The following is a 140369-nucleotide window of genomic DNA, read 5'->3' on the forward strand; positions in this document are numbered from 1 at the left end:
TCAATAACTGCATGCACAGAACAGATATGATGAGCTTCGAAATCCTGGCAAAAAAACTGTGATGGCTAATACATGTGCCTGAGGTCAAGTCTTTATAGTCTTTTTATGTGCCTGTGGTAAAAATGCTCTGATTTTTGGTGGGCTTTGTGGCTGCTTAGCTTTTCAATAAACCAGCCCGTTTTTGTTTCTGTTCTCCTGCTCCCTGATTCCTGACTGGCAGAGAGAAATGAACACAAAGGCAGTATACTGGCAGGGAATTCTGCACTGTTTCAGCTGGAAAGCTTCTCCTTCACAGAGTCAAGCAGCTCAGGATTTCCTCCTATCATGCAATTGCTTTAAAATGATTTCACCTACACTCAGCACTCTGGCACTAGCATTTCCAGTCTATCAGGAACCAATGGAAGAGGAACAGAAAATTTCTGTATCTTCCATGACCGGGGCTTGCTATGAAGTTCAAGAGACATTTGAAATTAAAAATACCTCCAAAAAAACCCCCCAAAACACATTCCTTTCAGGTAAAACAAAGAGAAAAGATGTATTAGACTCCAGGTTAGTCCCATGGATTTTTTAACTTACAGCAATAGCGATGAGGAGACAGATTTCTAATAGACTTTGTCTCTTAGCAATGCACTGTGGCAGAGAGCTGTAATAAGTCAACTTTTATCTGTTGGTAATTCATAGGAGTCCTCAAAGAGGACCTGAAGGCTATGCTGAAAACTTAAGAACACTCTGGGGGGAATATAAAGAATCAGAAGCTAACAGGAGAGACTGCCTCTTCCTTTGGCAAACCCTTTGAAGCCCAATGCCAGCTAGAGCTCTAGGTTCTGTTTCTCTCTCCTAATCTTAACTATAACCATAGATGTGGGCTAATCTCCAGACTGATACTCCCAGCCTATGGCACAGACAATGACAGTCTGAAGGGAGAATTATTTTGCAATTAAATCATATTTTGGCAACCTCTTTTCAGACCTATGTCAGCTGCAGCTCTAGGCTTTGTCTCTTACTCAGCCCTAACCCTAATCCTGATCCTAGATCATAGCTGCAGCTGAACACATGCTCAAAACCCCTATCTAGGGCCTACAGAAAAAAGCTCTTGGGAGAATTTTCTTTGCAGACCACATCATCCTTAGGCAGCCCCTTTGCAGACGCCCACCCACGCACGTCTAGGCTCTGTCTCTCACTCAGCTGTAGCCTCAGGCTTTTGCCTAGGCCGTAGAAGTCTTAGCTCAAGACCAATGTCCATGCACCTGAGAAAAAGATCAAGAGAATAATTTTTTTGCCGTCTACACCATCCTCAGGCAGCCCTTCCAGCCCCATACCCGCTGCTATAGGCTTTGTTCTTCATCTAACCCTAGTACTAGGCCCTGGCCTTGGCCCCAGCTGAGCCTTACATTACGATACCAATCCATGGCCAGCATGAACAAGGTCTCAGGAGGAGAAATCTTTTTGCAGCCAACATCATCCTTTGTCGCAACCCCACACCAGCTGGAGTTTAAGGCTTTGCCTTTCTCCCATCCTAACTCTTACACTTACCCTAGGCCTTGACTGAGCCACAGCCCTAGTCGTCCAGCCATAGCCCCCTGAACAAGATCTCCATGGAGAATTCCTTTTGCAGCATACACCAGAATTTCTTTTGGCAGCCCCTTTGCACCTTCATGCCAGCTGATGCTCTAGGCTTCATCTCTCTCTCGCAGCCCTAATCCTAACCCTCACACTTACCCTCAGCTTGGGTTCATCCCCTCTCCAAGACCCCCAGGTGTGTCCCAGATGAACAAGCTTTCAAGGGAGAAATCTTTTTGCAGCCTGCTCCTTCCGTTGGCAGCCCCCTTGCAGGCTACGCTCCAGTAAGCCTCTGGAGCTCTTGCCCTCTCCTAACCCTGTCCCTAGTCACCAGCTGATCTCTCAGTCCTCATGTCATGAGCTGTTCCTGTGGACAGGGTAGCTAGAATTATCCCTGTGCACCGGGCTGAACTGTAACAAGGAATTCAGATGTCTTTTCCTGGGATCCAGCTCTAATTTTTATAACTGCCGCTCACCTGCCAAGTTAGTCCCATGAGCTTCCTGGAAGCAGAGAGAATGACTGGCAACATTTTGTTTACCGTCACATCTACGTTGTGAGATAATAGACTGCACTGAGAATGAGGAGATAAGCAGGAAACAGAGTGCCTATGCAGACTTCAGCCTCCTAGCTGCGCCCTTCTGCTGTGCTAGGAAATCTCCCAGACACAGACACAAAGGGCAGACTCCTCCTTCCTTCAGAAGAACAGCAGCAGAGCCTACCTTGGGCTGCAGTTACAAAGGGTTTGCTAGAATAATTTGTTCATCGCAGTGAGGCTGTAATGTGATCTTCTTCCAGTCATGACTGAAGGTCAGGATGACCCTTTCTGGGGCTCTAGCTGACTGTAGTGTGCCATCAGTGATCATTGCACAAATACTCTCTATTACAGATGAGTTTTTGGTGGACTCTTATATAAGATACTCTGTTATGCTGAGAAAGACAGTTGGAATTAGCCTGTCTTGTCAATGAGTGCACGTGACAAGCCTGATTTTCACTCTGATACTCATAGCACTTCCTTAATTGAGCCCTGTGCAGCCCTATAATTTGGGGATAAAAAGACAGAGGCTACAGTTGCCCTGTAAACATTAGCCCTTAAAAACCTCAGTAGCAGATTTCTTTATGAACACTTGCTACAGCTTTATATCTAAAAAAAAATCCACAAAAATGCAAGACGTACAAAAACACAAGAACTGCTTTAAGAAACAGCCAGGGACACAAGACAAGATTAGAGGTTCCGTTTTCAGTTGACCTCAGAGACAAAAATGAAAGGTCTTACAAGTACAATACTGCAGTCCTTAAGGTGAGAACCACATCGTGGAACATCTCTGGAGCCATATGGCTTTGATAGGGTTGGCAGCATTTTTTACATCCTGTTATAAACCAGCCTTCCCACACTTCAGAAAGTGCTGGGCTAGGAGCAGATGAAACGAATAGACTTTCTGGATATTTATCCCTTTTGCTTCTGATATTTGTATTTAGTGCAGCCTGTGATATGCCTGAATAGCCGTTGACAGGTATGACAGAGCATCTCTGATTATATGTACATTATCGGTCGATGCAGTGCCATCAAATGCTGCACAATAAGTGCTTACATTCAGCTGCCCTCCTAAGACTCTCTGTCTCTTATTTGTCTCTCTATCTCTCCCTCTCTCTTTCAGTCATTTACCTTTCAGACTGCTTTCAGCATCACTATTCCTCCCTTTTCCTCCCTGAAAGGATATTTTGGAACATATAGCTGATCACTGTCAACTCTAATTGCTCAAAAATGTAAATGTGCTTCAGAGAAGAGGAAATACGGTATCTGTGACTCATCCGTACTTCAGGCAAAGTCTCTAGTTCAAGAGGAAAATGAAAAGAGAGGCCCTTAAAAAAAGGAGAAGGCTGGAATAACAAAGTTAAACAGGAAGAGATATTGAATAGTCAACAAGCTTTAGAAGCAGAAAACTTCTGATCCACAAGAAGGTAACAATAGGCTAAGAAATTAACTATTCCAGATGTACTGTATATCCTGCACACAAGTGGAACAGCAGATCTCAGCTCACAGAAAAATGCAGCCTATTTCAGTTTGCATTGAAAAAGGCCAGATTCTGACATACATACAATGAACAACACCTGACCCCCTAACAACTCCATTCACTTAGGTGTGAGTCAGGGTATTAGCACCCGGCTCTCTGCCAGAAACCATCTCACCCTAGAAACAATTGTGTCCCACTCTGGTATTTCCTTTCCTTTTTGCTGATGTCCCTCATGTTGAGTCAGTGAGGTCACACACCATGGCTTTAAAGGGGCCGTGAGCTGTGCACAGAGTCAGTGGGACAAACTTTTGTCATCCTTCCGTTACTGCTCATGACCAAGACTTTCGGGCTAATGTAACCATGCAGTGACAGGTGGGGCACATCGATCCCTCTTCCCCTCCAGTATCCTGAGGTCCTGATTCATGCAGCACTCTCCCCCTGGGCTTTTGCACAGCTGCTGGTGGCATTTGAGGGCCATAAACAAGACCGAAGGCAGTCTAATCTCAAAGCAGTACACTACTTCACGGTTCAGGTCCTACTGCATACATCTGCAATCCATGTTTTAACATCTCTGTAATGACCTAATGTCGTTTCTGATGGGCTGGAAGTGTTTCCATGGAAGACTGGCTTTGCAACAAAAAAGCATAACAGGTGGTTGCCCAGGGCAGCAAAATATTAGGAGCTGCAAAATGTCAGTGCAGTGAGTGAGTGGCTGCAGGTCCAGAAAGGCTGGATGTTTTCCAGTAATGCCACTGACGTCAGCATTGGATGCTCCACCTCTAAGCAGCTCTCCTCAGTCCGAAAGGTGCAGCGCCAGTGATGATCACAGAAGAAAATATGGTCAATGAATACAGGGCAGGATCTGAATCATTGAGCATTAATATGCTTAAGATTCAGCTAGTGCTTTAAAAGTGATAATGTTTTTTCCAGACAACTTAAAAAGAACTGTAGGTATCCTGCTACTATCCCTTTCTCTGAATATCTAAGTAGAAGCCTCGTGTATTACTTAAATAAAATTACTTTATTGCAGAGAAAAATCCAAGCCACATAGTTCAAATCTACATTTAGATGCTAATTTCCACTCTGTTTTGATCTAGATGTTCCTTGGGCTGATTCAAGGGAGAGGCCAGTCACAGAATCCAGCTCAAATCTTCTCAGATTGGTGCCTAGGCCAGGGTACTTTTTCAATAGGAATCCATTTCCATTTTTTGCATTACTATTTGGTTTTGTTTTGTTTTGTTCTGTTTTTTTTCCTGGGAATAGTGTAAACATGGTTTTCCACTACCACAAATTATAAAACCACATTTCCTATGTTTGGAGAATTCAGAGAGAGGCTGGCAAACTGAGAACATAAGGGATGAGCCTTGCCCCAGGAAACCCCCTGCCTAATCATGGTGTCTTTCATACCACTGCTGTTGACACACCAGGCAGCTTAGCACACTTCCTACTGAATCACTGCTCTGACTGGAGCAATGCTCATGGGGCATTAGGTTACAGAAAGTGCTATTGAGAGAAACCCAAAACTCTGGGAATATTAATAAGTGTAGTTCCAGCTAAGCACCTGGCCTACCTCCAACTTCGATAGCATAGCCCTTACCCATGCTATTCCAAAAAGACATGGCGTCCTCTGTTCTTCTTTGTTCTTCACAGCTCTGTTGACTGTGCTGTATGTACTCAAAATACTGTTGTTCATGGTCACTGAAAGGACTCAGGCTAACTTCAGAGAGCGCTGGATGGGGCCTCACTGCTCGTGTTCCTTTTCATGAAACGCAAATCAGGCAATTTACCTAACTGGAATAAAAAGTCTAAGGGTTTCTGCACTCATTTCCCTGCAAGACCTTGAAACAACCAGCAACACCAGTGCCCTCGCAGAATCCAGGCACCAACGCATACTGCAGGAAACCCTGTATTACGCTAATGGCCATGACTGATAATGTTCATATGTATTCCCCTGCAACTTGACTGGAGAGCTGTCCATAACCAACGACATAGCAGTGAAATTAGTTTAAGTAGGCTGGGTTTTTTTCCAACTTAAAGGAGACTGCTTACCATGTGGAACAGTCTCCAAAAAGGCACTGTTTGCACCGATGCAGCCTGCTTGAATAGCTAGATGAGGCAGCGTTTTAGGCCTACCTTGGCTGATCTTAATGTAAAGACATACCCTTTGGGATGATGTTTGGGAGCTGATTAGTGCCTGTGTTTATTAGACCTGATTTTCCAGTCCCTGACTTTTGATTATTCACTGATATCTGTGCAAAGTGGCTGCAAAATGCTTCCAGGAAGCAAAAGGGCAGCAGTTTTATCCCCCTTCCCCCTTGAAGTGATGTAAGCAGATGAAGTGCCTACCTAGAGAAATATGGCCTGTTGCTATCTGGGTGAAATATGTGCAAATTGTCTGCACAGCAAAACCCTTCAAGAAGTCAATCTAGCAGTCACTGGTTTGTGTTTTGGTTTTCAGCATTAGTGCCCTGTGAATGCTGATGGTACTGAAAACAATTGTGAATTCTACTACATTTGCCTTGCTACAGAAAAAAAAAGGAATAATTGACTCCAAAAATCCAGGCACACTGCTCATAAGACCACAAACTCCGAATGCCTGTTTGATTTCAGGGGGAAAAGCTAAGCATGTATTTTGTAAAGGTGACTATAGTCAGCATTTGCTCTGGAAACCTGTTGCACAGCCAGGTCTCCCGAGGGATGACTGCTTTGCCCCTTTATACCATACTCCTCATCCCCCTCTTTAGACACCTGCTTACCCGAGCTGCCCCTATATGAGCGGTGCGCTGGATTTCCAGCCTGCTTGGGGTTAGTTTTTGCTGCAGCCCTGGATGGGCATGCACTGTGGAGAAATCATACATTGAATTGGAAAGGCTTGCTCCGATGCGCCTCACCCCAGCTTTCTTTGGGGAAAGAAAACAAAAAACCCAAGTTCTGTAAAATCTGCTTGCAGGACATGTCAGCAGGTCACAGCCCCTCTGCGGATACCAGCAAACCTTCTCTGTCGCGCACCGGCCTAATTTTAGTAACTTGGATGTTGCGTCTGCTAGCAACATCACAGCACTCGCTGGCTCTGAATGTTGCTCAGTTTGCCTTGGGCCACAGCCTCGCGCTGGAGGAGGACCAGCAAAAGTAATTTGCAGCTTCGTGCGCAGCGAGTAAACACAGTTGCACGGCTAGCATTGTTTCACTGTGCACCTCGGCTCCGCAGACGGCGATGATGTGGCTTGGTTTATTCATGGGCTGCTTCTTCCTTTTTCTTTTTTTTTTTTCTTTTTTTTTATGATTACTCAGGAGCTGCTGAGCGTCACCCAGGTGGGGCCCCCGCAGGCCCTGCAGCTTCGCCTCAAACGCAGGGTCCACATTTCCACCTCAAGAGCGCCTCGAGTCTGGCCGCTGGGGCCTTTCCTAAACACTGCTCGCATCCAAATATCACACACCAAAAAAAAAAATTTGCTCACGTTTTGTTTGCAGCCCTAGCATCATATTGCGAACGAGCCAGCCCTCTCCACCTGCCCCGTCCCCCGCCAGCTGAGGACGTCTGTCGCGAGCGGAGATGTCGCTGCCCGAGCCTGCCCCGCTGATGTCCCCATGCCCGTCACGGGTTGTTGCCAGCACTACGGGGAGGGCCTTAAACCTGCCCCCCCTTTCTCCTCTCCCCACAAGGGGCTCGTAACTGGGCGCTGATTCTTCATCGACTTGCTGGCTTCTTCCTGGCACAATAATTTGCAGTTCCTCTGCTGATCATTTGAAGTCTTAAATTCTCCAGTGACAAGCCGAGCTCTGGGCGCAGGCCTCTGCGTCATGCTCGTTGCACGCGTCCCTCAAACACCAACCGAAGCGAGGAATCGGGCCACCTAAATGGATTAAAACCCCCAGCCCCCACGTGCCTACGTAAGACCTGAGGTGCCAGGGCAGAGACTCGGGCACCAGCCACGCGGCCAGCTCGCTGTGGCGGCAGGGCAGCTGCGGGAGACGAGCAGGGTACCCCGGCAGGTTTTGCGTCGTCGCTGGCACGCGGGGCGAAAACAAGGGCAGCGGCGCCCGTGGCCACGGCGGAGCCGGATTCGGACAACTCCAGCGACCTCCCTGGGAATACTCATAAAGTGTGATTAGCAGAGCTCTGACACAGTCACGGGAAAATAGACCGCGGCAGTTATTTCCAAAGAAAAAGGTAACAACTATCAGAAAGAATAGGCCAGTCTTCTTGAAGGAGGAAAAAAAGGAGGGGAGGGCAGTTGCTATATCGCTGGGATTAGCTTCACTAGCCGTTTCTGTTCTTGCGGGGCAGACCCGTCAGCAGCTTTATGCAAGTGATGCTACAATGCGGCGCAAACAGCCAAGGAAAAGGTTAATTTGTAAAGCCGGAGGGTTTCCGCCGTTGCTATAGGAAACGGTGTCCTGCCCTCCGCTGGGGGAGAGCTGTTGGGGTGATGTCATTCACACACGGTTTGTTTGCATTTAGTTGCCTGAGTTTCCTCAAGAACCTGGTGAGAGACTAGCAAAGGTGGTTGGTTGGAAGAAAAACAAGTTTCCTTCCAGCTTGTGCAGCCGTAGCTACCTCTCCGCTTAAAGGCTTTGCTACTTTTCCATTTTCTCCTTTGCATTCCTCAACCTTTTTGTTTCTCCCCTAATGCGACCAAAGTATTCGGGGGGGGGGGCTTGAAGGGGTGTTAGGTGACTTCAGGGTGCGTGAGGGTAAAATCTATGCCACCCAGCAGTGAGTTTTCTTTCATGTATGTGTTTCCTCACACAGTACATTGAAGATGCTAGTTTGACATGTAAAAAGATGAGCTCTGAGCTGTCAGTCTGGAACCTACTCAGGAGCAAGGTTACAGCCCTCCCATGAAAACTCAGCTGAGCCCTTGAGTAGCGTTAGAAAAGTAAATCAGATATTAGCACTTACTAGAGAAGAAATAGAGAACAAAACAGAAAGAAAATATCATTATGTTGATAACAGCTTTGAGGGCAGCCTGAACAAATACTGGAGGGAAAAGACGTATTGCAGTTGCTGAACAGACCAACCACATCAGACTCAGCAAACTGTCTGACTTGAAAACAACTAGATATTGGAAGACCACTTGAGAGGAGCATCATACGCTCCTGCCCAGACCTTACTCTTCCCCATGCATCTGCCTATGGCTGAGTCAGAAAGAGATTATTGGTGCGGAGGGATCCCTGGTCTGAACCGGAACCACTGTTCTTTTGTCCTGACATCGGCGCGTCAGTAACATTTAATGACCATTCACTTGATAACCAAACTGGGACAGGCACTTGTCAGAAATACACAGGCAGTATTTCTCTCAGTGTAAAATGGGGATAAAACACCATTCTTATACTTCACAGCAGCAGAAGTGATAGAGCAGGTTGTGCAGGATTCTGCTTTCACCCCCTGGAAATCTGCTGATAGTCATGAAATATTTTGCCAGGAGACCAGAAAAGAGGCTGAAGGTGCAAGGCATTAGCAGATTAGACCCAGAAGGTTTCTGATTTACTTGTTCTGCTTCATTCCTACTCCTTCCTGTTTGGCAAATACATTCCAGTTTTGAAAGGTCAGTAAGTCTCACAATGTTATGTTTGCCTGATTGAGAACACATCGTTGTGTTCAGCTTCCTCAATTGTTTGGACACAGTCAGGAGAGCCCGGATGATTTTTGTTAACTGGAACATGATGTCCAGGACTGGGGCATTTCCAACATTGCTACTTTCAGAGTTACAAGTAGCTGGGAAGTGTTAAACTGGCCTGGCTGTTCTCAAGTGGAAATGCCATTGATTCTAGGTTGTACTGGTTTTTACAAGCATTTAAAATCACAGACAATTCCTGAAAACTCCTTGACTTCCTGCCCTTCTTCCAGGGGCCAAATTTTCCTTATTTAGCCCGAAGAGTAGTCCCTCCTTTTGTGCCTGCCCAGGCAAACTCAGACCTGGATGTCTCCATCCAGTTGTATGTCGAAGGTTGTCACCCTTGCACACTCTCTGATCGTTTCTCCCAGAACTAGCCGGTATCCCTTTGTCAGCGGCAACTCAGTGTTGCTGCTTTTTCCTCCATACCCATCACTAGAAAGCATGGATTATAAAAATACCTGTGCCACCAGAATACCTTGTGCAGAGGTTGGTTTAGTTTATGCTTTCATCTGGAAAAAGAAGTGGTATGCTGATGGAGGTTTTTTTCTCTAGTTTTCATGCTATTTGGTATTTTCTTAAAGTCTCAGTTTCCAGAATCGTGTACAAGAATCTCAGCTTTCATTTCAAAAAGCAGTTAGCTGTTAGTCCTCAGAGCTATTGAAAGTGAAGCTTGTATCTCCAAAACCAGGTGGCAAATGAAGTCCTTATAGTTCTGATTCTTGAAAACTTATTATTTTGAAGACAAAATAATGATTTTATTTTCATGATGATGTTATCATTTATAATAATGATTCTAGCTGAATTATTTTTGAATACTTAGAAATGGTGGTACTGTCTCTGTGATTTGATAAGCACAGGGAATGGAGCACACTGAAAAATCATTTTGGACAGCCAGGGGCTGAAAGCAGTAGTCTCTCCTCCAGATCACCAGCTGCTAGAACAGTATCATCCTGCATGAATGTATACAGCTGAGTGAATAACATACAGGGAACCTAATTATCTCAGTCTGCACCTTGAACAACAATCAGAATGCATATTTTGCATCCCATTTCCATCTTAGGAGAAAATAAACCTCCTAGAAAATGAACAGGGAACAACCCTTTTACTGAAGGACTAACACAGGGCATGGGACTAACCAGGACATGGTGAGTTATTGAGTTTCATCTGGCAGGTGTCATCTGTTGCTCTCATAAATTGATACTTTTTTTTTTTTTTAATTTAGCTGGGTTTCGCTCAGGTCACTTGCTTTGATAGACATCCCAGAATGTCATTCCTCTGATGGTTTGACAGCCTTCTTATATGCAGCCTCTATTTAATCATGGGTACTTTGTACCTATTTAGTCATATACCGTCTTTGTCCTTAACCTACATAAATTTTCTCCTTCTCTAGTGTTTATTGATAGGTAGCAAGCATATGCCTCTCATCCTTTATTTTGCTTTCCTTGTCTCTCTCTTCCTATCTATCCCTCACCATCTTGCCTCTGTTCAGCATGACTAACTGCAACTGTGTGTGGTATCTCCAAAGGAAGTTTTTTTTTCTAGGATGGCATCAGTATTCTTCTACCTCAGCACATTGAATTTCTTAGATTTTCAGGAAGGAAAAAAAGTGATCCCAGTTCACAACACTCAAATGCGTGATAGCTCAGTACTTAAATCTGAAGTAGTCAAAGAGAAGAAGCTGCCATTTGGATTCAAAATAATCCAGCCATAAAAGGATGCCAGGTATCTTTTAATACCTAAGCACCACACGACAGCCAATGAAGTTTATGGACAATTGAGCACAGTCATGGTAAACCAGGATCGCGTCTGATTTTACACAGTGCCTTCCAGAGCTAGAGCATCTTCAAGTTCTTTAAATAGAATTGCTTCCCAGATGGCTGTATTTCTACATTACACCTATACTTAGCAATAAGAGGCTAGGAAATGCCTCCTGTAGCTCCCATCTCCTCTGAGGGACTTTACGCAAATATGCCGAGACATTCCCAATGCACTTCTGCAGAATTGGACCCAGGCAAAACAAAGGCCAATTGCTTCTTCGGTTGGAAACCTAAGGATGAAGTGGGGACAACATTTACCCCAAAACACCTCCCTGCTCTGTGCAGTGAGCTAGTGATTAGAGTACTCCTGCTGTGGAAAACAAAAATTCAACTCCTTCTTATTTCTGCAGTGATTCAAACCCATTTCTCTCACCTACTGCAAGAAAGGAGCCCAGCCTGCTAGCTTATGGACTGTGCTGGTTATATGATACACTTCACCCTCTTCCATTTACAAAATTACCAGAAAATTCATTAGATGAGGGAAAAGGAATAAGCATGTGAATGATTCTGTAACCCAGTGATGCAGGTTTAACATTATGGGGAAAGAGCAAACAGGCAGACTGGTTACTGGACCTCATATTTTGTCCAGCATACTGGTTAATATGAAAGACCAATATATGGATCAGGGACCAGATCTAGGTCTCCTCACCCAAGCACATAAAAGCTAGGGGTTGAGAATTACAAAGCTTTATGTTCTTCTGTGGTTCTGTTCCTAAATCCCCAACAAATAAAAAAAAGGGGGGTGTCATATTATGTTGCTTCTCCAATTCTGTGTTTCTCTGCAAGTATATGAGGAGATGAATGTTTAGTTTTAGAATCATTTTGGATAGACTGGATATCTGGTATGATATCTGACTGATATCATTTTGGATATCTGGTACTCTGAGGCACTCATCAGCAAGGGAGAAGTCTCCAATAAAATATGCCTGCCTTTACAAGCAACTCCTACAGTCCTATTAAAATATTTTGGCTTGCACAAGAGGAAGGAAAAAAAAAGATTAATTACATAGATGCAGTAATGCTTGCTATTGTAAATTGATCTAGACCTATTGACTTTAGTGAAAGTACATTGGTTTAATATCAGTACAGCTTTGTTCTTTGAGGATGAAACAATCTTAGATTTTCTCCTCTTATTGCAAACTTACCCGTATCTCTAAGACTTGACTCTGACAATAGTGCCTCTCCTCAAACAGTAATAGCTGATCAGCCAGCAATATTGCTTCCCTTCAACCAGCATTTATGAGAAACAGAGGAAGCACCATATATGGCTTTGTTTTTTTGGTGACACTCAACCCACTTAATTCAAACTTACCAGATCTATTGAATTCCTCATCACAAGTGCCCCAAATGTGGAGTGCACGTGTGTGCACATGGACATTCCAGATAATTAGTTAAAACTCACATGTTTGGGGGGGGTCCTTAGAGTATCAAGCACCAGAGAAATATTATGGTTCATATTATCCAGAAGGCTTTAATATGTTTGTCTGTGGAGTGAAGAGATCACTGGTACTTCATTTGCTTATAACGAAGCCATAGATGTCTACTTGACTGGCAGACTTGAGTACAATAGAATTAAGTATGGATGAGTGCTGTTATTTGTACAGTGTTTTGTTTTGGGGGCAACCAGAAGCCATACAGTAAGTTCTTTCCTTTACCACTGGGCATTAAATGTATAAAGGACTGGGCACTTTGAGATTTGAAGTTTTCCATTTGGAGCAAACAAACATGTTTAGAACCTTGTGCCAATGGTGACTTTCCAATGAATCAGTAAAGGTCTGATGCCGCCTAGATAGGCAGGATTGCCCAATGCAATAAATACATAGATTCTCATCTATCCTTACAAATGGCAAGACTGCATAAAGAAGTATCTGAGACAACATTACTTTCATTCCTATCACAAATAACCTGTGTCTAGGTTGCCTAGCTGACAGACTGGTGGTGCTATGCCAGAACATTTCTGTCCAGTTTCAGGTCTGAGATCATGTTAGATTTCCTCTGGCCTAAAGTCCGCTTCTCCCCAGATGTGAGCTAGGCGCTCCACGCTCAAAAGTGAGCAGTGCAGAACAGGACCGTTATGTCACTCCTTTCACAGCAGTGCATGTAGAGATTTCCTCAGCACCGGCTCCCCAAAGCTCTCCTGGAAGGTGGCTACATGGTACATTACCTGATAACACGGGAAAGACTACATGGTGCACAAAACAAGGAAACAAATGAATGACTCGGTGTGCCGAGGAAGAAGAGAGGTTCTTTGCTGTTACGGCAAATGCATGCTCTTGTTGAAGGTTGGATTGCAGGGCTCCTGCGTTCCATTCTTTGCAGACACGACTGCTTTTCAAAGGTTCATCTGAAAATTCAGACATAGTAAACTGCATGGTACTAATCAAAGTCTTCTGATTTTTGGTTTTCCTGTTGAAAAGAAAGAAATGAGGCTTAAAAAAACAAAAACAAAATCCTAATTTTCTCCATGAAGTTGTGCTTACCAACATCAAGAACATTAACTTCTCTATTCCTAATATAGGACTGATAACTCATGACAAGAAATGCCATTAGTACTTCTTTTCATATCCAATATATAGATCTATTAAATGATTTTCCAAAAGCTTTTATTTCAAATAGTCTGTTCTACTAAGCCAGCTCCTCCACTTGTGCATTTAATTAGATGTCCTTAGATTTACATACTTGCATCCCTGAAATATTTTTGAAGTCTGAATACTAGGAAAGATAAAAAATCACTTCTATATTTAAAACGTGAAGGGAAAAAATGCACATAGAGAATTTACATACCTGTTGCCAAAAATTCACTCTCAGAAAAAAAACAAGAAAAAGTAGGTCTATTTGTTGCACAGTATTTGTTGAAGGGAACATGGAAATGAATAGCAGCCGGAAAGGATTTGTTGAAAAAAAATCATGACAAACCAATATAATATCCTTCCTACAATGGGTAACAGGCTTGGTAGCTAGAAGAAAAGCAGTAGATGCATATATTTATTTTGCTATGGTTTACACTGGTTCATGTGGCATTTTCATAAGCAAGTTAGAGCCTTGATGAAACTAATGCAGTTTGGGTACCAACCTGTTTGTTGAGCTGAATGACTACACACCACTGGTTTGCTGTTAGAGTAGAAGGAGATACTGAGAGAGGTTCTGGAGGGATCTAGCCTGCATGTAGTCCTGCTTATTGTTTTAATTAATAGTATGGGGATGGAAATAGTTAAGAAACTGATCATATCTCTAGATGATGTGATGTTGGAAGAGACCAGAAGACAGGATTAGAATTCAAGATAATTTTTACAAACTTCATTCAAAGCTGTGTCACGGAATCACAAAATAATTGGGGTTGGAAGGGAGCTCTAGGAAATCCAAACTCCCTGCTCAAGCAGAGTCAGCTAGAGCAGGTTGCCCAGGACCATGTCCAGTCAGGTTCTGAATACCTGCAAGGATGGAGACTCCATAGCCTCTCTGGGTAACCTATTCCAATGTTCAACAATCCTCACACTGAAGAAGTATTTTCTTATGTTCAGGTGGAAATATATGTATACATAATGCATAGACCGGAGTGGAGCCTGCAGGACATAAGAAGTTACTTCTCTATTCTGCTTGGCATTTGTAAGGCCTCAGCTGGACTATCAGGTCCAGCCCTGGGCACTGTTTTTCAAGACAACTGTAAACCTGCTTGGAGAGAATTCAGAGAATGAGCAGAGATCTAAAAAAGTATCACCTATGAAGAAATCTTGAAACTTGATTTGTTTAGCGCAAAGAAGACTAAGAAATTGCATGATAGCAGCCATAAAGTATGTAGGCTGGGATATGTTAATCCATTCTTCCTAACCGTGGAGGATAGGAAGAGTAGTAACTGGTTCCTACAGAGGCAAGAATGACCCAAGTTAAATATTCACTCTAAGAACTTTAAGAATAAAAGCCCTGGAACAGATTGCCAGGGGAGATTTGTGCCATCTCTTTCCCTGGAGATCTTTAGGAACAGATTAGACAAACGTTTAAGAAATGATGTAGGTAGAGCTGATCCTACCATTGGACAGAGGGATGGATTAGAAGGCTCCTTGCAGTCACATGCCACATTTCTTTTTCAGCTTCCTGCTTGGTACCCATGTTTTCTCTTCTTAGAAACAACAGAATCCAAAGATGTTATTTGACTGCCTCATTTCTGAATACAGTGCAATGTTAGTAGCCATACCCGGACAAAGTGGTATTTCATGTTCCCAAATCATCAAATTCTAGCCTTCGTTTTTAAACTCAGTAGCTCAGCCAGTGATAAATTAGATCAGTTAATAGCTCCAGCCCAAGTTTAAAAAGCTATTTGGTGTATTAGGCAGCAAGAGTAGTGAGTGCATCCAAACACAGAATGCCATGACACAGTATCTACATGTTACATCCTCACATCCTTTTGAATCTGCTTTGCAGCTTTTAAAGTGATGTCTAGCTTCCATTTTCATAAGGCTGCTGCTACCACGCTTCTAAGGGGAGCTTTTGGAAGGCAGCTTTGTTCATCATTTTCTATGCTTCATGACACTAAACAAGTTTTCACAGAAAGTTCTTAGGAAAAAGGAGGAAGTCAGAGGAGGCAGAACTCCATTTGATAATTCACCATGCCCAGTTTAAGTCAAACAGATTCAGACGCTGAAGGGACAGCTCACCAGGTTCAAGTTACCAGGTCAACTATATGTGCTCTGTTCAGCTTCTCTCTTGATCCACTCATGGCTTACAGACTGGGGGAGTTGGAAGGGGAGGGGAGAAGATGATATGATAAATAGGATAAAAGAAAGACCAGCCATAATGTAGGTGAGGATCTCAGAATAGGTATGGAAGAAGCACAAAGAAAATTTAGTATGTTGAACAAATCCAGGGAAGTAACTGACACAAGGAATCAAGCCAGTTCAATACCTGTGATTTGCTGTGATGGGAAGAGTTCAACTGGACTGCAAGAGTAGATCAAAAATTGAAAAGCAAATCAAAACGTGTTTGACTTCTTACAGGAAGTTCTTAAAATTCCTTAGCATCTGGAGCATCAGAAGGCTCCACTCAAGGAAAAAAAAGGCCTTCTGCCAGCTCTATAGGAAAAATAGATAAGATAAGCCTCCCTCAAAATTAACAACATTTTTTTGCCATAACGTGTACCCTAACTCCATATCTGGATCTGAATCCTCAGTTTGCCTTAGAACAAGGTATTTAAATGTAGTGATTTGCACTAGCCCGTTACCTACAAATGGATTCAAGATATGAACTGAAAACCAAGACTGAGGCAACATTCAGGACTACAACCCTAAATTTTACCAGAGTTATTTCTAGCAGGTGCTTATATTACCATCTACCTGCCATAAATTTCAAAATCGACTCTGAAGAAGCAGGTACTCCTTTCTCTGTGAGGCCACTCTGCACTTTGTGTAAGGCTGTGCATAGTATCCAAGCAGTCTGTAAAATAACAAGCTCTCTTCATAAGCATCTAACAGTTGAACATGTTGCTCACCTGTGCCTCTGGGAAATGCCTCAGCAACAGGGCTTCCTGGATTAGGACTGAAATTCATCAGTAGAGCCATCTGTAGGAAATTCCCTGCTGTCCAGTATTATTTCATTCCAGCTAAATGCTGTAACAGTCTTTGATATAGCAAATTTAACTTTAGTCCAGTTTACACAGTTCCAAGACTTATATCATTTTTTTTAAGGTAGTGTTTCAGTAATGTTACAATCTATTGCACACAATTAATGAGCAGAAAAACTCACCAATTCTGTAAGTTTATGTCAAGTGCCAGCTGAATTTATAAACCATTTCACCACTTTCAATGATGAAATAGAAGGATCTTCGTTCTGGCCAGCCTTAAGTACCTGGCATGGCCCCTCGGAATCACTATCTGGAAGTACCACTGTTTCTCCAATAATAGGGCATTTAGGGACTCTGGCTGACCAATTGAGTTGAGTAGCTGAGGTGCCTGGAATCTGGCATCACAATAAGTGTTTCCTCCATTCCTCTGAAGTTTCTGCAGGTAGAGTGGTTTTTTCCTCATAATAAGAGAGCATTAATGTAAAACTGAAAATAAGTAGTAAGCATGAATGATTACTATTGCACTGGACAGAGGAAAAAATTTCCCTGCCATGAGGTAGCACCGCACAGGAGCAGATTACCAGTAAGGCTATGGAGTCCGCATCCTTGCATGTTTTCCAGACCTCAGGTGAACAAAAAGTCATGGCTGATCTGACAAGTGGCAACAGCGCCGCTTGGAGTGGGAGGTTGGACTCAGTGAACTCCACAAGTCCCTCCCAACCAACATTTCTGTGATTCTGACTTTTATCCAAAGGGATCAACCTATTAGTCTCAGATCTGCAGCACACATGCAATACAATGCAGCTTGATTTTTACTTCTCTTAGATATACATACATTTTCAGTAGTCTCTAAATTATAAAAGTCAATTTCACAGTTAGTAAATGGTTCTTTTATTGATTTTCATCTACTAAATCCAAGCAGCTCCACAAATAACTATATGCCGGTGATGTACTGAGGACTGAAAGACATTACTCACATTTACAGAGATAAAAAGCACAAAGCTACAAATTTGACTGTCTCTCTCCAGTACTGGAATGATAATTTCAAATGTCAAAAACCTTTGACATACCTCATAGATTACATCTTCAGGAGAGCTGTGCTTCTGTTTAAATGCTGAAATGCAAGGACTTCTGCCCATTTTAAATTATAATTTCAACAAACTCTTTAGGCTGCAGTATTTAATCTATTTCTGAGATTTAAGTTACTCACGCTGCCAAAATATTCTGTCTTAGCAAAAGCCGATCTCCTTTGGAATTCTACACCTAGATCCAAGACTTAAATAGAAAGGAGGAATATTTAAAAGTATAATTACTAAAATATCATATCAAGACCTTGACTTATAAAGCACCATATGCTTGTGACCCAAAATGCAGGCTTAAGCTCATGGTAAACCCAAACCCTGAATGCTTTAGGCTCTGGCATTAAGGCACTGCTGGTGCTCCGATAGCAATGCAAAGGACAAGAGATAGCTTGTACCATTATATACCAAATTACACCACCAGCTATAGCTATAGCCTCCACCACTGTATAACAAACTGTGCCTCGTTGGAGCCCCGGTTCCACCAGATTTACAACCCCCAAAACTGGCATAAACCACGGGATTCATACTGAGGTTCCATGGGTTTTTACCATTCACCTCCATTATAGGAGGACCTTTTGGGGAAATAACCTGCATACCCTGCACCACGAAAATCCTTAGCAGGTCAAAGGCACCAGTTCCTTTGAGCTGTTCCCAGAGGTCACAGTTTAAAGCCACCTCAAGCCTCAACACAGATTCAGGTTAAGGGAGTTGCAAGTGTCTCTTCTCTGGCTCTTCCCTGCTCTGCCTCCATCCAGTCGTTCGTTGTTCATGGTACTTATATAGCCCTGATAGCATAGCCCTTACGTAGCATCTGTGTAAAAGATGCTTTCTTGCCTACTAATCCAATTGACAGAACATATTTTGTAGTTTACATATACTTAAGTTATACATGAATTTAAACAGATGATAAGAAATCTCAGATCTAAACTATTTAAGTGAAACATAGCTGTGACACATTGCTATGGCACAAATTATTGCCACCACTTCCAGCTTCTCTAAATCAACAAAATTCTGCTAGCAATCTCAAGCTCCTCCACCTTCCCTTTGGCAACTTTCTCACTACAACACTTGTGCAACAAGTGCTGGAGTTTTCTGACCCTTCAGCATTGTCCCACATGATTTGCATAAATAGGCTACCTGAAAAAGAGCTTCAGTCTCTCATCCCTCCTTTGTGGCCACTCTAGGTAAAAGGCTGAGCCTTTTATAAGGTCTTAAGAGCCTTTTCATAAGTTGATAATCTGAAGTGACCTTTTGTAGGTCCTGGATTCAAATTCTTCATGCTCAGATGTCCTTGATATCGGCACAACGATTGCTAGAGGTGGTCTTGCAGTACTTACGGGGGCAAGAAACCCTTGTTTAGCTAGTGCTTTATACAGGCCCACAGATACCAGCAAGGCTCAGTTTGTGTTAATAATAGTTTTCAGTGAGTTTATCTAATGCTAGAGAAGATAAAAACCAATGGCCAGCAGTCAAATGTATATGAAGCAGCTGCAATTTCCATGACAATTTCAACCCCACCTTATTCCTCACCGCACTTAATGGAATAGCAGTCCTGAACCAGAACTAGATTTGACCCACTGGAACCTTGCTGAAATTAGTGAAAAAGACAGGCTACAGGGAATATGATGTATTTATGCACAAAGCCAGAATCATTTGTGGCTGAAAATCGAGATTAATTACCATTGATTGCAGGTTTTAGTAGCATGGATTTTATATGTTTATTGCAAGTCTCTTCAGGCATATTCTGCTTCTTTAATAGCCGCCTGCGAATGTATGTCTTCAGCCTCTGATCATTAAAAGATGTGAAGACTGATTGTTTTAGAGCTTGGTAATTGGAAAGATAGGTCACCGGTTTGGCTGCTATTCTCTAACAGCTCCAATAAATTCTGTGGTGCACCTTCTTTATGTAACGTGATTTCACTCCCCAATTTTCTTTTCTTTGCTTGTACAATGCAGAGCAGAGATTTCACAAAGAAAAGGCATAGAGATTCTCTGTAGGATACTCTGGATTTCTTTCCATCAGGCTGTTTAAGAAAAATACTTACAGTCACTTAAAATGCTACCTCTGAAAGAAAATGTTCAAGATAAAACTTAATTAATTCAGTCTTTAATTATGAATAACTACTACTATACCTACAGAGGTCTGGCATGGAAGAATCCAAGTTTAACATTATTTTTATTATATCTGACAGTTAAGCATATTCAATTTTTTTCTTAAAGTAGCTACAGAAATATTTAGTCTACTCTGGCCTGCTTGTTGGCCTTAGGGAATCTAGCAAACAGAGTAGATATACCTTTTATCATAGAGAGCCCACTGAAGTTAGAACTAGATACTGCCTCCAGATTTCCTGCCCGCTGCTCTGACAGCTTTTCCTACACAGTTCTCCAGAACCGTCCTATAGTGCTCAGAAGTCGTTAGCCTTCTGCTCAAACTGACTTCACCAAGCTTTAGCTCTCTCATGTGGGAATGCCACATCTGACAGTGCAACAGAGTATCCTCCCACAGGCATATGAAGGGCTGAAGCTGCTGTCACCAAAGTCAGCAGTTCTCCAGTGATTACGCTGGACCCTGGAACAGATTCCAGGAGTGACTCTTGGTATGAAAAAAAAAAAAAAAAAGATGATTTTCCAGAGATAGGATCCAGGCTGAAGCTATCTGTATGCAGTGATTGTTCCTGTAATATTGCTAAATGACTCAGGAACTGGTAATAAAATGTCACTTTTCACCTTCATGTCCCCACTGAGAACCCACAAGATCATGTTCAGGTTTACTGACAGTCCTCACCACCCTGACATTATTGAACGGCTTCTGTGAAAGGAACAGAGTGACTCCAGTTAGCACCCTGTGCACTTCTCTGGAAGCACTTCTGTAGAATATTAACCACTCATAATAAATGAATATGCAAACAAGAACACAAGTCAAATAGTCATTATTCAAATAGTAATTACTCAGGGGGAGTTGTATGTGCCCAGTCCTCCTAAATAATGTGTGTTTCTTATTTCAAGGCTCACATCAGGAGCTGACAAAATAAAGCGAACAAGGATGGGGTAGGAAGAGGAGTGCTGCAACTATCATGAGCACACTGAGGTGGTTTCCTGAAAGATCTGTGCAAGATTAGAAGCACGCAGCAGGGCTTACAAATCACCATAAAACAGACAAGAAACGCAGAACTCGTTTGGAGCGGTGACTGTCAAAATGTTCCAGGCTGCACTACGGTACCTATTTCCAGGGAGGTCTATCGTCACCTTCATAATCTCAAAGTATGGGAATCTATTTGGAAAGGTAATTTGACTGAATTGCAGAAGATGCAGTCTAATGGACCTGCGATTGGAGGGACATATGCGGGAGAAGGCAGGGCTGCAGAGGGGGAACAAGAAGGTCCGGGAGGGCTGGTAGAGAAGCAATATCCTGAACAGCTGCATAATTTACCAATACTCGGACAAGGGAAGGAGTCTGTTGCTTAGGCCTGGGAGAGACTCTCTGTCATCCTGAGGGAATGTTACGAAGCTTCCCCATATTTTGTGGCACAGAAAAGACCAGGTGAAACAGCAATACCTTCTCCCATGCATGCCGGGCACTTGGTGGTTTCTACAAGGATAGGGAAGCAGTTTTATCATCAAAATTTGCAAACTTATCCAACAGCAAACACACCTGTTCTGATGAATTCTGAGTGGATCTTTTTATTTGGCTCTAACAACCCGTTTCACTAACACCCTACTGCACACCAGCCTGTACAAAAGTGTCCATTTTTTTTTTTCTGTCTCACTCTCAAGATCCCCTGCTTGCAGTTCTGCAGCTTGGTAGTTCTTACTCATATGTGTGGTTATACTGTATCCAGTGACAAAAAACACAAATGAGTGGGAGCAAGCTTACATAGGAAGAGTCTAATGCTACCTCTTAACTTGTATCCATCATAGATATTTGTATCCATGGCAAGCGGGTGGTAAATTTTCCTCTTATGCCAGTTCTCTGCCCTGGGTGCAAACAAGACACAGGTGAAAGCTGAAAGGCATTGGGGAGTCAGAACCTCCATGTCCAGAACATCTGCACGGATGTGCCTTTAAGCAACCCTTCTGTCTGGGATCAACCACCAAAATTTGTGCATGAAGCCTATAGAGACAGCCAGTGATGTTTTACAGTTAACTGTCCACTTTTCTTCTGCTTTTACCTCCACAAGGAGATAAATTGCTCACAAGTCTTTGTGATAGCCTTTCAAAAGCATGGGCTTCCTGGGTGAGCATTGTAGCCTCTTTTTTGTGCTAGCTTGATAGTGGACATTAATAAAATGATCAGCCACCTGTGAATCAAAAAGGAAAGGTAAAGATACATGCCTGGCAAATGATCTGGGTTACTGCTTCTCAGTCACAGTGGGAGCAGTCCTCCCAGCCCACAGCATGGGTATGTGCAAGGAATTTCTGATGAACCTTCATATGAACAACTAACAGGCACTCAAGCAGTTTCCAGTCAATAGCATTTAAGATTTTCAGAGCCGACTGCAAAAGTCTATTGTTCACATGCAGGATCTGTCTCCCCACCCTGTCATCAGAAAAGCACAAACCACAACAGTGGCATGTTTATCTTAACAGGGTGTTAAGCTCTACCAACTGAGTCACAGCCACTGGTTTAAGATTAGAAATAGGTTTACCCCAGTTATTCTGAAATATCCAAAATGCAGGGTGGTGAACATGTAAGTTCACAGCGCTCATGCAACAGTTTTAAGAAGGTAAATTGTGAATAGGCTGAATCTGAGCCAAATGAGAGGGCTTTTATAAAAGAATAAATGCAAGACAATTACAGTGGAGAAGCAGGTGACTGTTCACGGGTAACTGTTAGCCCGGAGCTGTTAGCCTCCCTAGGCATCCTCTGCAGAGATATCTGCTCTTCCAGAGGGCAGGGTCCTTGGGGGGACAGCTCCAAGCAGGAGCTTAACTTCAAAATGCTTGTATCCCTCCCTAGGCTAGAATTAGCGTCTGTGAACACCCTCACAGATGTGTCCAGGATTTGAAAGCTGACTGTAGTAACATCTATAATAAGCCCAACACTTTGAGGAACTGTTTCTCTGTCTCTTAAAAGTTTATGGGTGACCTTGGCTGGTATCACATCATCCCATCCCAAATCAACTCCTGCCTTTATTGTAGAAACAACATAGGTTATTTGGACAGCAGGGTCCAACAGAGCAGACAAGTATTCTGCAAGGGAAGGCTGCATAGTCCTACAGTCAAGCTTTGGCCTGCACCTTCTCCACTCTCGGTCAGTTTCGACCCCTCTTCTACCATTAGCTGGCCACAGCACAGAAGGCAAGACATTTCTCCTCCTTGAAGGATGCATAGTGGAGTTGCAAAAGGGTCTAGCGAGATATTACGAACAATATGGGAGTGGGGAGAGAGAGGGCCCTTCCTGCCAGCAAGACTAAAAGCAATGTAATAAACTGTGAGCTGGGAACGCATCTAGGGATTTTCCAGTGGTTCCTCTAAGAAGCAGAGAGTCTATTGGCCTTCGGGAGAGCAGTGGAGGAGGGAAAAGCAGAGACACAAAGGCAGGGTGATGACCAAAGAGCAATAAAGCAGTAAGGGAGGATAGGCTACATCAAGGACAGAAATCAAGACTGAGAGAGACAGTTGGATGCCTCTGGAGAAAGAGAGAGGACATCATCAGGTAGGATTCAAACAGAAATAGCATATTAATGTCTTTTGCAGCCATGCACGTAGATGGGTCTTGGGAGAACAGATAAAAGAACAGTATCTACGGATACATTGCAAGGTGGAAAAGGAGCAGAGTTTGAAAAGAAAGAGAGGAAAGACAGCCCATTTGGAGATGTGAGCTGAAGTGCTCGAGTAGGGGGAGATTTTAAGACCTTTAGAGGAGCACAGGAGGAACTCGTACTGCTGGGGCCTTTACTGAATGAATAGTAGTTATTGACACCACAAAAATCACTGTTTTCCTCTGACTTTGTGGGCAGAATGAGTCCACTGACTGGCAACTCCCCTCAGGTCCATCTCCCAGGAGAAGACAGCTTTTACCTCTTGATTTATTCAGCTCAGTATTATGAATCTTACCTCTCTGGAGTCCTGACCCTCTCTTGACATTTAATAGTCTGTATTTTCTAAGACCATCAACCACAGGCAGCTGCAACCCAGGCAGCACTCACCTGAGTGGTGCTGACGCAGCCTCACAAACACCAGAAGAAGCCAGAAAATATGTGACTCGGGCAGTACTGAGCACAGCCCTGAGGAAGTGGGTGAGCTTAACCCTGCTGAGGTAAACTCCCAAAATCAAGAACCCTCTGTCAGGAACGGCACAGCTTTGCAAGGCATGTATGTCACATTTAGCCATTCCTGCCTGAACTCCAAAATCAGCACAGCATCAAAGCTGTGGGAGCAGGGAAGAGCATAGCAACGTGGCCAGGCTTTCACAATAAGGAAGTGAACACTGGGTAGGCAGCTTGCACTAAGGAGTCCTGAATTTTAATCACCCTCTTTTCTTCTGAATGGAAATTCAGACATTGGAACACTGCAGGCGTTTCAGGACAGGCTAGTTCCCTGTGAGAGAAGGACTTTGGGAAAGAAAGAGTGGTCGCAGTAGAGTTAGACTTGCCTGGGAATCTCGAAGGAATCAGCCATGCTCTCCTACACCGGCTGGAAACTGTGAAAGATGTTTAGCATCTGAATTATTTAATGTTGCCTGATGATTCAGCTTTGTTTTACAGGTACTCCACTCTCTGGAGAAGTAATTTATTTCTTTAGGACACTCACACTGCTGCAGCCTATGAAGAGTGTCTTCTGTTTGACAGCCTCAGAAGGTGAGTGTATGGGTTGGTGGTAGATACGTTAAAGGAGGGTCTTGACCACCACACAGTAGGCTCTGGAAGAAAATTCAGGGCTCATCTGTTTAACAGAATGGATTCTTTAGGACTGTGCAGTCTCCTGGCTTTGCCTGTAGGGCTGCTTAGAGACAGAAGCCCACATTTAAGAGCTCCAGCACAAATTATTATGCTAAGGGCTTTGTAGTACCACTACAACTGCAGACAGTAGGCTCAGTCCTCATCTGTAGTGCCCTCACCCTGGAAAAAGGGCAGGAATATCTCTCCAAGTGGGAATACGCAAACTCTGTCACCACTCTCTCCTCATCTCATCCTCGTGTTTGGAGGTATCCATGAACAAGCACTTGTCCTCTGCAACTCCTGCTCAGTGGTCAGCTCCTTGGAGACAAGTGCCAGATAGGTCTAGCTGAGAACAGATCTTGCAACACTTGGCTATATTATGTGCAGGCCAAACCATTACCCAACTGGTGTGTACTCCTCCTTTCCACAGGCAGACTCAAGGAATCCTGGGCAAGACAGAGTAGCCTTTGGTGAGTAGTCTGAGTTTTGTTGTTTCTTGTTAAAATAACTGCCTAAACAATATATGCCTAAACAATATAGTTAACCAGTAAAGAGGGAGAAATTAAATGATAATGAAGCGCTCACAGACACACACACACACACACACACACAAATAACTTCTGGTTCTCTAATGTTTTAAGCAAAGCCTGCACCCAGTTACATTCACCTTGGAAATAAAAATAGTTGGCTGTAGGATGGAGTCATGAATTTAACTAGCCTCTTCCATCTCCCACTTTTGTGATCACCCAGAATTTGGTGACTATGCAAAAGCTAAGACCAAAATACAGTGTGCAGGTACTGAGGCTCACTTAATCTAAGTTAAACTGACAGAAAGAATGAAAGATGTGTCAAGGGTGATGCACAGCAGGCCTGCTGGAGACACTCGCTGCATGGTACCAAACGAAGAGCTCCTCAGCCTTATCAGATTTCCTCCGTAAAGATTCTGCACATTCCTAAGGAGAGGCTCATGACCAGGCAGTTGGATAACCCAGAGCTCTGGGAAAGGGTTGTAGAACAGGCCTAAATATCTTTGATCAGTCAAAAAAAGAAAAAAGCAAACAAAAAACGCCATCTCAAAAATGTTCTTTAGTGGTATGTTGCTGAAAGGAGGCAGCTGAGTTAGGAGTTAAGAATTCTTCCAGAACAGAAGTGCTGATCAGATAACCTATCCAACATGGCACTTTAAAAACAGTGTCAAGTCAGAGTTTTTTTAAAAAGCCTTCTTATCACCATTGCTAATGCCAACAAAGAGAATTAAAATAAAGCCTTTAAAATTGAGTATGCTTTGCACTATCCTTGGTGTTTGCATCTGCCTGAGCAGGTGATAACTATACTTTTGTTTGGAATAGATATTATTTGTATATTTTCTTAGTGGTTTTCATCCCCTTGATCTCAAACTCCTAGAATTTTGCAGACTATTTTTAAAGGATCCAGAAAAGAAACAAGCATGTTATCACCAGGCATAAATTTATTATGCAGGGTTACGCACTGGAAGTTTGCAGAGGTCCATAAACCTAAAAAGGTTGGAATTCACTAGGCCAAAGTACCACCGGTTTGCTTTATAAACCGTATAGAAGGTTACAAACACTGCAAAGCAGGAGTAGCACTGTGATCTAGTTGAAACTGTTTGTACACTGAGTGTAGTAGTCTCTAAAATAAAAAGCCAGTATTTCACTATCTAGACTTGCAATATAGAAGACCATTAACAGAAGAGAATTAAAAGATTATGTATTCTGTGCTAGTTCATGCAAGAAGATTAGAAGACAAAATAAGAAAATGAAAAGGCACATACTGGAATTTTCTCCAAAGCAGAAAAAAGCTGTGACCTCTTTAATGTATTTAATGTATTAATACATTAAAACTTCTGCCCCTCACCCCCGAAGATCCCTGTGGGAAGCAAAATTGTGCCATCTAGTGGGGTTTAGACCAAATCTCAATTGTATATTCCCACTAGCGACTGCAGACACACTACAGACCACGTCTACTTTATCATGTTTAGCTTATGGCATAGGTTTCTTGGCTCCCTAGTTCCAATCCCTCCTCTACTGCAAAAAGTATTTGCAGATGGTCTATTAGTCCTGCCCGGCTTAGTGGCAGACAGAATTTTGTGTGTTCAAAAACTCTGTCAGCACTTGTAGGTTGGTCAATATAGCACTGACCAAATAGGCAACGCAAATTCACAGGGGCAGGCTCTGAAACAGAAAAGCTGGGGCAAACACTAGAGGTTGGTGGCAGGGGGAAGTTTTTTACTCCGTAAACCGGGAAGCACTGGGAAGATAAAAAGGTAAAATACATCCTGCAGAAGTTTGGGGCTTTTTGGCAGGGGCAGGAGGACAAGGGATGAGAGCAGCTGCTTTTTTGTTTATCGACTAGACCCATATTTCTTCTTGGCTTCTGAGTTGATGGGAAAGATCAGGTAAATGATCTTCACACGTATGACTTGGTAATGCTGGAACAGCAAAGCCATAATAGGATTCCAAGATGGAAGAAAAATCTCCTATTTGCCAAGATGCCAGCAACCTTATTTTGATGTGCTGCATAGCTATAGAAATGGTGTATGCGGATTACACTTTAATATAAACAATCTAGTTTGCTAGCAGTGTTTTGCAAACATGGTTAAGCAATAAGCATAATATAGATTTTAGTACAATCTTTTAATCTTTGCCCTTTATTAATTAGTGTACCTTTATAGTGATAGGAAAGAGCCACATAATGCATGACTGCAGTGTTATAATTGGCTTAAGTACTGCAAGTGACTTATATGCCTAAATATCAAATACAAACCTATACAAAAGTCCTTTGAGAGCATTCATTATTGCCTCACAGTCACAACAGGTGAATGAGTAACACTCTTATAAGGAGTTTTCATTATCAGATAAAGCAAAGTTCATTGGCCAGTCCTCAAATAATTAACAACACTTTCCACTACGTATGCAGTGAGGAGTGACCTTTTCCAACAAAACATAAGCTGTTTATCTCCCTCTCTAAGCATCTCCTGGAATACTTGGATCAACTCTGTGCACTGACAGACCTTTTTATTGTATGAATCAACATGGAAAGGAATCTTAAGAATGTTTTGGTCATCTCTTTTGGATTTTTACTTCTCTTTACTGCTTACGGAGGGCTGCAGAGTTTACAGGTAAGTGGAGCATCTGCCTCTAGTTGGCAGGACAACTAGCCTGGAAAGGCATCAGGCCAGCTGGTGCTGTGAAATATGAAAGCCTTTCCATGGTTTCTGCAAGAAAGCCATGTACTTCTTCTTTTTTTTTTTTTTTTAACGAGGTAAGTTAGGACATCAGCTTGGCAAAGGTTCATATCACTCACCCAGACTCCATAGCATCTACTACATATTTTATTCTAACAGTTTTCATATAGTTTGAATACTCATGCCGGACCGTTCTTTCCATCCACAAAAGCTATATGAATAAAAATTAAATTTCTGTGAGATTCTTCTCATGAGAAAATACTGCAAAATGGAAAACAAATTCCATTTCAGAAAAGGCTTCTTTGGAATGTTTCTAAATCTCTGTAGTTCTATTATTATTTTATAGCAATGTAAAATAATAAAAATGTATGTGAAATGAACTAAACAATGTACATATAAAATAATACAGTAACTCTTGATGTCATGATATAACAACAATCAAAATATTATTTTATAAAAAAGACAGCTGTCACATGTACTGACTTTAACATCTTAAAACCCAGTAGCAGAGATGAGTTTCTAAAATGACTTGAAGACTCAGGTAACTAACAGAGCTGGCTTGTTTAGCACGGCAAAAAAAAAAAAAGGTGACATTATTGATGTTTATGAAAGCTTCAGGGCAGAGAAACACAAGGAGGAACTTTCAGGCTAGAAGGCTGTGCTGGTCCAATAACAAACAAATGGACATAAGTTGTCCATGAGCAAGTTTAGACAGGATACTGAAAGGTGACCCTGATCATTTGGGTTTTAGACCAATTTTGCAACTGGTGTAAGACTCTGTATGCTTTAAAGATAGAGCTGGATAAGTTTATTAAAGCTTCTAATCTTTTTATAAAATGATACATTTGCCTGCAACGACAAGGGGTTGACCTCATTTCACAAGGAGGTCCCTTCCAGTCCTATACACCTGTTTTCTTTTCCTAGACCAGTTTCTGCTCACTGAAACTGTCAAATTCCAAGCTCAGGGCAATTCTGCAAAAACAGTCCCAAAACGGATAGACATGTTAGGAGCTGGGCAGACTAACAAGAGGGGAAATGTCAAATGCAAGAACCATGGGTCAATCACACCATCCGAAACTATGAACCGTTCCAGGAACAGTCCTGTAACATAGCTTCCCTCACTGCAGCAGGAGGAAGTGGTGCAGATTCAGAAAATAACCCTCTCCTTTCTCCATTTTGTCTTGGTGGTTAAGGAGGACTTGTTGAGACACAATCAGAATTAAGTTATTTTACTTTATTGTAGCCTGAAAGAGAAACATTAAAAATGCACATCATCTATTTCAACATCCTCCTCCCTGCCAAAGAACCTTGGTAAAAATTAAGCTAATCTTACGATTTTGGAGGCCTAGCTCCTAATTTTTAAAAGCTGTAGCTGACAAAAACATGTGCTTGATATCTGTGTCTGAAATAAGATCTCTACGATCAGGAAGATTCTCTGCGTGTCTACAAAACGGCTATTTCAATTCCAAAATATGTTGACACAAGCATTGCCTAATAGAGAAAATTACCTCCTCACACCACTGTCCCGATGCCTGCTTCCCGCTGCGGGAGCTGTGTGGCTGCTGATGTGGCTCTGCTCCACTGGACCATGACAAACAGCACGGAGCTCAGCAGAGTTCACTGCTGCTACTGGCAGCTGTGGTCTCCTCCAGGGCTCTCCAGTGTCACCTCCCAGCACCAGTTCCTCCTTCAAGAACCTTATAGGATCATGTTAGCTTTTATGAAACCAAACAGGAAAATGTTGATAAGAAGAATTTGGATGTTCTCCTTTTTACTTTCACATTATCAAGATAATATGAGAAATATTTTGAATATAAAAATACAAAATCACAGAATCACAGAATAATTGGGGCTGGAAGGGACCTCTGGAGACCGTCTGGTCCAAAACCCCTGCTCAGGCAGGGTCCGCTAGAGCACATTGTCCAGAACTATGTCCAGTCAGGTTTTGAATATCTCCAAGGATGGAGATGCCACAACTTCTCTAGGCATCCTGATCCAGTATTTAACCACCCTCACAGTAAAATGTTTTCTTGTGTTCAAGTGGGATTTCCTGCATTTCAGTTTGTGCCCGTTGCCTCTCATCCAGTCACTGGGCACCACTGAGAAGAGTCTGGATCCAGCTTCTTTATACCCTCCCATCAGGTATTTTGACACACTGCTCAGATCCTGCCTTCGCCTTCTTTTCTCCAGGCTGAAAAGTCCCAGCTGTCTCAGCCTCTTCTTGTGTGGCCCTTCACTGGACTTGCTCCAGTAAATCCATGTCTTTCTTGTACTGGGGAGCCCAGAATTGGCAGAGTACTCCAGATGTGGTTAGATCATGTTAGATCAATAAAATCTTATCCTCCCTTGTGAAAATATGTGTGATTCAACTACTTTCAACTACAAAGGGCTATTATGAGCATATTAGGTTTTTTGGACCTTGACCTCCAAGTTTAAAAGTGATCAGACCTGTTGTTAAAAGTAAAGAATCTTTCACTGCTGCAAAAGTCAGCCCTTGCAATATAGATCTAAGGAAAACCAAGAAAAGAGGTTATTCTTCACTCAGCTTGCTCTCAAAGAAAATTTCAAATTAATTGAATTAAATCATCTAAAATTTGACTTACCAGAACTTTGAATCTGAGCCCCAAATTCACAGTCCTCAGCTGGAACTGGATCAGATTTTCATAAATGGCCTATCCTTGTGAGGGAAACCATAAATCTGTAATCAGATTGTTTTGGGGAAAGAAGATAGTAATATCTATAACCAGCTCCAGTTTCTGTATCTCTTTCTGTCTGAAGCCAGTCACCATACACGATAGTATCATATGTCTGTGGTAAAGTCTGTGTGAACCATTCTTTTGTCTGTGCAGAGCAGTCTCCACTCAGAAGAAGGAATGGGTGTTGCTTCCCTAAGTGTTATCTATGCTGCTCTTATCTTCTCATCCATGTTCCTCCCTCCAATCCTCATCAAGAAGCTGGGCTGCAAGTGGACCATCGCAGGATCTATGTGCTGCTACATCACATTCTCCTTAGGCAACTTCTACGCTAGCTGGTACTACTGTTCAATTTCAATGCTTGAACTCTGTCCATTATGTTTGGACTAAATAACCATCAGGGTGAAGTTCTATTTCTACCCAATTCCTACTCTACTTCCATGTTGTGGATTTGAAAGTTGGATGCTACCCGAAAGGGGTCACCTGCAAGAAAAAGGGATAAATCCAGTACCAGGTAGAGCAGAGAGATGAAAAGACGCAAAGAGTCAGAATGAATGCATCCATCCATCCATCCATCTACCTGAAGCTGCTTTTCAAATTTGTGTACGTAGCAGAGATTTCCCTTCAGGAAAGAAAAAGGAAAGAAAGAAAGAAAATCAAAAATTTCGTTTAAAATCCAAATGCCTTTTAAGACTATTTTGGAAAAGACAGAAGGCGAGGCTGTCTTTCAGGTAGTGCCTCTGGGAGCACAGGAGGAGGTGAGCTCCTGCCTTGCCCTTTCTGAGGTGAAAGGACAATTCAGTTCTGGTCTTCAGAGAGAGGGGGACATAATTCTGCAGAGGAAAGTTGTTGTGATCTGTGTCTTCTCAGGGGCAGGTGCAATCTAGTTCTCAATTACAAGGGGACAGGGCACATGAGCACAGACCTAGCCAGCCCTTGGACACAGCCGGGAGTGCTCTCAGACCCTAAGCTTCGCAAAGTTGGCTCATTGTTTCGTGTAGTAGATTTGTTGAATCACACAAAGGCTAAATGTATTTCTTTGATGTCCTTTTTGCCTCTGGGTCTTTGGGCAGATGATTGCTAGGCTAAGGGATGAAAACTATGCTAAATAAAGTGTTCTTTGGCAGGAACACACTGATCCCTACCTCTGTGATCCTGGGCTTAGGAGGAGCACCACTCTGGTCTGCCAAATGCACTTACCTCACCATTGCTGGCCATTCATATGCTGAGAAAGCAGGAAAAATTGGAAAAGACATTATCAACCAATATTTTGGGATCTTCTTTCTGATATTTCAGTCCTCTGGAGTCTGGGGAAATCTTATCTCATCGCTGATATTTGGCCAATCTTCCAACAAAGGTAAAATATATTTAGATATCATGGCACTTCTTTCTACTATATATACGAACTAGCTCTGGATGGTTAAGAGTAGATCTCTGTAGCTGAGCTAGTGACCCTCCCTCCCCTTCATAGTCAGTGGAAACAGGCGCTCCTGATGTGACTTAGCTCATCTGAAGGAAGATGTCTGAAATAGATCAGCTATACTGCTCTCTGAAAGTGTCTGTTTTCTATCAACTCTGCACCAGCTATAAAGAGAATTCAGACAACTAGCTCAAAAATGGATGTCTGTTGAATTCCTTTTGAATTCCTCCCCTGTGTTGTAAAGCATAGATAGGCTCCTGGCAGAGGCAGTCTTTCAGATCTGACTTTTATTCAAAGTGGATTAAAACTAAAGGCAAAACACTCAGCAGCTATCTCGGGAAGTTTGTACTATTTAATTAACTTTCTGTTTAAGGTTAGTCAAACTGATGTTGGTGCTTACTGGAATTTGGTCAGTTCTGCTTACAGAATTGTCAAGAAGAAATAGAACGAGCTATTGGCAGGAGCCTACATGCCAAGATTCTTCTGTTGTATTTCAGGCTCAGACAGCAGATGCTAATGTAGCTTGAAGAAATCACTCAACAACACTGCCATAATTTCCCATGCTTGTAATTTTCATAAGCTTTAAAAGAGCGGTTGTGAAAATAAATTAATACTCGGACACCAACTTAGAGATTCAAAATGCTACGGTATTATTACTGCACTATCTTGCATGCATTCTTTATCCTATCAAAGTCAAAAGAGGACAGAAGCAGAAGAAGCAGCTTTCCACATATACTGCTACTATAAATAGCAAGAAGTTACCTCTCTCCCCGGTTCAGCTCAATATGTCCTCTGGGATGTATTCAGATAAGTATTAGATTAAACATAAATGTCAGGGTGTTGATATCAAGTTTTAAACCTTGAATCCTTGGGCTTATGGCAGGGTAGTTGTCATGATCCATGATATTCCCGAGGTGTGATACTTGTGAGGAATCAGGATTCCTTTAAACCCAAGCATCAATCGATGAAACACCATCAAAGCCTAATGCTGAAGGACAACATCAAGTGCAACAGAGCCATGCTGACCTAATAACTGAACTGTCCCCTGTCTCAAAAGGGACTAGCCTTTTTCATTTCCTCTTAAGGAAGAGGTAGCCAAGACATGGTGCAGATGTGGGATCTGCACAGACTGCAACCATTCTACCTTTCCCTACCTCACAACTCACGTCATGTTAAGTGGTGTTAATAAGAGGATTAAAATCCTCCTTGTCCTCCTTGTATATCCCCTTCTAGTTTCATATCTAAGGAGGTACTTGTGAATTCTAAGAAAATTCTAACTTTTATTTATTTACTATTATTTATTCTGGATTTCAGGAAATGACATGCTTCTGGGAGGTATGCCATGAACAGCTCTCAAAACCAAAGGCCTTGTATATCTGCACAACAGCAGTGGCATGAGCAGTCACGCAATAAACTTCCCAACTCTGCCTTGCCAGTGACCCTCAATTCCAATCTGGGGAGCTTTCTGGGTGAGAGTAAGGGTCTCTAGGGCACTCAGTACTTTGCCTCAGGCATGTACTTACACTTGACATCACTGCATCCACACACAGCAAGGCAAGGTACACCATGAGGTAACACTACAACAGAAGACACTAATCAATATAAATTATGATACTCATTCTTTCTCACTCATCAGTATTACAGCCTTATTTCCAGAAGAGCAAAGCAAACCCTGCCTTGCAGCTTCCATATCAGTAACTGCATGTGCATCTTCATCTTCAGATGATTTATGATCAGATAGAAAACTAGTTTTACACTCTTCCATGCTTTACTATTGTGACTCATCTTTTGTATGTGGTAACTTTGCTGAGGTTCTGTTGTCCAAAGTGGTGCAGTAATAGCCACTAGCCAAGATAAGGTAATGATCTTCTTCATCTTAATAAGTTTTATCTGAAAGAGTGCAGGAGGAGGAGGGCATGATGTCTTGTGACAGACACTGTGTGTATATGCATATGGATACGTCCTTGACATGTGCCCAGCACAAGACCGAAGGGATTAAACAAAGCAAAGGTCTTACTCCAAACACTGCTAAACTGTTTTATTTTCATGTTCTCAAAGAGTACCAAAGCCAGGAAAAGCTGGTTCCTCGGAAGACTCAACTACAGCTAATTGTAATTTAATTTAATAGAACGAAAAGGTGTCTCGAGGTGGTTTCCATTCCTATAACATATACAGAAGTTACCTGGAGAGCGACCGTGGTTGTAGAACTCAGGTCCAGCTGTTCAGCAATGTTGTAAACTAAGAATCTGTCCTGCACGGTATTATAATTAGGAGGCACAAATACCTACTGGAACTTTAAATACTGAAAATTGAGATTGGATTCTGACTTAAGCCTCTGGATTTAGTCTCCTTGTAACCATTAAGTGTTCTGTCTTGAGCAACCGCTTCAGTTAAAGCAAATTTTCATTCTGGAGTTAAACTTCTTTGATCGTGAGGGATTTGAAACCATGACCATCCACTGAACACTGGATTCCCTTCTCATTATATCCTTGTATGTAGTCTGCACTCATCTAATCTCCTCTCTTCTGCCTTTCTTTTGGTTCTTACTGACTTAGTGGAAATCTCAGAGGAAGACCTGGCATGCTGTGGAGCATATGACTGCATGATGAGTGATGCCACTAACACCACTGGGTCAGCAGGACCCTCAGCATCTTTAATCTACGCTCTGCTAGGGACCTACGCTGGTAAGTAATCCACACAATCGTTAATGAATACTACTGATGCGGAATCTGCTATTTGTGAATGATTTTGCAGACTGAGTTTCTAACTTCCCCCTTCAATCCAATTTGCTAAAAGGAAGTAAGATATCAATGAGCTGTAAACAAACTCCATCCAAAAAAGTTTCAAAAGCTTTGTGCCAATGCCACATAATTTTTGTTTTAAGGAGCATGGTGTGCTTTCCATTTATTTTTCACCTAGAGTAAAGCAGAAGCCCAATACAGTGTCCCACATTGCTTCAGTGTTTCTCTACAAACTAGAATCAAAAGTATTCTTACATTGCAATTAGAGAATTACAGCAGTTTGTCTGGATATACCTGAGATGATAGACAGCTTTACATTCATTGTCTTTGGTATCAGTAACAGCAAACAAGTTACTCAGAGCAGATTTCTATTTGCGCACAGAAGTCTATGGTGCTAACAGCAGCCATGCTAATGGCACCTGAACTAGCTAACTTCTAGCCTTCTGGGAATGCGTATACAGTTCCCTCAGAATTGGCTTCATAATGTCTTACCACACATAACACAGCTTTATCACAAGAACTGTACTGTAATTTGAGGTGGACCTGAACCACAGCTCCCAGAACATACAGTCATTTTGGGAGAGGTTTTTAGTTTCCTGCTGAGATTTTACAATTTCAGTCAATTCTCAGCTCTGATGCTTGAATTATAATACCTTAGTGTGAAAAGCAAAGATGAAGAGAAACACTAGGCGAATTGGCACATCTCTCTTTCATTTAGTAACTACAGCTGCTACAGACCTTCCTTGCATAAGGTTAGAAAGGAATCAAAGACAGGGAAGGCGGATGCTATAAAAACCCGAAAAGACAAAAATGGATATATAAAGATAGCATTCAGTGACATTTTGTAACAATGAGGAAATTTCAAAATGTATCATCTGGCCCAAAATAAATTCTTCTCTGGATAAAGGAGAAGCATCTGACAAGTTGATACGTCACCTTATTTCAGTTAAAATATCTTTGCATTCTCTGTACACAGATGCACTCTTTGCGCTGAGGTTGATGTGCAGAATTTATCGTAAATTCAGACAAAAAATATTCAATCATCTGGTCAGAGCCAGCCCTTACCAAACAAGTCCATCACAGAAAACCCTCTCTCCTTCCCAAACCTCCATTCCTAATTGCTGAGAAAATGCAAAGAATATTCCCCCACTCCCTTTCCAGAGTATGCTGGAGCTAATGTCTTTCTGTTAAAGGCAGGTTTGGCTCACAAGTTCAAATATAAATTTGTTGACTAATATATACAGCACTCCTTTAAGCTTTGCTCACATGAAATGAATGCAACTCCACTGTCTACTGACCCAGTGTCAGTGGGGTCTCATTTTTCTTTTAAGCTCTTAAAAAAAGATATGTCTTTTCCTACCTCAAGGGAAACCAAATAGCTAAATATTTCATTCACAGACATTTTTTAAATGTCTCCTCTATTTAGACACAGATTTGGCACAGCTTTAGTGGAGATAATAATAGATAAGTCTTTTGTTGTTTAGTTTTCTTGAGGAGTGTGGACGTTTCTATCTGTATACATACCAACCACTCTAAAGCCATATAGTTACTTATCTCCTGTAATTGCTCTTAATAAAGAGCAATATAATAAAGAGAATATATTCCCTTTCAGGATAAATGCATGAGAAATAAGTAATACAACAGAATAAAAATTCAAGGCAATTTACTGTAAATCTGATAATGTATTTGGACATTAAAAGAACATACCCATACACAGATACAATACCAAAGGAGCACATTAAACAAGCAACACGGAGGGGAAGAGAGGACTGGTTCTGCTCGTATTCTGTAAATCCACTTGCTTCCATGGATGGATTTCTAGTCAACATCACTAAGAGAGGAGACATAATCACAGCTCACATTGTAATGAAGTAATCAGTTACCACTGTGCTGCTGCTTCTTGTGTATTATGAACCATAATTATCTTCTTGATAACATGAACAAAATCCTATTGATTCATTTGAAAAGCTACAAACAGACCAATACATACACGATCATTTGTTGATTAACTAACTTTCTGCTAGAAAGTTATAGGTTCAAAGCTGTAGCATTCATCTTTAACAAGTAATCCAGCGCTGCTCACTATCATCTTTAAAATAGCACATATTCCTTACTCAAAGCATTGCTTAGAAAAAAGAAAGAAAGAAAGAAGGAAAACCAAGATACACTGGGATCCAAGACAGCAGTTCTACTTCTAGCCCTTTAATTTTCTTTCCATGTATTTGAAGGAAGATCCCCCCTAAGCATGAATAGCTTGGCACTGAAAGTGAATATTCCCCTTCTGTGTTGATTTAAAGCCTTTTGATAGATCCAAAGGGAGCTCTTTACGGCCAGCTCCCCATCCCCGTGACCTCTGACTTAACCTGGAAGGGTGAGCCATCGCCCTTTGTAACAGTGCAGCTGGCCTGGCGGCTGTCACAACAGGCAAGTCACAGTTAAGCAGAGGAGATTTGCAAGGTCTGCCGCTGTATGCAGAAGATGTGAATTTAGATCAGGCCTTCTTGTTTACACAGAAATGGCCTTTACACTGAAGCGGAATCAAATTCATCTGCCAAAACATCTCATACAGAGCTAAGCGCTAAGTCAGAACAATAACAGCAGCAAGCAATTTCCCATCATTCTTCTAGCATTCCTCATTTTTTCATGAACTTTTTTGTTTTGTTTTTGCAGCTAGTGGTGTGCTAGCTGTGTTGCTGATTGTTATATTTCTGGACCAGATCAAATCTGACCAAGCAGAGACTGGGAGAGAAATAACAAAGGCACCATCCTTTTGGTCTACCTTCCTAGCAACTTTCCAGCAACTTAAAGATAAAAGACAATGTCTTCTAATCCCTCTGACAATGTACAGTGGGTTTGAACAGGGATTTCTTGCTGGTGACTACACAAAGGTGTGGATGACAATGACAATGACAAATCTATGTGTGCCTGATTGTTCTTTGTGTCTTACTATTGTGTCTGTGATTTACTCGTTAAATTGAGATATTTTCAATGGCAATTTGTGGTTAGCCAAATTCCTGTTTATTTCTACTTGAATGAACTCTGAGTGACATCTTCGAAAAGGAGAGGCCGGCAGTAAATATGCCCCTTGGAACAGCCTTAAAAAGAACATTGAGGAGATCTTAACTCATCAGTGGAGGCACAGCAGAGAGCTACAGGTTCAAGCTCTTCAGTCGGTTGTAAATAACAACTTGGGAGAAAAGCCAGAAGTCTGCAAAGCTTTTTTATCTTCCTTCCTTCTGGTTTCTCCAGAGTTTGTGTAAGTGCAAGTTAGCAAACACCACATATTTTATTTTGAAGACTTGTACAATAAGAGGACAAACCCTTAAAATGGCTAGTTGCAAGCCCTCACCAGCCACAAATGCAACAGGTTGCAAAACCTGGCAGATTGAAATGGTCAGAACCACCTCTGCTCCTCCAATTTCTCTAGAAAACCCACATATACAGCACGTGTGTTGTCCAGATGTTTGCTGAGAAAGTCTCCAGAGAAAAGGGGCAAACCTTCTGAGCTGTTTATTTGACACTTAAACTTTCAAACCTTAAATATAAGCAGAGGGAAGAGTGCACTTACTGCTGTGTTTGAATGGCTTAAAAGGGGCAATCCATGGCCACTTCTGCTGGCTGAATGTTCCTGTAGGTGAATCCTCTTCACTTCCTGGGAGCTGCTCCATAACAGCTATAGTGCTGACTGTCAATTTTCATCTCATGGGCTATAAAGGGAAGGGCAGAGCGTTCTATGTGCCACCACCAGGAGGTTTATTTGCACAGCAAGCAGCGCTCCAGTTTCTTTCCCTACATGTTACTGCTCTGCTTGCAAGACACCAATCTGGGGACTGGGTTAGGAATATCACTGCTGAAGGCCAGCTATGTCAGTACTCCAGAGACTTGTTAGCAAACTCTGTAGCTGTGTTCCTTTGATCATGTCCGTGCTGGCTGTTTACCAAACATTCAGGCTAAGACCCTTGAACCTCAGCTGCATATTTTCACCAAAGCGAACGTGTCACCACTGTCTCTTTTCTTCCAGACCTATGTAACCTGTGCCCTGGGGATACATTACGTTGGCTTCGTAATGATCTGTTTTGCAGCTACAAATTCCCTCTGCTCTCTGCTCTTTGGAAAGATCTCCCAGTTCACGGGAATAAAACTGCTATTTGCAACAGGTATGTAAAGGTCACTTGAAGGACTGATCACCTCATATGGTATGTCAAATCCAATGCTGTGCCTCATCTGCTCGCATGCAGGACAATGAGTTAACACCACAATGATCTGGAGGCAAGCAGGATTCACAGGAAGAGAGGCAGCACAGTCAACTGTTGTATTCAAGTCATTGCCTTAAATTACTTTGCTGGTGGTGTAGTTCACCCTGCTTCTGAGGGCACTGTCTACTCAGAAACTGCACTACGGCTTTAATGCTTTATAGCTTTAATGCAACTGGTGATAAATAATCTTACAATACAGATGTCTGTATCTGAGAAGGATTTCTCCATCCATGTCAAACCTTCTCACATTTATGGGGCAAAAACCACAGAGAACCTAATAAGAGATACCATTAATTTGAGACTGAGGGTGTCAGTGAACTTAGAAGTTTCAGCAACCAGTCTGATCATTTCAGGACAAATTTTAAAGGTTGAACTGGTGTCATTTTAACTACTTGTTCTATATGGTGAAAAATATGCCAGTGTGTCAGGCTAGAATAACTTGAGGGCCAATAGTTTTCAGGTTGCCATGAGAAGAGATTTGCATAATTAAGAACATCTTTATCTCCGGAGGACACTGTTCCAGTGAGTAACTAGAGACAGAAAAAATATCAAGAAATATTTCATTTGTGTCCCAGTATCCACTAAGTTATTCAGATTGAAGTGTACCTTACTTTCATGAAGTCTGTGCACATCTTTCTAGACATTTCCTCCACAGGGATTTTTAAGCCTGGACAAGGAAGAAGAAATTCAGAGTCCTTCATTCTACAGTCACTAGTTCAGTGTTTCTTATATTTATATGTCTGTACTTAGTGCATGTTTCACTCAAGAAAATCATTTTAGATTTAAAAATAATCAATTATCCAAGAAAATATGGTTTTAGCAATCCAAGACCTCTGAACCCCTCAATTCTCTTGAAGAGGCTTTGGGTGACTAATCTACATTCTGCCTGCAAAAAGAAAGACAGAAAGAGAGCAGACCCTTCTGTATATACTTACTTGTCTCGTCTGGCCCTGAAAGGAAATCTACCTTTAAGGACTACATAAAGAGAAGAGAGCAGTGTTTTCTTTCGCCTGCCACATGCCCCACACCAGGATTCCAAATCTTTCGGCAGCCCCTTCTCCTACTCAGTGATATTTTGTCTTAGTTGTTCCCAATGGCAGTTCCTGACTTTTAGGATAAAAGCCGTATCAGCTCAGAGGATCTCTGAGTTTGAACAGTACTCAGTATGACTAATGAAAGACTGTTAAGGGACTCTGTTGTCTTGTGGTTCATGTGATACCAACTTAGTGAATGAAAACAGAAGGATTGCCTTGTGTTTTAACTGGGGGAAGAACTTGAAAGTATACCTATCTGTCATATCTGTTCTGTTTATAATAATTTGTATTTCTCTTCTTTCTAAACTGACAGCTACCGTTACAAACATTGCCAGTATAATAGCACTACTGCTGTGGAAACCTCATCCTAACCAGCTTGTTGTGTTTTTTGTGTTCCCTGCTCTTTGGGGCATATCTGATGCTATTTGGCAGACACAAACTAATGGTAAGTCCTGCTGACAGTGAAATGAATTCTCTTGAGATATAAAAATCTGCATATTCATATTTATAAGCAACCTGTTCTAGGACACGTGGACATAACAATTATAATGGATTTAAGACAGAACATGAAAGAAATATGGTAGCTCAGCAGACAGTAGCACAAATAAGAATAGATTAGGAATAAACATCTAGAATGCTTATAAAAGCAATTCTTTCCAAGGTGTAGAAAGAGAAACATCCCGGAAGATGATGACAGATACTCAGAATAAATCTTCTGGAGAAGTATAGGTTTTTCAAAGAAAACTACACAGTTCAGAAGAATGATATATTTAGCCTGTCTGTTGTAATAAAGGAGAGTACTCTGAAAAATATCAACTCAAAGCGCAGCAACAATAGATGAAGCAAATAGTCCATTAGGAGTTATCAGAACGAAATTGAAGGAGAAAACCACAGAGAGCAACATTATGCAACCAAGTAAATCCATGATGCATGCAGTTCTGATTTGCTCCATTTCAGAAAAACATATAATCAAATATGATAAGCTGCAAGAAGGCAGTAAGAATAAATAAAGTTAGGGAAGACTTCCACATGAAGGAAGGCTAAACATACTAGGACACTCTATCCTGGACAAGTAATAACTAAGGGAGGCTGTCAGTAATATCATAAATAGTATGAGGAAGTGAATAGGGGATGATTTTTGCACTATTGTCATAATAACAGAACTAGTGGCATCAAATGAAGTAACCGGGCAGTAGGCTTAATACAAATCAAAGGAAATACTTTTTCACAGCATGCACAGTTAAACTGTAGAATTCAATGTCAAAGGATTTATGAAAACCCACAAATGTAAATGGCTTTAAGGGGGAATTACATCACTTCAGTGAGGAAATGTTCTTGGGAGCTGTTAAGCCTGACAATCCAGAGGAATTCTCCAACTCAGGAAGTCCCTACCTTGTGATTGTCAGAATCAGGACGGCATTGGAGGGAAAGATCATTCTGTACTTGTCTCATTTCTTACACTCTTCCCCCGAGAGTCCATTACTGGAAGGATATGGCTGGGCTTCTTGTCTGATGCATTACACCTACCTATAATTTTTTCTTCTGTCTTTCTGTTTTGTGATTATATATGACAGTTCAGATAACGACCTGATACAAATTCACTGCTGTAAGGTATTCTTTAAACTTACAGCTCACTCAAAACTAGAGGAAGTTCTCTTACAGAGAGACTGAAGTATATGCAACTGGAAGGCAGATTCTAAAACGTTAGAGAGGGCAAGAAAGAGCTATAGTCTCTGCTGAATTGAATTACAGTCTGGTAATGATTGCCAGTGAAAATCTTTTAAGCTCAACGCCATAATCTGTGTCAGCAAGTCAGTTAAATGCTTTCCCATCTGCTCACATGTTTTGCTTCCTTATTTCCTGAATAATTTTTTCCTTCATCTCCAGTTCAGATTTGGTTGATACCGTAGGAATATGCATGTGACAGAACTAGCTCATCTGGGCCCGCGTCAGGACAGGTAGCTGGGCCTCCCTTCTCCTTGTCCCTCTGGTTGCTTGAGTAGTTTAGATGACTTTGCCCACTGGGTAAATCAGCATGTTCCTCCTAGAGAGCCAACGGGAAAACACCATGGTCTTTTGTACAGCACTTGCAAGCAATTTCCTTTCCAGCATACGTACAGTCCCACGTCAACAAACAGGGAAGTGAACAGTCAGACTTCTCCGTCCCTTTAGCAGCTCCAGGTCATATCCCTTAGAGGAGAGCAGGTACATATGCCTTTCAAGCAACACCTTCTCATCTTCTCTCATCCTAACACACAGCCTTGTGCCCTTGGTACAATTTTAAATCAACACTTCTCATTACTCATGTTCATGGAAAGATGGTATCAGTGATGATTTGCCCTCTGTGAAATAAAGCAAATTCATTTGCTGCCTCTTCAGCCAACAGTCTTCCTGACTGTTTGTCAAGCTCTTTCTCAAAACTCTTCTGAGAGCCATAGCTCAGTCTCCCACTGGAGAGATTCTCCTGCTTCTCTCTTTCCCTGTAAGCCTTTCCCTCAGACACTTGACTCCTTTGAGAAGGACATTTCCTCACCTAGAACCTTGCATAACTGATGAACTGGAGCTGTTGCTAGGAAAAGCGATTAGGTATAGAAGACCCAATGGTCACAGAATGAGGCTGTGAAATGGTTGCAGTTCCCCCAGAAGAGGTACAGATGATGAACAATGCTTTGTTCTTTCGTAATGGCTAATGAGCTTTGCAGTGTTGTGACAACACTGACCTTTATTACAGTACTATACTGTCCCAAACTCCTGGAAGATATTTATGACAATTTCACATCTTGTGGTTAGCTAGAAAAAAAAAAAGTCTTTCTGTTTGCACAACATCTTCTTTTTCTTCTGTACCGTCAGCTGTTCTGCAGCTCCCAGTAACACAACGGCACAAGTGTTGTATTGTCATACTGAATTATTGAGTGATGACCTTAATCCTTAATAGAGAGATGCAGTGACGTTACTCCACACTGCAGCATCCCAGAACAGGATCTTCACTTTGTCATGCCCATTTAGGACTAAATCTCTTATCCGCTTCATCAGTTTTATACAGGGGTAAGAGCATTAACATCATGTGAGAAACTCCCAGCTCCAAAGACTATGAGGTGAGACTAACATCACTAACATAGTAGTTGCGGGGCTAAGGCCTGTGGTCCTTCCTTTGGCAAGTTCCTATAAATGCTCCTTCAAATGTGCAGCTGACTGGACTCAGTGAGAGCTCTCCACAAATGGAATAGGGCAATCATCAACTTAACCCTGTGCCATCAAATAAGTATCAGCAAGCAAGTTACCCGGTTGCTGTCCAGAGGTTCTGTATGCACCAAGGGTATCATTTTTGCCAACTCATCCAGGAGCAGAAAATTTGAGAACTGGATTATCTCTGAGAAGCAAATCTCCTTCATTTATTAAAACTGAGCCTTCTGATTCAAGTGTTCCCTGTTTATTTGTTTCACATAATATAGCTAGTATGAATAGCACAAGTTGCTACCACTGGCAACACCGTGAAAATCTTACCTGGGAGTTTCCAAAGGCCAAGTTCTAACCAAAACAAGGCATTTTACGTAAACAGTCTCTGCACATTTTTAGGTGGATGAAAGAAAGTATACAGTGCATGCAGGTCCATGCAGATTCCCCCACAGAAATGGGGAAGGATGCCAGCAGAGAGTTCTTTATGGTTCCTTGATCCTTTCTACCCCACACGGTAAAAGCAACTTGGTTCCTAATGACCGTATCCCCCGTTCTTTGAAAGTTTGTAAGGATTTAGTCAAGCCTTCTCAGGCTCCACAGAGCTGTAAATGGAGACTATACCATGTAGAGTACCATTTCTGTCCATTTTTAATTCCTCCTTATTTACCTTCTCACTGGTCAGTGTGAGAACCTTCCCATTTGTGGCTGAGAGTTTGAAAAATAAACTTCCTGTCATCTCACTTCAACAGAAAAGGTCCTTTCATCCTTTCTGCTATTTTTATTCCTCTTTTCTCCAATATTCTATATTTTGTCCCTTTAACACTGTTTTTTTTTAACTTGTTATAACAATTTGTACGAGTGTAAAATGCTCTAAGACAAAACTTGTATTCTCCCTGATCTGACATTTATGCAGGACAGTTTATTTTCACCATTGTAGTCTGTTCACCCCGTTGCAGAAAATACCTGGTTTCAGACTTAACCGTCACAAACCTTGCCTCTCCTTCCTTGCAGGACTCTACGGTGTTTTATTTGAGAAACACAAGGAGGCTGCCTTTTCAAATTACCGCCTCTGGGAATCAGCTGGATTTGTCATTGCCTTTGGTTATAGCACCTTCCTGCAAGTCTACATCAAACTATATATCCTATTGGCTGTGCTTGTGGTGTCTATGGTGATGTATGGAGTAGTGGAATACATAGAAGCCAAGAGCTCTCCTGGGACACCTACTGCTGCAGAAAAGGAAAAAGTAGGATCTCTCGCCCAGGAAACACGCATGGAATCCAATAGAGTCAGAGTAATGGATGGCCAGAGTGATGGCCAGCTCCTACAGACAGTGTCTCCAATGGTGTTCTGAAGTGTACTGTCTGTTTCCAGAAAGAGGATAAAGGAACAGATTTCAAGCTCTGAGTAATATAAATGTCTTAGGAGTAAAATGTCTTAGGATCCTTTTGACATCTCATCCTTATAAGGGAAGAGTATCTGACTTCATCCTTTCATACAGATGACCAACTAAATCTCTTTTTAAACTAATAAAATCTTAATAAATGTAAAAAAAGATTTAGTCCTTAGACCCCACCAAAACTGAAATTGCTATTTAGAACATCGTTATGCATGAACAGTTCACAGTTACAAAATTCATGTGATTTTGCCTACTGTAAAGTCAATAGGGATTTTGCTGCATAGTGTTTCAACACAACATGAGGCAGAAGTTGAGCTAGGAACACCTCTTTACTGAAATGCAAGAAACAAAATCCCACTTGAGGTCACTGTGGCATGAGGCCTTTGCACTTTCACAGCCAGGCAAGATTCCATGAGCCCTGCTTCAACTGAGTGGGCAGCAAACAACCTATGTGCTGCTGTGCTGAGGTCTGAACTCGCAGCAGGGTACAGGTAGACTCACCCTTCTTTACCTCATATTTCACTACTACACAGCATATTATCTTAGCCACAGCAACAATCGTGTTCACAGTGAAACAAAAGCTTTTATCAGTCTGACTCTGACTGTGTGAGGTTAATGACAGCTTATCTAATATCTGTGCTAGCAGTCTCAGTGGACACTAGCTTTGGGGTTTGAAGTTGTGGCAAGATGAATCCATGTGTCTAAAGCCTTCAAGAGCTATAAGCCTGGCAATGGGCAATAAGCCTGGTAATGCTCATTTCCAAAATGCCTTGTGTCCCCTGAAATCCTCAGTCACAGACTGTACTTCCCTAAAGGCATATGAGGAGAATCAAGGGTTTAAGCAAGAGAACCTCAATACATGAGGGACTTCACCAAGTGAGGGACCACCTGTGCCGGACAGGAGGAACGGCCTTGGGGAAGGACAGCCAAGCCATTCCTCACAGAGACTTCAGAGATTCACGCATCAACCCCTCTTCAGGAAGCAGGTTTTAGGTAGCCTATGAATTATGATTCATCTGAAACACCAGAGAGTCAGGTTCATGTAATCAGACTGGAAACATCAGGTAATTGCTCTTAGCAAGCATGTAATACTGTTAGGTTTTAGGGCACGCGACAAAGGTCTGAGCAGCTGAAGGCTCTCGGCCTGCCAGCGCCAACAGGAGGCGGTGGGAGACCAGCAAGGCCTCTGAGGGCCTCCCCAGACGCCAGGAGATCCTCCCGTCTGCGCCCATGAAGGGCAGGCGCCCTCAGGGCCGCCACCAGCGCCACGCGGGACAGGGCCCGTCCTGGCCCACAGCAGGTGACACCATTTCTCCCTTCTGGGCTCCCTGTAGCTACGTTTTTGCTGTGCAGCTCAGGTAAAGAGGACGTGGAGGGTTAAAAAAACCCAAACCAGCACCAACTCCCGCAACGAAAGGAGGGGGGCAGCTGGAATTAATTCCTGCGCGAGTCCTGCAGCCTGGAAGCACCACGAAGCGCCACAAAAGCAACGCGCGACTCAGCCTCGTTTATTCAGCCCCCGCCGCCGTCTCCCACTGGCTCCAGCCCGGCCTGCACAAAAGCGCCGCCACCTTCGGCTCGCCAAGACGGAGCGAAGGCGAGCCGTAGCAGCCGCCGGGTGAAACTCAAGTGCCGCAGCCACACGGGTCTCGGCCTGCCCGCGGCTGCCGTTCTTGGCCTTTGTGTCGGCCGACCGTTTCCGATTGCTAGGCAACGGCCGGCGAGCCCCTCGGCTGGCCCCGCCGAGCGAGGCGGCGCGGCGCGGCACAGCGACGGCGAGGCGGCCCCTCACCCTCTCCCCGCGCGCGGGCTCGCGGGCCCCAGCGGCGGCACGGCGCGGCCAGGCCCCGCAGGTGCCGGCAGGCCTCGGTGGGCACGCCGGGCCGGCAGCGGTGCCCCGGGGAGCAGCGGGAGGTACGTGCACCTCATCAGGTTGGGGGGGGCTGGCTGAGACCTGCCCGAGCCTTTCGCTCGCCCCAGTTTGGGCAGAAATCGCGAGTTTCCAGCCAGCCGCGACGGGGGCAGAAGGTGAGGCGAGGCCGGGCCGCTGCCTCGCCCCGTGGGAGCGAGCCCATCTGGGCTTTGGGGACTCTAATATAGTCAATGGTCACGTTTTAAATGACAAGAGCTGCTAATGCAAACACGGTATGTACCTGTTCGGTCTCGCCCCTGCTCCTTTAGCAAAGTTTCTTTAATACTAATAACACTACTAATATGCTACTCATACTACTAATAATAATCCTGCTGCTCGCAGACTTTGTGCCATCAAAGCTCCTACATTTAAAGAAAACGCTGTTATCAATGAGTTAGCCTTTATGCCCTGACTTTAATCAAACACTAGTCGTCCGTAAGGATAACTGGATGACGTTGTATAGCCGGGGATATACAGGGCTTGAAACGAGATGAGCCAGCGATCCTTTGCAGCCTTCAAATATACGGCTGCTTACTAGGCAGAAGTCATGAGCTAAAGAAATAATTATAATGGTGATTGCTGAACTTAAATCACCAGGTGGGCAGCCTCCAGATCCACGGCACACACGACCTGTGGTCACAAGGGCTTAAAGACTTAATGCGACAGACTACCCATCAGTCTGTTGAGTTTAATTTTATAGCGACATTCCACATTAACGCAGCAAACAAACTGTTTTAATGCTTAACTGTCAAGGAACATATTTCCAAAGAATGTAACTACCTCACAGAGGTGTCGAAACGAGCAACAGATATGCATGCACCTATCCCAAGTAGCCGTGAAAAAGCAACCTCTGAGTTTACATGCATTCCTTGAATGCATGAAGGCAGGAGTTCTGGCTGGCGTCGCAGTGTCAGTATTACTGCAGGAGTATGTGGAGTTGCGAGAGACGCACAACAGCATTCTTTTATTTCTAAAGGGAATATGTTTTCTGCATGTCAGTCTGCAGCAACTGTAGGTAGATGTCAAATTTTAATGCAGTTGTTAGAGTTTGCATTGTGAAAGAATGTCTGCAAATACACAGATGGATCTCAAAATTACTGAAGAATGGGCTAAAAAGAAAACCCTGTGGGAATGCAGGCAAAATGTCACTGAATGAAGAGATGAGTGTTCATCTAAGCACACATTTATACAGAGTAAAGTGAATGAAATTTCTGTTCACTCATTTAGACCGATGCCTATTCCTAAAGTTCTTTGGCTAATCACACTTCAGTTAGAAATTGCTTATAAGTGATATGACTTCTTTAAAAGCAAGCAAGTGTTCTTTGTTAGTGAAAATGTTTTGTTTTCTTTGTATCTCATAATTACCAGGGAATTTGAAGCTGACATCTGTTATATCCAGCCTTGTTCATCCAGTTTCCTGTAAACTGCTCCCTGAACAGCAGAGGTATGAAAGATATTCCACTGATACAAGCTGACATGGACAAAACACCAAAGAAGGCTTCATTGTTCAGACATTACTAATGGTTTAATTTACGATTACCTAGTGGAGACCATGGTGGCATGGTTTACCATCTCCCTGAATTCACATGCAACAGTGCCTTTCACTGAAACCCTGCTAGTAGCGATGTTGAGTCGCGCAGAAAAAACAAATCCAACTGTAGTCTGTAAGCTGATTCATCCAGATGCTTATTATGGCTACTCCAATTAAATCTTTTTTTTTAAATTTAATAATCTTTGTCTAAGGATTTGAAATGGATACTAAAAAAATTGTTTAGTTGTTGTACATTTTAGTTTTTAATTGTATCATGTTTTTACAAAGTGCTGTTTAACAAGCAGGCATGAAAGAGAAGTCCTTGGAAAGAAAGTGGAAACAAAGACAATAAACATTTCCGGGGACCACCACGTGAGTGTGTGCAAGCTCAGAAGCAAGCCACCAATTTCCTGGGATCTGAAAAGAAGCACTGACTGCAAGATACACAGCAAGACTACTTTCCCCTTCACGGTATTGAGGAAAATCCTGTTACATCATGACTGCACTGCAGTTCTTACTTATCATGTCTCTCCCATTCCCTACAAATCCCTCACCCAAGGAGAGGTTTCACCCAGATGAATGCAAGTGCAATCCGTGCAGGAGCGGCCTGGAGAGATTCTGTGGTCACTAAGAGGTTTCAAAGAAATAATCACAGTACAAGTTGCTCAATCAATATCTTGCTCAATTCCAACACTAGCTTGATCCTGAAGATGAAAAGATATTGCAAGTCTGATTGTAAAACATCAATAAAATATATTACTACACATTACTAAAATGCCTTCAGAACACCAAAAGAGAATCATCATATACATAAATACAAATTTTGGCCACAGTCTATACTCCTGAACAAGGCCTAAGGTCCCTTCCCAAGAGGACTCCCATCATTCCTCACACAGCCTGGGCCAAAGCTTGCTCCAAATCCCTTCCTTTTTTAGGCACTGATTCCCTCACTACAGGATATAAGATGGTCTAGGGCCTTTTTTCCCTGCACATTACAGTGGTGGCAACAGTGGTAAAGCAACTACATACTTCTGATACCAGTGCCCTGCTTCCCTGCCTCCCTGAAATATAACCTGGACCCTCTTCTACAACTCCCCTCCTGTCAAGCTTCTTTTGAGACTCTTCTGGTTTTGGTCACAGTGTTGTATTGATGAGGATCCCCTTCCCATCTCCGTTCACATCACCGCTTGCAGAAGAGCTCTGTGACTGCCTTGTGGTTACCTCTGAGAATCAGTTAAGAGCAGCAGAACGCATCAGACAGCTAAGGCATGGTTACATCATACAAGAGGGTCACCAAATGTCAGAGTGAGGAGTGAAACATATTTTCATCCTGCAAGATTTTTTGCATTATTTTTCATATCCAAATGAAATAATGAGAATCTTACACTGTTTTGTCAATGAGAAAATTTTTGCATTCTGTTAACTAACGTTTTGATAATGGTAAAACATTTTATTTCATATTTGAGCTTTTAGTTTTAAAACTATATTAGTGCAATTTTTAAACATAAAAATCTTCCTGGACCAAAGGTCTCAAATCTGGCTTTTTAAAAAAATGATGAGATATTCTGACAATTTCAAAACAATTAAAATTCAAATCAGAAAAAAAGCTGGCAAAGATTACTTTTTTCCTGAGGAAAAAAGCTTTCCAATTCAACAAATTGTAATTTTTTTTACCAAAAAAACACCTCTGGCCAGCTCAGCTGCATTGAGTGCTTCCAAGTGCGATGTCTGCCCTCGGTTTCCATAGTAGTTTGGAAGGCAGGGGCTACACATTCCGGAGTTTAAAACTCCAGAGTGATGATTCTTAACTTGAAAAGAAAGAACAGAGATATCAGTCTGATTATATGCAAGCAGGAGTTGCCCGGTCTTATCTATGATATGTTCCACCCATTTTGTATTTCCATTGCTTGCTGTTTTCTATGAGTAAAATTTAAAGCTTGACCCTGGAGGGGAGCTTCCGTCCTTGGAGGAGGTAGGTATGTTAATGCTGTCTCAGGCTGATGCAGAGCACACTCTTCTTTCATCCAAAACACGCTCTCCTCTCCAGATGCAGAGTCTAATCCTTAGGGAACAGTTTTGTAGGGTTTCAGAAAAGAAAAAAACAGAGACAGCAACGCTTTCTAGTTTACAGGACCATTGAATATTTTGTTCCCTGTGCCATCAGTCAGTATGATGCACAGGGTTTTTAGTTTTAGCCCTGTGTATTTTGAACTAGCTGGGGAGGGAAGAGCACACTTCATGAACTGTTTATGTGAAAACTGCTATGCCCAAAAGAACTCAAAGTGCATTTCTCACTCATAAGAATAGACAGGAACCATTACCAGCTTCCACTGTACATCCTGTTAAATGGTATTTTCATTCAGAGTCCACATACATTTCTTTGGAACATTATTTTCATGAGAGGGAAATCATGAGAGAAGAATGTGCCCAGCTCTTCAGGAACCGGGGAAGACTTCACCAGAAGAATAACAGAAGAGTATAAATTAGTTTAATTAGCAGCTCTCAGAGGAAGAAAACGGCATTTAGAATTCAATGAGAATTTTCCTACTGTCTGCCATCAGTTTTGAATCAGGCCTTACAATCTCAGCCAAAAGAGTTTGCTCAGGACCAGGCAACATGATACATGAATAAAATGTCTCATCACTGCAGCAGTGCAAAACAAGTCTTATTAGGGAAAGTTACGGCCAATGGACTGAAGGCAGTACGGGAAAAAAAGTCAAAAAGTAAGTATCCATGAATTACAAAAGCCTTGGGGCAAGTACTGCTGCAATAGGCTACCTTAAAGAAAAAGTAAATAAAGCAAGTGTGGAGACATAAGTCTGCAGCAGTCAATGCTTTGTGTTGCTTTACAGCTATGTGAAATAAATACCCTTTTAAATATCTTTAGTAAGCAGCCTTTGACTTGATTTCTCACTCACAGACTTGAGAAGCACAGAGGTGAGATGTTTTAATACACTGAGAGTGGCAGGCATTAAGAATACAATGAAGCTGATAACTGCTAGCACAATGTGGCATTAATTTTTTTCTTCCTCATAACTTTGTTTTTCAGCTCATAAGATCTAGATGATGGCAGATCACCACGATGCAAGAGAGATCTTGAAGCCTTTGGTTTTCCGTCTCCATGAGAATGTCCCTGCAATAGTCCGTGAGGTTTTACTGGAACGTGGCTGGACTGAATTTGACAAAAAAGAGCAAGATGATACAGATTGGAACCTGTACTGGCGGAACTCCCCTTTCCGTATGACAGACTACTGCAGCATTAAACCATGGCAGAGACTCAATCACTACCCAGAAGCTGTCAGGATCACCAGAAAAGACTATCTGGCAAGGCATCTGAAACGTATGAAAGGAGCATATGGATCAGCTCTATATGAATTTAGTCCAGTGGCATTCATCATGCCCAATGACTATGTCAAATTTATAGCAGAATATTTTAAGGAGAAACAGTCACTGGGTAGAAGACCTAGCTACTGGATTTGCAAGCCTGTGGATCTCTCCCGTGGAAGGGGAATACTCATTTTTCAAGACATTAAAGACTTTGAATATGACTGTACAGTCATTGTGCAGAAGTATATTAGCAACCCCTTGCTCATTTCAGGGTATAAACTGGATCTCCGCTTGTATGTGTGTGTCACAAGTTTTTGCCCCCTCACTATTTACACTTACGAAGAAGGACTGGTGAGGTTTGCCACTGAAAAGTTCGACCTCAGTTCATTGGACAATGTTTTTTCCCACCTAACAAATACTAGCATCAACAAATATGGAGCTTCATATAAAAAATATAAAGAAGGTATTGGGTGTGGCTGCAAATGGACATTCAGCAAATTTCGTTCCTACCTTCGAATTTATGGGGTGGATGACCTGCTCCTCTGGAAGAAGATCAACAACATTGTGATGCTGACCCTGCTTGCTGTAACCCCCTTACCAGCAGCTTCCAATTGCTTTGAGCTCTTTGGCTTTGACATCCTGATTGATGACAAATTCAAGCCATGGCTTTTAGAAGTCAACTACAATCCAGCCTTGTGTTTAGACTGCTCCATTGATGCCACTGTGAAAAGAAAACTTCTTCATGATATTGTTGAACTGCTGAACTACAAGCAAATTGATGCTCTCAGGCAAAACCAAATGGCTGGGACGAAAGCTGGTAGAGCACGTGTGCCCTTGAGCACACCTGGCGAAAGTGCACTGGAGGAGGCTCCTGACTCACACACTTGCCAAGGAGAGGCCGAATGCACTGCTCCTTCTTCAGTACAATCTGCCTTGCAGGTTGCAAAAGGATCAATTCATAAGGTGGTCACCCAGACTAAGAAAATTGCCAGAGGACACCCAAGGAAAACACTGACTTCGCAGCTACGGGAAAGGATGAACATGCCAAAAACATCCTCCCAAGCAAAAGCTGAAGCAAAAAGCAAGCAACTCCCAGAAGCTGTGCATTATCCACACCAGTTTGCTCAACCCAGCCGCTGGTTACCTACACCTGATTTCTGGAACTGTAAATTAACCACACACCCCTATTTTCTCTCTGATAAAGACCAGAGGCCTATCCCCCGAGTAGGAGATTTTGTCCTTATTTTTCCTTTTAATGAAGCTGCACTTCAAGCTTCCAGGGATGGGACAGATGTAAAGAGCATCATACAGGAAATAAACAAGTTAGTGAACAAACAGTTGCCATCAAAAAAGCAGAAGACAAAGAAAAGGGTAGACTCTTTAACTTCTGTGTAACTTCATGGGATTATCTGTTAGACATATAATAAATGCTATCTTTAGCTGGAAGGTGGTAGAGGTACACTGAAATTGCATCAGAAACAGAGACATCTTAAGCCATACACAATTTAGAAATTGATCTTGTAATTTAGCAATTACCATGAGAGATTATTTTTTAAATAGAAAGCACTGAATAATTCTTTAAAGTAATTCTTCTAATTTTTAAAGTCCCAAAATAAAAATGGAGAATTGCATTTCTCAAAAGATTCTCAAAAACATCAATTTTTGATAATTAATAGAAAAATAATAAGCAAAGCTTGATCTCAGAGATCCTTGTTTCTTTTCTTTTCCTGGCTAAGGGGGCTTTATGACTTGAAGAAGCTGGTCAGTTTGCACCTAGGAGCATTCAATATGTGCTCAGTTTACAAAGGTGCAAGTTATATGAATAGTTATAAAACTATCACGTTATTGAAGAATCCTGTGAGCTTCCTGATATTACTTTTCACAGATTAATTTTACACTGTATGAAAAAATACCGTCACATAAAATAGCTTTCATTTTATTACCAGTAGTATTCTATAGAAATTCTTATGAAACGCAATTAAAAAAAAAAAAACTATATACTGCTCCAGTCTGTTTCTCAAATAAACTCTTAATCAAAAAGGCCTTGTAGATTGCTTGAGTAAGAAGAACACAGTAATTAGATTTTCCAAGCTAACAGAGAAATTTGATATTGGAGGGGGAATATAAACTGCAAGATCACACTGAGAACACCAGATCAAGCCTCTCTCTCACAGACTCTGCATTAGCCATTTGATGGGTGCAACAGTTAGGTAGCTTTGTTTTGCTTGCAGTAAAACTTCCTTAGTGATAAACTGAGCATGGAAAAAACCACTAAACTGAAGTATTCGAAAAATACTATCCTTCCCTTGAACATCTCTGGTGCCCCCAGCTGACTGAATGGAAGTAACTCTGGAAGTCGCTGTGAATTTTGGAAGTCATAGTAAATTTGACTGAAAATAGAGGTTAAATACTGGCTGTAGTGTGCTTCACCTAATGTTGGAAAACCTATGGAAAGAAGAGAATTCAGGTTTCCCCACTGTGTTCCACCTCCCTGAAGGATTCATAAAAATGTGTTCACTATAGGCCCTCTAGGACAAAAATGATAAGAGAGCTGTCTTTTCCAAAGTAGGTATGTATACTGCTGCAGTTGAAGTAAATATGCAGCCACACCTGTTTGGATTATTTGTGTGCCTACAACTAATCAGCTATAGCTGGTAGAGCCATTGCTGCTTACGATACTTGATGCATGCTGTACTTTACCATTGCCTTTGCAGCAAGAGAAGTAGAGGAGATAAGATGTGAGAATCAGCTTGTGAAAAATGATCAGTAATACATGTCATAATTAGTATCGGAAGGACTCCTAATTGTAACATAAACAACAAGAGCAATGTTGGGTATGTAGGTATCTGTCTTGTCTTTATCAAACCAAAGTAATTCCTGCCACTTGTTTCAACAAACCCATTGCTGTTATACTATAAAACAGTACTTGAAAAAAAATGCCTTGGTAGGACTGATGGCCAGATGCTGGATGGCAAAAGTACTGTTATATCCTTAGTAGGCTCGCCCTCAAAGCATAGTAGGTTCTATGCTTTATTGTAGCTTTGTTACATTACAGCTTTAAAAGATTATGTGTAAATCTGGCTTGCCATTGTACATATAGACAGCATACAGACAGTGGAAAATTCCGTATTTCGTTTCGTAGGGTCCTCATTCACCAAGGTCAGTATTCCAAGGCTTTTCTCGAAAAAACAGCAACAAACAAAACTTAAAAAAAAACCTGTTGGCTGAATAATACCCTCAGTACTGTGTACTGCCAAAATTAGTAAGACCTTAGAGTACTTTTCTTCCTGCCATCCTTCCTGTAAGAGGTTTTCAATCTGTTGTTGGTTAAGCTAGTGGACAAAAAGCTTTTTTTCTTAACATGCATGTGAGAAGCAGCATCAGGAAAGCTATAGTTCCCTTAGTCTGCAAAACTTTCAGAAATTTCAGGAATGTTTCCGCTCTGCGTTGGGATGAAAGCTGTGAACTTTTAATTTTTTTTGAAAGAAGAAAAAAGGTAATAAAGGAGATATCCTAGTGGCCAGAGACCTTCTGTGGACTGTGAAAAGGCAGAGATTTAAATTCCTGTTTTAAATTAGGCAGTGATTTAACCAGTCGATTTCCACTTCTTTAGGGGGTTTCTTATCCTCTGAATAACCATTCAGAGGTAAGTTGTTCTTGCTCCTTCAGCAAAAATTCCCCTGGAAACTAATAATACTCAGTGACATTTCATCAAAAAAAATGAGTAGAATCCTACCAAAACAGGTTTGGTTTTAATAAAATCAAATATTTCACCAATAACATCCTGAATTCCAGCCTTACTGGGAAAATGTTTGTGATATTTCCTTTCAGATAAAGACCTATCTGCAGAAATCTGTGTGACTGAGATGCCTGCAACGTACACTGCACTGGCATGAGAACGTCTCTTAAGTGATTTAATAGAAGAGAATTTTTTACCTGTTAGGTAAGAATTTAAATTAGAAATATCTTCCATTCATTTTTGATTGCTCCGTGTATCTCATTTTTACTTTTCGTGAAATTCAAAGTACTGTCTTTGCTCTACAAAGTGTTACAGCACATCTTCCAGACATAATTGTGTGAGAAGTGGCCTCTCTTTTCACATTCCACAGAGAACATGTGCTATATAATGTAATATCACTCTATGCACATTGAGAAGGACAGCAATCACAAAACAGTTCCTATGCTTTTGTCAATGTTAGCAAATGCAAACAACCCAGACAACACAAGCAGAGAAAGCCAGCGTAAGCAGACCACGCAAGCACACTGTAAGCAGTGTGTCCTGATCCCAGCTCATTCAAACATTTCTCAGAGCGAGGGTGTAACCAATGAAATATATAGAAAAGGGCTTTATAGTTCCTGATGCCCTTTACACCACACAGGTAACTGACAGCAGGAGCATGTGTAGAAAGGAAAAAAAAATCTGCTCTCTGAACTTTACAAATACTTTTCAAATACTAATTAGCAGTTTGCTGCTCAGGTTGCGGCAAGATATGATTTCCTTCATATAAAGGCTACAGGCTGGCTTGAAAGTAGCTTTTGTGGCCAGCCCTCAGCAGTGTAATTTGCTTCATACTTAGGGTGAAACATACTATTTGGAAGTTGGCCAAAGGTAGATGGAAAATGGTATTGTGTTGGATATTTTACAGGGATAGGTGAACTATTCTGCAGGCTTTTTGATAAAAGACATTAAAAGTTTGTTTATTAGACCTCACTAAGTGCAAGAAAGGAGGCGTTCCACTGACAAATAAATATACCTGGGGGCGTTCCTCTGCACATGATTAGAAACTAATCACATGATTAGTTTGATTTATTCTTTGTATGTACTACACATATTTAGCTGCATCACAGGCACAGTTTTATGAAAGAAGCCTAGATGTTCAATATATTTGTTATTTAGATATATTCCAAAAGAATATACTGTACTGTATAGTACATACTCTATTCTTGTACTATATAGTTTGCAAACAGGTTACAGATCAAAGTTTCAGACAGGTTTCTAGAATTCTATCTGCACTTGCCTTTCTAAAACGCAGCACCCATGTACTGCGTATCTGGGGAATCTGCATATTTCCACAGGTCTTGATCCTGCACCTTTGATTCCACCCATGAAAGTTTTGCCACTGATTTTCCAGAAAGTAGTATCAGGCCCATACTTACGTACTATCATAAAAGCCATGGAAGCAGGAGTAAGCAAGGTATGCACGTGTGAGCCAGGTGTTTGCACACATGCATATCTGCGTGCACACAGTTTCAGAGACTGAGGTGCTTATGCATATCCCCTAAGCGTTACACCTATGCGGGACTGTAGGTCTCATTAATGCAGAACATGAATGCTTCCTGCAACTACAGTGAGCTCTGAGAGTGCTTAATGATACCAAGGAGCAAGCAGCATACAAACAAGATTACTCCCTTATTCAATTTACAATTAGAAGAGATAATACATATAAATTTCTGAATGGTAAACTATGGTTTAAGGGTAGAAGTTGCAAATTTTCCAAAGTACTGTAGAAAAAAAGAAATCGTCAGCATATTAGCTGCAGAACAAAGACCTTTTGTTAAAAAGGAATTCCTGAGAATAAAAATGGCGTTCCTTTGGAAAATGTTAGTATCACATTATTTTTCCCCATCACACTGAAAATAGATCTTCACATTCACCTTTGTTGTGATGATTAATTGAGGAAAAAAAATTAGATTTGTTTCAGTCAGCAATTAACTGAAATTCCTAGTAAAAAGCATGGAAAAGAATGATCTCTCAGAATTCTTTAATTAGAGTTTCCTTTTACAAAGCACATAAAACGTATTAAATACCTCGGTAGTGAAAGGCACAGGTTTATTAATAGTTTCTTTGTTATGCAGGGGTAAAAGAAAAACAATGCAATTATGTTATCACACCATCAAATTGCATGGATGTCTAGAACTTCATAATTAAATCCATAGATTGCAGCATGTGTACGTTTAATATTAATAACACTTCTTGTTCTGTTAAGTCTATAACTTCCAAAGAGGCTCTGTAATTTGAATGCCCATTTGTTGGTAGTCTGACCCACTGGAAACTGAACACAAGAAAGAGCAGTTCCCTAATCTTGCAGTTATTTTGCATTTAGGTGTGAGAAAAGGCTAAAGTAGCATGCTCTGAAAGTGTGTTTCTTGCAAAAGGAATTTGCAGGCCATGAGGAGATAATTGGTCTTCTCAGTCACTGGGCAGCTAATGAGCTGAGTTCTACAGGGGAGATGCTTCAGTGCTTTAGAAAAATTCAAGACAGATGATGGACAGACAGTCCCTGGGAAAGGCAGCTGAAAGCAGCATCTGATAAATGATTAATTCCCCTAGGTACAAACTGCAATCCAAAGAACCTTGAAACTGCAGAGATTCACTGACCAGAAATATTTCTACAATACCAGAAGAATAGAGGCAGTAGTAGAGGAGGTTAATTCAAAAGCAAAGCAACACAGATAAGGTCTGGAGAAAGACTGCTGGGGGAAGAGGGAAGGGCTGTTTCATCTGGAATAATGACCAGGATGGAATAAACATTAATTTTTGACTTCAAATGCAAAAGACAAAGGTATCAGATTATGATCACAGAATCACAGAATAATTTAGGTTGGAAGGGACCCCCAGAAGCCATTCAGTACAACTTCTCCACTCAAAGCAGGTCTAATTAGATCAGATTACTGAGGGCTGTGTCCAGTCAAGTCTTGAACAGCTCCAAGGATGGAGATTCCACAACCTCTCTGGGCAGCCTGTTCCAGTATTTGACCACCCTCACAATAAAATCTTTTTTCTCCAATATTTAACTGGACTATTCCATGTTCCAGAAGTTCAGTTCTATGAACTCTCCAAAATACTTTGGCCTTGGAAGTCTCAAGCAACTTGGTATCCAAATTATATCTCTGTTCAGGCACTCCTCTGCTTACCTCCTCTGAGGATCAACAGTAGGTGGAATATGAAACCCAGATCTTCTGATTCTGGAGGGAGTGATGGAGGCACTGAGCCATTCAACAAAAAGGGTAGTGCCCCTGGCATTATGAAGGAAAAAGTTTCTAAGTGCTTTTTGGCTCTAGCCTAGTGTTTGATCCCACGAATGAATTCTGAAAGCTAGACTGAAGCCATTTAATTTGAAGGAGAGATGATGAACAAAACATATTTGCCCAAACTAGAAGATACTCCAGGTCCTCTTCTAAAAATCAGTCAGTTCACCTCTGCTCAATAGGCAACAATTCTCTCCCCAGAGGATGATCTGACCCAAGACGACTTTGGTTCTCTTTAACCTTGAGAAACTTCATTTACATTAAAGACTGTGTTATATTTTCAACTGATGAATTGGACCTACCATGTGGAACAATAAGAATGGTAAAACCTCACACTGATTTGATATCCTTTTCTCCAAAGAACCCCAAATGCTTTGTAGATTTGAGATTCTTATGCCATGCTCCTTAATCGCAGTCACTTTTGTAACCAACTAGCACAAAAACAAAAAGGGAAAATGTGACCAGTATCATGGAACAAATACTGATGAGAAGTACTACAGGCATTTTAATGTTACACAGAGAGGGCACAACTGCGTTTCTTTTAAAGTCTCACTCAAGAAACATTTCATTCGGGTAAAGAGTAAGGGGTGCTTAATCCAAAGTAAGCACCAGTCACTGAACCACAGTAAATTTTAACCCTGCAGACCTATCCATTCATTTCACAAGGTTTAAGTCTTCCTCATCAGTTTTGACCCTGTGCTCTAAAGTAATTTAGGCAAAATAAGCTTATGCTCAGCCTTCTAGTCCTTCCCCTTCCTCCATAACCCCAGAACACAGAAGTAAAGAAATCTCCATCCAGTTAGCTATCTGTCTATCTCTCTCTCTCTCTCTAGATATATATATATTATTTTTTTTGTGGCATATTATTTTAATATATAAATGTACAGGACATAGTCTATTAAGAGTTTTATCCTTAATTTATTCCAACAGAAGTGGTGATTTTCACTGCTTCACAAGTTCTACCCTTAATTATTTTAAGGAACAGAAAAGCATTATGGATAGAAAGAAAGATCCATATTAACAATCATATATGCCCAAGGGGTGGATATATTAAATCCTACAGAGAAACTGGGTTGAGCCAGTTGTGTACAGTGCTGCTCTTCAAGGGGAGGAATCACTTCTTCTCTAGAATGATATTACCCTCTTCATCTTTGATTCGAACCCGTCCAGAAGCATACTTCGTTTCCTGTCTTCCATTGGAGTAGACAGTCTTTACAGTGCCATCTGGGTATTCCCGCCTCTTAAACTGCACGGTGTGGATCTCCTTCTGACCATTGCTGAATACCACTGTTTTATCTCCATTCCTGAAAGCAAAGCAAACCAATCAGAAGATCCAAATATACACAGCAAAGTAGCACTGCCCAACCATCAAATATACTTCATGAGGAGTACTATAAAAACATAGTAGAAACCTGCAGAAACACCGCCCCTCCTTGGACTACCTCCAAAGCGTCAGCCTTTAACAGCGATGAAGGCGAGATACTGGACATGCATGGAAAAAGCCACAAGACAGAGGAGCTACAGGCACCCTAGCTCCTTCACAATTAATCTTTCTTGTGATGTATGGGTCGAGCATAGGACAATAACATGCAACCAAAATCTTCCCTTCCCAAAGAGGATAAAGCTAGGTCAGAAGATATATAAACCTCTGCCAGGGGAAGGCTCTATCTGTTGCCAGCTTCTCTCAGTGATCTATCTCGTGTGACACAGTAAAAGTGAAAAATAACATCAGCTGGAAAATTTCTCGGGTTGCAGGTCACCTCAGAATTTACATGGGATGGCATTACAGATCAGATATTACAATATGAGATCACCACAAGGATTCTTCAGTATGTAAAATACCACCTAATGGTGGCAGGATCTGCAGATCCTGCAGAATTCTTCATGCAGGGATCTCAAGGCATTTTGCAAGCAGGAAATCTATTTTTGCAACAGTATAGTCCCTAAGCCCGCAAGGGACATGCATAAGTAGGTTCTAATATCATTAGTCTTAATTTTACACAGAGGAATAGAGAGGCAATATTTGAAGTGTCTTGCCCAGGATCAGAAACTGAGTCAAAAAACTAGCAATAAGTTCAGAAGTCCTCATTCGGAGTCCTTCAGTGCCCGCACTGTTAACACAGAGAACTGTCTCTCCCGTGTCGTGCAAGTTACACAGTAATCCTGGCCTGATGTACAAGGCAAGTGCAAAGTTACATGGAACTAAATCAGGAACAGTTCATGGTCACTTTGCCTGAAATAAATTATCACCTATGATTCAAGAAGTCAACAGTTTTCAGTGCCTCATTAGAGCAAAACCCTAGTCACCTTCCAAATCCTTTCACCTTTTGTTCTGAAATTTCTCAAGCACACCAAATCCAATCATAGCTTTAAATGCCAGTACCATTGTACCTGTGCCCAATGCCCAGTTCCTGTCATTTAGCACAAGACTTACTTTGCTACTTTTACTACTGTACCATCTGGAAAAAAAGTTTCCTCGAGTCCGCCACTATAGAGGCATTTCACTGTCTGATCTGGGAATATAATTTCTTGTGTGCCATCAGGATGATGTTTTTCTGTGGGAAAAAACATGTAAAAAGTCTATTTACAATTTCTTTCATGTTGCTTTACACAGAACTAGATTTTTGGGGATATGGTAGTGAGGATGGAAATGATATCCAATGTGTTACTAGAGAAATTAAAAAAAATCAAATAATCAGATAATTGGAAATAAAAGCAATGCATTAGCACCTCATTGTTATCTTTGCTTTGTAGGATGAACCTGAGCATGAAACATATTGGAAGTCAAATACAAATACAATGCAAATTGAGGAGTCAGAATCAGACATCACTTTCATAAAAAAAAAACAAAAAACCCTTCCTGCACACACAGTTCACATTCATAAGCTCTTGCATACCTATCTGATTATTAGGGAACTGCAGCACCTCCAGGCCATTTGGATAAGCAGTGTGGGTTGTCTGTGCATCTGCATAATAATAAATCTGAAAGGAGAGTGAAGTGTTTGCAGCATGTTCACAATATTTGCATGAGCAGATTCAGTCACAACAACGTGCTTAAAAATAAGCCATCTTAGAAAAGTCATTTCAAGGTCATTTTCAGTATCTGCCATCCATACAAGTAGCCATGTTTGCATTTCTAGTCCTAACTCATAATCACTCCACTCCTTATGGATGTGTCTAGGTTTTGCTACTTTCCTCTGGATAAAGTACAACAGAATAGTCCACTGATGAAAGTGATCCACCTTTTTGCTCTAGCTCCCACCCATGCACCATCAATTTAAAATGTTTGCACTCTCACCAAAGACTCATTCACTTCCACTCTAGCTCATATTAATATTAACTATTTATAAATACATAGTACCTGGAGGGAAGAACCCTCTGTGGTACCTAACATACAAATGTATGTGTCAGTCCTTGCTTGAAGTAGCTGCCCCTGCCTTTTGTCTTCTTTCAGTCTCCCTTGGCCTGGTTAGCCAGCTACCCAGTTGTTCCTTCCAAGACTGTTCCTTCAACCTCCTTCCATTCTTATCCTTGTATGGAGAGCAGCCTCTGTTTTCAGATTTATTAAATCAACTAATCAATTTCTCCCAAAAATGACAGAGCAACACAAATGGTAGAACCTTGTAGGACAAATCACTTAATCATTTAATTTTTCTTAAAGAAAAAGCAAATGCTACACACCACTCTCTGATCTGGCATGATCTTCTTTACATCTCCATTGAAAAAACTAACCACTGTCATCCTTTTATCAGCACTGATCTCTTTTTTGGTACCATTGCGGAAAGTGATGATTCGCCGTCCATCGGTAAGCATCTCTTCTACCTTCAAACACATAAAGCATCCAATGCAAATGAGGACAAATCAAGCCAAACCAAACTCATCATTCAGCAACGTCTGAAACCATGGTGAAATGAGTAAAACTGCACTGCCTTCCAGCGAAATTGGAGCTTGAATTATGTCAGTGGACCTACCATATGCCTTTGTAATGCAATGCTATTTCTGCAGCACAGGTGAATTATGATTGCCTCATTTGTGGGTAAAAGAGAACAAATGTTAGGTATTTTCTTTTCTCAAAATGATCGCTTTTGCAGCACTTGGCCCAAATCTCCCCTTCCCCCTCCATCTTTTTTTCTGTTAATTAAGATAAGGCACACAGCCCTGTGGAAATAGTGAAGCCATTCACTTTGTTCCTTGACTGATATCAGTTAGTTACCGTCTGTACTAATTTCATCCAGCAGCCAACTTGCTGAGGGTGCTCTCTGCCCCATCATCCAGGCCACTGAGGAAGAAGAGGAACAGGGCCGGACCCCCCACTCACCCCCGGTGCGCACCGCCTGTTACTGGCTTAATTCGTTAATCAATTTTCCTGCAATCACTATGGCAGCTAGTGCTGTCTAGCATATATCAAATCCCATAATATAATTCATTTGGTGAAATCCAAAGAAGAATACAACTAGAAGGTGTATGTAACTTTATCGTATAGCTCCAATATTATCACACATTCCACAAAAAGGGAACAACTCCCAGCAAAACATACGGAATAAATATACTTGGCGGGGGCAAAAATATAGAATATTTCCCCAAAACAGGCACTCTAATGATTACTGAGGGCAAGATTTTAGTTTTTAAAAATCAGTTTATATAAACTTTGCTAGTTAATAACGAAAAGACCATCTTATACCTATTTAAAACAAAAATGTATGCTATAAGCAGGTCCACATAGTTTTATTTTAAGTAAGAGTTCATATCTCTTCCAACTTCTAAAGGCATCAATCCCCATTAATCCCTCTCTCGAGTCACACAAAAACTGCATCCCACCACTCAGTTTTATGAGTAAAATTCAGTGGTAAAAAAATCAGAGTGCACTATTTTCATAATTGGTTTTCTTTCAAGGATTAGAATAACAGACACTGTATTTTCTACTTCTACAAGAAGGAACTGTGATTTCACAAAGCCCATCTCAACATTAACTATAAAGGAATTGGAATCTCAAACCAGTATCCCCTGAACAACTGTTGTACCACAAAACCTGTTTCTTTGACTACCTCCTGGTAAGTACCCTTAAGCAACACCTGCACTGGCAGGGTGAGAAAAGAGGCCCAGGACTTAGCAGACACAGAAACTGAACTACTATCTTAACTTCATCTACCTAAAAGCCTTACCCAGAGCTGACAGCTGTGATCAGGCACAGATTTCCCTCAGTCAGTAGCAGAAAGACCTTGAATAGGAGAAGCCTACTTGGAGCAGTGTAGCTGAAGAGACATCTGAGACTGAGTTCACATCTGACCCCACACCATCAGTGATAGTGTTGTAAAGAGTGCTTCTCTATCAGCAGCGCAGCTAGCACTGGGTCACTTGGCTCCATTGCTGACGATCATCCCCAACACCAATGCACCAGATTTCCAATGCATAAACTCATCCACAGAATCAGTATTTCAAGATCACACCTGAGGTGCCATGCAGGAAAAATGACACTGCCACTTGGGAACATGTTGCCCAGTTTGGTGGCAAGGAGCATGGGTCCTAGGGACGATGGGCATCTGGAAGCAATTTGTAAGAAGCAGCTGAGAAATCTTTGGGGATTTTGACAGGTGGCTTGAGCAAACTGGACTAGGCTACATCAAGTGCAGAGCCTCTGACATTACTCCAGGTTTATTCAATTGCATGTAACAAAAGACTTCCCCCACAAGTGGTGAGCAACTGGCACAGTTTACTAACATTACATTCACTTCCAGGGAAATAAAGGAATGGTCTTTTATCTCGCACTGCAAAACACCATCACTACCCCTGTAGCATGTTTTTATCTCTAAACAGTATTGTTCCTTCCATCTCACAAATGAGACAGCTGAACAAAAAGGACCTGATGAAAGTCACTGAGCAAATCAGGATGGGAGGTAAGAGAGTTTAGTTACAGGACTTCCAGCTCATCAGCTACTTTATACTTGAACTCTCCTGTAAAGGAGGGACATTTCATTTGAGAACTAATTCTCCATTCCTACTTGAAGCAGTGATTCCCATCTATACTGCAGAACTATTGATGATCTCGTCAAGTCTTTCTCCTCCTTAATTTCTCTCACCTTTCCATCGCGATACTCTATTTTTTCCTGCACATCTTCCTCACTTTTTCTTCTTTGTTGGTGTAACAATGACCTTCTAGATAATATTGATTTTGGAGGCAATATCTATGAAAATATCACAGTCAGAGTTATATAAACAAAAAAGTTTTAAAAATATTTTCATTAACTTTAATCAACTATGCAAAAAAAGGTGCTTATCTTAACACACACACAGGGGAAAGCTGCCTTTCTTTGAAGTATAATCTTGCATTGGCAATAAATTTTGCTAATATTTTATTTAGAAATAGGAGTGTTTCCTATTAACTTCAATTAACTTCAGTTTGCAAAACAAAAAATAAAATACGGAGAGTCCAAAAATCTGGTGCATTTTGGGAAACTACCCTATAAGAAGTGGAGAGAATAAAAAGAACAAAGAACAGAATCATCTGTGAATATTGGGTTATTGATTTGCAAAGGAAGGTACCTGTATTAGTTGCATCCTCTTTTCCCAAGCTAATTACACGGTTCTTAGGTGCAGGTAATGCTAACTATGTAACTAAGAGCTAATCAGGATGCTACATGCCCAGTTCACTGGTACAATGAGTGCTCTTTGTACTGCCTGGCAATGGAAAGGACCCTTAAGTTAATTGACATTCAGGACATTGTTTGCTGGAGTAAAAGTCAGGCTGAAAGCATCCAGAACAATTATTAACTAATGTTAATTACAGTCTGACGATGTGGTGTATTCTGAATTGTGGGATCCAATAGAACAGTTAATTCTTCGCCCTACAGGGCAATGATGCGTTCTAGCAAAATGCTGTAAACTGGGTTTGAAGTACCCAGACCCACCCCTACAGCACAGTGTCCGCTGCACAGCACCCTTGCAAAGCTTTTGCCAGCAGAATGCCCTCTCTCATCTTAGCATTCTTGCTGTGGTGTTCTCCACAGTGGCCTCCCTTCCCTCTAAGTATAGCATCCTTCAGTTCTCCATTTCCTTTCTAATCCAGACTTCACGCACACAGGCCAAGACAGTTGGAGGTTTCTCTGGTGCTGTTGCCTGTATGTCAAAATATCTCCCAAGGACTGAGCGTGCTATTTCAGCAGAGCCTCCAGAGCACATGAGCAATGCCAGTCAACAGATTGCAAAGCCACACATTGGATAACTCCAAAGCTAGCAGTGGTACCAAAACATTAGCAAAAAAAAAAAAATCAAATTCGGTCTATCTTGCTTCAGGTTTGCTTCGGAGACAGGTACAAATCTTATGGATAGCATAATCCCTCTCCCTTCATAATAATAATATACATTATATTATACATATATATAATATACATCTAGAAAACAGAAACTATTTTTTCAGGAGATTATGATCCACTATTAGTCTCAGAAATAAAGGTTATACGTTTTAAAGTAGCCAGGAAAGAAGTGTGAATACAAGATTTTCTTTTTCACAGTGTTTTTCATCTCATTTCACAGACAGAAAGAAGACAGTTGCTGATCAGTACAAGAGCCAGAACCATAAGTTGCTCAAACCTTTCCTTCAGCCTCCAGAAAAGTAGGAGAACTCTCTGCAGGTACTTTGTTGTCATAAGCATTTATGCCATTTTTCCTGTTGATAGTCACAAAAGCCACTTTATTCCAAGGTTTAAGCATTTTTTCTGTCTTTTTAAGATTAAGAGTCTCTTCTTCCTGAGACAAAATTAACACGTTAACTAGCAACACAAATCTGTTAATGTCAAACAGTCATACAGGACTAGATTGATACCAAAATCTACTATATTATTTGTAAGCCATTACAATATTGTTTTAAAGACAGATCACCATGAGCAGATGTAAGAAAATTAAAGCCAGAAGAGCCATGTTCCCAGCTACATGGTAGTTAGCATGCTGTATATTAAAACTGAGATCACAGATGCATGGAATCATCTTGAAGTTACATAATGAAATACCTGTGTTTCTCCAATGTTACTGCAGCATGTAAAGCTACAAGTGTTGCTGTTCTGGTTATGTGAGAGGGACATTTCTTCTGAGCTATCTGAAATGGACAAAAACCTACCCATAAGAAAATGCAAATGAAAAGGGTCATTGAAAGCATATGGAAATTGCTGAATCACATTTACACACCTATCTCAGAATGTTTTTGAAAAATGCCAACTCTCAGATTCCTGCAACTTATTGCTTCTTATAGTGACAATGTTTGCTAACTGCCTGCCCATCCTCCCAAAGTTGCTTCATCCTGGACCAAAGTAGTGCAGCCCACCTCCCTTCACCACCTTCTCTGCTTCCAGGGCAACAAACCGAGCAGGTAACTACAGGCAACAGCATAATCTTCTCTCCCTCTCTTGTTGAAGTTAACTTTTTTTAACTTCTCCTAAGAACCATAGGAGAGTTTTAGTGACAATACACTGCCTGTAATCCAAAGGCTGGGGATCAGCATCTCCAAGTCATTTGCAGACCGCTATTAGCAGGCAGAAAGTTCCCATAAATCTTACCTTTTACATAAGAAGAAGAGTTAGGCTCCTTAAAATCGCTTGGATGGGAGACAGCTCCAGGTGATTTCCTGTCATCTGTCCTCTTCCCCATAGGAGAGGGCGGATGTGCAACCTGAAGCAAAATGGAGATGCACTGACATACAGCCGTGCTTCATTGTAACTTGGGAACTGTCATTGATAGGGCCCAGAGTGCACTTCCTTTTCCCAGGAGTTCAGCTATCTGCACTCAAGGCCAGCTCATGATATGGTGCAGGTGTCTAACCTTGATTCAGGCTGCTGTGATGAAAGAGACGGGGGTGAAAGAGCTGGAAGAAACCTCAGAGGGGGCTTCTTCCCCTGCTCTCTCAGGAGCTGCATTTAAGTCAAGGATCTCGCTCCTGGCCCTTGCTGGTCTGCACTGCAGCTGTGCCTGCGCTTGGCCATGCACCTCACTGATCCGAACCCAGACCCTGACCTGCCAGCCGACTTCCCAGCCTGACCGTTCTCAGACCTGCCTTGTCGCTACAAAGTTGCCTCATGACCAGGATGCTTGGCTGACCCTAACTACCCTGCTTCTCCCACAGGGCAGTGGGATGGGGCCCTTATCAGTGAGGTGGCTGCCTTGTTGCACCTTGGCCCCTGAAGAGCGCCAGCTCGCACTGCACACGGATGTTCACTGTCTGTGATCAACTGTGAACTTTTCTGAGGCCATAAGGACAGGTTCCCCAGCATTTACTCTTGCTCAGGCCTGGATGTGCCTGAATAAATCTATGCATGATCAATACCTGAGGTTATTTCTGGCAAAAGGACTGAAGTACCAGAGAAAGAAGGCCACGGTGCAGCTACGTGGAGATCGTGATCCCAATCCAGCTTCTGAACAACACTGCAAACAGGAAATAGTGACATTCCAAGTTGTCCTTGCTACTGACTTACTTTTTCTGGCTCAGAAGGTGTTACTCTTCCCTGGTGAGGTGTTCTCCTGCCAGTAGGTGTTGTGCTTCTGCTAAGGAAGCAATTAGATGATTTCTTTTCTAGATGTTCCTTTGTTACTGATCTTAAAGACTCAGTCCTTTGCACAGAGCTTTTTAGTGCCTAAAAGGTTTTGAATACATTTGTATTAAGTTGATATAAACATCTTAAAATACCACTAAAAATCCTACAACAGGTACATGATTAACTGTTCAACACTTACAGGAAAATATGAATTTCTGTATGTGAGAGCCTCCACGCAGAACAGCGTTAGTAATGGTACTCCAGGTTGCTACACACAGTATTGCACAAGCTGCCCAATTCATTTTCTAATGCCAGTCATAGCATAGATTATGCAGTTTTAAAGTATACACTATCACACTTATTTTAAAAGCAATAATGACAAGGGGATCAAGACAGGTGTAGAGAGGTACCTGTAGTCCTCATTTTTGTACAGATGGATGTCATTCTAAGAGATATCATTTCATAAATAAGAGCAATCACTGTAACCCAGGCAACCACGTACTCAGTATTTGGGTTAATCACACATGATCAGGTTCTTGATAAAGGCCTCTCAATTTTACCATTTTCACAGGCAAAGTTGTTAAATCATCTGAATAAATAGTTTGGCTTTTCTTCACTGGAAGCAAATGAATCACCATTAAATGCAAACCCTTAAATGCAAAAAGGATGCAGGGGCTGAGGAGGAAATGGCCTCCCAGCATTAAGTAAAACTTCTAAGTAAAATAATAGTTAGGCAGCATAAGATGCCAACTCATTTTGGAACCCTTTTCATGGGAGCTAGCTAAGCACAGACTAATTAACTGTCAGTGTCACTGATCCTGCTCTCAGCAAAAGGAAGGACCAGCTGGCCTCTCGAGCTTCCTTCCAGTCCTACAGATCTATGCTAACAGCTAGGCAGCGGAGAGCAGGAGTAGCTGGTGTTACTTAGAGCCTATATACACTATACAGACTTTAACAATGTGATGTTCTCCTTGTTCCCCACGTTCAGCAGTGATCCTTTAAATTTCCTAACGGGATCTTCCTCCCAGATGTTTATATCTATAGGTTTTTGTGATGCTCATGCAAACTGGATTATTCTGGAAATCTCTCAATTGTCAAATCCGATAAATAAGGATCTCTTATAGCCTTCAAAAATCACAGCTTGTATCATGTAGAGTTGGCACTCCCACACCTTGACTAACACATGAAAAACCTGGGAGGAAGCAACAAATACTCATAGATAAAGCAGTGAAAACGCAGGTACTACAAAAGGTGCAGGTGCAGGTGTTACATGCTCATTACATACTTCCAGAACTCATACTTCCCTGCTTCATAATTCTCAGAAAGAATTCTCATAGACAAGGAAAGAACAGAATCAAAGGTCCTCAAAATCCATGGCAAAATTAGACAGCAAAATCTGTCTAATAAGACTAGAAGAGAGCACGTTTCTGCTGAAAATCTAATGTGATGCACTCAGAAATCAGGTTGCTTGAAAAGAGTTGCAAGTATTATCTACTGAGGCCAGCCTGCAGATCTTCCAAGCCACACTCAGTTCCACCCTGTCCGAGGTGCCTGTGGCAGCTCTTGACTCATCGCTATATGAGATGTTCATGCTCTGCACTCCCTGGGCTCTGAGGAAACACACATTTGCCATTTCCCCTGATAAGCAACAGAAGGGGAAATACAGCTCTTTCAAAGGATATGCATTTACCCTTGCAGTTCCAAAGTATTTTAAGAGTGAGATAAATGGTGACTAGTATCTTCAGAGTTTCCAAGTGTCACCTTTAGCCTTTTTATAAACAGATACTAATGGTAAAATCCTAACAGTGGATTTGCTCTCCAGCTATAGGCTTGGAATACAGATGAAAGGAACTAGTCCTTCCTCCCAGAAGAATGCTCCTGGACACCAAAGAGGAAGACAACTGCACGACAGTGAGGATACCGCCAAGACCCCTGACTTGATCCTACCATGGTTTTCCATTTATGCTCTTCTGATTAGAAATTCCTGCCTTTTGGGAAAGTCGCCTGCTAATAAAATCAACCTGTCACAGTTCTGCCCTTCCAGCTCTGGGGGCTTCTGTATCTTTTCACTGAAGTAAATCACATAGTGTGGGATGGGGTGGGAGAAGCACGTTACATTCAAAAGCTAAAGGGATAGTATAAGCATCCTTCAAGTTATACTGAATATTTCTGGGTTTTCCATAGGTTACATAAGACAGTGACTGGCTAACAGGGAAGAGGACCTCTGTGGTCTGCCTTTGTTGCTCCGACAAGAGTCCTGAGGTTTTCAAACCTATACGCAGCCAAGCTGCTTGAAAACACTTCCTTATCAATTTAGCATCTTTAATTTTTGCCGTTATAGTCATCTCTATTATTTTTCCTGTGGAAAATGTAAGCTTGTTTCAATCTTTCAATTTTATTTTATTTTATTTTTTTTTTGCATCCTGATGGCAATAACATGTCAGATCTCTGGTAGGTCAAATGTATTATTTTGATCAGATCAGTGCCACTTCAGAAACTTGTTTTTTTTTCCTAGGTATCAGGCTGTCAACTCCAGTGCCTGGAGAAGACATAACACAATGCTTAGTCTCAAGGTATTTTTATAAATGTGGAAAATAACCAGGCTCCTCCAGTCAATCCCATGCTCCTAAGAACTGACAGAAAACTGCAAACATAGCTGTCCCAACAGCTACGCACAGCATGTCACAGCTCTCATAAACGCCTGGCTTTACACAGACTTTTTTGACATCCAGGCTCATAATAAGCGTCATCATGCAGCCGTAAAACCTGAGAAAACACACACTTTAGGCAGTAAAGGACATGAATCCCGGACTTGAAAAATACCTCTACATCTTTCTCCTGTTGCAGAACACCTTGATATGAACTCCTGAACTTTGTTCAATGTTCCCATCCTACTTTTTTTTTTTCTCTCTGGAAAACACATTTTCCCAAGTAGCTTTCTGCCCTTATCTGTGAACTTGCAGTGAGTTTCTCATCAAACATAGCTGACATGCAGTTGTTTGCATAATTCAAACTACTGCCATTGTTGTTTAAAGCCACTAAACCCTTCTCTTAGAATCAACAACCTGGCTAGCATGAGATAGCTTTATTAACGCTGTTTTTCAAAACAGTCACAGTACAGTTCAGTGATCCTATAGCAATATCCTGACCCGATTTAAACATTTTTTCCTCTCAGCATCAGATTGAAAGGAAAGATTCAGACAACCTTTCCATTGCAAATACAGCAAAGTCCACAGGTTTTGGTGCATTCATATCATCACAGCCCTTCCACATTTAACTAGGAACTATCTTCAGTGAATGGGTCAGTACAACTAAGTACACAAGAAAATTTTGTGCAAAAGAACCCTAAATTTTTTAACACTTTTTTCCCTTTTCTTAGCTTGCGCTATACTGAACTTTGGGAGGTATCTTGCATAGGTATGTTTTGGGACCACTTGAATCTTTGTAGGGGATTATCAGTTGACTCTATTCAGCTATACGTATGTAACCAAAATACAGCATGGTCAACACTCAGCTTAGCTATATTGCTCAGATAATTTGATCTGGGTTATAAATGGCTGCAAAAAATTGGAAAGTCTGGCTTTTAACTCCAGTTAGTTAGCTTCATTAAAGCCTACATTTTCTCTCAACCCTTTTAGGGCTCTTTGTTGCCCATCCAACCGGAATTTCAGTTAGATATTTTCCCATTATTCCTCACTCGACTATGACTGTAACTCATATATTTAATGAGCCTAGAAATGAGGCCTGAAAGAATCAGTAATTATATGTAGTTAAGGGGCACAGTAAAGCCATCTTTGGTCCAGTCCCAGCTAGCTTTAATTAAAATACCTTATACAGCTATACAAGTGTTCCTGTGACACATGTCTCTGCTTTATATTTGTCTAGATGCACAGAATCTTTTAGGACAAGCGTCCACCTGCTAGCAAGAGCTTACACACAAAGGAAATACAAGTGAGTCACTATGTTCAGATCTGTGTATTACTATTACACAGATTTCGTCCTTCCTGGTTCTTTGTACTACTTTTTAATGTTCTGTTTACTTGAGTGTTCATTTCCTGATTCAAATAATCAGCAGCCACTCTGGCAACTACCACCCGATCAGATAAAGAACGCGTGTCTCTGTCAGATATTTCAGAGTTCACTCAGGACATCTGGGCACTATTCCCATCAGTCTATCTCATGCTTGAGCTGGATTCCCGTTGGACTGGACCCAATACTGGTTATATTATGAAGGCTCAGACAACAGCTAGCCTAGAAGTCTGCTGTCCTCAGCTTCCCCCTTCTCTGAACTGCTGCTGAAGACACAATTTTTTTCACATGTTGCTGAGCACTCTACAAGGAAAATGAACTTAGCAAGCCTAAGGGAGTCTCTATGAAGAATGAATGTTTCTGTGTTTTCCTCATTTCACAGGAATGCTGGGGATGTTCAAAAGAAAAACTCTTTCATACTTTGAAAACCTTCGGGATAAGCTAACAATTAAGACCAAAGATAGCTTTTTGCCCTTGCCGCCCATCTTAGCTGCAGATAGTATATCTCACATCACTATGCTGGTTCATAACTCTGTGCACCTCAGCACTCAGTGACAAAGAGATCCTGGCTGTAGAAGGGACTGTGGAGGTCCAACATCAGTATAGAAGAAACAAAACAATTTCCTGCACTAAACCTATCAAACTTCTGATTTCTAAATGGCATATACTGTTTAGAAAGGTAGCCAGTCTTGAAAGCAGACACCTAGTATCTGTGTCCCATTCAGAAGGTATGACTTCTGACATGGCTAACTCTGCTTTCTTATGCATATTCAATTTAGAGTTGTGCTTATGATCACCTTTTTTCATATCCAGTACCATGAAAAATTCATTGAAGCCACTGCCTGCTGAATTTCAAGTCACACATTATCATTATCACTACAAGAGACTAGGAGCCCCCTGCCTCATCTGACATGCTTTAAATTTCATTTCAGTGAAACAGGTAGGGAATGGTAGCGTGTTGGCTAATCTGAGCTAGTTTTTGCTGTAGCCAATGGCATCTGTTCCTATAGACCACTAATAGACCACTAATTTCCAACAGATAGGAGCAATTTCAGAGAGGCTGTTCACTGGAACAAACCACAGATTTTGGCTAAGTGTGAACAAAAGGAAGGACTTGTAACTATCAAGACACCCAAAAAATAAGAAATATGAAGCCAAGAGAAGGAAAAGCACAGCAAGATATCTAAATATATATATATATATATATATATAAAATAAACTGTAAGATGTGTTAAGCAATTCAGTAAGCAAGCTGTAGAAGAGCAGTCATAGAGCTACCATTCAGAAGCAAACGTCTAAAAAGCTAAGTAATTTTCCCACTGACTTTATCACGCACAAGGGCACTAGAGATAAATTTGTATTTTACACACAGGGCAAATTCTGTGGCATCTTATTGCCTCGAAAGGCAAAATATTGGATTTATGCTTCACTGAGGCAAGGTTGGAAAGAGCTCCTCTAAGTGGAGTCCCCATGGTACTGCAGCCTTACTCTGTGGCACTTCTCTGTAAAACCAAGCTCTGAAGCAGCAGGTACAACGGATTCTGAGTACACACGCAAATAATAGGCAATTCAGTTAGGAAAGGGAGAACGGATTTTTTCTCCTGCTATTGCAAAACTGGAAGACAAATACAGGCAAAGTCATGCTGAATCACAGCACAAACCCACTGCAAAAAGCATGACTATGCTTATACAGACACTTTCATTTGCACAAACTTTGATCCCAAAGAGCAGTCTCTAAAATAAATAGTCAAAACTGTGGAAATGTAACTACTGGCAACAGGAATGCATACTTTGCTATTCGCATTTCTGAAGGAAGGTTTCTGCAAAGATGTCTTCATCCCCACAGGCGTGATGCTGTGGCTTTTGTGACTGTCTCTCCATGATCTTTCTTCTTGTTTGGATGAAGATGATGTCTCTCGCAAAATGGCTTCTGCAAGCTAATGGAGAATTTCTTATAAATACATAATTAATAATTTAAGCTGCTTCTAGTAGAATCAGACACTTAAATCTGGCAAAAATAAGGAAAAACTCTCAAAACCTTCAGATTTTGTGTCATAATAAATGATGTCATCTAAGTATACTGATAGCCATTATTCAGAAATCCTAGGATGGTGGGCAACTTCAGTTGTTTCTTTCAAAGCAAAGATACCCAGAGAGGATGCTAGTCTCTCATTATGAAAACACTACAACTAGCATATTTAATGGCTCAAGATTGAAACCTAACCCCTATATATTTAAACAATGAATGAAATTCCACATCTTGTTGTGCTGATGTTCCCCAACATCAGACACAGCAGTCTTTATAATGTAGCACCCTAGCATCTTTACATACAAATCCTAATGCCTGGCAAAGCATCCTCATGCCAGGCAAGAATTACTCTCACACAACAAAAATCTTCAGTGGCTTCAGTGAAAGCTCTACATCACCAAACGTCCCAAAGCAATGGCAATAATAGACAAATCTGTCCTGCAACAGAAGTGAATTGGCGTTTTCTTACCCTTGCTTTTACTGGAATTTTTATATCATTTATTCTGCACATGTGAGTCTAATCTTTTTTTTTTCTCTGACCTTAACAATATATGAAAGGATGAGCCATACTAAAAAATAGGTTTGGGCAAATCAAAAGTAAAGTGAAATGCTAACTTGAAATGACATTTTCAAATGAATGTAACAATGTTAGGTGATAAGTCTCATTAATGAGAACATTAAAATCAAATAGAAAGGGAGATCAAAAACTTGTTCACTACATAAATAGAGAGACAGGTTAATTGTCATTCTAACATGTTTTAAAGATATATTAACAGAAATTAGATACAAATTAGAGAAATATCTAGGAGTTAAGGGCTAGATTCAATTCTCTCCTAGAAGCTGGCTCTCTGTGGAAGATTCATCTCACCAGACTGCACCGTCTAGAAGACTGTTACCTATTCTAGTTCCCCTCTCTCACATAGGATGAAATTAATTGCTCTTTGAAGGCACCTATTTTTCTCTCTTGAGCATACAAGGAGATGAAATGACCAACTTAAACCAGAGTTCTGCCTTTTGAATTCTAGTTTGAACCATTTAATTTCTCCAGATTGCTTTCCCCTGTGTAAGGAGATAATAGCATTCTTCTCCCTCCCAGTGTGCTGTAAGATGAACATAATAAATGCCGTTACTCAGTTCCATAGTAACGTAACAAGGGACCCTACAAATTTATTAAACAAATGAGATACTGAATGAAAAAGGGCAATAGAAACTGTTAAACTACGATTAAACCTCTTTGATTTCAGAAGATCACCAGAGACATTTGAACTAGCCAACTGCATTTTCCACCCTGCTCCTCTTCCCTGCTCCACCCCAGTGCAACTTCCATTCAGTAGACCAACTTCTGCTTTTGTAAGGCAGGCCACCTTGAGTGTTTTCTCCACGGAAAATTTACAGAACAAAATAAGAACTGAAATGAGGCTTACTAAAAGGTCCCACTATATCTATTGCTGGCAACCAGCCTGAAGCTAGCTCAAGGGGTGTTTTATTGAAAAAGTAAAAGTTATTATATACATAAAGAGTAGAATTCATCTCATTTGGCTTTAGTTGACTAAGAAGTTAGGTACTTCATGTAACTTACTTATCTAGGCTCCCTCCCTTGTCAGTGGAGGGAGACAGGTACCATCTGTCCTGATATAAGTGCCTGAGATAGGTGGTTTACATCACCTGGTGGAGGTACACACCTCACAGATAATTAAGATCCTAACGGAAGAGTCCCAATATACAAAGAGTATATTTAAACATGGCTTACTATAGAGCTGATTTTTACCTCCTGCAGGCTAACCATGGAAGTAGTAGAGGAACAGTACTCATGCATGCCTGCTCAAAAGAAAAACTAAACCTGAATTTTTCAAACAATATTAAACAGGTAATTTCTTCCACTACCGGGGTCTCCGATTTTCTGTGCATGAAATTCACAGCTCCTGGGCTTTTTTCCACTTTCAGCCTCTGATGCTCTGCAACTCTGAGCTCATCTCGAAGCTCCATGTTCTGTCTGGTCAGCGCCTCTACCTGGTCTCTTAGCTTGCTGTAGGCAGCATGCCAGCAGGACTCATTTCTCTTGAACTCCTCTTGAAGTCCTGCAATTTGCTGCTTTAACATCTGCCAATAGGAAAAAAGTGTGCCATGTCATTGCATGGCTCTGGACGAGGCATGCCCATTTTACACATCCAGAAAGAAGCATGGAGAATTTTATTCTGCTTAAAGGTCTAGTGCAATATTTAAAGAACACATTTGAAATGATCTTTAAAAAAAACCACTGAAAACTCCTGTATTTAAAACAAATTAATTCTCTCACCCACACATTTAGCCTATTGCAAAAGAAAAATGAATGCAAACATAAATGATTGCCTAAGAGTATGTCTTAGGTGTCTTGGCTCCTTGAGCTAGTTTTCTTCATGGTATTGACTCAGTCAAATGGTTTGCACTTGACTGTGAATATTTTCTTGTCTGGAATGGCTAGATTATAAAGCTAGAATTGCTCACAAAACTCATTGAGGCTAGCTTCAAGCATAACACAGGCCATAGTATCTCATGCAATAACTTACACACAGAATCCACCAACTTTCTAGATAACTGTATGTTGTCCCTTTAAAGTTAAAAAGACACAATATATTCCTACCTGAATACAAATACATATGTACCTTCAGTATCCAAACAACAGATCTTATTATGCACTGTTCTACTAGAAACAACGAATTGTATGCTATTACAAAACATTTCACTGTGTAGGTACTGGTAAACCATCATCTCAATCTTTTCTGGATAAATTACGTTTAGAACTAAAAAACAAAACCCAGTTATTTCTGCTTCTTTTTTTTCCCTAATTATTCCCAATTTCTCATGAACTTTTTTTGAGAAACAAAAAAAGCTATAATTTCAGAAATGCTTTTACCAATGCCATATAGAAAAATAACACCATCTCATTCTGCCAACTTAATATTCATCTTCATATACCTGGAACTGCTACTTGTCCACTTAAACTTAGCATTTCACTAAGCTATAGTGTAAGCAATTCACCTAGAATGTCTTTTCCTGGACCACATGCTGGTCTGTATAATCACATTTTCTTCTTATCCTTCTTCATGTTCAAACATCTGTTCTTCAAAATATCTTTTTACTACTCTGTATCACCACACTGCATCTTTTCCAATATACTATTTTGCACTGCTTTAGTTTAACCTTTGGTAATAGATTAAAGGTTGCAATTTCACCCCTCCTCTCCCACTTTCCAAGATTTCAAGCACATACTCTCTCTTCAACATTGCAATGCAATAGATATTTTATTCGTTAGGGTACTATGATAGGAACAGGTTATCAAGAGGTTTACTTAACAAGGGCAGCAGTATGTTATCAGGCAGAGGACAAGTCAAAGATGCTACATTTATATGCAGATCAACAGTGAGGATTTCATGGCACCACTGAAGAAGTGTGAAGAAAGCACAAATAAAATATGTAGCTAACAGGAAACAAAGTAAACACACAAAAAAAAGGAGGAAGAAGAAGAAATGACTGTGTAAGTGGGGGGGTAGAAAAGAAGTGAACATGGGAACAGCTGAGGTAGGCAAGGAACAGACAGCAAAAATGCAGAAACAGGTGGCTGAGAAATATCTGAAAGACAGAAGAGAACTGAGAAAGTGCTGAGAAGAAAGTAAAAGGAGCTTATCTGAGATGTGCCAGGGATGTTGATCAAATGCAGACAAACAAAACACTTCAGAGACGCTCATTTTTGATGGTAACGGATAAAGAACCGAATACAGAGACTAAGGATATTGACCACAGTGCAGAGCTCTTCAGCCAGTTTTAAATGAGCTAGTCCAGGTATGATAAAAGGTCTAGCCTTGGCAGCATAAAGTTCAGCAAACACAGCAAAACCCACTTGAGAGACAACAAATTTCCCTGCACTGAGCAAAACGGTTAATCAGCATCTAATCCTCTCCATACTATGCGGTACTCATTGGCGTGACAATACTCTTACAAAGAAAACAGAGGGAGGTCTGTGTGAAGAAAAAGCAGGAAATGAAAATCAATCATGCAAATAAGCACCATTAAATGTAGATGTTTCCAAAAAAAAGGCAAGGTATGTCTTACAATCAAAACTGGCAGTTCATCAGCTTCTCATGCAGTGATAAGGCCACATGGTCAGTTGAACAGTCCCCACAAACAGCAGGGAATAGCAAAGACATAATTTTTAATTGAGCTAAGGGAAATGGAAATAATGAAATTTGGTGCACCTTGGAGTTGACTTTTCCATACGCATGCGTCACTATAATTTTTCTCTATATTCTTCTTCTACACTCCCCCATGCTGTCTCCAAAACTCAGTCCTCCCCTTTGTTCAGAGCACTCATGCTGGATATTGAAACTGTGACACCAGTGGAGTTAAGCAAGAACTTTAGTTTGCTCTGCAGTCAACCAATTGTCCTGTGTACTCCCTTCTTCCTGCTTTCCCTTCATTTGTGTATCTGCCTAATTCTGTCCTTCTCATCATCATCCTTTCTTTGCTGTGAACTGCCCATTGTCAGAAGTCCGTACATCAATCAGCCACTTTCAAGAGCAGACAGACATGTTGAACATGAAAATCTCACAGGTAAGTGACTCAATGATTTACAACTGTTCTGCTGCAAACTGTAATTTTTGAATGTCAGCTCTTTATGCTGACAGGTGGGAACAAAATAACAAAATAATTCTATCAAGCTTCATTTCTAGGGCTAGACCTAGTCAGAAAACAGAATTAGTCCTCAGTAGAAATTCTAACGACTTTTAAAAAACCTAGGTGGAAAAAAAGCTTGTTTCAAAATATTTTGCGGAGAGGATATTCAAAATATTTTCATTTAAAATGCTAAAATAGCCTCACTGAAACTATTTAAATTTTCATGCTGTAAATGTTTCACTTAGAGAAATATGAAACATGAGCAGACAAACCACTATCTATAGTACCAAAATTACGTATTTCAAAAACATACAAATGAAAAGCAAAAAGTATATAAAGTTTGAACAAAGTACTATCTTGCCATTTTGACGTGTTTCAAAACTTTTCTGGTCAAGAATTTCATTGAAATTGGCAGGTTCCTGTCAAGCGTATCAGTTTAGATCAAACATCCTTTTGCAGCAGAACATCGTTCAGTCCAACTTTTCTTACTAGGGATCATAGCCACAGATATTCAAATATGACTTTATTGCTAAGGAGAGTGAAACAGAGGATCCAAATAGATGGAATTCTCCTAAAGGAATTTAAAAGAATTTGCAATGAATGACTGAGGAAACTGAACTTGAGAGCACCTACAGGAAACCTGGAGTTGGAAGAGAGCATTACCATCCAGGACTGCTACCATTCACGATATGGTAGCAAGTAGCTCAATGATACCAAGATCCTACCGAGCAATAACTGTAGTTCATGCTTCCTATCCTCTCAAATTAGAGACAATTCAGTTCCAGTAGAGCATAATTTTATCTTGGTTGTGCATATCGTTTTTCTCACACCTGGACTATGCTACTGCAGTTCACCAGAGCATGAAGTTGACAAGATTTGATCAGATTCTTTCAAATTCTTATTAAAAACAAATGTTGTAACGCATCTCTTCAGCAAAGCCAGACAAATCAATGGCCTCCAGAGCTTATTCTAGCTTTTGGGTATAATTCTTTGCCTACATCTAAATGAGCATACTAATGATGCTTGAGCTGGTTTTCCCTTTTCAAGGACGCTAATTTTTCAGTCTATATATCATCTCCTACCTTACATTCTTTCATCCAGCAAGAGTTTTTTGAGTCCTAACCTTTCTGCGTACTTAGCCGACATATGGACTGAGCCTTACATCTAGTAAGAAGCAGATAACATGCCTTTGCTGGATATTACGCTTTCTCAGTGATACTAACCACTTCAAACCAATTTCACTAAATTTACATGAAATTCACGCTTCCTTTCTGTTTCTCATTACTCTGGTAAATTCATTATTCTTTTCTTACATTGAGTTATCAGAGATTACTGGTGACACAGATGTTAGAGAGCGTGCTCTGCCTCCCATAGGTGCTTTGGGGAATTTCTAAGGACACTGAGATCCCATTTCACTGATCCTCCTCAGGAGATTTCTATGCCTTTATCAGAGACTACAGATAGCTCTTCGGAGACAAGCTTTGGAAAACAGGTTATCTTTGCATCAGTAGGTTTCATGTGAAGTAGGCAGAACACAAATTAGCTGTCAATAGGTGCAGAGCTAGAGAAAAAGCTGATTAAAAGAACTACAGAGTTCTGGAGAAACCTCTGAAGGTGAATTTGGAAGCCTGGGTCGTCTATAAGAGCAGATAAGGCAGGCAGCAAAGGGATTGATTGAATAGGTGTATTTACGTAACTTTAGCTCCCAGGACTGATTTTCATGTAAATGTAGCATAATTAGTAAACAAGCTACTCCTAAATTATTTTTATGTTCAGAAAGTACAATGTGAACTACTCATATTTTTGTCTTGAATGCGCCCTGATGTCTCTTGAAGGCCAGTGTCCAGCATCTCACACTCAAGTTCTAAGTGATCTAGAGCCTTTTTAGGATGAATGTGGGATTTGATGAGGCAGGTTAGGCTGTTAAATTAGATACATGGCTAGATATATTCCAGGTACCAGAAAAACAAAGATCAGGATAGTTAAAAATCTTCACAAAGATTTCAAGTCCAGTATGGCAGGAGATGGACATTTTTCAAGAGCCAGTTCAAATCTGGAAAAATCAGTCCACAGAAATATAAAGAAAAAGGGAGACCTCACAACCTTCTGTACCAAATAGAAGACACATTTCTTCAGCCTATTTCCTCTTATTATTATAAAAATAGTGGGACGTACATTTAAAACAAAAACTAAAACAATGACCTATTAACACAAAAAAATCTTCATTGTACACACAGCCGTCCCCAAGAAGTAGCAGAAGAAATGGCCACCTGTGACTAATGGAAGGATTCAGGTACTACCATAAGATGCCTGCACTGAAGGACATACATGGAAGAGAACAGTGCATTTACTCTACAGAAGACAGCTTACTTGTATTTCTTCTGATTTCACATTTTCTCCAGTGACTCTAGCTCTTCCTTTGAACTTGCTGTGTTCAGCTTTTTCTTTCTGCAGTGTTTGAATTTGCTCTCTACTGTATTCCAAAGGGTGAATTAGCTCCTGGTTCCCGATGGTCTCAAATTCATCCATTCGTGTTCTGTTCAGAAGGTAAACAAGGCGTATAAAGCTGGCATAAAGACTATAACCAAGGACCGTCTTTAGATAGCTCTTTTGTAGGCATGGTTTTTGGAGGGTTTGAGCATGTCCTAAATACACTAACTTTTCTCTGGAAGAGATCAGCACTTCTGAAAATTCAGGTCCTTTGTCATTGAGAATGCTCATGCACAAGTTTGGCTGCAGAATTTATTCTACTAAGCAGATGGAAACAATTCTCATTGGGGTTTTCTTTTTCAACAGCTCAATTACCACTAAATTAGAGGCTTTCAAACTCATTTTCTGTGCACAAGGAAAGCTAAATTAGGGCAGATTTGCAGAAGGCATGGTTCATCCCTTGGCACTGCACTTATGGAGATGAAGCGCTTGACCATGCAAGGCTGGGGACTGAGCTGTACTTCCAGCAGCCCCATCATTCCCACAGATGAGAACACTCATGCACCTGCATGGAAGGAGGCAAAGCACTTTGCTTGCCATAGTAAACTCCAAGTGTTAAATGTGGAAGCTCAGTACCAAGAAGACATTTTGCTTTCAAACCTAAGGTGTCAAGGCATGAGTAGTCTGGAAGTGTACTTAAAGACTTGGCAAGAGCTTAAGAGCATAAATCTTTGTGTAGCCCCAAATGCAGCATATTTGTAGGACTGTGATACAGCTGCTTAGTTCATTTTTAATATGATATTAAATTATACATTAGCTTTCTGCTTCAGCTCACTTCATGGCCCACAGCCACCATCTGGCCATCAGTATTACTTGAAAAGAAATGAGAGCTACAGGAGGCAGCCATGACCTCGTGTTTTCCTCTCAGCAATGGAGTTTCCCACTTCAGAGGAAAAACACGAAAGCTCACAATGCTTCTAAGAAATAAATGGGCTTCCCATATCCTGCTGCCCATTACATTTATTACGTAATTCTAAGTTTTGGTTGTGTTCTATGTTAAATGAGACCATCTAATATTCTGATTAAATGCGTGTTAAAAATGTCTCATCACTATTCAATAAAATTATTAACGCTCCTCATATTAATCCAGTTAAATTATCAAATATAGCTCCTGCATGATTATGTCCAGCCCACCACTTCTCTGAATCCAGACCAGCTGCTCTGAAATACGGTCTACTTGAAGAAAAGCAAGAATCAAGTTTTATATAAAACATCTTCCACCAAAGACTGAACAGTGCTATCTTAAGCTTCTTGCACCCAGTAAAATAAAAGCCAGGGAGCTATGCCCTCCAGCATCTCAGCTGGTATCAACTTCTTCATAATTACACAAGAGTTACATCTGTACAAGTAAACTAATCAGAGCTGGAGCATGAACCCAAGTGTGGCATTGCCCACAGTACAACATTGCTGATCTCTGGTTTTGGCACGGGCCAGCTACCATTCCACTAGACGACGCCTAGTAAGGTTAGTGCAGGCCAGGAATCGTTCCCAATAGGCAGCTTGGATGTAGCCATCCTGGTCTGCAGGGTAAGACAGCCTAGCTGTATGGAGGTGTTATGGTTGCCTCAAGCCAACAGCCCCTACCCTCGTGAGATGTAATAACTGCAGATACCAAAAGCAAGCACAGCAAAACCTCTTAGGAGACTTAGATATACCACAGTTCATACTTCTGCTGTAAACTGCAAATAGGAGCGAGGTGTCCATCAGAGATGTAGAATGGAGAAAAAAGGCTAAGTATTTTGTACCAACTCATGTTCTTGCACGACTCCCGAGCGTACCTCTACATGAGGCACGCTGCAGTGAGCTAGCTGTGAGGCAAAAAGCATGCATACCTGAAGCAAAGGTCACTTTCCAGCAAAAAGCCTCTTAGCCAAAGGCAGATGGGGAAAAAAATGATGGCTACTGCTGTGGATCCATGAACAGTGTGGATTCAATACTACAAGCAAGTTATATATTGCAAATGGCAGACAATTTGTCCTTGTGGAGGGAACTTAAATGATCGTCACCGAATCCTCCAATTAATATCAAGAGTCAACAGCAGCAATTCCCTCAGCGCTGCCTGGGAACTGCAACTGGTCGCTCTCCTGGCTCTGTTAGGCACAAGATAAAGCCTACACGCTACACCCCAACTGTTTTAAACCTCTTGCCTAAATCTTTCATGCCTGCAAAGGTCTAAAAACAAAGTACTTGGAAACCAAAGGATGGATAGATTGGGCAGGTCCAGGCACGTCATGTTGCTTTCAAAAGGATTTTCATTGCTTTCAGTGAGCATAAATCATCAACATGGCATACGTGAAGTGCTATTGCTGCAGTTACTAGCTAGGGTTCCTGACAGGCTTACTTACCTTAAAAATACAAAGCAAATTCTCAGATTGCATAAATTAGCACAGGGCCAATGCAATCAAGGAGGATAAGCTGCTGTTCACAATTAGTTTTAACTCATAAATTAGAAAAAGGAAATTAAAAGATGCACACATCAAACTTTTCATGCATTTTTGGATAAACATCTGTGTGAAAATGTTAGGAGCTACTGTGGTTGATGACAGGAATAAGTCCACTAAAATTTCATTTTAAAACCTGTGGTATTATGAAACATCAAAGTACTGCCATCTGTAAGGCAGCCTCATTGGGAAGCACTGCCAGCAGACAGAGAACACAGTGCTGGCAGAGAGCATAGCGTAGTCATTCTGCACCAGTATATCATTCCACAGCCAAAATTAACATCAGAAAAAGTAAAAGCTGCACCTGGTTTCATTCGTAGTTTTATAAACTGCCCAATCCCACAAATATTCACATCTGGCACCCCTATCACAGTCAGCTGGTGATCAAAGACAAGATGGATCTTTAATGAAGCCACTTATTTTAAGATATGCAAAGGCATTTTGCTGAAAGATAGCTATGAGAGGAAATCATACAGACTAATAAATATAATTCTGAAATACCATTTTGCACTAATCACACGGTCTTTGAAATCAAGAGAAATGGACAAACAGTTGTGAAAAATAATTTCTTAGTTTGTACTATCTATTAAAATAAAAGGCTGAATCAATAAATTATTCTTACTTTAGTACAAACCAAATTCACATACCTATTAAGAACCAGGCTGTAAACGTAAAAAGAAAAAGAATCTCATCTGTTTTTAGAGTAGATGGCACACAGTAATTTCTAATAGATTTCATCATTTCAAAAAATAATATATTTGATTTGATTGTAAACCTACTAAAATTTTATTACAGTTACTATACAATTTCATTGCATAACCTGTAATTAGTTACAGTTGTGAAAGCACTTCCATTCCAAACTCCATAATTTCAAAAACTTATTTCTTCCAGGGATTTTGTGCTAAGGAATTATTTCCCTTCTTTGCAGATGTGAAAAACAAAACAAAGCAATTTGCAGCACTTCTATTGTGTTTTAATAATTATAAAAGCAACTCTTGAAATTTCAAGTTTGTCATTTATGCAGTATCAAACATATCCTTGGTCTTGTTTATATGTGTTTATGAAATTACAATGCTGGTGGCATTGGCATGTGCTATACATTTTTTTGTCAATTTTGGAAATACGGGCTATGCTTGAGTCAATGTGACATGAGAAGTTTATCCTTTAGCCCATTAGAGGCCTAATCCCGTAAAATGAAATATCCTCAGTTCTTACTGATTTCAGTGTAATGTGAAGATGCTCTGCAACTTATAAAAAGCATTTGGCACTACTCAGCTTTAAGCCTAAAAATGCACCAGCATTTTCAGAGGTGGCCCCTTCAGTCAAGCCCTTCACTGTGTTTAGATATCTAGACAGTTTCAGTTTTCAGCACTTCAGTTTTCAGAGGCTACATGGCTGCCCTGGAAATCAGGTTAGCCAGTAAAAATGAATTTAGCAGTCTCATTTTAAGGATCCTGAAGGAAATACTGGCCTTACCTCATGCTCAAATAGATTTTTGGTTGATCCAGATTTACCTGAGAAAATGCCTTGCTTTCTCTTGTTCTTCTCTCATCCTAGTCAGTGAAGGGGTTCCTCCAAGATATATATCAGTCTCTACTCCTCTGGTAAGGATGTTCTGAGTTTCTTTTATAAAGACAATCATGTTAGCACACAAAAATCTCTGAATACTGACAAACCTTGTCTACGCATTTAAAACCACAAACCGACTGTATAAGTACAGAAGTTTTACTGCTTAACCTTTCGAACAGAATTAACTTATTTGTGCCTAATTATGCAGCATTCAGTTCCCAGCATAGCTCTTCTTGGTGGAATCCAAGCTCTACTGAACATGACAAGTGAGTAGATTCGGGGATATATCAGTATCAGGGGATAACTCCTTACTGGGTATGTGAATGTCAAGTGATAGGTTAACCTTATTTTGAATGCAATTATCAGATAGGCCTCAGGTACGAGTATTTTGTAACAAGAACTCGACATGGGGTAGAGATATTATGCTTAGCAAGCTGTGACAGAGCAATTGAGAACCATCAGAAATGAAAGCTTCTGCCTCAGTTATTGCTGCAGGCAGGACAACTGATTTTGATTGACTCTAAACAAAGAGATAGCTGGGGGTTTGAGATGAGGAGACAATCTGAAGGACATTTCTTAGGAAATCACCATTTTCCACTGATGTGAAGCATTCTGTTTTAGGAGCAAAATATGCACATCTGAAAAATTCTTTTGCCCAGCTTGTGACTCTTTTTTTGAAATCACATTATATCTGAAGAGTGTTAACAGAAAATGTGGACCTCCCGCTACCAAGGGAATACTAGCAAGGAATACATGAAGATAACTATGCTACAGGGAACTCCAGCACTCATTTCAGGGACTCACTGAACAGACCATGGGGTCAAGACTCTCTATCTGAAAGTGCACTGCAAGCAACAGGTTTAGGAAAAATGGCCAGGAAAGATGGGGAGCCAAGCATAAGAAGGGGCTTGCAGGTACAACTCTCCTCTCTGTTTTTTCCAGGTTAGGACTTAGAAATACTGATGGAGGTTGGCATATACACAGGCAGCATGCATAGAATGAGTCACAGACTGTGAGAAATTTATTTCCCTGTATCAGTGGAAATCAAAACTCAGGTAAGTCTTACCTGATGTGTTTGTAAACAGTTTTTTCCATGGTTCCTCCACTGCAGAGGTTTCTTTACTCTTGAAAGTAGGAATCTGGCTCACTGCTGCTGAGGGTGGCAGATCTAGGTTTTTAACATCCCTAACACTATTCTCATTCTTTGATTCAGGCTGATGCCCTCTCCTTTTGGATCTTGTGAGATGAACTGCAGACCGCTGAAGAGAAGAGTGGGCCTTGCTCCCTTTTGGCCTGACAACTTCAGTACTGGAATCACTGCTGCTTGTGCTGAGAGACAGACTTTGCTGTCTTGAGAGCTCTTGAACATCTTGTTTCCTCGGAGCTGATCTGCTGTACTTTTTCACAGGCATTTTTTCTGTTCCACTGGGCTCATCACTGGCATAATCACCATCACAGAGATCCAAATGCCTGCCAGTACAGTCTACTCCCTGAGTCCCATAGTTCAAGGAATAAAGACCATGGTGAGATTCGAGGTCACCATCACTGTTGGAAGATAAGAAGCTTGACTCACAGGACAAAGATGCAACACGGCATGTTGGGGCGGCTGCACCATTCCTTTGCCACCCCTGCTGGAACGCCAGGGATGAGCATTTCTTCTCCACGGCCTGCAGTGAGCTATGGGCAATTTTTACTATCTTATCATTGATGATCTTAAACCCAGTACAGACTCCTCTTTTGCTTTCTGAGCTCTGGCTCCCTGAAACAAGTTCCTCAGGACGTATTCGACCCTGACTCTGTGTGAGGGCAGAGGCTGCGCTCCCTTCTGCCTGCCTAATTTGGCCTCCTAAATTCTGAAATGGAGAATGCCTTTGTAGGACTTCAAAGTGGTTTTTTGCTCTCTCTGTGAGATCACTTGTCAGAGGCTGGTCCATCATACCTACGTCCTTTTGCACGGTACCCTCCACAGGTCTTCCTTCAGTTCTGTCTACTTCCTCTAGAGGATCTGTATGATGAGTTTCACTTTCTTCACTTACTCGTAGGTTCATTTCCATTACTGTTTCATGACACCGTTGCAGGAGTTCAGGCCAGTTTGTTAGAGATGAGGCAGCAGGACTCCCCTTTGTATCCCCACCTCTCCCAATCCCTTCTCTCCCTTTTGCACTGTGCTCAAGTTCTTTTGCTTCACTTTCAGTCTGAGCCTTCATCTCCCTCTCATCTAAAGCACAATTTGTTTGTTGTTCATATGTACCCATCTGCACGGAGCTTCTGGCCTGCAGATTTAACTGAGGGCATTTCCCTGGCTGCAGTATGCCTGCACGCCTTGGGCCAAGCCAGGAGAAGTGACTCCAGCAGTCAAAATCAGCTCTTCTGGAATGCTTTCTCTGTTCTTTTAAAAGATTCTCTTTTTTTTTTTTGAGCCTTGCAATACCTTCTCTTTGTTTCAGGAAAGACTTCCGAGGGGTTAGTTTTGCCTTGCTCTGAAAAACACCGAAAATGGTGAGAATCACACAGGCTTGTGAGAATCACGAGCTGAGAATCATTATCTAAAAAGGAAGATATTTATGGCAATGTAAAAAGTTGAGACACCAGAAGTCTTAAAGACACTGGCTTTGCATAACTGAGGACATGAATAACAGCCACCAGACTACAGGGAAGATAAGAACTTCCACAAACAGTAGCTATGTGACTCCTCCTTTAGTTCATTAGTAGAATCATCCGGTTAAGATGGTGCTAAGCATCACATCTATAAAACTTTCCTGCTTTATTTACTTTTAAGAGCATGGGAGGGAAAAACGCTACTGAGATGGGAGAAGTTCTGTCTTTGTTTTTAAGGAAATTTGAGTGTTTTGTATAAGATTAAACATAAATATATAAATGAATCAGTTTGAGCTGTTATTTTGCCAGGGTGACATTGAGAAAATTGCCTGATGATCAAATGTGCATCTTCCCAGTCAACAAGCCTAACAAAATGCTGACGCTAACACCTAAAGGCTCCCAGTGAAAAGAATCCCTGCTGTATTTGGTACTAAGGGTTAGACTCTTAGAAGAACTCAGTAGTTTCCAACAGAACGGTTATCCACTACTGAGCTTACTTGAAAAGCTGGCCGTTAAATGTTGTCAGATTTGGCAGGAAGAGTGAGGGGAAAAAAAAAAAGCTTTTCAAGCTTTAGCTATGCACCACAAAGAGCAAGGACAAGACAGCTTGTGAGATGCTTCCACAGCTAGTGTGTGAGCTGTATCTCCTCTGTGAACCAAGTATTTCAGCCTTCAGGGCTTTGCAGTGCAATATTGTTCACAAGGTGGTAGGGCATAAAGCTGCCAACTCAGCCCTGCACATAAACTCATATTAATCTCTAAGCAGAGCTGGCTCAGGGTTTCTCAGCAAAAAAAATGAGTTTTGCTTCTTAACAGATGAAGAGGGAGGGTATGGCTAGAACTGGACTGCTCCAGCGAGGGGAAGGGAAAGGGACAGGGAACCTGCAGCAAAGGTGCTCCTCCTTCCGCCCGGGGGGGCGGGATGGGTGATGTGACATCTCCTGCTGCTGGTGTCTGTGTGTGCATGTGTTTGCCTGCGCATTTCTCCCTCCTCCTGCACCAATCACTGCCACCATTGCCCCAGGCTCACCACCCAGATAGCAGCAGCTGCCATGCTGCTTCTTCAGAGCTCTCAGAGGCAAAACAGGCAGTGGAGCCCTGGCTGTTTTGCCATCAGGCACCACCGGCATCTATGCCAGCAGCAAATGCCAATTTGACTGCGTAGAGCCAGTCCTGGTTTTAATCCTGTTTGTTAGAAATCTAGTATGAATCAGTGAGATCACTTACATGCTTCAAGTGTGTGTAAAGGCTTGACTTGATTTAGACCTTGGCAAAGGCAAAAAGTAGAAGAGTACTAAAGAATGACTGACAATTCAAAGAGGAGCAGTGATAAGAAATGAACAGAATCAACCTTGAGGTCTAATTTAGCTAAGTGACTACGGCCCAGAAAATATGTGGAAAAGAGAAAAATCCAATAGGAAAGAGTGGGAACTGTGACTGTCTGTGACTGAATACTAAACAATCCATGCAGTACCTCACATGCCAATAATGTAAGGATGGGGGCATTTCTGAATAGATTTTTTTTATTTTGAGGAAAATAATCTAATATTACATGAGAGATCAGCGGAAAAATTTGCTGTCATGCAATGAGTCAGAACATGGCCCACACAACACCCAAGTCCATGAGAACTTGTCAAAAACAAAGTGAAGGCACTAATCGGACAGCACCTGTTGCTCCTGCTGCTGTTTTTCTATGAGATGCGTGTCTACTTTGAGTTGTTCTTCAACAATTTCTTCAGAAGTCTTCTGTCTTACTCCAACTCCTGGTGTGATTGGCCTAAGCAAGAAGATACTAAATTGTAAAGTTCTCCGGCTAGTTTTCTTTTGGCAATTCTGATGGAGCTGACACTGAGTTTAGAATTCCAAAGTTATGTCTCCCCCTTTTTTTTTTAACGTGAAGTATCTTAGCAATAATACCAGTCTTACCTGGCACCAAATTCTCACTTTAAAATATCCCATTTATACTGAACATAAATTACACTTTTAGTAGATCATGTTTTTAGGCTAGTATCAGCCTCTTCTTAAAAGGGGAAAATAGAAACTATCCAAAAGGACAAATATTTCAGGCATTTCCTCTGACTAGATCTAGTTACAGTCACAAAGAACTCCGTAACTCTAACTCTGTTAGAGAGTTTTGAACAAACTTGTGAAAAGAGTGACAGAAGAGAAAAGTGATATCCACAATTTTCTGGAGGGATAAATTGAAGTCTGACTCAAAATACAGCATAATACAGCATACATGAACATACCTTATTTATTTGGAAATGTACTCAGAGGTTTAATTCGGACACTTTCTAAAACTTTCTACTGAACTTGAAAAAATCCTGCACATAACAGACATACTCATTATACACCACATTACAGTTTTTATTATACCACACAGCCACCTAATATCACTGTACCAAAGATCATTTGCAGAGCAGCAGCTGTTGCTGAGGATCCAATACACTTTTCAGGCAGGGACACTGCCAAATAGCTGCAGCCTCATCACATGGGGAAAATGTCTATAAAGAGTTGGAGCACATTCTCTGCTTTATTTTCATCCAGAGGGAATTCAGTTTGTGCTAAGACTGCACCACAGCACAGTAATTGTGTAATTGCAGCACAGCAGAAGTGCTGCACCAAGGCACACTATTACTTTCAGCCTGTTTTGGCTAAAAGTTTGCTGCTTCTGTTTAAAACTTGAAGGTGGGCTAAGTGTTCCCAAAAGCTACTGCTTCTATCTGCATTGGCTGAGCAAAGGTAACAATTTTATGAGCATTTCTTCCATCACTAATGCTGGCCTAACCAGTTTCTGCCTAGCCACGAGTTATGTTTGTGTCTTGGTACAACTCATTTTGTAATGGAGTGATGAACCGGATCAGAGGGCTGATTGAAGCTAAAAATTACATTTCTCCCCTCTCCAGAAAACTTTAACCTGGATGTTCATCATACATAAAGATTAGTCTTGGCACAGCTGAAAAGTCAGGACAAGGACAAGAGTAAACGAGCTACTCAGACGAACACTAACATCATGAAGTGATGGCCACTGCAGACTGCAGTGCCACTGTAGAAGAAATGATGGCATAACAAAAGATATTGTCTCTCCCTGGCAACTTTTGCCTTGCTTACATCCTTTGAACATCAGAGCTGCACAACTGCTACTCCTTAAAAAGAGTTTTAATTTTTGAATGCTAAGCCAAAGAAATAGAACTTCCATTTTTTATTTTGTAGTTCTCTTGAGTGTATAAGAAGCTATAATATTTTAATACATGGGGCTTGTAAAAATTATTTGTGGGAAAACATTACCTATGACTGGATGGGAAGTATTCTGGCATACAAGGAGTTTCACAAGGCTGATCTGCTTATAAACTTAAAAGCAAAGCTATACAAAGAGAGGTGATTATAAAAAAGTGCTTCCTGTTGTGGTAAAATGCATTTCTCACCCAATGATGGATGTTAGTAGGAAAATCATTCACTTTTTTAGTGTGAATACCAGGGTGCTTAAACACTTTTCATTTTATATCATCAGAACAGAACAAGATAAAGAGTCCTTGAATTCCAGTCCTTGAAATACAAATATTAAGTCCTAATCTCCGGTATTCTGGTTCACATTACTGTTACAGTCTTAAAGGAAAAACCTCTGTTTGACAGTCACACACATTGCTTTGGCAATCCTGTTGGAAAGAAAAGCCAAGGCTAGTTCCGATGGTCTTGGGCTGTTATCATCAAAGTTTAATATATTATCTTCTAACAAAATACACACCAAAATAAAAACCAGCAAATGCAGAAAACGTAGAATTAGATCAACTGCCAGTTCCTGGACCTGTGCTTAGACCTCTGCCCATTCATACTTGCCACTCTTAAGCAAGGGAAAGAGCCTTTGTGCTGCAAATCGTTGCACGTATTACACGTACAGTATGTATACAAGCAAAACATGCTTTTGTATCTACGCCCAACTGACTAAACCCATTTCTCACCTCTCTTCTGGGCTTCTAGTCTTCAATGTCGTCTTTATACCAAAGGGAGATGGAACAATCTCCTCATTAACTTGTTCTCTTCGTTCTTCTTTGATTGCAGAAGTAGTTTTAGGCAAAGTTCTTTCTTCTAATTGACTAATATCTAAACAGTAAGAAAAAGGTCAACGAAAGCAAACCCTTTATATAAATAAATAAATGAAAAATAAACATAATAAAATAATATAGAAATATAGTAATATTCTCAATAATATGAAAATTTTAGGTTTTTGAAAATATTTCCTAGAATACTTCAGAATTAACTAGGAGGAATGATGCAGCTCATGAAAAAAGCATGCCTCCTAATCCTCAACTCTGACAGCTGGGAAGAAGGAAAGGGGAAATGGTATGATTTCTACTCCTCAGCCTTAAAGAATTCCAATGCATGCTTAATGTTTCACTGCAGAACATTTCTCTTCACTTTGCTACACAGTACTGAATTGCTCATATGTTTGTGATTATAGGACTGCAAGCCAGTTTGTTAAAACAGAGAAGAGTAGCTGTAAGCAGCAGATTTTGTAACTAGGCACATTCAATTCTATTTCACCAAAGCGTGCACACTGTGAAACTTCCCACTGAAGTTTACGGGCTACGTTCACTAGGACAAGAAGGCTCCCACCCTCATTTGTTTTTTTTCCAAATGTGAGTTAATGGAGACTTGGTCTTTTAGCTCAAGTTAGGACTCTCTGCTGGAGCAGAACACCTTTGTGGGCTCATTCATGCTACATGCTGTTGGTGTAGCCACAAGCCACACAGCTCACTTCATGAAATTAAGGCATCCAGTGCTACTGAAGTCCTCTGCAGGATACTGAAAGCATTTTCTGGTCTACACCTCCCACAGAAGCTTGCAATGTCCTCATCAGGTCTCATGGCTCCACCTGGCTGAGGGAACTTGGCAGTTAACAACTATTTCTCCTTTATCTTGAGAAACATAATGCAAACGATTTCCCAGAAAGCACCAGCACTGGTAACATACAAGTTTCCAAAAATCTCCAGTCTCATGGTGGACAAGTAATCCTGCTTCTGCAACCCTCTCACCTGTCTCAGACCAGAATATGACTCAAGAGCCAGAGATGACACAGTAGGTACACGGTAGAAAGGGACACACAACTCACATGTCCCTAGGCACTTCCAGCCTCATGTGTGGCTATGCCGTTGCCAGTGTTTCAGATGGCCTACCCATCTCTCCATGAGAAAAGTAGCAATGGGAATACCCTAATAGGAAAGCTGCCTCAGCACTGCAGTTTTCAAATTAAAAAGAAAATGGTGAACAAAAAACACAGCTGAGCAAGAAAATGTTCTTGACAACTCTCTAACAGACATTTCTTCTTTTTCACACAGCAACTGGTTGTTCCCAGTACAGGGCAACAACAAATGGGTCCCAGCAGTTCTATTATTCACCTTTATTTTCTGTTATGTCCTCCTCTTGAGCATCTTCTCTGGAAAGCTTTTTTGTGGGGCTCCCAGCACGCTGAAGCAATGGCTCTGTGTTTCTCCCTTCAAACAGGAATGTGAAGTGTTATACATGCCATCAGGCTCCTGTTGCCCTCCTCCACCCGTGCTAGCAGAAGTATTGCTACAGTTCTCTGAAGAACTGCATTAGGGAACTCATCCAGGCTCAGACTAACCCAGCAAAAAAAACATAGTCCTGGACAAAGGAAGGAGACAAGACTGCTTCTTTCAGTGAGAGCCCTGGTATGAGCCAGTTTGAAGAATATGACACTGAAATCTCAGTTCTTCTGTAAGATTATATCTTTGCATTATAGGCAGATCTTGCTGTACAAGCTCAAAACAATCTGGCATGAAGGTCTTATTTACATCCACTTCCCCTTTAGTTCTTCTTTCTGTTTCTTTTCCCTCCCATTTTTAAACTTCTGATCGCTCACAAATTACTCTTTTGTCTTTCTCACCCTTTGGTATCTTCTCAGAGAAAACAAGGCCAGCCAATCATAACAAAGAGAGGAAGCCAAGTGGTGGCTTACATCTTTTTTTCTCCAAACAGATTACAGGTTAAAGTGAGAAACATTGAGACTGCTGATAAAGAACTGACCTCCTCCCCAAAATAGACACATTCTCTCACTTTTGGAGGCTAGATTCATTTTCTACTTTTTAGCTTTTTCCCCTAAAGGCAATATATTCCCTACTTCATATGACTTAGCTTTCCCATCTTAATGACTTTCTGCTCCATTTATATCTACGAGGCTCTTGAAAATCTTTTATGACAAGCTATCAAAAAAAAAAAAAACCCACCCCACACAATTCCCTCTTGCCCTGCAATAAAATCAGGGACAATCTTAGCACAGGGAAACGTCACAGGACTTGCACAGTATCCTTAGACCCAGATGTCCAGTGATTTTTACCCACCTGAATCTGAAAGTTGCGGGTGCTCTCCTGAGATTTCTGAACTGCTCTCATTTGGCACCAACAGTGGGGATCTTCTTTGCAGAGTAGAGCGCGTTATCAAGGGACGAGTCTGTGAGCAGTCTTGGCTCTGGTCTGGTGAAGAATCTTCTGATGGGAGTTGGACAGGGATTAAAGTAGCAGGAAAGCACGGCAGAGTTGCCATCTTGGCAACTAGATGAGCAGGTATCCCAGGAGAAACTGAAAAGCCAGAAAGTTACCAGAGAAGAACAATTAGATAAGCATAGGACAGCTATTTTCTGCTGAACTGGAAATCTCTTGCTATACTGGTATTGCATAAAGACACTGTTGCTTCCATGTGCCCTGCTGTTTTGTATATTCAGCGTGAAGGATCAAATTTTGCTCGTTATTTTATTGAAATTATAAAATGGGGCTACCATAACCAGGAGACATAATCAAAATTATTGAATGCCACAAGGATACTGACTTAAAAAAATCTTACAAAGCGCAGTTAAAACAACATACCTTTCCCCTCTTCTATAGTCTCTTAGCATGTAAAAGCTAAATCTTGCAAAGCGTTTCTGAGGCACCCCTCATTGCAAGAAAAATGAATGTTTTCTTTTGAGCTCTGCATGGCTTCTTACATATCTTTTTAGAAGATTCCCAGTAGAAAAGACATAAGCAGCTCTGCAAGAGCACCAGAGCCCAGGTCTCACTGCTTCCAGGAAAGTATCTCCTCTAAGAGGTTACAAAGCAGGATCACTCCTTCTGATTTTCTTTCTTCTGACCCACGATTGCTTCACATACAGTGAGTGACCCAACTTCAACAGGAGGAACAGAGAGTGCCTGTGATGGAAATACCTTCTAGCCCCCAGTTAGGGAACTTTTTGGAAGAAGGTTGATCTGTGGATTCAACTCTGTCAGGCTGATACGAGAAGAGGATCGGGAAAAAAAAAGGCTCTTAATTTCTGGACAAACGCTCTAACCTCTCAGGTAGGTGGGCAAAGCCATGATTTTACTGAAGGGAATTAATGTAGTGCAAGCAAGTTAGATGTCCCTGCAGGAACATTAGCAAAAGTGGAGACGGTTGATTTCTGGCACCTTTACATGTTACCTGATGTTCAATAATAATTGCTCATAAAATTACTCTCAGTGTTGTCTTTAAATGCGTGGTGATATTCAAGCAACTACCTCCACCACAGTAAGATGAATCCTAATCCTATTAGTTCTTCAGATTTTACCTCTTCAAAGCTCAGTGGGACCAGATTACACAATTGTACTGGTACCCTCCACCTATACGTCCTTCACTAATAAAGGAGAACTTTCAGTGCAGGCTATGGTCAGGTTTTCATCTTTAAGTTACCACTTTGGCTGTGGCTTTATATGCGCCTTAGAAATATCTAGATACATAAAAAGACAAACCTAAACAGCATCCTATAAATGTACTTCCAGATGAGTTTGGTTTTGAGTTCATGATACTGACTGTACTTCCTCCAGAAATGCAGAAGTGATTTACGGTACTGGGGCAGGGGCAACAACACTTTGTATGATGGCACACAGCATGACCCAGGGCCTCTTCCTTCTCACATAGTTCAGTCCTTCCTTAAGACCCTGTGGAAAATAGTGCAGTCTAACTATTCTGCTCACAGTGAACCAGTGGAAATAACTACAAGCATCGCTCCAGTAGCAGAATGTAGGCTGGGATTAATGGGCAATATAATCGCTCTGTGGACTTTCCACTTTCATTTGAAAGTTTGGAAGACACATACTGTGTTCTTGCTCAACCTGGTCATTGCAGATGTTGAGCTTGCTCAACATTTGCATGCCGTTCCAGCTGGTCTTTTCTCTGACGCAAAAGCCATGGAATGATAAAGATTTAATATATCCTTTCACACTCATCATACTGCCTCTTCCTCAAGCTGTCTCCATAGTATTCCTTACACCACTGGCTCTTGATAGCTACTTCACAGCGATCTACCCCACCTGGCAAATCAGCACAATCACAGCCAGATCTACTGGAATCGTCCCTGGTGGGGCTTGGCTCTGGCAGCAGGGTTGGCAGTTGACATCCTGCTTACCCTCCAACCTAGAAATCTGATCAAATGCCACGGCATCGAGTTTGAAGGAGAGATCACCTTGTGCATCATCAGGCATGATGCCATGCACCTGCTGTGCCAGGCATAAGGCAAGGCACAAGATACATGATCCAGAGGTCAGACGCCTATACACCTTTACATGTTGCTGTTAAAATATTTGATATCACTATCTCTTGCAGTTGTCTTAATAGTGCAAAGAATTTGGCTGCAATTGTTTTTCCAGCCCAACTTTTCAGCACTCCTAGAGGAAATTCTCTAACCCCAGGCAGCTGAAAGGGAATGAAGCAAAGCCCTAGACCTTTCATTTTCTTAAAACATACTGATACTTGAAGTCAGCAGAGATAGGCTGATGAATTTATACAGCTCTCTATATGCATGCATATAAACAGGTATGAAAGGAAACTATTTTTCCTTTTCTTCCATCTTTGCTGCACTGACCACTGTTGTTTAATTCCGCTTTTCTAAACCCTTTTATTTCCTTGGCCAATAATTGTATTGCATGCATTATCAAGGTAGAGAAGACTTACTGTAACTTCCATTTATTTTTATGAGAACGACAGTATAAAGCCTTGCTTCACTAAAGCCAACTGGAAAACTTCCAGAGACTTCAGAGAAAAAAAAGCAAGCACCTCTAAAACATGGGTAACGATACACACAGAGGTCAAATAAATTCTCAGAATTGTTTATTAGCTTCATTACCTCTGCCTAAGGTAAGGTCTATTGCTTGAAACGGACCTTGGCAAGCAGACATTCCCCATACAGTGAACTGACGTTCAGCTCTGATTTTAAACAGTTCTTTCCAAATTAGTCAGTTGTGCGTTATAAAGTATTTTTATATGCGCATAGAGCGATAGTGAAAGACATGGTTCACAGATGGAGCTTCCTCACACTTCATGCACTGAGGACATGGGAGGGAGGTACTGAAAAAAATATCACCTTTCCAGTTCCAAAAAGCTGACTCTGAGAGCCCACCAGCCTACACTAAACGAGCAAGCAAGATGGCACAACCTAGTCCTCCTAAATATCCTAAGGGATCTTAGTAGGAGGAGATCCTTGCAGGACCTTGACTGGGACCCTGAGAAGCTCAAAATTAGACAGATAAAACTGAAGCCAGGTAAATACACAGACGCCCACAGGGCATGCCCTAGGCTCATCAGGCTCCTATCATGTCCTGCCCATTAGGTAAAGCTGCCTCCTCTGGTAGGATATCTGAGGATAGCAGCAAGCTACAGATGATCTGGCCTTCCTGTGCCCTAGCCCATGTTCCCTGCCTATTGTTATGCACAGCACCCCTGCTAAAGCCGTACATAATCCTCTGGCAACTCCAGATGATCTCCCTAAAGTCCTCTTCTCCATGGAGTCACATCCCAAGGAAAATATGCTGCTGCTGAAGACAGGTGGTCTCCTCCTTTGCTACTTGCTGAGCAGATGTCATTTTCTGGCAATGCCACACGTAAAGACGAAGCTGTTCAACAAGTTCTATCATGCTGGGAGGAGCAGGCTGTATTATTCATGTTAAGAGCCTGTTAACAGAAGCATGACTTGTTGACTTTTTCTTCCTCTCCAACTTTTCTGTAATATTCACCACTATACTAAAGCTTTCTGCAGTACCATTTAAATCTATGCTTCAACAGATATTTTTACACAGAGGTGGCTTATTAAACATAAAAGACTTCTCCTCATATTCTGCCCGTAAATTTAATGTACACAAGTGGAAATAAATCTTTTCTGAGGTTTACAGTTTGTGCAAGTATGTGTGCAGAAATAAATATTTTAGCATTTCAGGCACTTCAAACCACCATCAAACTTTGTGTTTCTTTAGGGAACTGCAACTTCTTGCTGCTGGAGTGCAAGCAGCTGGGGCAAGGGGGACTGCTGCAGCCTCAGGAGAAATTTCCGGAGTACCTGGGTTGCAAAATGCAATGATTTTCTGCTGTTCAGCCACTAGCCTTTGTAGCTGCTCCATCTGTTGCCTCATCACTTGGTCCTGCTGCCCTGGACTCTGAAAATAGCACAGAGATGTAGTATCAAACTCTGTTTTGGCATGCTGCTTAACAAGAAGGAATTGCCATACCAGGACTTTGGGTTTAGGTATTTCTTATGGTATGTATTACTACTCATGAATAAGGTAGACATCTGTATTTAAAAATTCCTTTCCCAATTTACTACCCAAAGGCTACATTGACATAGTGCAGACAGTATGTGTTTTACCAGATTCTGCTACTCTGCCTGGCATCAGCCAGCATTTTCCTGACACCAGCCAGTGTTTTCTTCTGGTCTCTGTGCTGGGACTTCCTTCCCACAAAAGCCAAAGCACAAACAGGAGAGCAGCGTGCATCCACGTTTCATACCGTAAGGTGTCAGAACACAATCAAAGCAGACATCCCCTCGGTTTTGATCTAGCTACAAAATTTCAAAATGTGCTGTGGTCATTGTTTGTTGAACTGTCTGCTAAATGTAAATTAACAGTACTATTGATGAAAATCAGCTTTAAGATTCTCTCTGTTGCAATAACTTATGTCCCAGGAAAGAAAAAACTTTTGGTTTTGACAGCATCCTCCCCTATTTTCATTTCCTAGTCTTCCTTGTCTGATGGCATTTTTATTTTATTATTTCCTTTTTCAGAAATACAAATGGTTGGGCAGACATAGAAATAATAAGTGGTTACTGCAAAATACAATTTTCTACAATTTTCAAGGTAATTTTGAGAAAAAAGACAAGTCCATAAACTGGTCAAAATGGCAAAAGCTATTTAAAAAGCAATGCAAGTGTTGAAATTTCACACACTTCAAATTTTCCACTGGGTCCATTAGAAATATACCACATCCCACAGTACTTTGGTTAATTGAGAGGTCTGTGAAATGCTATGTTTGTAATTCAGGCCTGATTTGCAGAGGTGCTGGGTGCACACAATTCACTAAAAATGCCAATGGCAATTGCAGTGCTCAACTTGCATGAAAATGGCATAGTCAGTGCCTTGAAAGCAGCAGCATGGCCCACTGAATACAACACTGCACCAAAACCAGGACAGACAGCTTTTTCCGGTGGCAGCTTTGCTGTTGGAGGATCTTACCACTTCTACCCTTTTCCCCGCTTACTCATATATGCATACCCTTTTTCTCCTACAAAAGTCATCCTCTGCTGGTAAAATTGGTTACGGGAGTACGCCAATCCATTTCAGTAAAGAAAGAACCAGACCAGCTTCGCCAGGTAAAATACCAGGGCTTCGTTCACAAGACTGGCCCAGAGTAGGAAGCACCACGATCAAGAACTTCCCCCGCACCAGGTCTATGAGAGGAACCATCACCAAAGGGGCAATATTCAGTGAACAGAGACGCAGCAAGAACACAATCTGAAATCTAGGACACCTGGGTTTTATAACGGCCCCTGTTCCCTACACTGCTATCTAACTTTTATCAGACACTTCATTCCTCAATTCCCATCCTTTAGTGCTCTGTTTACTTAGAGTGATCACTCTCTGAGGAGGGATAGTCTCTTTCTCAGCATTTATATGCTGAGAATACATATGCCCGGCATGATTAAACACAGATTTTCACTTGCAGCCCTCATATGCTGCTGGGTTAAAACTAAGTAACAGCCATGCTGGATGCTCTCTCTGGACCACAAAGACTTCCCCTGCTGGTCCCTGGACATTTTTTGTGGAGGCTGCAGGAGAGGAGAGAAAAGGAATAGACAGTAGAAGTCCAAGACCACATCTTCTGCGCTACTCTTCTCTACATACAAAAGGACAGAAGAACTAACCTAGCCTTGGCCTCCACAGAAATCCTTGCTGACGCAGAGAAAGGACTGATTCTACCCCCAGCTAAATTGCTGCCGCTAGTTCCCCATTCCTCCTTCAGGCCAGAGGCTTCCTCTCGCCTCTCTGTAGCTATGCTTCAATACCATCAGCCTTGGCCTTCAGAGTTTCCCAGTGGACATTTATTTGACTCTTCCTCCACCACTCTGCTTGTTCTGCACTCTCCACCGTGAAGTATTCCCAGAGACTAGCAATGCAAGAGCCAGTTGCAAATCAGGAGGGAAAATCACAAGCCTCCAGAACCAAGCAGGCAGCGCTTTCTTTCTCCTATCCTTCTTTGCCTGGGTTACCATTCCATTTATCCTCCTTCTGCTTTGCTTTTACTTAGACTTCAAGCTCTTCCGGATAAAACTCCTGCTTTTTTTCACATTGTGAAGTGCCAGCTCATTTACAGAACGACAACTCGCAATGTAACAACATCCTCATGTTATTACATGTGCCTTGGGATCTCCCAAGAGTCTCTCTGGAAGCACCATTCTCATTCTACTGCTCCTCTATCTGGTAGTACTTGAGCAATCCCCAAACTCACTTTTCCATTACTGGACTCTTTGAGAGCATTTCAAGTATTTCACATAGTCAAATGCCAGGAGCTAAAGGAGAGCAAAGAATGGCCATGACCCAGTATCAGGTTTTATGATGAGCTGGTGACAGTTTAGGATATCACAGGAGACATTCTGGTCATTAAACACTAAGATCCATTTTATGTCATCCAGAAAGAAGCAGCAAACTCCAGCCACTCACAAGAACTCCTCTTCAGCTTCAGCCTTGTCTGCATGACACTTTTCCAACAACCAGGCAATAACAAGCTTCCTGCCCCTATAAGCAAACTTCTTTAGACTGAGAGCTGAAGAGGTGAGGTCTCCTGACTGGCTCATCAACATCCCCTTGAGAATAGCAGTAGGAACTGGATCCCAGGGCAGCCTCATAACACCACGCTCAGCAGTCCTCAGCCACTGGGAATTTAGATTGCCGAGAAGCCACTGCACTGACACAGTCCAACCACAAATCTCCTGACATACGACTGAAGAACAAAGCTTTCCCAACTCTTGTCTAATGTGTAGCTGTGTCACAAATAATAACAACAAAAGAAGCCCCATGGAAGAATGGGCTCAGGACAAGAGGCATGACAGCCTTGGTAGTACAAATACTTCCAATTTTCTTATCTTCAAAAAAGCTTACAGTGATGGTAGACTTACAGTGCAGAAAGGGTTGAAAAGTCCCAGCATGGAGATATCCTAAACAATAAATTAAACTATATTGGAAATATAAGAGTTTCCTTAAAAAGTGCAATTAAAACAATGCATTGTTTACTATAGCTGGTAAGAAGCACAAGGGGCACTCAGTCGAGGAGATATTGCTGAGTTACTCCTGTCCATCTCTTTGTCAAAACTAACAATAAGAGAAAAAAGTCAGAAAAGGAAAAAAAGATGAAAAAAGACGAAGAAAAATCAGATGAAGGATTATATCGCACTTCCCAGTGTTTGCCAAGAAAGCTTCCTACTCGTAGACACCAGCCTACTTCTCCTGAAGAGGCTATGCAATGATAAGAACTCCAGAGAGGTTAATATGCAATTATAGATACATTCACTGATTATTCATTGCAAGCTAACCTGGTCTATGCTTTTGTATGTTGTGGATGCTGGTCTCACCTGAGGATCTGAGGCAGCGAGCAGACAACGACTGAATGTTTCCAGGGTGTCACTGGTTTTACTGGCCTCAAGAACACCAGTCTGGGTTACACTTGAAGCCAACATTTGAGGAAAAAAATCCGAGCTGGCCAAGTAATATAATTGCCTTGCAGGAAACTCTTGGTCATTGCCCAAGTTATCTGAGCAGTCACTACTGTTGTCCATCTTACGGCTGGCTTCTGCGCTGTATGAAAGTGGAAACTGCGTGCTGGAGGACTGACTTGTGTTGTGAATCCATCCTGGGGGTAAAGAAGGCATGACCTTCTCAGTTATTCTGGTGGGAGATGGCACTACACTTGTCAGATCATTGGCAGTCTTCTCTGACAGATGGTCCTCCTCCTTAAAAGCAGCTGCTTCCATACTCTGCTTTCCAAAATCCATATTAGGGGTGTGCAGTATAAACCACTGTGAACAGATGTGTCATACTGACATGGTAAATCCTTGTGTTTGCCTTCATTATTATTATTATCTTTTTAATCCAATATATTTTTTTTAGCCCAGGCTGAAAGCAGAGTCTTCTGACTTCAGAAACTGTAAAATATATACAAATATACATATAAAATGCAGTTAGGAAAAAAACACTTCAAAAAGCTATAAGAACACAGTATTTCTACCAGCTAAAATGGTTTAGCTATACTGCCTGCTTTCTAAATTCTAGTCTCAGACAAACAGGAACAGATACAAGACTCTACAACAAGAAAAAACGAGACCCATTCAGCAGTAAAAGCATTTACCAAAGTGGCCTGACCTTGCCTTTCAGCTAAATCATCAACCTTTCAGACCACAGAAAGTACCTTACTGGCCAAAGATAACACGAGAAAACAGGGGCATACAAATGGAATGTGAAAAAAAAAGTCATCACAAGAAAATCACCTGTTATTTCATAGCTCAGAAGAAAGCTTACTTCAAAAAGATGAAATAACACTGTCACAGCTTGTATCCATCCTCTCTGAGACCAGTATGACAAGTCACCTGTGGAACGACAGACAAACATCCTGTTTTCCCTGTTTAGTCACTTAGCTCCATTCCATCTCAGAGAGTGGCCAGTCATTTTCTACTTACCTAAAAGTTTTTGAGGGAAGGTTTTTTATTTCAGCAGCTGATGCTACTGAGCTCCCCCATCCTGTCTGCCATAGGAGGATTCAAAGGTAGTTTATTTGCACTCCTGGAGAAATGTGGACTTTCTAGGAACTTTGTTTGCAAGAAAATGATTCGATACCTTCTTCTGACTTCACTGTAAATGGCTTGTTTAAGACGTATACACAGCCTGCCAGGTTTGATGATTACTTTGACAGGTCCAACATGTGCAGCTAGGCAACATGATGCTGTTTGCAAGTTTAAACTCCCTTTAGAGTAATCTACACTTCCACCGGGAAACTTTCAGGAATATACAAATCTAAAACAGTTGAAACCCGGGCCCTCTGGGTGGGACATGTACATTAAAACGAGAACCCTGCTGAATGTATCTTCAATAGGAGTGAAAAAAAGGAACCATGTGTGATGAAGAGAGAGGACCAGGAGAAGGAAGGATTAGAAAGGATGGGCTAAGCCAGAGCTAGAGAAAAGAGTAGAGCCCATGACCCTCCACTGTAATTCCTGCTAACCCCTAAGATGCATTTCCAAATTCCTGGGTCTCCCCACTCTTCTGCTCTCAATAGAAGACTCGGAAACCTCCTAGTGGACTAGACATTGGAGTCTTTACTGTTCCTTGCTACTGCACAGGAAATTGTAACTTGATTCTACTACATGTTCCCACCTTAGATCCACCCCAAAGGGAGCTAAAAGTTCCAGCCTGCCAGCGATTTATGTGGGTGTAAGTATAACACTGAATGAAAGTCTGTTTTTTTCAGTTTGACTTTTCTTTTAAAGACCTGGGAAACAAACACACACACACAAAAATCACTAAGATACTCACAGGGTACATGGTTTAAATGCCAGCAGGAAGGTCACCCTCAGTAATAAGGAGGAGCCACACAAAGGCTACCCGTGGCTGGTCCCACTGCTTCCACTGCGTGCACAAGGCGTAGTCTCCACATTCCAGGTGTGCTCTGCCCAAAGCACAAGGGAAACAACTTTAGTTTGAAGACTATCAGTGATGGGCTCTGGACAAAAGCAACACTTGCTGAAGTTCTCTCCAAAACAGACTTCCCAATGGGCACCACGCCCACTGCAGAGCAGTTAGGGAACTGGGAAGAGCTTGATTTTATGAAGAAAACTCCTTGACATCAGCAGCAAGGAAAAGATGGTCCAGCCTAGACACTGATAAGGAGGTCCTGGAGAAAATAACTTGACAGTATCAGCTTTTGCCCCATTCAATATAAACCTAAATTATGTCCAACATAAGCTGATTTTCTGCATCAGCTTGCTATACTGTAATCTCAAAAAAAGGGAGGATATATACTTAATGTATGAGGTTTCAGGGGGCAACAAATTACTTGTATACAAAATTTAATACTGCCTAGGCTACTAGCTGACTTCAAGTTGGAGAAGAAACTGAACAGTAAAACCTGCTCTGTTATGGCGCTTTTCAGTGTTTGCTTTCTCACTGTTGTGGATCGCCAGGGTATCAAGCCAGTGAGTAAACAAAAACTCTCCTCCCCAGCCCTGATGCCAGCGTTACTGCATCCTTGGCACCGCCCACACAAACCCACTAAAGGCCTCCCGCTCCAAGCAACAAAGCAGTTCTTCAGGCAACATGGGCAAAGCCGTCGAAATTACTCCCTGCCAGGGACAAATACCATTGTACAGAGCACCTCGGTAGCCGGCAGGAGCAAACAAGGAAGCACAGGACAAGCTGATGATCATCTTGTTCGTTGTTGCTGGGGATTCTCTGTTTCAGTAGATTTTTTTCATTTACAAAATATTATGATTAACATGTTTTACCTGAGGGAGTCTCCCAATAAACACAAAACAAACAGCATCAGTAGAATACTCTGTGCTTTCACAGACTTTTCCATCCAAGGGGTTTTAAAGCACCCAGTGTGCTCGTGGCATTCATAAAGACAAACACATACGCACGCGTGACCTCATCTTTAAATCTGGTAAGCCCTGACAAATCCCATGCAAACCAAGGAGAAAGCTAACCGAAAGCACTGAGAGTTTTAACACGGTGCCCAAAGAGAGAAATTAACCACTTGCCTGATGGCCTCCTGTGCAGCCCCGGGAGTGATGTGCGGATGTTGGGCGAGCCCTCTCCTCTGCTCGCAGTGCTGGCAGCAAGGCTGTCCAAACCCTACAGCAGTTCTCCAAGTGCATTCCTACCAGACACGACAGTGAGAAGTTATAATTTTCAATTTTTCCATTCGCTTTTTTTAAAAAATGTGTTGTTCAGAGTGCAGCAACAGCCATAAACTGGATGCACACGGATAAAGAGAGTAGTGAGACATAAAACGCTGGCGATAATGTTCTCTGAAGCAGTACAGAATACAAAATACCCAACAAGCAATATGAAATACCCCACACTCCCACACAGCAGAGCTGCCCTAGTTCTTACCGCGGCCGGAGCACCGGCCTTTCACTTAAAATGCTTCAAAATTGTCATTTCTGTTGTTTCGCCTTCTGTCTTGCCACGAAAACAGCACCTATCGTGGAGGGAGGAAGCGGGGAAGCACGCAAAAAACCCCCAAGGCCGATGCCCGGCACACCCAGGGCGGGGTGCGCACGCCGGCGCGGCCCGGCGCGGCCCTCGCGCAGCTCCCGGCACAGACCGGACCCGCTGTCCCGGCGGCGGCGGCGGCGGCGGCGGCGGCGGCGGCGGCGGCGGCCCCGCGCCCGCGGCTCGGCCCGCGGCGGCGGCGGCGGCGGCAGCGCGGCGGGGTGCGGTGCGGTGAGCGCGGCCGCGCCGGGAGCCGCCGCCCGCGCCGCCTCCCGCCCCCTGCGGTGCCGGCTGCCGCCTCGGCTGCCGCCGCGGAGAGGGGGAGCCGTGAGCGGGGAGGAGGTGGTGCTCACGACCTGGTCTGTCTGTCTGTCTCTCTCTCTCCCTCCCTCTCTCTCTCTCTCTCTCTTCGTTTTTCGCACAGAGCTTTTGAGAAGCCGGCAGGGTACAGGTGTTGTCCTCCGTGGGAAACCCGGAGGGCCTCACGCCCCCGAGCTCTCCGCGCACCAGTGACATCCGCACGGAGAAAGGTGCCAGGAGTGGGCTCTCCTGAGGCTACTCGCTGCGCTTGGTGGAGCCAGGAGCTTTAATCGGCAGCCTTTATGCTTGGATGTTAAGCTCTGTTAGTTTGAAGGCAGCACCTCCTCACCATGTTCGTTAAAAAGCAATGCCTTTCATGGTGGGTATAGCTACACATGTACCCCACGCAAAGGTCATGCCAAGGAGGCACAACTGCCCCGGGGGCCCCTTGGCCCTCAGCCCTCTCCCTCCTGCTGGGGGCAGCAAGGATGCCCCTTCCATCTTCTCCCCTTTACCACAAGGAGACAGGACAGAAACAGTCATCTGCCCAGGCCCTCCAGAGAAAGGAAAACAAAGCCAACATGAGGGAAGGAAAGCAAGCATTACAGATAAAGAAGGGGAAAGAAATGCACTCAGTTGAGCAATGCAGTGCTCAAAATCAGAGAATCAGAATTACAGAATGGCCAAGGCTGGAAGGGACCTCTGGAGATCATCTAGTGCAACCGCCCTGCTCAAGCAGGGTCCTCTAGAGCACATTGCCCAGGATCGCGTCCAGGCGGGTTTTGACTCTCTCCAGGGCAGGAGACTCCGCCACCTCTCTGGGCAACCTGTTCCAGCGCTCAGTCACCCTCACAGGAAAGAAGGAGGACATTTTCCTCATGTTCAGGCGGAACTGCCTGTGGCTCAGTTTGTGCCCGTTGCCTCTTGTCCTGTTGCTGGGCACCACCGAGAAGAGCCTGGCCCCATCCTCTCGACACCCTCCCTTCACATACTTGTACGCACTGATGAGATCGCCTCTCGGTCTTCTCTTCTCCAGGCTAAACAGGCCCAGCTCTCCCCGCCTTTCTTCATAGCAGAGGTGCTCCAGAGTCTGAAACGGAAGTCGCCATGCGTGCAGGCTGCACCGGAGCGCCAGTCCAAAGGCCTGTGGGCATGCCTGCAGGGGTGGTCTTTCTCTCAGCCGTCACTGATGCTTGGCTCCAGAGGGGAGGCGCCTCCAAAGTGCTTTTGCTGCACGGGGCTCTCCTCAACCAAGCGGCTGAGACGGGTGTGGCACACCAAGAGGTTGCACCTCGCTGGTGCGCAAGGGTGCAGGAGGAAGCGTCGCATGGGATAGGGCGCGAGAGGGAAGAGGGCTGCAGGAAAGCTGATTGATAGGCAAGGATCACCTCCTCCACGCTCCACGCGTGCCCAACCTGGGAGCCTTCCACGAGGGAAGGGCTGGCTGGACAGAGGAGGGGAGAGCAGTGGATGTTGTCTGCCTTGAGGTCAGTAAGGCTTTCCACGCTGCCTGCCCTCACATGCCCTCCGAGGCAAGCTGAGGAAGTAGGGGCGAGATGAGCAGGCAGTGAGGCGGACTGAGAAGTGGCTGAACGGCAGAGCTGCGAGGGTTGTGATGAGTGGTGCAAAGCCTAGGTGGAGGCCAGTAACACAAGGTGCAGGCCAAGGGTCAGTGCGGGCTCTGGTCCCGTTCCTCTTCTTCCTCAGTGGCCCGGGTGATGGGGCAGAAAGCACCCTCAGCAAGCTGGCTGCTAAACCAGGGGGGATGGAAAACAGGGAGGAGTGGCTGACGCACCAGAGGGCTGTGCTGCCATTGAGAGGGCCTTTGACGGACTGGAGAGACGGGCTAAGAGGAACCTCCTGAAGCTCAACAAGGGGAAAGGCCAAGTGCTGCACCTAGGCAGAAAGAAGTCCATGCACCAGTACAGGCTAGAGGCCAACGTGCTGGAAAGCAGCTCTTGGGGGAAAGCCCTGGGCGTCCTGGTGCACAAGTTGCCCGTGAGCCTGCACTGCACCCTTGTGGCCAAGGCGGCCAGCGGCCTGCTGGGCTGTGGTTAGGAGGAGCCTTGGCAGCAGGTGGAGGGAGGCGGTCCTGCACAGCTGGAGTGCTGTGGCTGGTGCTGGGCTGCCCCGGCCAAGGGAGATGTGGAGCTCCTGGAGTGAGTCCAGCGATGGGCTACGAAGATGCTGAAGGGCCTGCAGCATCTCTCCCAGGAGGACAGGCTGCGAGCTGAGGCTGTCTCTTGGCGGCCATGCGGGCCGCAAGGACAAAACGCTTGTGGTTTTGGCAAAAGAGAGCTGGAAGCCAGGTGACGGCAGAGCTGCAGATTGCCAAGAGCGGCCAATGCCTTTTGCAACTGGCAGCGGGACCTTCTCCTTCAGCTTGCTTGGGAGGAGAGTGCCCCTGCTCACAGGGGCCGACGGAGGGGGCCTCTTCTCTAGTTGCAGCCTGCTGCCGGGATGCTGCTTCTGCCAGTCGCGGCTCCGGTCAGGCCACGTCACCTCCTGCCCCTTTCCCCCGTGTCCTGGGAAGAGCTGCACCCGGGAAACATCCCGCCTGCCATGCCTGCGTGCTGCCTTGCTCGGAAGCCCCTGCTGGAGCAGCATCGGCTCCCTGCGGCTTCTCTCTGCCCCTGACTGCAAACTGCTGCCCTCTGGCGGTGTCCCTTGACTCCCGGACAGAGAGGCACTTCCCCCCAAAATCTCGCCTGCCGTCTCCGACAACGGCACTAGCAGGGCTACCGCTGCTCAGTCACTTGCCCTCCTGCTGTGTCCGTATGCCAGGGCATTCAAAGAGCCCTGCCGGACCTAGAGACGCGGGCACAAGTCCGTGGGCTATGTGCAGCGGCCGAGCGCTTGAAAGAGAGGCAAGGAGCAGACTCAAGAGAGTCCTGCGCAAAAGTGCTTTGTTGCAGTGAAGGTGCACGGGCGTCAGTCAGAAGCCCCCCGGCTCCTGCCCCACGGCTCCCCTGGGCCCCCAGCGGGGAGTTAAGCGCTCCCCAAAGACAAGTTCCGACAGGCCAAAGCACACTGCACGTGCCGCCGGGGTTGCCGCTCTTACCGTGTGGCAGGGGTGCTGCCAAGGGGGTTTTTCCCTTTCCTTTTTCTTCTTTCCTTGAGTTCCTTCCCATTTTTGTCTTTCCTTTTTTTAACCTCGTCTTTTCTTCCCCACACTTTTCTCTCTGCTTCCTCATCTGCTCCGGTCTAATCTACCCCATCTTAACGCTCCCTCTCTGATCTCCCTGTTTCTTTGCACCCCGGTTTTCTCCTCTGCTTTTCTCCCCATTCCTTTCTCCCCGTTTTGCTCCTCTTTTCTCCCCTTTTCTTTCTCCCTCCCTTTTTTCTCCCCCTTTCCTTCTCCCTGCGGCTTCTCCTCCCCATTTGTTCTCCGCCTTTTTCTCTTCCCTCTTTTTCCTCCCATTTTTCACCCCTTCCATTCTCTCCCTTCTTCCTCCCCGCCTTTTCTTCCCTCTTTCCTTTCCTCCCCCTTCCCCCCTTTTTCCTCCCCCATTCTTCTCCCTTCTTTTCCCTCCCCCTTTCCCTATCCCGCTTTTCCCCTGTTCTTCTCCCCCTTTATCTCCCTTTTTCCCCCTTCGACTTTTTCCCCCCATTTTCCCTCACCTTTCTGCTCCCTCTTTTTCCCCCCTTTTTGCTTCCCCCATTTTCTCTCCCCCTTTTTCTCTCCCCTTCTTTTCGCCTGCTTTCTTTTCTCCCTGCTTTTCCCTTCCCCTTTTACTCCTCCTTTCTTCTCCCATGTCTCTCCCGCTTTTTTTCTCCCTTCTTCTCCCTTCCCCTTTTCTCTTCCCTCTTTTCTTATCTCCCCTTTTCCAAACCCCTTTGCTCCCCCCTTTCTTCTCCCCCTTTTTGCTCTCCCCCTTCCTTTCTCCCACTTTCCTACCTCCCCCCTTTCTTCTCCCTCTTTTTGCTTCCCCTGCCTTCCCCTTCTTTCCTCCCCCTTTATGCTCCCTTCTTTCACCCTGTACCCCTCTTCTTCTCCCCTTTTTTCTCTTTCCCCTTCTTCTCTCCCTCCTTTTTCTTCCCTCTTTACTTCTCTCCCCGTTTTCTCCCTCTTTTTGCTTACACCCCTTTTTCTCCACCTTTTTTTCTCCTCACTCTTTTCTCCACCAGGCTTTCTCCCCCTTCTTTCTCTTTATTTCCTCTTCACCTCTTTTCTTACACCTTTTTCTTCCCCCTTTATTTTCTCTTCAGCTCTTTTCTCTCCATTTCTTATCCTTCTCTTTCTCTTTCTCTTTCTCTTTCTCTTTCTCTTTCTCTTTCTCTTTCTCTTTCTCTTTCTCTTTCTCTTTCTTTCTCTCTCCTTCTTCTCCTTCTCCTTCTCCTTCTTCTTGACCTTCTTCTTGACCTTCTCCTTCTCCTTCTCCTTCTCCTTCTCCTTCTCCTGCTCTTTCTCGTGGTCCTTGTGGCCCGCCAGCAGGAAGTGGGAATGGCAGCAGGTCCCAGCAGTGTTATGGAAAGGCCCTGGGGAGCAGGACAGCAGCTCTCCGGGGAGCACCTGCCGGGCACTGCGGGTGCAGAGGCAGCTGAGACCGGGGCAGGCAAGGGGGCAGGCGGTTGCTCCAGGGCCTCCTTCGCCAAGCTCGGCTCTTGCTGCTCAACCGCAACATTGTCCGCAGTGCTGGCGTGTTCCTGGTGCCTTCTGCCTCCCGAGCGGTCGGGGGAGGACAGGGCTGGCTCCGAGCGCCTCCTGGGCATTGTGCTGAGCTGCTTTTCCAGAGGAGGCAGTGGAGGGGCAGAGGCACACGTGCCATCTCTGGGGCTTCTCCCTCGGGGCTGCTGCAGCTCAGCGGCTGGGGGGCCGCAGGCAGCTTCTGCAGCGTCCTGCTGAGCGGCCCCTGGGTGCGCTGTGGGGAGAAAGAGCTTGTTAGCTAGTTTTCCTGGCTTCTGAAGGGGAGCAAGGAGACTTTCCCGGTGGGAGCACGCAGCCCAGGCGCATGGCAAGCTGCAGCCTGAGCACCTCTAGAAGTGAGGAGCAGGTCAGGAGACGCAAGCACCCCTGGGGGCCATGACCTGCACGGGGAGAGCGCAGGTCCAGTGCATAGTGAGCAGTGCTGTGAAGAGCAGAGGTTTAACAACTGGGACACCTTTTGTGGAGTGAGGATTGTCCTGAAGTGGCAGGAAGTGCTGCAGGAGCAGAGCCCTGCCATAGGGTCTTGCACCCTCTGCACCTCTCTGCATTGCCACAGACATCTTCCGATCTCCAGCTAAAGCACTGGGACCAGCAGCCCTGGGTGGTGCCAATCCTCCGTGCCTCGTCCTACCTGCGGAGCTGCCCGTGTGCTCGGGTGCCTCCGCAGCCGAGGGGCTGCAAGGCAAGGCCACGTCGTCCCCAAAGATAGCTGTGCAGTTCTCGATGAGAAACTCCACCAGCACCATCACCTGCACAGTGAAAAGCAGGGATGTCAGGGCAAGGGGCTGAGAACCTGCTCAGCAGTCTTTCCTGCTCCTCAGTGCCGTTTCTGCGCCAAAAGCTGTAGCTCTGGGGCTGCGGCTCCATTAAGAGATGTGCCTGTCGCGTGGCGCAGAGCCCAGCTGAGGGGCTGGCTGGTGAGTTCAGCATACCCTGTCGTAGATCTCTCTCTGCACTTCCAGCGGGAGTGTGCTGTCCGTGCCCGGGCTCAGCATGCTGGGCCCCACCCAGATGGCCAGGTTGCTGGCGCCCATCCTGCTGGTGCCTGCGTTCTGGCTGATGCGGTGGAGCACCGCGAGCAAGGGCTTGAGCAGCAGCACATTTGCCCTGGGCAGTTGGTCAGCCACCCTGAGCAAACACAAAGAAAAGGCGCCGTGAATTCAGGGGGCAGCGGCTGCTGCCGCTTCTGGGAGCAAGGCTCAAGGCAACTGCCACAAGTGGCGCCTCCTCCCACGAGAGGAACGCCGGTGCTCTCTCTCGCCTTTCCACGTGTGCTGTCGAGAAAGGCCCGACAGCACGTGCTTAAGTACGAGACCTTGAATGAGAACATCTGGACTGGGAGGTGGGCGCTTCATCAGTAGATGGACAGTGGGAATAAAGGCGAGGTGGTCGGGAGACGTCGTGGGAGGCTTTGCAAAGGCCCGTGAAAGCCTGTGGCTGTGTTGTGTGGTATCGGCACGAGCAAGCGGATAGAAGTGTCGGGCTCTGCCACAGACTGCCCGTTTCCAGAGAAGGCCCCAGCCTCTGCCACCCGCTCCAGAACGGTGGGACTGGCTACACACTTACTCCCTCAGGCCTTCAATCTTCTCCTCCCTGCTCGGCTTCTCCAGAGCCAGCATCCAGCTGTCGTAGAGGGCCGCCGAGAGGAGCGTGCAGGGGATATTTCGCAGGAAGTCCTGCAAGGCCGAGATACGGAGATGAGGCTTGGACACCACGCCTGAGGCCAGACGGAGCATCCACGGGCACTTGGGCTCCCCAGGAGGCAGGCTGCTTGGAGCTACCCGCTCTCAGAGGAGCTCCTGGCCGCTGACAGAGCGAGCAGTGGGCTGCGCGAGGACCGCCCCGCTTGGGCACGCTCGTGGGAGTGCAAGAAGAGGCCCTAGTGCCTATGAGCCTCTAGTGCACCCAGAAACCTCAGTCTTCCTCCCTCAGGAGGCTGCTGGGGAGCAGGAGGAGGACGAGGAGGAGGAGGTGACTTTTCCCAGGGCAGGCAGGACATCGCGGGCACAAGCAGGAGAACGGGCAAGCAGGTGGCAAACACAGAGGCCAAGCTTTCCTCCGCCTGAAAGCCCGTCGTTTGGCTTCCCCGGGGTTTCAGCCTGGAGTGCCCCCTGGGCCCAGCTAGGCGCTCGAGTGGGCCCCTGCAGGTGGGCAACGTACTCTCCGTGCTGCCAGTCGGCAGAAATTCACCTTCAAGATTCCTGCCAAGAGGTGCACGGGTTGGCTTGCCAAGTCAACGGCCCCTCCTTTGTTCAGCTCCTCCCTCAAGTCCCTGCGGGCCTTCTCACTGGCACCTTTCCGGAATATGCCCTCCGTGGCAGGCCCTTCCCTGTACAATATGGCCAGCAGCTCCTGCAGGAGAAAGCAGACGGGGCTGGCAGAAGAGCTCATCGGGTGCAGAAAGGCCGTTTAGCAGGGAAGCACTTGCTCAGGGAGAGAAGCGAGTTTGTGCCTGGGCGGCGCATGCTGCTTTGCCTTGGTTCGGATCTAGTTCTCGCTGCAGGTACATGGCGCTGGGCGTAGCCGGGCTGTGCCCCAAGCCAGCCTCTCGAGCACGCTTCTGTAGTCGGGGGACTACAGAAACCCCTGGCTGTTCCTGCTGCTGCAAGCTTCCCTCCTTTGCAGGCCTTCTGCAGCCCAGGAGCTGGGGGTGCCGCCTGGCGGGACAAGCCGGCAGGCGGATCGCTGCGTGGCCAGGCTGCCTTACCTGGACTGGCTGGGGCAGGGTCCCCTGCTCTCCACAAAGGGTAGCCAGAGGCTGGCCAAAGAGAGGCGTCCCGAGGCCAGAGTCCGGCTGCCCGGGGCCGTCCCCGTTGGCCAAGGCTCGTCTCCGAGCAAACGGCCATGGCAGGAACCTCTTCCTTGTCTTAGTCCCCTCTGCTGCAAGCAAGAGGAAAGCAGAAGTGGAGAGGGAGCGGAGGGGCTGCAGCTTTTCAGCTGCTGTCGAGCGCTGAGTGAGGAGGCAGCTCCTCAGCTTCCCTTTGCAACTCACCAGTGGAGTGGCCAAGTCCCTCTTCAGCAGCCGATGGGGCCAAGAAGGGGCTCTGCTTGGTGCCAGCCTGCAAGAAAGAAAGGCAGGCGTTCAGGTTACGGAGGCGCCCGGCAGCAGCCAGGGCCGCCAGCCAGGTGCTTCAGCCCCGCAGAAAAGCGCGAGCGGCTGCAGGGAAAACCCGAGGTCGTGGGACGCCGGCGGAGGAGATGCTTGCGTGCGGGAACGGCCTGGCCTCTCTGCCCGACGTGGGTGCTTGGGGCCGGCCGCCTTCCCTCCCGAAACTCGCATGCCTCCCGGCAGCCCGCAGCCGGGGCCGCGGGACAGGGAGCCCCTGCTCACCTCCGCCGAAACCAAGGCCTCGACGGTCCGGGCGGTCAGCGACCCCGACTAGGCAAGAGAGCAAAGAGGCAGCGTGAGCAGGCGGTGGCGCGGGCTCTTGCCCGCAGCCCCGTGGCGCTCGGGGCGCAGCGCAGCCCCCCGGGACACTTACGGCGCCCTGGAAGCTGACGGCCGTGACGAGGAGCCAAAGGGAGGCGAGTCGGGTGACGCGGGTCTCCGGGGCTCCTGGGCTCGGCCTGGGCACAGGGCAGGGGCAAAGGCCGAGCTCCGTCACAGCCAGCCCCTCTGCTGGCTGCCCGGGCCCCGGCCCCGCGCGCCCACGCCACCCTGGCGCAGGAGCCCTTCCCGCGGCGCTGGCTGGCAGCACCGCTCGGCAGTGGCAGCGGCAGCGGCAGCGGCCCCGGCCCTGCGGCCTCCGCGCCTCTTGCGTGGGCAAACGGGCAGCGGCAGCTCGCGGTGCCCCTGCCCGCCGGCAAGGAGCCGCCGGGCCAGCTGCAGGCCGCTGCTCTTGCTTTGCGGGCACAAGGCGAAGGCCCTGCTGCCGCCGCTCTGCCCGGCAGCTGCCCCGCGCAGGGGGGTCCCTTTCCCCCACCTCCCCGGCTGCTTTGCTGGGGGCAGCTGCCCCGGCACCTCTGCACCGCCCGCAGCCTTGCCGCCGCCGCAGGCGGGCTGAATTGCCCGCCAGGGCTCACCTGAGCATCGTGCTCAGCCACAGCTCCTTGGCCTCCCGCGACCTGCAGCCAAAAGGAGAAACAGCCTCAGAGCCCGCTCCTCCTCCTCCTCCTCCTGCTCCTCCTGCTCCTCCTGCTCCTCCTCGGGAGAGGCCCAGGTGCCCGGACAGCTCTCGCCCGCTTGGCACTGCTGCACAGCGCCATGCACCCAAGCCCCCGGTCGGTGTCCCCCCGCAGTGTCCCTGGGGGGAGCAGAGGTGCAGGGGGGAGGTGGGGGCGGGGGCGAGGCTTGTGCACGCCTGGAGGTGCCTGTGACTGCGTCAGAAACCCCCGCAGGACCCCTACTGTCTCTCGCCCCAGCCGGAGCTGAGCCCCAGCAAGGCCAGAGAGGACTGCAGGCGAGCACGGTGCCCTGCACCCCCCACAGCCCTGCACGTGCCGCCAAGACTCACCGGAAAGTGACCACGCAGCCGTCGTTGGGCCAGACGAGGACGAGGGCATTGGTGCACTTCAGGCCATGCCCGTCCTCTTCCTCCTCTTCGCGCCCGCCCGCCGCCTCGTCCTTCCCGCACAGCAGCCAGAGCTGGCCGAGAGGCACGCGGTGCTTGAGCAGGAAGGTGGAGCCGCACCTGCGGAGGGAGAGCAGGGAGCGGCGTGGAGGTTGTGTGGTGGGGCAGCGGCAGCAGTGGCCAGCAGGGCAGAGGCAGTGCCCGGGGGCAGAGGGTGGGGGCGGGGGAAGGACGGCTGGGGCTGCTCTCCTTACTTGAAGGTGGCGATGGCCAGGGTGTCGGGGAAGAGGAGGAGGTGCCTGTCCCTGGTGCGCCGGTGCCGGGTCACCTGGACACGGTCGCTGAGGAGGAGCTGGGGGCTCCTGCGCGACACGAAGGCGCCGAGCGGCGCCGGGGGCCGGGAGGCTCCCCTGGCCTCGAGCCCGGGGCCGGCGCCAGGAGCCGCGCGGCCAGGGGCCTCGGGCCGTGCCTGCGTGCCGGCAGCGGGGCCGGCAGCGCCCCGGGCACCGCAGCAGTTCGCCTGTCCCATGGCGCCGTGGCCGGGTCAGCAGCTGCGGTGCGTCCGTGCCCCGCGCCGGGCAGCGCCAGGCGCCGGTCAGGCCTGCGCAAAGCACGGAGCGGTGTCGGCGTGCCGAGTAGTGCCGCTGGGCTGGGAGCCTGCGTCTCCCTGCTGCCCCGCACCGGCACAGCACCGCACTGGGGCCGGGCGGGCGCCGGTGGCCGTGGCCACCCGGGTGCCACCGCGGCACATTGTGATGCACGACGGCACATTGTGATGCGCCGGCCGGGCCGTGGGGCAGGGCCGGGGCGTGGGCCGGGGGCTGCAGGTCTCCCTGGCGGAGGAGACGGGCTCGGTGCTGGAGCAGCTCCCGGCTTCAGCAGCCGGCTCTGTGTCCGTGAAAAGCCCCCACGCACAGGCGGCTTGCCCACCCGGCTGCAGCATGCCCTGTTGTTGCTGGGACAGGAGGACTCCCGCTTTGGAGGGGCCAAGCAAGGGCGCCTGTGCCCGCTAGAGAAGCAGGGCCCAGGCGGTGCCCCAAATCCCATCTTTCACGCTTCCTCGGCCCTCTGTCAGTGGGGTGGTCCGCCCGAGACTGGAGACCCCCAGGCCAGGTGCCAAAATGTGGCATCACCATGACAAGTGGGAATGTTGGCTCCAAGCACAGCCAGAGAAGACTTGAGGGCAGGATTCAGTTGCCCAGACACCAGGACCAGCATCTGTTTGAGATGCCTTGGGAAATCCCTTGCGGCGGGTGCCCTGGCATACCCAGAAGCCTGTAGGCCCGGGCTTTCAGGCACCTGAATCCCCCCTCACCTCGTGTGCATCGCACCAGTCTGCCGAGAGTCTCAACAGCACTCCACAGGACATTAGGCAGGCTCATGGAAATGCTTGCATACGGATCACAGCATCACAGAATGGCCAAGGCTGGAAGGGACCTCTGGAGATCATCTAGTGCAACCGCCCTGCTCAAGCAGGGTCCTCTAGAGCACATTGCCCAGGATCGCGTCCAGGCGGGTTTTGACTCTCTCCGGGGCAGGAGACTCCGCCACCTCTCTGGGCAACCTGTTCCAGCGCTCAGTCACCCTCACAGGAAAGAAGGAGGACATTTTCCTCATGTTCAGGCGGAACTGCCTGTGGCTCAGTTTGTGCCCGTTGCCTCTTGTCCTGTTGCTGGGCACCACCGAGAAGAGCCTGGCCCCATCCTCTTGACACCCTCCCTTCACATACTTGTACGCACTGATGAGATCGCCTCTCGGTCTTCTCTTCTCCAGGCTAAACAGGCCCAGCTCTCCCCGCCTTTCTTCATAGCAGAGGTGCTCCAGAGTCTGAAACGGAAGTCGCCATGTGTGCAGTCTGCACCGGAGCGCCAGTCCAAAGGCCTGTGGGCATGCCTGCAGGGGTGGTCTTTCTCTCAGCCGTCACTGATGCTTGGCTCCAGAGGGGAGGCGCCTCCAAAGTGCTTTTGCTGCACGGGGCTCTCCTCAACCAAGCGGCTGAGACGGGTGTGGCACACCAAGAGGTTGCACCTCGCTGGTGCGCGAGGGTGCAGGAGGAAGCGTCGCATGGGATAGGGCGCGAGAGGGAAGAGGGCTGCAGGAAAGCTGATTGATAGGCAAGGATCACCTCCTCCACGCTCCACGCGTGCCCAACCTGGGAGCCTTCCACGAGGGAAGGGCTGGCTGGACAGAGGAGGGGAGAGCAGTGGATGTTGTCTGCCTTGAGGTCAGTAAGGCTTTCCACGCTGCCTGCCCTCACATGCCCTCCGAGGCAAGCTGAGGAAGTAGGGGCGAGATGAGCAGGCAGTGAGGGGGACTGAGAAGTGGCTGAACGGCAGAGCTGCGAGGGTTGTGATGAGTGGTGCAAAGCCTAGGTGGAGGCCAGTAACACAAGGTGCAGGCCAAGGGTCAGTGCGGGCTCTGGTCCCGTTCCTCTTCTTCCTCAGTGGCCCGGGTGATGGGGCAGAAAGCACCCTCAGCAAGCTGGCTGCTAAACCAGGGGGGATGGAAAACAGGGAGGAGTGGCTGACGCACCAGAGGGCTGTGCTGCCATTGAGAGGGCCTTTGACGGACTGGAGAGACGGGCTAAGAGGAACCTCCTGAAGCTCAACAAGGGGAAAGGCCAAGTGCTGCACCTAGGCAGAAAGAAGTCCATGCACCAGTACAGGCTAGAGGCCAACGTGCTGGAAAGCAGCTCTTGGGGGAAAGCCCTGGGCGTCCTGGTGCACAAGTTGCCCGTGAGCCTGCACTGCACCCTTGTGGCCAAGGCGGCCAGCGGCCTGCTGGGCTGTGGTTAGGAGGAGCCTTGGCAGCAGGTGGAGGGAGGCAGTCCTGCACAGCTGGAGTGCTGTGGCTGGTGCTGGGCTGCCCCGGCCAAGGGAGATGTGGAGCTCCTGGAGTGAGTCCAGCGATGGGCTACGAAGATGCTGAAGGGCCTGCAGCATCTCTCCCAGGAGGACAGGCTGCGAGCTGAGGCTGTCTCTTGGCGGCCATGCGGGCCGCAAGGACAAAACGCTTGTGGTTTTGGCAAAAGAGAGCTGGAAGCCAGGTGACGGCAGAGCTGCAGATTGCCAAGAGCGGCCAATGCCTTTTGCAACTGGCAGCGGGACCTTCTCCTTCAGCTTGCTTGGGAGGAGAGTGCCCCTGCTCACAGGGGCCGACGGAGGGGGCCTCTTCTCTAGTTGCAGCCTGCTGCCGGGATGCTGCTTCTGCCAGTCGCGGCTCCGGTCAGGCCACGTCACCTCCTGCCCCTTTCCCCCGTGTCCTGGGAAGAGCTGCACCCGGGAAACATCCCGCCTGCCATGCCTGCGTGCTGCCTTGCTCGGAAGCCCCTGCTGGAGCAGCATCGGCTCCCTGCGGCTTCTCTCTGCCCCTGACTGCAAACTGCTGCCCTCTGGCGGTGTCCCTTGACTCCCGGACAGAGAGGCACTTCCCCCCAAAATCTCGCCTGCCGTCTCCGACAACGGCACTAGCAGGGCTACCGCTGCTCAGTCACTTGCCCTCCTGCTGCGTCCGTATGCCAGGGCATTCAAAGAGCCCTGCCGGACCTAGAGACGCGGGCACAAGTCCGTGGGCTATGTGCAGCGGCCGAGCGCTTGAAAGAGAGGCAAGGAGCAGACTCAAGAGAGTCCTGCGCAAAAGTGCTTTGTTGCAGTGAAGGTGCACGGGCGTCAGTCAGAAGCCCCCCGGCTCCTGCCCCACGGCTCCCCTGGGCCCCCAGCGGGGAGTTAAGCGCTCCCCAAAGACAAGTTCCGTCAGGCCAAAGCACACTGCACGTGCCGCCGGGGTTGCCGCTCTTACCGTGTGGCAGGGGTGCTGCCAAGGGGGTTTTTCCCTTTCCTTTTTCTTCTTTCCTTGAGTTCCTTCCCATTTTTGTCTTTCCTTTTTTTAACCTCGTCTTTTCTTCCCCACACTTTTCTCTCTGCTTCCTCATCTGCTCCGGTCTAATCTACCCCATCTTAACGCTCCCTCTCTGATCTCCCTGTTTCTTTGCACCCCGGTTTTCTCCTCTGCTTTTCTCCCCATTCCTTTCTCCCCGTTTTGCTCCTCTTTTCTCCCCTTTTCTTTCTCCCTCCCTTTTTTCTCCCCCTTTCCTTCTCCCTGCGGCTTCTCCTCCCCATTTGTTCTCCGCCTTTTTCTCTTCCCTCTTTTTCCTCCCATTTTTCACCCCTTCCATTCTCTCCCTTCTTCCTCCCCGCCTTTTCTTCCCTCTTTCCTTTCCTCCCCCTTCCCCCCTTTTTCCTCCCCCATTCTTCTCCCTTCTTTTCCCTCCCCCTTTCCCTATCCCGCTTTTCCCCTGTTCTTCTCCCCCTTTATCTCCCTTTTTCCCCCTTCGACTTTTTCCCCCCATTTTCCCTCACCTTTCTGCTCCCTCTTTTTCCCCCCTTTTTGCTTCCCCCATTTTCTCTCCCCCTTTTTCTCTCCCCTTCTTTTCGCCTGCTTTCTTTTCTCCCTGCTTTTCCCTTCCCCTTTTACTCCTCCTTTCTTCTCCCATGTCTCTCCCGCTTTTTTTCTCCCTTCTTCTCCCTTCCCCTTTTCTCTTCCCTCTTTTCTTATCTCCCCTTTTCCAAACCCCTTTGCTCCCCCCTTTCTTCTCCCCCTTTTTGCTCTCCCCCTTCCTTTCTCCCACTTTCCTACCTCCCCCCTTTCTTCTCCCTCTTTTTGCTTCCCCTGCCTTCCCCTTCTTTCCTCCCCCTTTATGCTCCCTTCTTTCACCCTGTACCCCTCTTCTTCTCCCCTTTTTTCTCTTTCCCCTTCTTCTCTCCCTCCTTTTTCTTCCCTCTTTACTTCTCTCCCCGTTTTCTCCCTCTTTTTGCTTACACCCCTTTTTCTCCACCTTTTTTTCTCCTCACTCTTTTCTCCACCAGGCTTTCTCCCCCTTCTTTCTCTTTATTTCCTCTTCACCTCTTTTCTTACACCTTTTTCTTCCCCCTTTATTTTCTCTTCAGCTCTTTTCTCTCCATTTCTTATCCTTCTCTTTCTCTTTCTCTTTCTCTTTCTCTTTCTCTTTCTCTTTCTCTTTCTCTTTCTTTCTCTCTCCTTCTTCTCCTTCTCCTTCTCCTTCTTCTTGACCTTCTTCTTGACCTTCTCCTTCTCCTTCTCCTTCTCCTTCTCCTTCTCCTTCTCCTTCTCCTGCTCTTTCTCGTGGTCCTTGTGGCCCGCCAGCAGGAAGTGGGAATGGCAGCAGGTCCCAGCAGTGTTATGGAAAGGCCCTGGGGAGCAGGACAGCAGCTCTCCGGGGAGCACCTGCCGGGCACTGCGGGTGCAGAGGCAGCTGAGACCGGGGCAGGCAAGGGGGCAGGCGGTTGCTCCAGGGCCTCCTTCGCCAAGCTCGGCTCTTGCTGCTCAACCGCAACATTGTCCGCAGTGCTGGCGTGTTCCTGGTGCCTTCTGCCTCCCGAGCGGTCGGGGGAGGACAGGGCTGGCTCCGAGCGCCTCCTGGGCATTGTGCTGAGCTGCTTTTCCAGAGGAGGCAGTGGAGGGGCAGAGGCACACGTGCCATCTCTGGGGCTTCTCCCTCGGGGCTGCTGCAGCTCAGCGGCTGGGGGGCCGCAGGCAGCTTCTGCAGCGTCCTGCTGAGCGGCCCCTGGGTGCGCTGTGGGGAGAAAGAGCTTGTTAGCTAGTTTTCCTGGCTTCTGAAGGGGAGCAAGGAGACTTTCCCGGTGGGAGCACGCAGCCCAGGCGCATGGCAAGCTGCAGCCTGAGCACCTCTAGAAGTGAGGAGCAGGTCAGGAGACGCAAGCACCCCTGGGGGCCATGACCTGCACGGGGAGAGCGCAGGTCCAGTGCATAGTGAGCAGTGCTGTGAAGAGCAGAGGTTTAACAACTGGGACACCTTTTGTGGAGTGAGGATTGTCCTGAAGTGGCAGGAAGTGCTGCAGGAGCAGAGCCCTGCCATAGGGTCTTGCACCCTCTGCACCTCTCTGCATTGCCACAGACATCTTCCGATCTCCAGCTAAAGCACTGGGACCAGCAGCCCTGGGTGGTGCCAATCCTCCATGCCTCGTCCTACCTGCGGAGCTGCCCGTGTGCTCGGGTGCCTCCGCAGCCGAGGGGCTGCAAGGCAAGGCCACGTCGTCCCCAAAGATAGCTGTGCAGTTCTCGATGAGAAACTCCACCAGCACCATCACCTGCACAGTGAAAAGCAGGGATGTCAGGGCAAGGGGCTGAGAACCTGCTCAGCAGTCTTTCCTGCTCCTCAGTGCCGTTTCTGCGCCAAAAGCTGTAGCTCTGGGGCTGCGGCTCCATTAAGAGATGTGCCTGTCGCGTGGCGCAGAGCCCAGCTGAGGGGCTGGCTGGTGAGTTCAGCATACCCTGTCGTAGATCTCTCTCTGCACTTCCAGCGGGAGTGTGCTGTCCGTGCCCGGGCTCAGCATGCTGGGCCCCACCCAGATGGCCAGGTTGCTGGCGCCCATCCTGCTGGTGCCTGCGTTCTGGCTGATGCGGTGGAGCACCGCGAGCAAGGGCTTGAGCAGCAGCACATTTGCCCTGGGCAGTTGGTCAGCCACCCTGAGCAAACACAAAGAAAAGGCGCCGTGAATTCAGGGGGCAGCGGCTGCTGCCGCTTCTGGGAGCAAGGCTCAAGGCAACTGCCACAAGTGGCGCCTCCTCCCACGAGAGGAACGCCGGTGCTCTCTCTCGCCTTTCCACGTGTGCTGTCGAGAAAGGCCCGACAGCACGTGCTTAAGTACGAGACCTTGAATGAGAACATCTGGACTGGGAGGTGGGCGCTTCATCAGTAGATGGACAGTGGGAATAAAGGCGAGGTGGTCGGGAGACGTCGTGGGAGGCTTTGCAAAGGCCCGTGAAAGCCTGTGGCTGTGTTGTGTGGTATCGGCACGAGCAAGCGGATAGAAGTGTCGGGCTCTGCCACAGACTGCCCGTTTCCAGAGAAGGCCCCAGCCTCTGCCACCCGCTCCAGAACGGTGGGACTGGCTACACACTTACTCCCTCAGGCCTTCAATCTTCTCCTCCCTGCTTGGCTTCTCCAGAGCCAGCATCCAGCTGTCGTAGAGGGCCGCCGAGAGGAGCGTGCAGGGGATATTTCGCAGGAAGTCCTGCAAGGCCGAGATACGGAGATGAGGCTTGGACACCACGCCTGAGGCCAGACGGAGCGTCCACGGGCACTTGGGCTCCCCAGGAGGCAGGCTGCTTGGAGCTACCCGCTCTCAAAGGAGCTCCTGGCCGCTGACAGAGCGAGCAGTGGGCTGCGCGAGGACCGCCCCGCTTGGGCACGCTCGTGGGAGTGCAAGAAGAGGCCCTAGTGCCTATGAGCCTCTAGTGCACCCAGAAACCTCAGTCTTCCTCCCTCAGGAGGCTGCTGGGGAGCAGGAGGAGGACGAGGAGGAGGAGGTGACTTTTCCCAGGGCAGGCACAAGCAGGAGAACGGGCAAGCAGGTGGCAAACACAGAGGCCAAGCTTTCCTCCGCCTGAAAGCCCGTCGTTTGGCTTCCCCGGGGTTTCAGCCTGGAGTGCCCCCTGGGCCCAGCTAGGCGCTCGAGTGGGCCCCTGCAGGTGGGCAACGTACTCTCCGTGCTGCCAGTCGGCAGAAATTCACCTTCAAGATTCCTGCCAAGAGGTGCACGGGTTGGCTTGCCAAGTCAACGGCCCCTCCTTTGTTCAGCTCCTCCCTCAAGTCCCTGCGGGCCTTCTCACTGGCACCTTTCCGGAATATGCCCTCCGTGGCAGGCCCTTCCCTGTACAATATGGCCAGCAGCTCCTGCAGGAGAAAGCAGACGGGGCTGGCAGAAGAGCTCATCGGGTGCAGAAAGGCCGTTTAGCAGGGAAGCACTTGCTCAGGGAGAGAAGCGAGTTTGTGCCTGGGCGGCGCATGCTGCTTTGCCTTGGTTCGGATCTAGTTCTCGCTGCAGGTACATGGCGCTGGGCGTAGCCGGGCTGTGCCCCAAGCCAGCCTCTCGAGCACGCTTCTGTAGTCGGGGGACTACAGAAACCCCTGGCTGTTCCTGCTGCTGCAAGCTTCCCTCCTTTGCAGGCCTTCTGCAGCCCAGGAGCTGGGGGTGCCGCCTGGCGGGACAAGCCGGCAGGCGGATCGCTGCGTGGCCAGGCTGCCTTACCTGGACTGGCTGGGGCAGGGTCCCCTGCTCTCCACAAAGGGTAGCCAGAGGCTGGCCAAAGAGAGGCGTCCCGAGGCCAGAGTCCGGCTGCCCGGGGCCGTCCCCGTTGGCCGAGGCTCGTCTCCGAGCAAACGGCCATGGCAGGAACCTCTTCCTTGTCTTAGTCCCCTCTGCTGCAAGCAAGAGGAAAGCAGAAGTGGAGAGGGAGCGGAGGGGCTGCAGCTTTTCAGCTGCTGTCGAGCGCTGGGTGAGGAGGCAGCTCCTCAGCTTCCCTTTGCAACTCACCAGTGGAGTGGCCAAGTCCCTCTTCAGCAGCCGATGGGGCCAAGACGGGGCTCTGCTTGGTGCCAGCCTGCAAGAAAGAAAGGCAGGCGTTCAGGTTACGGAGGCGCCCGGCAGCAGCCAGGGCCGCCAGCCAGGTGCTTCAGCCCCGCAGAAAAGCGCGAGCGGCTGCAGGGAAAACCCGAGGTCGTGGGACGCCGGCGGAGGAGATGCTTGCGTGCGGGAACGGCCTGGCCTCTCTGCCCGACGTGGGTGCTTGGGGCCGGCCGCCTTCCCTCCCGAAACTCGCATGCCTCCCGGCAGCCCGCAGCCGGGGCCGCGGGACAGGGAGCCCCTGCTCACCTCCGCCGAAACCAAGGCCTCGACGGTCCGGGCGGTCAGCGACCCCGACTAGGCAAGAGAGCAAAGAGGCAGCGTGAGCAGGCGGTGGCGCGGGCTCTTGCCCGCAGCCCCGTGGCGCTCGGGGCGCAGCGCAGCCCCCCGGGACACTTACGGCGCCCTGGAAGCTGACGGCCGTGACGAGGAGCCAAAGGGAGGCGAGTCGGGTGACGCGGGTCTCCGGGGCTCCTGGGCTCGGCCTGGGCACAGGGCAGGGGCAAAGGCCGAGCTCCGTCACAGCCAGCCCCTCTGCTGGCTGCCCGGGCCCCGGCCCCGCGCGCCCGCGCCACCCTGGCGCAGGAGCCCTTCCCGCGGCGCTGGCTGGCAGCACCGCTCGGCAGCGGCCGCGGCCCCGGCCCTGCGGCCTCCGCGCCTCTTGCGTGGGCAAACGGGCAGCGGCAGCTCGCGGTGCCCCTGCCCGCCGGCAAGGAGCCGCCGGGCCAGCTGCAGGCCGCTGCTCTTGCTTTGCGGGCACAAGGCGAAGGCCCTGCTGCTGCCGCTCTGCCCGGCAGCTGCCCCGCGCAGGGGGGTCCCTTTCCCCCACCTCCCCGGCTGCTTTGCTGGGGGCAGCTGCCCCGGCACCTCTGCACCGCCCGCAGCCTTGCCGCCGCCGCAGGCGGGCTGAATTGCCCGCCAGGGCTCACCTGAGCATCGTGCTCAGCCACAGCTCCTTGGCCTCCCGCGACCTGCAGCCAAAAGGAGAAACAGCCTCAGAGCCCGCTCCTCCTCCTCCTCCTCCTGCTCCTCCTGCTCCTCCTGCTCCTCCTCGGGAGAGGCCCAGGTGCCCGGACAGCTCTCGCCCGCTTGGCACTGCTGCACAGCGCCATGCACCCAAGCCCCCGGTCGGTGTCCCCCCGCAGTGTCCCTGGGGGGAGCAGAGGTGCAGGGGGGAGGTGGGGGCGGGGGCGAGGCTTGTGCACGCCTGGAGGTGCCTGTGACTGCGTCAGAAACCCCCGCAGGACCCCTACTGTCTCTCGCCCCAGCCGGAGCTGAGCCCCAGCAAGGCCAGAGAGGACTGCAGGCGAGCACGGTGCCCTGCACCCCCCACAGCCCTGCACGTGCCGCCAAGACTCACCGGAAAGTGACCACGCAGCCGTCGTTGGGCCAGACGAGGACGAGGGCATTGGTGCATTTCAGGCCATGCCCGTCCTCTTCCTCCTCTTCGCGCCCGCCCGCCGCCTCGTCCTTCCCGCACAGCAGCCAGAGCTGGCCGAGAGGCACGCGGTGCTTGAGCAGGAAGGTGGAGCCGCACCTGCGGAGGGAGAGCAGGGAGCGGCGTGGAGGTTGTGTGGTGGGGCAGCGGCAGCAGTGGCCAGCAGGGCAGAGGCAGTGCCCGGGGGCAGAGGGTGGGGGCGGGGGAAGGACGGCTGGGGCTGCTCTCCTTACTTGAAGGTGGCGATGGCCAGGGTGTCGGGGAAGAGGAGGAGGTGCCTGTCCCTGGTGCGCCGGTGCCGGGTCACCTGGACACGGTCGCTGAGGAGGAGCTGGGGGCTCCTGCGCGACACGAAGGCGCCGAGCGGCGCCGGGGGCCGGGAGGCTCCCCTGGCCTCGAGCCCGGGGCCGGCGCCAGGAGCCGCGCGGCCAGGGGCCTCGGGCCGTGCCTGCGTGCCGGCAGCGGGGCCGGCAGCGCCCCGGGCACCGCAGCAGTTCGCCTGTCCCATGGCGCCGTGGCCGGGTCAGCAGCTGCGGTGCGTCCGTGCCCCGCGCCGGGCAGCGCCAGGCGCCGGTCAGGCCTGCGCAAAGCACGGAGCGGTGTCCGCGTGCCGAGTAGTGCCGCTGGGCTGGGAGCCTGCGTCTCCCTGCTGCCCCGCACCGGCACAGCACCGCACTGGGGCCGGGCGGGCGCCGGTGGCCGTGGCCACCCGGGTGCCACCACGACACATTGTGATGCACGACGGCACATTGTGATGCGCCGGCCGGGCCGTGGGGCAGGGCCGGGGCGTGGGCCGGGGGCTGCAGGTCTCCCTGGCGGAGGAGACGGGCTCGGTGCTGGAGCAGCTCCCGGCTTCAGCAGCCGGCTCTGTGTCCGTGAAAAGCCCCCACGCACAGGCGGCTTGCCCACCCGGCTGCAGCATGCCCTGTTGTTGCTGGGACAGGAGGACTCCCGCTTTGGAGGGGCCAAGCAAGGGGGCCTGTGCCCGCTAGAGAAGCAGGGCCCAGGCGGTGCCCCAAATCCCAACTTTCACACTTCCTCGGCCCTCTGTCAGTGGGGTGGTCCGCCCGAGACTGGAGACCCCCAGGCCAGGTGCCAAAATGTGGCATCACCATGACAAGTGGGAATGTTGGCTCCAAGCACAGCCAGAGAAGACTTGAGGGCAGGATTCAGTTGCCCAGACACCAGGACCAGCATCTGTTTGAGATGCCTTGGGAAATCCCTTGCGGCGGATGCCCTGGCATACCCAGAAGCCTGTAGGCCCGGGCTTTCAGGCACCTGAATCCCCCCTCACCTCGTGTGCATCGCACCAGTCTGCCGAGAGTCTCAACAGCACTCCACAGGACATTAGGCAGGCTCATGGAAATGCTTGCATACGGATCACAGCATCACAGAATGGCCAAGGCTGGAAGGGACCTCTGGAGATCATCTAGTGCAACCTCCCTGCTCAAGCAGGGTCCTCTAGAGCATATTGCCCAGGATCGTGTCCAGACGGGTTTTGACTCTCTCCGGGGCAGGAGACTCCGCCACCTCTCTGGGCAACCTGTTCCAGCGCTCAGTCACCCTCACAGGAAAGAAGGAGGACATTTTCCTCATGTTCAGGCGGAACTGCCTGTGGCTCAGTTTGTGCCCGTTGCCTCTTGTCCTGTTGCTGGGCACCACCGAGAAGAGCCTGGCCCCATCCTCTCGACACCCTCCCTTCACATACTTGTACGCACTGATGAGATCGCCTCTCGGTCTTCTCTTCTCCAGGCTAAACAGGCCCAGCTCTCCCCGCCTTTCTTCATAGCAGAGGTGCTCCAGAGTCTGAAACGGAAGTCGCCATGCGTGCAGGCTGCACCGGAGCGCCAGTCCAAAGGCCTGTGGGCATGCCTGCAGGGGTGGTCTTTCTCTCAGCCGTCACTGATGCTTGGCTCCAGAGGGGAGGCGCCTCCAAAGTGCTTTTGCTGCACGGGGCTCTCCTCAACCAAGCGGCTGAGACGGGTGTGGCACACCAAGAGGTTGCACCTCGCTGGTGCGCAAGGGTGCAGGAGGAAGCGTCGCATGGGATAGGGCGCGAGAGGGAAGAGGGCTGCAGGAAAGCTGATTGATAGGCAAGGATCACCTCCTCCACGCTCCACGCGTGCCCAACCTGGGAGCCTTCCACGAGGGAAGGGCTGGCTGGACAGAGGAGGGGAGAGCAGTGGATGTTGTCTGCCTTGAGGTCAGTAAGGCTTTCCACGCTGCCTGCCCTCACATGCCCTCCGAGGCAAGCTGAGGAAGTAGGGGCGAGATGAGCAGGCAGTGAGGCGGACTGAGAAGTGGCTGAACGGCAGAGCTGCGAGGGTTGTGATGAGTGGTGCAAAGCCTAGGTGGAGGCCAGTAACACAAGGTGCAGGCCAAGGGTCAGTGCGGGCTCTGGTCCCGTTCCTCTTCTTCCTCAGTGGCCCGGGTGATGGGGCAGAAAGCACCCTCAGCAAGCTGGCTGCTAAACCAGGGGGGATGGAAAACAGGGAGGAGTGGCTGACGCACCAGAGGGCTGTGCTGCCATTGAGAGGGCCTTTGACGGACTGGAGAGACGGGCTAAGAGGAACCTCCTGAAGCTCAACAAGGGGAAAGGCCAAGTGCTGCACCTAGGCAGAAAGAAGTCCATGCACCAGTACAGGCTAGAGGCCAACGTGCTGGAAAGCAGCTCTTGGGGGAAAGCCCTGGGCGTCCTGGTGCACAAGTTGCCCGTGAGCCTGCACTGCACCCTTGTGGCCAAGGCGGCCAGCGGCCTGCTGGGCTGTGGTTAGGAGGAGCCTTGGCAGCAGGTGGAGGGAGGCGGTCCTGCACAGCTGGAGTGCTGTGGCTGGTGCTGGGCTGCCCCGGCCAAGGGAGATGTGGAGCTCCTGGAGTGAGTCCAGCGATGGGCTACGAAGATGCTGAAGGGCCTGCAGCATCTCTCCCAGGAGGACAGGCTGCGAGCTGAGGCTGTCTCTTGGCGGCCATGCGGGCCGCAAGGACAAAACGCTTGTGGTTTTGGCAAAAGAGAGCTGGAAGCCAGGTGACGGCAGAGCTGCAGATTGCCAAGAGCGGCCAATGCCTTTTGCAACTGGCAGCGGGACCTTCTCCTTCAGCTTGCTTGGGAGGAGAGTGCCCCTGCTCACAGGGGCCGACGGAGGGGGCCTCTTCTCTAGTTGCAGCCTGCTGCCGGGATGCTGCTTCTGCCAGTCGCGGCTCCGGTCAGGCCACGTCACCTCCTGCCCCTTTCCCCCGTGTCCTGGGAAGAGCTGCACCCGGGAAACATCCCGCCTGCCATGCCTGCGTGCTGCCTTGCTCGGAAGCCCCTGCTGGAGCAGCATCGGCTCCCTGCGGCTTCTCTCTGCCCCTGACTGCAAACTGCTGCCCTCTGGCGGTGTCCCTTGACTCCCGGACAGAGAGGCACTTCCCCCCAAAATCTCGCCTGCCGTCTCCGACAACGGCACTAGCAGGGCTACCGCTGCTCAGTCACTTGCCCTCCTGCTGCGTCCGTATGCCAGGGCATTCAAAGAGCCCTGCCGGACCCAGAGACGCGGGCACAAGTCCGTGGGCTATGTGCAGCGGCCGAGCGCTTGAAAGAGAGGCAAGGAGCAGACTCAAGAGAGTCCTGCGCAAAAGTGCTTTGTTGCAGTGAAGGTGCACGGGCGTCAGTCAGAAGCCCCCCGGCTCCTGCCCCACGGCTCCCCTGGGCCCCCAGCGGGGAGTTAAGCGCTCCCCAAAGACAAGTTCCGACAGGCCAAAGCACACTGCACGTGCCGCCGGGGTTGCCGCTCTTACCGTGTGGCAGGGGTGCTGCCAAGGGGGTTTTTCCCTTTCCTTTTTCTTCTTTCCTTGAGTTCCTTCCCATTTTTGTCTTTCCTTTTTTTAACCTCGTCTTTTCTTCCCCACACTTTTCTCTCTGCTTCCTCATCTGCTCCGGTCTAATCTACCCCATCTTAACGCTCCCTCTCTGATCTCCCTGTTTCTTTGCACCCCGGTTTTCTCCTCTGCTTTTCTCCCCATTCCTTTCTCCCCGTTTTGCTCCTCTTTTCTCCCCTTTTCTTTCTCCCTCCCTTTTTTCTCCCCCTTTCCTTCTCCCTGCGGCTTCTCCTCCCCATTTGTTCTCCGCCTTTTTCTCTTCCCTCTTTTTCCTCCCATTTTTCACCCCTTCCATTCTCTCCCTTCTTCCTCCCCGCCTTTTCTTCCCTCTTTCCTTTCCTCCCCCTTCCCCCCTTTTTCCTCCCCCATTCTTCTCCCTTCTTTTCCCTCCCCCTTTCCCTATCCCGCTTTTCCCCTGTTCTTCTCCCCCTTTATCTCCCTTTTTCCCCCTTCGACTTTTTCCCCCCATTTTCCCTCACCTTTCTGCTCCCTCTTTTTCCCCCCTTTTTGCTTCCCCCATTTTCTCTCCCCCTTTTTCTCTCCCCTTCTTTTCGCCTGCTTTCTTTTCTCCCTGCTTTTCCCTTCCCCTTTTACTCCTCCTTTCTTCTCCCATGTCTCTCCCGCTTTTTTTCTCCCTTCTTCTCCCTTCCCCTTTTCTCTTCCCTCTTTTCTTATCTCCCCTTTTCCAAACCCCTTTGCTCCCCCCTTTCTTCTCCCCCTTTTTGCTCTCCCCCTTCCTTTCTCCCACTTTCCTACCTCCCCCCTTTCTTCTCCCTCTTTTTGCTTCCCCTGCCTTCCCCTTCTTTCCTCCCCCTTTATGCTCCCTTCTTTCACCCTGTACCCCTCTTCTTCTCCCCTTTTTTCTCTTTCCCCTTCTTCTCTCCCTCCTTTTTCTTCCCTCTTTACTTCTCTCCCCGTTTTCTCCCTCTTTTTGCTTACACCCCTTTTTCTCCACCTTTTTTTCTCCTCACTCTTTTCTCCACCAGGCTTTCTCCCCCTTCTTTCTCTTTATTTCCTCTTCACCTCTTTTCTTACACCTTTTTCTTCCCCCTTTATTTTCTCTTCAGCTCTTTTCTCTCCATTTCTTATCCTTCTCTTTCTCTTTCTCTTTCTCTTTCTCTTTCTCTTTCTCTTTCTCTTTCTCTTTCTCTTTCTCTTTCTCTTTCTTTCTCTCTCCTTCTTCTCCTTCTCCTTCTCCTTCTTCTTGACCTTCTTCTTGACCTTCTCCTTCTCCTTCTCCTTCTCCTTCTCCTTCTCCTTCTCCTTCTCCTGCTCTTTCTCGTGGTCCTTGTGGCCCGCCAGCAGGAAGTGGGAATGGCAGCAGGTCCCAGCAGTGTTATGGAAAGGCCCTGGGGAGCAGGACAGCAGCTCTCCGGGGAGCACCTGCCGGGCACTGCGGGTGCAGAGGCAGCTGAGACCGGGGCAGGCAAGGGGGCAGGCGGTTGCTCCAGGGCCTCCTTCGCCAAGCTCGGCTCTTGCTGCTCAACCGCAACATTGTCCGCAGTGCTGGCGTGTTCCTGGTGCCTTCTGCCTCCCGAGCGGTCGGGGGAGGACAGGGCTGGCTCCGAGCGCCTCCTGGGCATTGTGCTGAGCTGCTTTTCCAGAGGAGGCAGTGGAGGGGCAGAGGCACACGTGCCATCTCTGGGGCTTCTCCCTCGGGGCTGCTGCAGCTCAGCGGCTGGGGGGCCGCAGGCAGCTTCTGCAGCGTCCTGCTGAGCGGCCCCTAGGTGCGCTGTGGGGAGAAAGAGCTTGTTAGCTAGTTTTCCTGGCTTCTGAAGGGGAGCAAGGAGACTTTCCCGGTGGGAGCACGCAGCCCAGGCGCATGGCAAGCTGCAGCCTGAGCACCTCTAGAAGTGAGGAGCAGGTCAGGAGACGCAAGCACCCCTGGGGGCCATGACCTGCACGGGGAGAGCGCAGGTCCAGTGCATAGTGAGCAGTGCTGTGAAGAGCAGAGGTTTAACAACTGGGACACCTTTTGTGGAGTGAGGATTGTCCTGAAGTGGCAGGAAGTGCTGCAGGAGCAGAGCCCTGCCATAGGGTCTTGCACCCTCTGCACCTCTCTGCATTGCCACAGACATCTTCCGATCTCCAGCTAAAGCACTGGGACCAGCAGCCCTGGGTGGTGCCAATCCTCCGTGCCTCGTCCTACCTGCGGAGCTGCCCGTGTGCTCGGGTGCCTCCGCAGCCGAGGGGCTGCAAGGCAAGGCCACGTCGTCCCCAAAGATAGCTGTGCAGTTCTCGATGAGAAACTCCACCAGCACCATCACCTGCACAGTGAAAAGCAGGGATGTCAGGGCAAGGGGCTGAGAACCTGCTCAGCAGTCTTTCCTGCTCCTCAGTGCCGTTTCTGCGCCAAAAGCTGTAGCTCTGGGGCTGCGGCTCCATTAAGAGATGTGCCTGTCGCGTGGCGCAGAGCCCAGCTGAGGGGCTGGCTGGTGAGTTCAGCATACCCTGTCGTAGATCTCTCTCTGCACTTCCAGCGGGAGTGTGCTGTCCGTGCCCGGGCTCAGCATGCTGGGCCCCACCCAGATGGCCAGGTTGCTGGCGCCCATCCTGCTGGTGCCTGCGTTCTGGCTGATGCGGTGGAGCACCGCGAGCAAGGGCTTGAGCAGCAGCACATTTGCCCTGGGCAGTTGGTCAGCCACCCTGAGCAAACACAAAGAAAAGGCGCCGTGAATTCAGGGGGCAGCGGCTGCTGCCGCTTCTGGGAGCAAGGCTCAAGGCAACTGCCACAAGTGGCGCCTCCTCCCACGAGAGGAACGCCGGTGCTCTCTCTCGCCTTTCCACGTGTGCTGTCGAGAAAGGCCCGACAGCACGTGCTTAAGTACGAGACCTTGAATGAGAACATCTGGACTGGGAGGTGGGCGCTTCATCAGTAGATGGACAGTGGGAATAAAGGCGAGGTGGTCGGGAGACGTCGTGGGAGGCTTTGCAAAGGCCCGTGAAAGCCTGTGGCTGTGTTGTGTGGTATCGGCACGAGCAAGCGGATAGAAGTGTCGGGCTCTGCCACAGACTGCCCGTTTCCAGAGAAGGCCCCAGCCTCTGCCACCCGCTCCAGAACGGTGGGACTGGCTACACACTTACTCCCTCAGGCCTTCAATCTTCTCCTCCCTGCTTGGCTTCTCCAGAGCCAGCATCCAGCTGTCGTAGAGGGCCGCCGAGAGGAGCGTGCAGGGGATATTTCGCAGGAAGTCCTGCAAGGCCGAGATACGGAGATGAGGCTTGGACACCACGCCTGAGGCCAGACGGAGCGTCCACGGGCACTTGGGCTCCCCAGGAGGCAGGCTGCTTGGAGCTACCCGCTCTCAAAGGAGCTCCTGGCCGCTGACAGAGCGAGCAGTGGGCTGCGCGAGGACCGCCCCGCTTGGGCACGCTCGTGGGAGTGCAAGAAGAGGCCCTAGTGCCTATGAGCCTCTAGTGCACCCAGAAACCTCAGTCTTCCTCCCTCAGGAGGCTGCTGGGGAGCAGGAGGAGGACGAGGAGGAGGAGGTGACTTTTCCCAGGGCAGGCACAAGCAGGAGAACGGGCAAGCAGGTGGCAAACACAGAGGCCAAGCTTTCCTCCGCCTGAAAGCCCGTCGTTTGGCTTCCCCGGGGTTTCAGCCTGGAGTGCCCCCTGGGCCCAGCTAGGCGCTCGAGTGGGCCCCTGCAGGTGGGCAACGTACTCTCCGTGCTGCCAGTCGGCAGAAATTCACCTTCAAGATTCCTGCCAAGAGGTGCACGGGTTGGCTTGCCAAGTCAACGGCCCCTCCTTTGTTCAGCTCCTCCCTCAAGTCCCTGCGGGCCTTCTCACTGGCACCTTTCCGGAATATGCCCTCCGTGGCAGGCCCTTCCCTGTACAATATGGCCAGCAGCTCCTGCAGGAGAAAGCAGACGGGGCTGGCAGAAGAGCTCATCGGGTGCAGAAAGGCCGTTTAGCAGGGAAGCACTTGCTCAGGGAGAGAAGCGAGTTTGTGCCTGGGCGGCGCATGCTGCTTTGCCTTGGTTCGGATCTAGTTCTCGCTGCAGGTACATGGCGCTGGGCGTAGCCGGGCTGTGCCCCAAGCCAGCCTCTCGAGCACGCTTCTGTAGTCGGGGGACTACAGAAACCCCTGGCTGTTCCTGCTGCTGCAAGCTTCCCTCCTTTGCAGGCCTTCTGCAGCCCAGGAGCTGGGGGTGCCGCCTGGCGGGACAAGCCGGCAGGCGGATCGCTGCGTGGCCAGGCTGCCTTACCTGGACTGGCTGGGGCAGGGTCCCCTGCTCTCCACAAAGGGTAGCCAGAGGCTGGCCAAAGAGAGGCGTCCCGAGGCCAGAGTCCGGCTGCCCGGGGCCGTCCCCGTTGGCCGAGGCTCGTCTCCGAGCAAACGGCCATGGCAGGAACCTCTTCCTTGTCTTAGTCCCCTCTGCTGCAAGCAAGAGGAAAGCAGAAGTGGAGAGGGAGCGGAGGGGCTGCAGCTTTTCAGCTGCTGTCGAGCGCTGGGTGAGGAGGCAGCTCCTCAGCTTCCCTTTGCAACTCACCAGTGGAGTGGCCAAGTCCCTCTTCAGCAGCCGATGGGGCCAAGACGGGGCTCTGCTTGGTGCCAGCCTGCAAGAAAGAAAGGCAGGCGTTCAGGTTACGGAGGCGCCCGGCAGCAGCCAGGGCCGCCAGCCAGGTGCTTCAGCCCCGCAGAAAAGCGCGAGCGGCTGCAGGGAAAACCCGAGGTCGTGGGACGCCGGCGGAGGAGATGCTTGCGTGCGGGAACGGCCTGGCCTCTCTGCCCGACGTGGGTGCTTGGGGCCGGCCGCCTTCCCTCCCGAAACTCGCATGCCTCCCGGCAGCCCGCAGCCGGGGCCGCGGGACAGGGAGCCCCTGCTCACCTCCGCCGAAACCAAGGCCTCGACGGTCCGGGCGGTCAGCGACCCCGACTAGGCAAGAGAGCAAAGAGGCAGCGTGAGCAGGCGGTGGCGCGGGCTCTTGCCCGCAGCCCCGTGGCGCTCGGGGCGCAGCGCAGCCCCCCGGGACACTTACGGCGCCCTGGAAGCTGACGGCCGTGACGAGGAGCCAAAGGGAGGCGAGTCGGGTGACGCGGGTCTCCGGGGCTCCTGGGCTCGGCCTGGGCACAGGGCAGGGGCAAAGGCCGAGCTCCGTCACAGCCAGCCCCTCTGCTGGCTGCCCGGGCCCCGGCCCCGCGCGCCCACGCCACCCTGGCGCAGGAGCCCTTCCCGCGGCGCTGGCTGGCAGCACCGCTCGGCAGCGGCCGCGGCCCCGGCCCTGCGGCCTCCGCGCCTCTTGCGTGGGCAAACGGGCAGCGGCAGCTCGCGGTGCCCCTGCCCGCCGGCAAGGAGCCGCCGGGCCAGCTGCAGGCCGCTGCTCTTGCTTTGCGGGCACAAGGCGAAGGCCCTGCTGCTGCCGCTCTGCCCGGCAGCTGCCCCGCGCAGGGGGGTCCCTTTCCCCCACCTCCCCGGCTGCTTTGCTGGGGGCAGCTGCCCCGGCACCTCTGCACCGCCCGCAGCCTTGCCGCCGCCGCAGGCGGGCTGAATTGCCCGCCAGGGCTCACCTGAGCATCGTGCTCAGCCACAGCTCCTTGGCCTCCCGCGACCTGCAGCCAAAAGGAGAAACAGCCTCAGAGCCCGCTCCTCCTCCTCCTCCTCCTGCTCCTCCTGCTCCTCCTGCTCCTCCTCGGGAGAGGCCCAGGTGCCCGGACAGCTCTCGCCCGCTTGGCACTGCTGCACAGCGCCATGCACCCAAGCCCCCGGTCGGTGTCCCCCCGCAGTGTCCCTGGGGGGAGCAGAGGTGCAGGGGGGAGGTGGGGGCGGGGGCGAGGCTTGTGCACGCCTGGAGGTGCCTGTGACTGCGTCAGAAACCCCCGCAGGACCCCTACTGTCTCTCGCCCCAGCCGGAGCTGAGCCCCAGCAAGGCCAGAGAGGACTGCAGGCGAGCACGGTGCCCTGCACCCCCCACAGCCCTGCACGTGCCGCCAAGACTCACCGGAAAGTGACCACGCAGCCGTCGTTGGGCCAGACGAGGACGAGGGCATTGGTGCACTTCAGGCCATGCCCGTCCTCTTCCTCCTCTTCGTGCCCGCCCGCCGCCTCGTCCTTCCCGCACAGCAGCCAGAGCTGGCCGAGAGGCACGCGGTGCTTGAGCAGGAAGGTGGAGCCGCACCTGCGGAGGGAGAGCAGGGAGCGGCGTGGAGGTTGTGTGGTGGGGCAGCGGCAGCAGTGGCCAGCAGGGCAGAGGCAGTGCCCGGGGGCAGAGGGTGGGGGCGGGGGAAGGACGGCTGGGGCTGCTCTCCTTACTTGAAGGTGGCGATGGCCAGGGTGTCGGGGAAGAGGAGGAGGTGCCTGTCCCTGGTGCGCCGGTGCCGGGTCACCTGGACACGGTCGCTGAGGAGGAGCTGGGGGCTCCTGCGCGACACGAAGGCGCCGAGCGGCGCCGGGGGCCGGGAGGCTCCCCTGGCCTCGAGCCCGGGGCCGGCGCCAGGAGCCGCGCGGCCAGGGGCCTCGGGCCGTGCCTGCGTGCCGGCAGCGGGGCCGGCAGCGCCCCGGGCACCGCAGCAGTTCGCCTGTCCCATGGCGCCGTGGCCGGGTCAGCAGCTGCGGTGCGTCCGTGCCCCGCGCCGGGCAGCGCCAGGCGCCGGTCAGGCCTGCGCAAAGCACGGAGCGGTGTCCGCGTGCCGAGTAGTGCCGCTGGGCTGGGAGCCTGCGTCTCCCTGCTGCCCCGCACCGGCACAGCACCGCACTGGGGCCGGGCGGGCGCCGGTGGCCGTGGCCACCCGGGTGCCACCGCGGCACATTGTGATGCACGACGGCACATTGTGATGCGCCGGCCGGGCCGTGGGGCAGGGCCGGGGCGTGGGCCGGGGGCTGCAGGTCTCCCTGGCGGAGGAGACGGGCTCGGTGCTGGAGCAGCTCCCGGCTTCAGCAGCCGGCTCTGTGTCCGTGAAAAGCCCCCATGCACAGGCGGCTTGCCCACCCGGCTGCAGCATGCCCTGTTGTTGCTGGGACAGGAGGACTCCCGCTTTGGAGGGGCCAAGCAAGGGGGCCTGTGCCCGCTAGAGAAGCAGGGCCCAGGCGGTGCCCCAAATCCCAACTTTCACACTTCCTCGGCCCTCTGTCAGTGGGGTGGTCCGCCCGAGACTGGAGACCCCCAGGCCAGGTGCCAAAATGTGGCATCACCATGACAAGTGGGAATGTTGGCTCCAAGCACAGCCAGAGAAGACTTGAGGGCAGGATTCAGTTGCCCAGACACCAGGACCAGCATCTGTTTGAGATGCCTTGGGAAATCCCTTGCGGCGGGTGCCCTGGCATACCCAGAAGCCTGTAGGCCCGGGCTTTCAGGCACCTGAATCCCCCCTCACCTCGTGTGCATCGCACCAGTCTGCCGAGAGTCTCAACAGCACTCCACAGGACATTAGGCAGGCTCATGGAAATGCTTGCATACGGATCACAGCATCACAGAATGGCCAAGGCTGGAAGGGACCTCTGGAGATCATCTAGTGCAACCGCCCTGCTCAAGCAGGGTCCTCTAGAGCACATTGCCCAGGATCGCGTCCAGACGGGTTTTGACTCTCTCCGGGGCAGGAGACTCCGCCACCTCTCTGGGCAACCTGTTCCAGCGCTCAGTCACCCTCACAGGAAAGAAGGAGGACATTTTCCTCATGTTCAGGCGGAACTGCCTGTGGCTCAGTTTGTGCCCGTTGCCTCTTGTTCTGTTGCTGGGCACCACCGAGAAGAGCCTGGCCCCATCCTCTCGACACCCTCCCTTCACATACTTGTACGCACTGATGAGATCGCCTCTCGGTCTTCTCTTCTCCAGGCTAAACAGGCCCAGCTCTCCCCGCCTTTCTTCATAGCAGAGGTGCTCCAGAGTCTGAAACGGAAGTCGCCATGCGTGCAGGCTGCACCGGAGCGCCAGTCCAAAAGCCTGTGGGCATGCCTGCAGGGGTGGTCTTTCTCTCAGCCGTCACTGATGCTTGGCTCCAGAGGGGAGGCGCCTCCAAAGTGCTTTTGCTGCACGGGGCTCTCCTCAACCAAGCGGCTGAGACGGGTGTGGCACACCAAGAGGTTGCACCTCGCTGGTGCGCAAGGGTGCAGGAGGAAGCGTCGCATGGGATAGGGCGCGAGAGGGAAGAGGGCTGCAGGAAAGCTGATTGATAGGCAAGGATCACCTCCTCCACGCTCCACGCGTGCCCAACCTGGGAGCCTTCCACGAGGGAAGGGCTGGCTGGACAGAGGAGGGGAGAGCAGTGGATGTTGTCTGCCTTGAGGTCAGTAAGGCTTTCCACGCTGCCTGCCCTCACATGCCCTCCGAGGCAAGCTGAGGAAGTAGGGGCGAGATGAGCAGGCAGTGAGGCGGACTGAGAAGTGGCTGAACGGCAGAGCTGCGAGGGTTGTGATGAGTGGTGCAAAGCCTAGGTGGAGGCCAGTAACACAAGGTGCAGGCCAAGGGTCAGTGCGGGCTCTGGTCCCGTTCCTCTTCTTCCTCAGTGGCCCGGGTGATGGGGCAGAAAGCACCCTCAGCAAGCTGGCTGCTAAACCAGGGGGGATGGAAAACAGGGAGGAGTGGCTGACGCACCAGAGGGCTGTGCTGCCATTGAGAGGGCCTTTGACGGACTGGAGAGACGGGCTAAGAGGAACCTCCTGAAGCTCAACAAGGGGAAAGGCCAAGTGCTGCACCTAGGCAGAAAGAAGTCCATGCACCAGTACAGGCTAGAGGCCAACGTGCTGGAAAGCAGCTCTTGGGGGAAAGCCCTGGGCGTCCTGGTGCACAAGTTGCCCGTGAGCCTGCACTGCACCCTTGTGGCCAAGGCGGCCAGCGGCCTGCTGGGCTGTGGTTAGGAGGAGCCTTGGCAGCAGGTGGAGGGAGGCGGTCCTGCACAGCTGGAGTGCTGTGGCTGGTGCTGGGCTGCCCCGGCCAAGGGAGATGTGGAGCTCCTGGAGTGAGTCCAGCGATGGGCTACGAAGATGCTGAAGGGCCTGCAGCATCTCTCCCAGGAGGACAGGCTGCGAGCTGAGGCTGTCTCTTGGCGGCCATGCGGGCCGCAAGGACAAAACGCTTGTGGTTTTGGCAAAAGAGAGCTGGAAGCCAGGTGACGGCAGAGCTGCAGATTGCCAAGAGCGGCCAATGCCTTTTGCAACTGGCAGCGGGACCTTCTCCTTCAGCTTGCTTGGGAGGAGAGTGCCCCTGCTCACAGGGGCCGACGGAGGGGGCCTCTTCTCTAGTTGCAGCCTGCTGCCGGGATGCTGCTTCTGCCAGTCGCGGCTCCGGTCAGGCCACGTCACCTCCTGCCCCTTTCCCCCGTGTCCTGGGAAGAGCTGCACCCGGGAAACATCCCGCCTGCCATGCCTGCGTGCTGCCTTGCTCGGAAGCCCCTGCTGGAGCAGCATCGGCTCCCTGCGGCTTCTCTCTGCCCCTGACTGCAAACTGCTGCCCTCTGGCGGTGTCCCTTGACTCCCGGACAGAGAGGCACTTCCCCCCAAAATCTCGCCTGCCGTCTCCGACAACGGCACTAGCAGGGCTACCGCTGCTCAGTCACTTGCCCTCCTGCTGCGTCCGTATGCCAGGGCATTCAAAGAGCCCTGCCGGACCCAGAGACGCGGGCACAAGTCCGTGGGCTATGTGCAGCGGCCGAGCGCTTGAAAGAGAGACAAGGAGCAGACTCAAGAGAGTCCTGCGCAAAAGTGCTTTGTTGCAGTGAAGGTGCACGGGCGTCAGTCAGAAGCCCCCCGGCTCCTGCCCCACGGCTCCCCTGGGCCCCCAGCGGGGAGTTAAGCGCTCCCCAAAGACAAGTTCCAACAGGCCAAAGCACACTGCACGTGCCGCCGGGGTTGCCGCTCTTACCGTGTGGCAGGGGTGCTGCCAAGGGGGTTTTTCCCTTTCCTTTTTCTTCTTTCCTTGAGTTCCTTCCCGTTTTTGTCTTTCCTTTTTTTAACCTCGTCTTTTCTTCCCCACACTTTTCTCTCTGCTTCCTCATCTGCTCCGGTCTAATCTACCCCATCTTAACGCTCCCTCTCTGATCTCCCTGTTTCTTTGCACCCCGGTTTTCTCCTCTGCTTTTCTCCCCATTCCTTTCTCCCCGTTTTGCTCCTCTTTTCTCCCCTTTTCTTTCTCCCTCCCTTTTTTCTCCCCCTTTCCTTCTCCCTGCGGCTTCTCCTCCCCATTTGTTCTCCGCCTTTTTCTCTTCCCTCTTTTTCCTCCCATTTTTCACCCCTTCCATTCTCTCCCTTCTTCCTCCCCGCCTTTTCTTCCCTCTTTCCTTTCCTCCCCCTTCCCCCCTTTTTCCTCCCCCATTCTTCTCCCTTCTTTTCCCTCCCCCTTTCCCTATCCCGCTTTTCCCCTGTTCTTCTCCCCCTTTATCTCCCTTTTTCCCCCTTCGACTTTTTCCCCCCATTTTCCCTCACCTTTCTGCTCCCTCTTTTTCCCCCCTTTTTGCTTCCCCCATTTTCTCTCCCCCTTTTTCTCTCCCCTTCTTTTCGCCTGCTTTCTTTTCTCCCTGCTTTTCCCTTCCCCTTTTACTCCTCCTTTCTTCTCCCATGTCTCTCCCGCTTTTTTTCTCCCTTCTTCTCCCTTCCCCTTTTCTCTTCCCTCTTTTCTTATCTCCCCTTTTCCAAACCCCTTTGCTCCCCCCTTTCTTCTCCCCCTTTTTGCTCTCCCCCTTCCTTTCTCCCACTTTCCTACCTCCCCCCTTTCTTCTCCCTCTTTTTGCTTCCCCTGCCTTCCCCTTCTTTCCTCCCCCTTTATGCTCCCTTCTTTCACCCTGTACCCCTCTTCTTCTCCCCTTTTTTCTCTTTCCCCTTCTTCTCTCCCTCCTTTTTCTTCCCTCTTTACTTCTCTCCCCGTTTTCTCCCTCTTTTTGCTTACACCCCTTTTTCTCCACCTTTTTTTCTCCTCACTCTTTTCTCCACCAGGCTTTCTCCCCCTTCTTTCTCTTTATTTCCTCTTCACCTCTTTTCTTACACCTTTTTCTTCCCCCTTTATTTTCTCTTCAGCTCTTTTCTCTCCATTTCTTATCCTTCTCTTTCTCTTTCTCTTTCTCTTTCTCTTTCTCTTTCTCTTTCTCTTTCTCTTTCTTTCTCTCTCCTTCTTCTCCTTCTCCTTCTCCTTCTTCTTGACCTTCTTCTTGACCTTCTCCTTCTCCTTCTCCTTCTCCTTCTCCTTCTCCTTCTCCTTCTCCTGCTCTTTCTCGTGGTCCTTGTGGCCCGCCAGCAGGAAGTGGGAATGGCAGCAGGTCCCAGCAGTGTTATGGAAAGGCCCTGGGGAGCAGGACAGCAGCTCTCCGGGGAGCACCTGCCGGGCACTGCGGGTGCAGAGGCAGCTGAGACCGGGGCAGGCAAGGGGGCAGGCGGTTGCTCCAGGGCCTCCTTCGCCAAGCTCGGCTCTTGCTGCTCAACCGCAACATTGTCCGCAGTGCTGGCGTGTTCCTGGTGCCTTCTGCCTCCCGAGCGGTCGGGGGAGGACAGGGCTGGCTCCGAGCGCCTCCTGGGCATTGTGCTGAGCTGCTTTTCCAGAGGAGGCAGTGGAGGGGCAGAGGCACACGTGCCATCTCTGGGGCTTCTCCCTCGGGGCTGCTGCAGCTCAGCGGCTGGGGGGCCGCAGGCAGCTTCTGCAGCGTCCTGCTGAGCGGCCCCTAGGTGCGCTGTGGGGAGAAAGAGCTTGTTAGCTAGTTTTCCTGGCTTCTGAAGGGGAGCAAGGAGACTTTCCCGGTGGGAGCACGCAGCCCAGGCGCATGGCAAGCTGCAGCCTGAGCACCTCTAGAAGTGAGGAGCAGGTCAGGAGACGCAAGCACCCCTGGGGGCCATGACCTGCACGGGGAGAGCGCAGGTCCAGTGCATAGTGAGCAGTGCTGTGAAGAGCAGAGGTTTAACAACTGGGACACCTTTTGTGGAGTGAGGATTGTCCTGAAGTGGCAGGAAGTGCTGCAGGAGCAGAGCCCTGCCATAGGGTCTTGCACCCTCTGCACCTCTCTGCATTGCCACAGACATCTTCCGATCTCCAGCTAAAGCACTGGGACCAGCAGCCCTGGGTGGTGCCAATCCTCCGTGCCTCGTCCTACCTGCGGAGCTGCCCGTGTGCTCGGGTGC

The 140369-nt window shown here is 46.7% G+C and overlaps 5 protein-coding genes across 16 annotated transcripts; 2 read left to right on the forward strand and 3 right to left on the reverse strand.

Annotated features, from left to right (window-relative positions):
* The first annotated feature begins 24127 nt into the window (after window positions 1–24127).
* Window positions 24128–44629, forward strand: UNC93A (unc-93 homolog A). 4 transcript variants are annotated; one of them, XM_068939175.1, is made up of 11 exons: window positions 24398–24447; window positions 24959–24998; window positions 27518–27667; window positions 29775–29875; window positions 30583–30764; window positions 31554–31783; window positions 34402–34530; window positions 37258–37475; window positions 38609–38744; window positions 40191–40322; window positions 44066–44629. In XM_068939175.1, the coding sequence occupies exons 5-11, from the start codon at window positions 30607–30609 to the stop codon at window positions 44404–44406; spliced, it is 1344 nt and encodes a 447-aa protein (XP_068795276.1). In that variant the 5' UTR covers window positions 24398–24447; window positions 24959–24998; window positions 27518–27667; window positions 29775–29875; window positions 30583–30606; the 3' UTR covers window positions 44407–44629. The 4 variants fall into 4 exon arrangements, with proteins under 4 accessions (XP_009684312.1, XP_009684461.1, XP_009684555.1 ...); XM_009686017.2 differs by lacking the exon at window positions 29775–29875 and having other exon boundaries at window positions 24128–24447; XM_009686260.2 differs by lacking the exons at window positions 29775–29875; window positions 30583–30764 and having other exon boundaries at window positions 24355–24447.
* A 1647-nt stretch (window positions 44630–46276) lies between these two features.
* On the forward strand, window positions 46277–53201 carry TTLL2 (tubulin tyrosine ligase like 2). 4 transcript variants are annotated; one of them, XM_068939183.1, is made up of 3 exons: window positions 46277–46365; window positions 47732–47807; window positions 50944–53201. In XM_068939183.1, exon 3 carries the CDS (start codon window positions 50958–50960, stop codon window positions 52614–52616), a length of 1659 nt encoding a protein of 552 aa, XP_068795284.1. In that variant the 5' UTR covers window positions 46277–46365; window positions 47732–47807; window positions 50944–50957; the 3' UTR covers window positions 52617–53201. The 4 variants fall into 4 exon arrangements, 3 of the variants coding, with proteins under 3 accessions (XP_068795284.1, XP_009684094.1, XP_009684177.1); XM_009685799.2 differs by lacking the exon at window positions 46277–46365 and adding an exon at window positions 46428–46596 and having other exon boundaries at window positions 50944–52912; XR_011140313.1 differs by lacking the exons at window positions 46277–46365; window positions 50944–53201 and adding an exon at window positions 48200–49204 and having other exon boundaries at window positions 47730–47807.
* A 3833-nt stretch (window positions 53202–57034) lies between these two features.
* Window positions 57035–105253, reverse strand: LOC104150624 (centromere protein J). Of its 5 annotated transcripts, none has more exons than XM_068939179.1 (24): window positions 105025–105240; window positions 104670–104788; window positions 103447–103579; window positions 102405–102503; window positions 101493–102062; window positions 97932–98028; window positions 93934–94170; window positions 92971–93066; window positions 91534–91675; window positions 89243–89351; window positions 86043–87456; window positions 84922–85030; window positions 80847–81012; window positions 75711–75926; window positions 73588–73734; window positions 67709–67867; window positions 66797–66908; window positions 66254–66339; window positions 65838–65993; window positions 64328–64432; window positions 61932–62072; window positions 61148–61232; window positions 60685–60805; window positions 57035–59554 (listed from the first exon to the last, which is right to left on the reverse strand). In XM_068939179.1, exons 5-24 carry the CDS (start codon window positions 101910–101912, stop codon window positions 59365–59367), a joined length of 4308 nt encoding a protein of 1435 aa, XP_068795280.1. In that variant the 5' UTR covers window positions 101913–102062; window positions 102405–102503; window positions 103447–103579; window positions 104670–104788; window positions 105025–105240; the 3' UTR covers window positions 57035–59364. The 5 variants fall into 5 exon arrangements, with proteins under 5 accessions (XP_068795280.1, XP_068795281.1, XP_068795279.1 ...); XM_068939180.1 differs by having other exon boundaries at window positions 102436–102503; window positions 105025–105214; XM_068939178.1 differs by having other exon boundaries at window positions 101454–102062; window positions 105025–105214.
* Window positions 105254–119397: 14144 nt separating this feature from the next.
* LOC138066800 (T-cell activation Rho GTPase-activating protein-like) lies at window positions 119398–127447 on the reverse strand. Of its 2 annotated transcripts, XM_068939185.1 has the most exons (12): window positions 125765–127447; window positions 124393–124569; window positions 123962–124003; window positions 123433–123517; window positions 123282–123329; window positions 122943–123009; window positions 122658–122830; window positions 122141–122302; window positions 121531–121640; window positions 120897–121092; window positions 120596–120713; window positions 119438–120178 (listed from the first exon to the last, which is right to left on the reverse strand). In XM_068939185.1, exons 1-12 carry the CDS (start codon window positions 125773–125775, stop codon window positions 119550–119552), a joined length of 1818 nt encoding a protein of 605 aa, XP_068795286.1. In that variant the 5' UTR covers window positions 125776–127447; the 3' UTR covers window positions 119438–119549. The 2 variants fall into 2 exon arrangements, with proteins under 2 accessions (XP_068795287.1, XP_068795286.1); XM_068939186.1 differs by lacking the exon at window positions 120596–120713 and having other exon boundaries at window positions 119398–120178; window positions 125765–126271.
* Window positions 127448–128886: 1439 nt separating this feature from the next.
* On the reverse strand, window positions 128887–131523 carry LOC138066801 (T-cell activation Rho GTPase-activating protein-like). The gene is made up of 4 exons (XM_068939187.1): window positions 131413–131523; window positions 130779–130974; window positions 130478–130595; window positions 128887–130060 (listed from the first exon to the last, which is right to left on the reverse strand). Exons 1-4 carry the CDS (start codon window positions 131463–131465, stop codon window positions 129414–129416), a joined length of 1014 nt encoding a protein of 337 aa, XP_068795288.1. The 5' UTR covers window positions 131466–131523; the 3' UTR covers window positions 128887–129413.
* Window positions 131524–140369: the final 8846 nt, after the last annotated feature.

The sequence above is a fragment of the Struthio camelus genome, chromosome 3 (genome assembly GCF_040807025.1).
Source record: "Struthio camelus isolate bStrCam1 chromosome 3, bStrCam1.hap1, whole genome shotgun sequence".
Classification (NCBI taxonomy): domain Eukaryota; kingdom Metazoa; phylum Chordata; class Aves; order Struthioniformes; family Struthionidae; genus Struthio; species Struthio camelus.

Coding starts and splice junctions, on each gene's coding strand:
- LOC138066800 (XM_068939185.1), bottom strand. Junction 124,004..124,392: donor GGCTGCGTGGTCACTTTCCG/GTGAGTCTTGGC, acceptor TTTTGGCTGCAG/GTCGCGGGAGGCCAAGGAGC. Junction 121,641..122,140: donor TCTTGGCAGGAATCTTGAAG/GTGAATTTCTGC, acceptor TCGGCCTTGCAG/GACTTCCTGCGAAATATCCC.
- LOC138066801 (XM_068939187.1), bottom strand. CDS start 131,465: ATGCTGGCTCTGGAGAAGCCAAGCAGGGAGGAGAAGATTGAAGGCCTG. Junction 130,975..131,412: donor AAGATTGAAGGCCTGAGGGA/GTAAGTGTGTAG, acceptor GTGTTTGCTCAG/GGTGGCTGACCAACTGCCCA. Junction 130,596..130,778: donor AGAGAGAGATCTACGACAGG/GTATGCTGAACT, acceptor TTCACTGTGCAG/GTGATGGTGCTGGTGGAGTT.
- TTLL2 (XM_068939183.1), top strand. CDS start 50,958: ATGATGGCAGATCACCACGATGCAAGAGAGATCTTGAAGCCTTTGGTT.
- LOC104150624 (XM_068939178.1), bottom strand. CDS start 101,912: ATGGATTTTGGAAAGCAGAGTATGGAAGCAGCTGCTTTTAAGGAGGAG. Junction 66,909..67,708: donor CACCTTCTGAGCCAGAAAAA/GTAAGTCAGTAG, acceptor ATTTTGCTTCAG/GTTGCACATCCGCCCTCTCC. Junction 59,555..60,684: donor ACAGTAGTAAAAGTAGCAAA/GTAAGTCTTGTG, acceptor CTTTGCTTTCAG/GAATGGAGATAAAACAGTGG.
- UNC93A (XM_009686017.2), top strand. CDS start 27,581: ATGGAAAGGAATCTTAAGAATGTTTTGGTCATCTCTTTTGGATTTTTA. Junction 27,668..30,582: donor GAGGGCTGCAGAGTTTACAG/GTAAGTGGAGCA, acceptor TTGTCTGTGCAG/AGCAGTCTCCACTCAGAAGA. Junction 37,476..38,608: donor TTGCTGGTGACTACACAAAG/GTGTGGATGACA, acceptor CTTTTCTTCCAG/ACCTATGTAACCTGTGCCCT.